Raw genomic sequence first — 142591 nt, forward strand, 5'->3', positions numbered from 1 at the left:
TCTTTGCTGGTGGGACATGGGGACAGAGTCAGCCCTGTTGCCCCTGGCTTCTGCTCACTAGGTGTAGAACATCTCATCCTCCTTAACTGCTGAAATAAAAAATAATTATCATGATCCAAAAATCTGGCTCACTAGGTAATGCCCACACAAGCCTGGCAGCTTGAGTGTGATCCCTGGAATGCAGGAGGAAGTGGGAGGAGGAGAAACTGGCTCCCAACGTTGTTCTGATTGTACTTGAGATGCCATTCACAAACTGCCACCAGCACTACAACAACGTAACGATAATCTCCAGACGTTCCAATGTGTTCCCTGGGATGAGGGTGCAAAAATCCCCTCTGAGTTCCCATGAAGACGGAACTCTTCTGGCTCGGAACCACACGATCTGGCAACCGCAGGCTAATGGGCACTGGAAAGACGTCTGGAGAGCTCTGAACTTAAATAGCCACATACGGTTAATGTACTAGACAGCGAAATTCTAAATATATTAAGACCTAATTGTGTGGGCTCAGGGTTAAGAACAATTGTTGCTCCTGCAGAGGGCCTGAGTTTGGTTCCAGTACCCATGTCAGGCCGCTCGAGATTGTCTGTAACTTTAGCTCCAGGAATCTGATGCCCCCTTCTGGCTTCTGTAGCACTTACACATGCATGGCACATGTATGGCACACCCATGGCACAGGCATGGCAAACACATACACACACACACACACACACACACACACACTTTTAAAAACAAATCATGAAAAAGCCAGTATTTTAAACTTTTTACTTTTATGTATTTTATTTTTTATCTTATTTTAATTTTTTATTGAACAACTTTATTTTAAAAAACAAAAATCAAAGATAAATGTACAAATTTTAAGCATCTTTGCATAAAAGTATACGAATACATTTTTGTCAGTGCTTGGCTTTTTTTTTTTTTTTTTCTTTTTTGTATTTTATTTTTTTGAGACAAGGCTTTGTGTAATCTAAGGTTGCATTTGTACTTACGTTGTAGCTGAGAGGTGAACTTATGATCCCCCTGCCTCTACCTCCCAGTGCTTGGATTATAAGAACACGCTGCCATGTTGTTGTAAAATAAAGATTAAACTTTTCTGTTTGTTTTTGTCTTTTTTTTTTTTTTTTTTTTTTTTTTTTTGAGACAGGGTCTGTCCCTATAAGCCAGGTTGTCTTGGAACTTACAATGTAGATCAGACTGGATCAGACTGGATCAGACTGGATCAGACTGGATCAGACTGGTCTGGAACTCACAGAGATCTGCTTGTCTCTGCTTCCTGAGTGCTGGGATTAAAGGCTACTGCACCTGAAAAAAAGGTAAACTTTTAACAAATGGGTGAAAGTCCGTAGAGGGAAGTTTTTCTTGAACAATGTAAAATTAAGAAAAATTAAATGTAAACTGGATGGCGGTGGTGCACGCCCATAGTCCCAGCACTCGGGAGGCAGGGGCAGGTGGATCTCTATGAGTTCAAGGCCGGCCTGGTCTACACAGTGAGTTTGAGGATAGTCAGGGCTACAGAGAGAAACCCTGTCTTACAAAACAAAAACAAACAAACAAAAACCAAGCAAACAAAATAGAACCCCTACAAGTTCTTGGCTTTCCTACAAATAGGCAGTAGGCGGCCTCTCAGCCCCTAAGATGTCCCCAGTGATTCCCACCCTCCTGGGGTCCACGCCAGGTGTGATCCTCTCCCTGTGAGCCAGGTTGGGGTGGTGGTGGGGACCTCATGAGCTACTTCTGACAATCCGAAAGACTGGCCTTCTATACGGCCTCTGTCTCTGTCTCTTTTGCTTACTTTGAGGGAAATCAGCTGCCGTGGCTAAGCTGTCCTAAAGAAAGGTCTATAGGACAAGAATCTGAATCCCGTTTCTAGCCAACGGCCAGAGATAACCAAGGCCCACATTCTAACACCGAACAGTAACTCCTGAGTAAACATGAAGAAAATGACTGGTAAATTCTATTATATTTATGTTACGATAAGCTTTCAGTGGAAGAATGATTACTTAGCTTGTGTGAAGGCCCAAGTTTATCTGTTGCACTGCAAAATAAATAGTAATAATGCTCAATTTAAAAATAAACAACTTTCCCACTTAGCAGACAAAATTTACAAGTAGAAGTTATTTGCAGCAAATATAAAGATTTGTATCTTGGTCTTATAAAGAATCTAGAACATGTAGGGGGAAAATCCCAGCAACTATCTAGAACCATCACCACCACCACCAACACAATAGGAAAACGGGCAAAACGATTTATGGGGACAAAAGAAACATTACGTGTGAAAACATTTCATTTTCCCACTACTCAGAAAAATAAGAATGAAAACCAGAAGATATCATTTCACGGGTACAAAATCTGGAAAAATAAATAGAAAGGGTAAAGGCAGGCATGGCCAGGACCGGAAGCAGACGGTGAGAAGGGTGAGGTAAATGTCTGCAAGGCCGCTGAAGAGTGCGCGGGCCATGTCTGCAAGCTCCACTTCGCACACCGGACTGAGCTGAAATCGATCGCACGTGTTTAAGGCAGAGATTTTCAACCTGGACTAGGAAACTGACTATTTTTTGAGTTTGTTGGGGGCGGGTCTCTCGGTTGTGGGAGCCAGGAAACTGTTTTGTCAATTTCAGGGTGCCAGCATATCCTACACTAACCACTAGGGGGCAGTAGTACCTTAACGACAGCTGATCTCTTTAGAGACGCCTGACTAGGAGAACAGCTCTATGCTCAGGAACGCTCATGGCAGTAACAGGAAGCCAGGAGCCCAAACGGCTCACAGAATGGATGTAATGTAATGATCCACATAACTCACTAATGATTCCAAAAATACACCACGGAGGGATGTGATACAATCCTAGCAGGCTGAGGCAGGAGGATCATCTTGAGTTCCAAGGTTAGCTTGGGATTCAGAGTAAGTTCAAAAAGCAAATGCGAACAAATAATCTGTTTTCTTTTACAAGGATCAAACGTTAAAGATCTACAGTGTAACTATCATGAAAATGGTTTAGCAGAACTTCAGAACAGAGCCTCTAAGAGAAATGTGCAAACACAGCAGCTCCGGGGACTAGTCTTTGGATCAGGATCAGGTTCATTTGAAATGACATTTCTATGTGGAGGGCAGGTCAACTTTTAGGACTCAGTTCTGTCCTTCGACCATGTGGATCCTGGGAATCAGGCTTAGTGGTAAGCGCTGTAAGACGTTGAGCCACCTCAATGGCACAGAAGTCCTATTTATGTTCTGGGAACCTTTCAACTGTTCCTGCTTAGGATTCAAGTATGCACATGTTACACAGGGCCCAGCACAGGGTCCAGTGTAGGGACACCTATGAGGAAATATGTGTGACCACACTGGGTCACTACTGCCCAGTGGGAAAACTACTGCCTTACACAGTAGTGGGAGAGGCGCATCAATCAACCTGCTGAGAGAAAGCAAAAAACCAAATCAAACAAAAAACGTGAAAGTAATTTAAAATATTGCTTTAGGGACTATGTAGAGCAAATGGTAGAACATCTGTCTGTCATGTACAAAGCCTGTGTTCCACTCCCCACACCAAATAAGCCAGGCTTGGAGGCAAATGCCTGTAATCCCAGAATTCAGACGATGGAAGTAGAAGGATCAGAAGTTCAAGGTCACTCTCCACCAGATTGGTGACATCATAGATACCAGTTACAATGACATCAGAGGCCCCGTTGGAGACAGTGATGTGCTCACCCTAATGGAGTCAGAAAGGGAGGTTCAGAGGTTGCGCTGACCTTGCTTCTGGGTCTTGGATATCCACCACTTAGCCCTTGGGATGACCTGCAACTGTTAAATAAAGCATTTGTATTAACTCTTAAAACGAAAAAAAAAGTTCAACTTCACCCTAAGCTACATAACAAGAAATAATTTTCAAGTATTTTATACCGGCGATTATATTTTTACTGTCAATTACATTTTATGCCCCCAAAAGTTTTATGACAGGATTTAAACTAGAAAAGCAAAAGTGTAAAACCCTAGCAGACGTACCAGAGCTTCAAATATGGCTATTGTAATTGTTCAGAAGTTCACTGAGATGTATAGACTTTAGAACCGGACTAGCGTTTGTTGGGTGGCTACCGTAATCTAGCTGGGTGATTTTGTGTGGGCAGGCTTATTACAATAAAGGGATTTTATTTATAAAAGAGTATTTTATAGATACAAATGTCTCAATCCTAAGCCATGTTCAAGAGGGCTCAAGAGAGCTTCGGTTGACAAAAGAACTTTTCCCTTTTTGAAAAGTTCTGTATCGAAGAAAACAATTGGTACTGGAGCACCAACTGGCCCAAGCCCCATCTTCTCTTGAGACCCAGACCCACCCCGCCCCTGCCCCTCAGCCTGATCCCGCCTACCCGCCACACCCCCAACCAAGTCAAACTCCTGACCCCGCCCACAACAATTCATCCCAGCCAGACTCCGCCCCCATCCAGGCGTCTCCACCCCCTCCTTGGCTTGCCCCGCCCACACCACGCCCCACCTCTGCCTAGTTGCCCGGACTCAGGTCTTTCTCCTCACTCTAGCTCCTCCCCTGCCCAGTCGGCCCCGCCCTCAGGCCTGTCGTCGCAGTGTCCCCTAGAGGCACTTGGAGTTCAGCGTTTGCGGTCCCATTGTCCGGGCCGGGTCCTGTCAGCCCACTGCCCACGCACAAGCAATGGCGGCAAACGATATGGGTGCTGTTAGGAAACACATTAAGGCCCGCTGCCGCCGCACCAAAGCCAGAAGCTTTCCGGGAGCGCCAACCGGGTGACGCCCGGACGGGTCAGAAGGCAGCCGCGGTAGAGGCATTAACCTCTGGGCGCCCCTTTACGTCACGCCCACCACTAGGCGGAGCCCGCAAAATAGCCAAACTCCCTACCCTAGAGATCACCGATCATTGAGAACACAAGCCTCCGAGGCTCCTAGAGAGGACCGAAAGTGCCTTTCCGACCCGGGCTACCGCAGAGCTTGCCTAGAAGCTCCCACCAGCTCAGAGTACTAATGCCTTTTCTTTAGCTCTGGCAGTAATGCTCATAGTCTCATACTGCGGATCTTGGACCTCGCTCACACTGCGATAGTGTCAGCAGACTGAGCCCTGCAAAGGCTTGGAGGTGGTTATGAAGAAAACGAATGTAGATCTCTATTGGTCGGTCTCTTCATCCCCGTTGGCTTGTTTAAAATATTCTGGTAACAGATGCGGAGCATCCCAGGATTCTAAGGAAGATAGTGTCCCTGTCCTTGAAAATCAAAAAGTTCCACCTCAGCCCTGTCTGCATTAGAGTAGCTGCTCTGGTAAGGACTTTATCCCACCGACTCCTACTTCCCATTTTTTTTTTTTTTTTTTTTTTTTAAAAAAAGATGTTTATAGAAGAGAACTTCACGACTTTTGTCTAAAATTTCGGTGTAGATTCCAAACTGAAATACAAAAGGAGGATCAATCTACGTTTACACGAATAAGAGAGCCAAAAGCGATGGCTTAGTGTTTGTATAACTAGAGTTTAGGGGACAAAAACCTGAGTATGTATGTATGTATGTATGTATGTATGTATGTATGTATATGAACTACACTGATGCCTGGTTAAACCCTCCCTAAAATACCAATTTGCTCATAACACAGTGATCAGCGCCAAAATGCTCCTAAATTGTTCATTTTTAATTGTGCAGGGCCTTAAGCTTCAGCCCTCCCAACAGGAGCCAGGGCACCCGGGCTCCTCCCTGGGTGGGGGACTACATTTCCCTATAAGTTGATTCTCTCTCCCGGAGATGAGTCTCTATCTCCACTCCTCCCATAGTCCTCCTCCTCTGACTCCTCCTTCAACTGCCTCTCTTGCCTGGAGTGCTTCCTGATTCTGTTGCCTAGCTCTCTGAATACCAGTGAGACCAGGTTGGGGTGGGGACTGGGGTAGGTAATATGGTAATGTATGTACGCCCATATGGATGTATAGATGACGTGAAAGCTAAAGTAAAAAGATGACAATGGGGGACATGCTCAATGTATGCCATACGCTTGTTTGAAAACCTAAAATCTAAAAATTCAAAAGAAAACACAATATTGGTGAAGATCTGAAGAAAAGAGAACCTTTTCAGTGGTTGGTGAGTTAGAAGCCATTGTGGAACTGATATGGTGTTGCCTTCAAAGATTAAAAACACGACTTGAGTACGATCCAGCAGCTGGGCACATGCTAAGGGAATGAACTCAGTGTACAGGAGAGGATCTGCGCTATCGTGCTCAGAACAGTGTTATTCTCAAAGCCAAGAAATGGAAACAGTCAGCATATATCAACCAATAAACAGTTAAGGAAAACGTGATTCACAAATACTTGTTCCTGCAACAGCTGTAACCTCGGCTCCCAGGGAAGTGGAACGCTGGAGGTATTGCTGGCTTTCAGCCTCGCTAAGAAGTGAGCCCAGTTCAGGCCCTGCATGTAGGAACACTCAGACGGTGATGGAAGAGGGCTTGGGTATGCGATCCCAGCCTCCAGGTGTAGGAGCACCTGCACATAAGCAATACATGTGCACACTCACTTTAAAAGAAAGGAAAATGTGGTACACAAACAGAATGGCGTGCAGTTCAGCTTTTTAAAGACTGAAATTGTCAATCGTGTCAGGATGGACGGACCCGGAGAATATTATACCAAGAGAAGTGAGCCAGGCACAGAAAGACAGACACTCCACAATGCCACTTGCATGAAGAATCTTTGAAAGACTGGACTCAGAAATGCGGAGTCAAATGTCAGTTGCCTCGGATGGAGGAGTGTGGAGGACTGAGGGGCTGAGGCGGGATTGGTCGAGGGGTAGAAGGCTTCAGACAGGGTAAACATGTTTCGACCTATTGTACAGTACAGTGGCTTCAGTAAATTATGTGTATAGTGCACTTAAAATTTGCTAGGAGAGCGTCTCAGTCTGTTTCGTTTCTGTCCACATCACTACATATTGGTAAATGATGAAGACACTGGGTCTGTTAAAGCCTACAGTTCTAGCTCTAGGCTCAGGATGCCTCATCTGGCGACTAAGCTTTCTACGGTGAGAGACAGGGAACCCACAGGAGATCCAGCCGGACTGGCTCTGATGTCAGACACTTTCATGACGATCCATTTACTTATTAATCAGCTAATTGCACGAATGGATATTACTTAGAGCCAAACCCTAATCTCCTCTTAAAAGCTCACTTTGTCCCCTTTAATATCCAGTAATGATGGTAAGACTTTACAGCTTCTGGGGTGACTCATCCAAACCCAAGCGAAGGACAGAACTTAAATGGTCTTGACAACAGTCTGATTCATGGACATGCGTGTATGGTGATTGATTTAGCACCAAGGGATGGTGATGGCATCAAGTCAGGCTTACCCAGCCTGGGAACGTGGCCCAACACACACTTACAGCATCGGGAGGTAAGCTATTTTAAAGATGAATTTGAAAAGAACTCACTCTCATGCTATTCAAGCACAGTTCTTGTAGGTCACGTTACAATGTTAAAAGTTCAGACACTCCTCAGTTAATTCCCAATGTATCTGCATATCTGACAAGACAAGTTAGTCCGTAAAACTTTGTCACCAGACTTTTTAAAAGCTAATAGAAATTCCAAGTCAAAATGAACTCATTTTCCTTGAAAAAATTGTTAAAAGATTTGTTTTCACTTTTTATTTATGTGCATGTGTGGGTGTTGGTATATGCAGAGGCCAGAAGAGGGTCTTTGATCCTCTGGAGCTGGAGTTACAGGCAGCAGGGAGTGAGCTACTTAATGTGGGTGCTGAGAACTGAACTCCAGTCCTCTGGAAAAGCAACAATCCTTTGGAACTATTTCTTCAGCCCTTCTGTTTTTGTTTGTTTTGTCTTGGTTTTTTTGCGGTTATTTTTTAAAATAGCTTTTTACATTTATCCTAAGCTGGTCTGGAGCTATGATCTAAAAAAAAATTTACTATGTTTGTGTGTGTGTGTGTGCACGTGCGCGCGCGCGCTTACTTTTCTATAAGTCTAAAAAATATTTGAGGGGCTGAGAAATTGCTCAGTGGGTAAGAACATGTACTACCTCTTCTAGAGGTTTAGGTCCCAGAACCTATGTCTGGGTGCTCACAATTGCTTGTTAACTCTAGCCACCACTGGCCTCTGTGGGCACTTCATTCATGTCTTGGAGTTTCTATTGATGTAAAACATCATGACCAAAAGTAACTTGGGGAAGAAAGAGTTTATTTCATCTTACAGCTTGTAGTTCATCATCCCGGGAAGTCAGGGCAGGAACTCGGGGTAGGAACATGGAGGAAGGAGCTGGATTGGAGACCATAGATAAACAGTGCTTATGGCCTTACTCCTCATGGCTTGCTCTGCTTTCTTATAGCACCTAGGACCACCATCCCAGGGCTGACAACTCCCACAGCAGGCTGGCCTCTCCACATCAATCAAGAAAATGTTGCAAAGGCTTGCCCATGGACCAATTCAGGACATTTTTCTCAATTAAAGCTATCTCACAAAATTATTGTAGGGGCTGCTGTTAGCATTCTAAGTTCTGTCCCACAGTTACCTGGCAACAGCCAGGTATGCCTGACACTATAAAAGGGGCTGTTTGCCCCCTCCTCTCTTTCTTGTTCTCTTGCCTTCCCTTCCCCCATCTCACCACATGCTCATGGTTGGTCTCTACTTCTCTACACACACTCCCTCCCTCCTTCCCTCCCTCCCTCCCTCTCTCCCTCCCCCCTCCTTTCCTCTTTCTTTCTCTTTCTCTTTCTCTCTGCCTTTCTCTGCCTCTACTACCTCTTAACGCCCCTCCCCATGCCCTGAATAAACTCTATTCTACACTATATTGTATAGCATAGAATAGTGTGGCTGGTCCCTCAGGGGAAGGGATGCCTCAGCATAGGTCTGCAGAGACATTCCCATCCCCCATACATGACCACACCCCCATAGAACATATTCCCCCTCCCTTTATCTTTTTTATAAACACATCAACTGGAGAGCTGGCTCAGCAGCTAAGAACAACTGCTGCTCTTGCAGAGGACCCAGGTTCTAGGCAGCTCATCTGGAAGTCCAGAGGAAATCCTCTTCTGATCCCCCCTGGCATCAGGAGGGGACATACACTAGGCAAAACATTTATGCACATAAAATAAATCAAACTGACTCTAGCTTTGATCAAGCTGGCATAAAGCTAGCCAGGACAACCAACTCACATGCAGAAGCCTCCTCTATATGAATATGCGTAAATAAAATATTTCAGAAACAAATTGTATATGTGTACATATCCATGTAAATGTGTGCATTCAATTGAATAAATACGAGCTATAAAAGATTTATCAAAAAATCATACTGTACTACATAAAAGTTAATTAAAAATAAATAAGACTATAAATCAGTAAAATTATATAATGTCTGGCTGCGAAACCACCCTCGGGGGCTGCAGACTTCTGATTTCCGGAGACTGTCAGGATTGGCTGCTGTTTAGAAAGTGTAAGTTCCCTGTTGACTGTTGACTACCTTCATTATCATAGGATGTAAACACCAATTAAAAGTTTCCCACAACCCCCCCAGGGAGGATCCCAAGGGGCATGGGTAATGAAGTCTTGTAAGGCTCCCTCTGCCCCTGCCAACGCTCCCTGTTCCCAGAAAGCCAAGCTGAGCTCCGGAGCCCCACCCATTTGTAAGAGCCAGCAGGTGGCAAGAGGCCAGGATGGACTTGTAAGAAGCTGGTAATTGTTTTAACTGTATAAGTGCATCCCCCTTGGCATGGAAACTAGATCCCCCAATCTCTCATCCGTGCAGGTGCCTAAGATCTTCCTAAGGTGGCTGCACTTCATTATTCAATACCCGAGTTGGGTTTTACTTGAATTCAGTGAGAAAACACTTTCAGTAGAGCAGGAAGATTCCCTGAAGAAGCCCAGAAAGTAATGAGTCCCTTGGTGCTAAATCAACAATCCTTCTCACTAGTCAATGAGGCCAGAGGGTAATTAACCCCAGAGGCAAAGACTCGCTCAAGGGAGCCCATTAGGACTGATCACAGGTGATAGTATTTCTATTAGTGGACACACAATTATCAGGCTTGTCATAATAATGGTGGTAATTCACTCATGTCCTCTGTCTCTATGCAAATTTCAGGTAATCCTCTTGAAGAAACCTGGAATTGCTCTGTCTTCATCCCTTTCCTGCTTCAGCGATGAAGCAAGTTGGTACAAATCTTCGCAGCCAGGTCTTTGACAACCATTGGTGGTACCACATTCCATAAGGCAGATGGTAGTCTGCAGGTTACACACAGACAGGCTTTGCCTTGAGTGAGGAAAGCCTTGTATGTCAACAACACCCTGGTTCACAGGCCAGTTGCAATAGCCGAGTGTGCCAACCACCACTGCCATGTGTGGCAGGATTGAGATGGGTTCTTTTGCTTTCTTTTAAACTTGAGTTGCCATAATGCTATTGAAGCCCAAGCTCTGGACGATAAGGCTAGAAAGGGAGCTGGTTTCTACTTCCTTTCTTATCAAATATGCATTGTCCCTCCAAGGTGGGGGGGTGGGAGATGGGCAGTGGGAAGAATTTCCCTGCATTGTTCCAAGACTGCTTTGAAGGGAGTTAGTTTCTGGACAAGAGGCATGAAAATGATCATGCCTTTGCTGTGTAGCAATTGCCTCAAAACTGAAGCATTCCAACCAGAAAGGAGCTCCTTAAGACTAGAGAAGTTCTAAAGAGAGGCCCGATGATACTTGAGGAGTAAACAACTCAAAAGTCTCAGGAAATCCCTGAAGGTTATGACATTACAAGTTTCAAGAAATCCCTGAAGGTTATGACATTCATGAGTCTCTCTTTCCCTCAGGAGGATTGCTGAAGAGCAGAGACTCTCCCACCTTGTTGAGTTGCCTTCAAGTCCTACAGAACACCAGGTTTCATGAGTAGTCATGCATGCTGGGTAGTGGGGGGTTCTCAGTGATACAATTGTCTTTGAGTCATCTAAACTCCTGAATGTAACCCCTTACCATGCTCCTGTTGATGACCCCAGTAAACACACTGGTTTATCAAGTTGGACTTTGGTTGATATTGCTACTTTGATCTGTTGTTGGCATGAGTAAATGTTCATTCACATCTCCCCAGGAATAGTGTCACAGAGCAATCTTGTTGGAGATGGTATCTGTTTTGTACAGGTGATGTAACCAATGGACATGAATTCGGTAGCGTAAAAGAAAGAGGACTTAAAATGTATCACAGTTCTATCCACCAGAAGTCTAACAGTAGGCTGGAGTCAGAGTGTTGGCTGGTCGTGTTCTGCTTTTCTGGAGACCTTAGGACACAGCACACCCCCTTGCCTTGCATTTTTAGCCACCTTGGCACATCAGGCTCATACTTGGTTTATCCTCCGCCTGCAAAACCAGCAGTGTGGGGCTGCGTCACTGTTACACCCCCATGTCAGATGCTCTTCTGTCTCCTTCCACATGAGAGAACCCCGTGATTGCAACTGGCGCAACCCATGGCTCTGAACACCATGTCTGTAAATTCTACTGATAAGCAGCTTGTTTCTTTGTGTAACCTTAATCCTCCTAAGTGTGTTATGAAACACAGTCGTAGGTTCTGGGGATTACAATGAGGGCATGTTTGGGGAGCCATTACTCTAGCCATCACAGGTGCCACAATGTGTCAGTGTGTGGCCTTGGGACCAGTCTGAAATTTTAGTGATGGATTGAGCTCATTTTAAATCTTGAATACATTTTTAAGGGAACACAGGGACATATTTTTACATTTTATGTACCTAACTTCTCACAGATAGTGAAAATGGTCATTCTGCGGCTGCCCAAAGAAGTCAAAAGGCAGTCTGCAGTCCCGGGAGCTCGAATTAACATGGGTGGGGCAGCAGGAATGCTTACAAAGTCATTAGTGAGTAAGTGTGACTAAGGCCTATGATTACACTTAAGCGGTGTGGAGGAGACTCTAGGCTACAAATACAATGCAAACAGGAGAGGGGATAAGCCAGGCCTTGTAATTACTGAAGCTTGTTCTGTAAATTTTTTATAGAATAGTTTTTCAGTTACAAATGTCATACACATTCATTATAAAAAGCATACGCCCATAGATAATACATGTGTATATTATGTAACAACAAATACATGTTCGTATACATTTATATGTATACACATTTTATATATATACACACACACATACCTACACACACACACACACACACCTACACACACACATACACACATAAGCATATATATCTAACAGATATATGTATGTCTAACAGATATGTGTAGACTGAAGTCAGGTGGCAGTTAAGATGAAGTAATCCATTACTTTAACTTACGATAACATCCTTTACAAACTCCTAATGAATGAGTCACTTTTTTTTTAGGTTTCTTATATAAATATTTTTAAAATATTAGTCTTTGCAATGCCTGACTATTTTCCCAGGAGAAATTTCTAGAAGTATAATTTTTGGGTAGGAGACAATGTGGGTTTTTTTTTTTTTTTTTTTTTTTTTTGATATGAAGAGTATGTCAAATTATGTCATCCTGAAAATCCAGTAGTTAACAGATCATTGTCTTTTAATTTACTTTTTTCATGAGAACACAACTATATTTGAAAGGAAAAAGAGATATTCGGTCATGAGGAAATCTAATCTCCTCACACGGGACATCAATGTTGTATAAAGATGACGTCCCAGGTTTCAGCACCAATGTTAGGAAAAGGATGAAGAGAGTGGGGGGCATATGGCCCATGAACATGCATCGAGGCCTGGCGACAAGGGAGATACCTCTGGGGGCCCATGTTGGGAATCCCTTTCCCCCTGAGGGACCAGCCATACAATGGTATAGTACAGAATAGAGTTTATTCAGGTCATGGGGGAGTTAAGACGGCAGTAGAGGCAGAGAGAGAAGAGAGGAATAGAGAAGTAGAGGAGTAGAGGCTGGCCATGAGTGCATGGAGAGAGGGGGGAAAGGAAAGGGAAAGAGGAGGGACAAGGGTGGGAGAGCAAGAGGTCAAGAGAGAGCGAGAGAGCAAGAGAAAGAGGAGGGGGGAAGCAACCCCTTTTATAGTGCCAGGTAACTAGGGCAGAGCATACCTGGCTGTTGCCAGGTAACTGAGGGGTGGGGTTTACATGGATATCCAGGTCTCTCTAGTGTGGCTTACTTGTACTCTGGAGAGGACCTGGATCACACAGTGCTTCCATGTTTAGTTTCTTCTTCTCCTTCTCCTTCTCCTTCTCCTTCTCCTTCTCCTTCTCCTTCTCCTTCTCCTTCTCCTTCTCCTTCTCCTTCTCCTTCTCCTTCTTCTTCTTCTTCTTCTTCTTCTTCTTCTTCTTCTTCTCTTCTTCTTCTTCTTCCTCCTCTCCCCATCCTCCTCCTCCTCCTCCTTTAATTTGGAAGCTCCAATTTTATTTCCTTAGTAGATGCACTAATTTACATTTCTATCAGCAGGAAGATTCTTCCCCTTCCCTAAATCCTTGTCTGTCTGTCTTTTCTCTTTGTCTCTTTTTATTTAACTAGATGTTGTTGTACAAGTCCTTAATCCCAGCACCCAGTAGGTAGAGACAGACAGATCTTTGTGATTCCCAGGGTAGCCAGAGCTACAAAGATTTATTCATTTTATTTGATGGATAAGAGTGAAGTGTGTGTGTGTGTGTGTGTGTGTGTGTGTGTGTGTGTGTGTGTGTGTATGTGTGTATAACCAGGTATGTGCAGTGCCTAAGAAAGCTGGAGGTGCCAGATTTCCTGAATCTGGAGTCACAGATGGTTGTAAGTTGTGATGTGGGTGTTAAGAATAAAACTGTGGTGAAAGAGCAGCAGGTGCTCTTAACATTGAGCCGTCTCTCTAGTCCTTGTCAGCATTTCTTGTCACTTGTTTTTCTGACTGGGTGAGATGGTTCTTCATGTGCTTTTCTTGTGTATTTATTTGTCATTTGATGATTTAAAAAAAAAAAGATTCAGAGTCATACAGATACAGCTGAGCATGCTTTCAGCTAACCATCAGACTGAGCATGGGGACCCCAATGAAGGTGCTAAAGAAAGGACTGAATGATCTGAAAGGGGTTTCAACCTCATGGGAAGAACAACATTATCAACCAACCAAACCCTCCGAAACTCCCATGGACTAAAACACCAACCATTGAGCACACATGGAGAGACCCATGGCTCCAGGTGCATATGTAGCTGAAGACAGCAGTGTCTGGCATCAATGTGAGAAGAGGCCTTTGGTCCAGGGAGAGCATGTTTTCCCAACATAGGGGAATGCCAAGGCAATGGGTGGAGAGGTGATTAGGAGGGAGTGCACCTTAGTAAAGACAAGTGGGGGGGGGAGGGTGGTCGTGGGGGGGCAAGGGGATAACTTTTCAAATGTAAATACGAAGAGTATCTAATAAAAACAAATACATTTTAAAAAGAGAAAGAAAAAGATTCAAGATGGGGCCAGGAAAAATGGCTCAGCAGTTAGGAGCACCTGACTGCTCCTTCAGAGGTCCTGAGTTCAGTTCTCAGCAACCACATGGTGGCTCACTGTCATCTATAATGGGATCCAATGTCCTCTTCTGGTGTGTCTAAAGAGAGCAACAGGGAACTCATATAAATAAAATAAATCTTTTTAGGAAAGGTTCAAGTTCCTTAGCCTTTGGGAGACTGTAAGTCAAAACTACCCCACGATATTCGAATTTCTTCTGTTGTCAACCACGCGTTCAACTCATTTGACGTCTCATGGTTTTTTTGCTCTCTAACTGGTGAGTATCACTGCTCTGCCAGGTTTGCAGCCTGTGATTTGCTCCCACTCTGCAGCTGTCTCTTCAGTCTGACGATTGTTCCCTTTGCTATTCAGACTTAATGTCATGCAATTCCATTATCAAATCTTGGGGTGGTTTCTCAAGTTAATGGAGTCCTTTTCAGAGTGCTTGGTTTCTTCCTCCCTCTCCTGCCCTCCTTTCCTTCCTTCCTTCCTCCCTTCCTTCCTTCCTTTCTTTTTCTTCCTTCTTTTTCCTTTTTTCTCTCTCTCTTTCTTTTTTATCTTTTGTTCATCCATCTGTCCTTCCCTCCCTCCTTCCTTCCTTGCTTTCTTTTTCTTCTTTCTTTCTTTCTTTCTTTCTTTCTTTCTTTCTTTCTTTCTTTCTTTCTTTCTTTCTTTTTTTTTTTTTTTTTTTTTGTGACAGGTCTTGCTGTGTAGCCCAGGCTGACGTTGAATTTACAGGGATCTGCCTTTGCCTCTTGAATGCTGAAACTAATGGCCTGGCCACCATGGCTGGCTTGTTGTCTTTGGTCCAATTTCCAGTGAGTTTTGTACAGGGCCAGAGACAGGAATTCGGTTTCACTCTTCTAACCCAAACTACATTCCTCTTTTGGATGCAGTTTCCCATTTTACTTTCTTACAACTTTGTTTGTTAAGAAAAAACCAGAAATACATGTACAGATTATTAAAAAGCATTTTAGCATAAAAATATATGAATATATTTTTGTCAGTACTTGATTTTTTTTAAAGGTTTGATAGTATGCATTGAAATCTTACTATTTACAATGATCATAAAGTACATGTAAAAAAATAACATGGAAATAGTCAAAGTTTTCTTGGTGTGTAAAGATTAAACAATGATTTTTAACTACCAAAAATTGCCACAAGGCTATCTTCTTAGCTCTAGAGTTATTAGTGATTTAAGGTCTAGGTGAACCCTACTTTGAGAGGGTGCTATACACTTATTGTTTTTTTGTTTTTTGTTTTCTAAAAAGGACTGAGGCTTCCACTTTTGGCCTTTCTTTTCTTTTCTTTTCTTTTCTTTTCTTTTCTTTTCTTTCTTTCTTTCTTCCTTTTTCTTTTCTTTCTTTCTTTCTTTCTTTCTTTCTTTTTTTTTTTGAGCTTCATATGGTCTGTGAGTTGCTTCTTGGGTATTCAGAGCTTTCTAGGGATAGTATCAAGTTATCAGTGACTGCCTATTACATCTGTTCTTTTGTGACAGGGTTACCTCACTTAGGATGATATTCTCTAGATGCATCCATTTTCCTAAGAATTTCATAAAGTCGTTGTTTCTAATAGCTGAGTAGTACTCCATTATGTAAATATACCACAATTTCTGTATTCATTCATCTACTGAAGGACATCTGGATTCTTTCCAGCTTCTAGGTATTATAAATAAGGCTGTTATGAACATGGTGGGGCAGGTGTCCTTATTGTATGTTGGAGCATCTTTGGGGTATATTCCCAGAAGTGGAATAACTGGGTCTTCAGGTAGGACTATGTCCAATTTTCTGAGGAACCTCCAGACTGATTTCCAGAGTGGTTGTATCAGCTTACAACCCCACCAACAGTAGGGGAGTGTTCCTCTTTCTCCACATCCTCGCCAGCATGTGCTGTCATCTGAGTTTTGGATCTTAGCCATTCTGACTGGTGTGAGGTGAAATCTCAGGGCTGTTTTGATTTGCATTTCCTTAGGTGCTTCTCAGCCATTCAATATTCCTCAGCTGAAAATTTTTTGTTTAGCTCTGTCGCCCATTTTTAAAATAGGATTGTTTGATTCTCTGGAGTCTAATTTCTTGAGTTCTTTGTATATATTGGATATTAGGCCTCTATCAGATGTGGGATTGGTAAAGACCTTTTTCCAATCTGTTGGCTGCCGTTTTGTTTTTTGTTTTTTGTTTTTTTTGACAGTGTCCTTAGCCTTACAGAAACTTTGCAATCTCATTAAGTCCCAATTCTTGATTCTTGATCTTAGAGCACAAGTCATTGGTGTTCTGTTCACGAAGTTTCCCCCTGTGCCTATGTGTTCTAAGGTTTTCCCCACTTTCTCTTCTAATAGTTTCAGTGTACCTGGTTTAATGTGGAGATCTTTGATCCAATTGCACTTGAGCTTTGTACAGGACATAAGAAAGGGTCTATTTTCATTCTTCTGCATACTGACTGCCAGTTGAGCCAACATTTGTTGAAAATGCTCTTTTTCCACTGAATGTTTTCATCTCCTTCGTCAAAAATCAAGTGACCATATGTGTGAGAGTTTATTTCTGGATCTTCTATACTGTTCCATTGATCTACCTGCCTATCTCTGTACCAGTACCATGTGGTTTTTAACACAATTGCTCTGTAATATAGCTTGAGGTCAGAAATGGTGATTCCCCTGGAAATTCTTTTACTATTAAGAATAGATTTCGCTGTCCTAGGTTTTTTCTTATTCCAGATAAATTCGAAAATTGCTCTTTCCAACTCTATAAAGAATTGGGTTGGAATTTTGATGGGGATTGCATTGAATCTGTATATTATTTTCAGAAAGATGGGTGCTTTTACAATGTTGATCCTTCTAATTCCCGAGCATGGAAGTTCTTTCCATCTTCTAAGAATTCTTCAATTTCCTTTTTCAGAGATTTAAAGTTCTTGTCATACAGATCTTTTTCTTGCTTAGTTAAGGTCACATCAAAGTATTTTAAATTATTTTTGACAATTGTGAAGAGTGTCTTTTCCCTAATTTCTTTCTCAGCATGTTTATCCTTTGAGTAGAGGAAGGCTACTGATTTGTTTAAGTTAATTTTATAACCAGCCATTTTGCTGAAGTTATTTATCAGCTATAAAAGTACTCTAGTGAGATTTTGGGGGTCACTATACTATCATATCATCTGCAAATAGTGATATTTTGACTTCTTCCTTTCCAATTTGTATCCCTTTGACTTCTTTTTCTTGTCTAATTGCTCTGTCCGGAACTTCCAGTACTATAGTGAAATAGGTAGGCAGCCTTGTCTAGTCCCTGATTTTAATGGGATTGCTTCACGTTTTTCTTCATTTAGTTTGATGTTGGCTACTGGTTTGCTGTATATTGCTTTTATTGAGTTTAGGTATGGGCCTTAGATTCCTGATCTTTCTAAAACTTTTAACATGAAGGGATGTTGAATTTTGTCAAATGCTTTCTCAGCAGCTAGTGAGATGATCATGTGGTTTTTTTCTTTGACTTGGTTTATATGGTGGATTATGTTGGTGGATTTACATATATTAGACCATCCCAGCATCCCAGGGATGAAGCCTACTTGATCATGGTGAATAATCCTTTTGATGTGTTCTTGGATTCAGTTTGCAAGAATTTTATTGAGTATTTTTGCATCAATGTTCATAAGGGAGATTAATCTGAAGTTCCCTTTGCTTGTAGGGTCTTTGTGTAGTTTAGGAATGAGAGTTATTGTGGCTTTGAAGAATGAGGCTGGTAGTGTTCCATCTGACTCTATTTTGTGGAATAGTTTGGAGAGTATTGGAATTAGGTTTTCTATAAATGTCTGATAGAATTCGGCACTGAACCCATCTGGTCCTGGGCATTTTTGTTTGGGAGGTTTTTGATGACTGCTTCTATTTCTTTAGATGTTATGGGTTTAGATGGTTTATCTGGTCCTGATTTAACTTTCGTATCTTGTATCTATTTCCTCCAGATTTTCCAGTTTTGTTGAGTATAGGCTTTTGTAGTAGGATCTGATGATTTCTTCAATTTAATTGGTTTCTGTTGTTATGTCTTCCCTTCCATTTCTGATTTTGTTAATTTGGATACTCTCTCTTTGCCCTCTTGTTAGTCTGACTGGGGGTTTATTGATTTTGTTAATTTTCTCAAAGAACCAGCTCCTAGTTTTGTTGATTCTTTGTATGGTTCTTTTTGTTTCTTCTTGGTTTATTTCTGCTCTGAGTTTGATTATTTTCTGCCGTCTACTCCTCTTGGGTGTATCTACTTTTTTTTTTTTTTTTTTTTTTTTTTTTTTTTTTTTTTTGTTCTAGAGCTTTCAGCTGTGCCGTCAAGTTGCTAGTGTATGCTCTCTGTAGTTTCATTTTGGAGGCACTCAGAGCTATGAGTTTTCCTCTTAGTACTGCTTTCATTGAATCCCATAGGTTTGGGTATGTTGTGCTTTTATTTTCATTAAATTCTAGAAAATCCTTAATTTCTTTCTCTATTTCTTCTTTGACTATGCTATCATTGAGTAAAGCTTGTTCAGCTTCCATGTGTATGTGGGCTTTTTGTTGTCTTTGTTGTTATTAAAGATCAGCCTTAGTCCATGGTGATCTGATAGGATGCATGGGAGTATTTCAATCTTCCTATATCTATTAAGGCTTGTTTTGTGACCGACTATATGGTCAATTTTGGAAAAGGTGCCGTGAAGTGCTGAGAAGAAAGTGTATTCTTTTGTTTTATGATGAAATGTTCTGTAGATGTCTGTTAATTCCAGTTGGTTCATAACCTCTGTTAGTTTCACTGCATCTCTGTTCAGTTTCTGCTTCCATGATCTGTCCATTGGTGAGAGTGGGGTGTTGAAGTCTCCCACTATTATTGTGTGTGGAGCAACGTATGTTTTGAGCTTTAGTATGATTTTTTTTATGAATATGGGTGCTCTTGAATTTGGAGCATATATGTTTAGGATTGAGACTTTATCCTGATAAATTTTTCCTGTAATGAGTAAAAAGTGTCCTTCTTTATCTTTTTAAAAAAACTTTTGGTTGAAAGTCTACTTTATTTGATATTAGAATGGCTACTCCAGTTTGCTTCTTGGGGTGATTTGCTTGGAATTTTTTTTCCCAGCCTTTTACTCTGAGGTAGTGTCTGTCTTTGTCTCTGAGATGATTTTCCTGTATGCAGCAAAATGCTGGATTCTGTTTATGTATTCAGTCTGACTCTTTATTGGGGAACTGAGTCCATTTATGTTAACAGATATTAAGGAATACTGATTGTTGTTTCCTGCTATTTTTGCTGTTAGAGGTAGAATTATGTCTATGTGTCTTTCTTCTTTTGGTTTTCTTGCTTAGTTATTTTCTTGCTTTTTCTAGGGTGTAGTTTCTCTCCTTGTGTTGGGCTTTCCATCTATTATTCTTTGTAGGGCTGGATTTGTGGTCAGATATTATGTAAATTTAGTTTTGTCCTGGAATATCTTGTTCTCTCCATCTATGGTGATTGAAAGTTTTGCTGGATATAGTAACCTGGGCTGACATTTATGTTCTCTTAGTGTCTGTATGATGTCTGTCCAGGATCTTCTAGCTTTTATAGTCTCTGTTGAGAAGTCGGGTGTGATTCTGATTGGTCTGCCTTTATATGTTTCATGTCCTTTTCCCCTTACTACTTTTAGTATTCTTTCTTTGTTTTGAACACTTGGTATTTTGACTATTATGTGTCGGGAAGAATTTCTTTTCTGGTCCAATCTTGTTATCTGTGGTCTTGTTGTCAGTGACTGGCACCTGTCTCTCCTGTGGATCTGAGGGCCCGTGGGCTCAAGAAGAAAATTGCTTCTGAGTGTTCAGCTTTTTGTGGGTGAGCAGTGAGTTCTGGTGGCAGTGACTCAGTTGTCTCTGTGGGCTCAGGTGTGGAAGCTCTTGTGAGGCTGTTCTGGTGGCTCAGTCCTCTGCCCACTGGTCCTGAGTACTAGTGGTGGGGACCTGGCTCTTTCTCCAGGCCCAAAAGGACCCTTTTCCAGTGAGCACAGCATTCTCTGCCCACTGAGAACTCCAGTTGTGTCTGGTGCAGGTATAAAAGCACTTGTGGAGCTGATCTTCCAGAACCGCCTTTCCCAGGCATATCAAGATTCTCTCTGACACAGGCCCGGGCACCACTGCTGAGCCCTCTCTGTGCTCTGGGTGCTCACGGCCCAGCCTCACCAAGCCTGTGCCCCAGGTTCTTCCACCTTCATGGAACCATTCATAAAGAAAGAGTTACATCTATGATGTCTGTTTTTGACATCTCTGAAACAACAACAATTACCACCACCAAACAGAAAGACATAAGCACCAGGGCTCCCCCACCCCCTGCTGTTCACCGTCCTGTTCTGCATACCTGGGTCAGCAAGAAGACGGTTTTGTTCTGTGACCCTGAAGTATAGCTTCAGGTCTGCTGTGATTTCTGCAGCATCTCTTTCTACTGGGGATTGCTTTTGTTATTTCGAGTCTTTCATGCTTCCAAGTCCACTTCAGGATTGTGTTTATTTCTCTGATGAATGTTGTTGAAATTTTGATCAGTATTGCACTGAATCTGTGTTGGGTAATAATAAAGCCCATTTTTCTTGGTATGAATTCTGCCAGGCTATGTGTGTGGAAGGTCTTTCCATTTCTGGTGTCTTCTTTAAATACTTTCTTCATGTTTTACTCAAACATTTCACTGTGGGAGGTTTTCACTTCTTGGCTTGTTTTATTCCTACATGGTGAATGGAATTTTTCCAGATTTCTTTCTTAATAAGTTCCTTGTTGAAATGTAGGCAAGCTTCTGGCTCCGGAACTTGATCCTGTTGCTTTGCCCATAGCATGCGTACTAAGGGTTTTTCATTGGGGTCCTTAGGATCTTTTAGGTTCATAGTTACATTGTCTGAAGATAGAGAAAAATTTGACTTCTTTCTTACTTGTGTTTTTTATTTTTTATTTTGCTTTATTGTTTTGGCTAAAATATCTAGCATTATGTTAAATAAAAATGGGCAGAAGGGAGCCGCCGCTGGAAAGGAGCTGGGGGAGGACGGTAGCCTGTGATGCTCTTGATGCTTGAGCAGACAAAGCAGGAGGGGACGTCCGTGAGTCAGGCAGCGGGCCTTGCACGGGGCTAGGCGGCCTGAGCTGCGCCTTGCCGGTTCCTGGAAGCAGGCGCGGGGCAAGCACGGGAGGCCCCGGGGGGCAAGCACGGGAGGCCCCGGCTCGTCCTTCTGCCCCGCAGCCTGAGCCCAGGCGGCTGAAGGGCTCACTGCCCGAGGATGGGAATTCTCTTCACCCGGATCTGGAGACTGTTCAATCACCAGGAGCACCGAGTTATTACTGTTGGGCTGGACAATGCCTGGAAGACTACCGTCCTTTACCTGTTTTCCATGAATGAAGTTGTACATACATCTCCTACAATAGGAAGCACCGTGGAAGAGATTGTGGTTAATAACACACGTTTCCTGATGTGGGATATTGGTGGCCAAGAATCCCTTCGCTCTTCCTGGAACACTTACTATACGAACAGTTTGTAATAGTTGTGGACAGCGCAGAGAAAGAATTTCTGTAACCAGAGAAGAGCTCTACAAAATGCTAGCCCACAAGGACCTAAGAAAGGCTGGGTTGCTGATTTTTGCCAATAAACAGGTGTTAAAGAATGCATGGCAGTAGCAGAAATCTCCCAGGTTTGAAGCTCACTTCTCTAAAAGACCACCGAAGGCATATCCGAGCATGCTGTGCTCTTACTGGCGACGGGTTAGGCCAAGGACTTGAACGGATGATGTCACGGCTGAAGATCACATGATCTCTTCTGACCCCTTTTCATGGACTCTGTATAAACAAAGTGCTGGACTTCATCTGAAAGCTGCAAAAAATGGTTTAGATATATTTATAATAAATTGCCTTTCTATAAGAAGAAAAATTAAGACCACTTATTTGAAAACGACGATGAAATGTTGCCATCCGGCTCACTCGTTCCTTCCAAACCTGTGAAGGGTATTTTCTCATGATGAATCCTCTCAGGATGTGTTAGAGTTCTGGTGAATACAAAGAGAGAGGAAGACATTTGAATTTGGAGCTTTATTTCAGTGCGACTCTCCCACCCAGTCCAAAGTTGAATGTTCCCTTTTCATTACATCGAATCAGCACAGATACTGTTTCCAGTTTAAAAAAAAATTATGGCGAGTATTTTGCTTCAAGTTGAATATGTATTGTATATACACCTCAAGTTCAGGTTAATGGCTTTGATCTGTGTTCTAAAGGAAAGCAAACAACACAAGCTAAAGATAACTTGTTGCTCTTCTGACATCACTGAGTACCACCTTTGGTGTTAAGTGTCACTGTTTAGTTTACCCTCTGTTCTCTGTGTTGTCCTAACAAGCCAACCCCAACCCAGAATCGTTAAGCTGCTCCTTAAAAATGAAATGGGATAAAGCTTGACATTGTATACCTATTTTTGTTGCTCAGTAATATAGATGAAAATCCATTTTAAAAAATGAGGAGAAGGAATAGCCTTGGCTCACTCTTTAAAAAAGAAAAAAAGTTAACTAACTAAATTAATTAACTAATTTAGATGGAATTTCACTATGTAGTCCTGACTGGCCTCATAGAGCTGCTTTTGCCTCCCAAATTCTGGAATTGAAAGCATGTACCACCATCTCCCAGCTAAAAGAGCTATTTTTATTTATGTACATGTATGTATGTTTATGTGAGTATGCACCATGTGTGTGCATGTCCCTGAAGTAGCCAGAAAAGGACATCAGATCCCCTAGAACTGGAGTTATATGGGTTTGTGAGCCACCCAATGGGGGTAGCTGGGTTGCTGGGAACAGAACTCAAGTCCTCTGGAAAAGCAGCCAGTGCTCTCAGACACCGAGCAATCGCTCCCACCTCTGCCTCATGCTTAGTATTAGAGAAACTGTTTTCAGCTTTTAAACATTTAGTACAATGTTGGTTATAATATTGACTACAGGTTATTGTCTAATAGGACTTCTGTTGTATCCAGGTATATTGTTTTTATTTCTAGTACCTTTTTTTTCCCCAGGAATTTTATCTTGAAAGGGTGTTGGATTTTTTTTTTTTCATAAACCTTTTCTGCATCAGTTGAGATTTCTGTACCTGAGTGTATTTAGGTCTCCATGCTACTTTATTGCCTTGTGTATGTCCATCATCCTTACGATTCTGGAATGAAATTCGACCACACTGTGCAGTCTTCTTCATTTGTCATCAAATTTAGTTGGTTGTTGCAAGTAGTTTGTTGGGAAATTTTGCATTGGTGTTCATCAGGGAACGTGGTCTGTCATTTCCCTCTTGTGTGTGGTTGTTGAGTTCATAGCTGGGTTTGGTATCAGGCTAAGAATCAAATGATTAACTTGGCCACGGTTGCTCCTTTTCTATTTTGTGATATACTTTAAAGAGCATTGGTGCTCAGCTTCCCAGGTCTGGGTTTTTATTTATTTATTTATTTTTATTCTTTTGGTTTTCTTAAACATCTTTTAAAAAAAAGATTTATTTATTTATTATATATAGGTACACTGTAGCTGTCTTCAGACACACCAGAAGAGGGCATCAGATCCCATTACAGATGGTTGTGAGCCACCATGTGGTTGTTGAGAATTGAACTCAGGACCTCTGTAAGAGCATTCAGTGCCCCTAACCACTAAGCCATCTCTCCAGCCTTTTTTGTTTTCAAGGCACAGATTCTTTTTTTTTTTTTTTTTTTTTTTGTTTTGTTTTGGTTTTTTTGTTTTTGTGTAGCCTTGGTTGTCCTGGAACATTCTGTAGACCAGGCTGGTCTCCAACTTATAGACACCTGCCCCTGTCTCCTGAGAGCTGGGATCAAAGGTGAGCATTAGCACTGCACAGCCCACCATGGGCTTTTATCTGTCAAGAGATTCTTTGTGATTCCATCCTATTGGCTGGCTATAGATCAGTCATGTGGTTCATAATCTCTAGGTTAAATTTTGGTAGGCTATATGCATCTCAGGATTTATTCATGTTTCTAAAGGTATTCTCTAGCAATCCTCTGGATCTTTTGGTGATATCTGTTGTGATTTTTTTTATCCTTACAATTATGTTATACAAAGTTAAAAATGGCCATAGTCATCAAGTGGATTATTCACTGAACACCATACCCTGGCACCTACCCTTCCTCTCCTACTGGTTTCCGTCCTGCCCCTACACAGTTTTGCATCTGCTTTTCATCTATGCATACATACTTTTATGTGTCCACAAAACCCACAAGTTAGAGGAAATGTAATGTTTGCTTTACTCAGACTGAATTTGCTTACCGTGAACATCTCCAGTTGCCTCTGCTTTTCTGGAGCAATAGAGCATCACTCTTCCCGATGAAGAAAAACTTTCAGTGTGCACAAGCACACACCCTGTTTTCTTTATCTGTTCTTGTGTTAGTGAACACTCATTCTCATTCCTGCTTTTATTAATCAGGGTTCTCTCTCTTTCTTGTGATTAGTTTGGTTAAAGCCTTCTCAATCTTGCTTTTTTTTTTTTTTTTAACCTCCTTTAGAGGACCATTTCCTTGTTTCGACAACATTTTTTTAATCGACTTTTCTTTTAGTCTGTTTTTTAAATTTTGGTTCAAATCTTTATTTCTTCTGACAAGTTTGACTTGTTCTTCTTACCTTCCTAAAACCTTGAGAGGTATCACTGAGTTGTTTGTAGAACTTCTGATGTGTTTAACAGGTGTACTCACAGCTGTGAACTTTGCTCTCAGAACTGCCTTTGGTGAGTCGCATAGGTTCCAGTGACTTATCCCTTCATTTCCATTTTATTCTGAGAACTTTTATGTTTCCTGATTTCTTCACTGACATGGGTTTTTTTTTTTAATCCATGTATTTGCATGGTTTCTCTTGCTGCCTACTTTCAGTTTTATTCCATTATGATTTGACAAGTTAAAATGTATTGTTTTGATTATTTTCTCCCTTTTCATTTTCATGCATGTGTGCTGTGCATGTTTGCATGTTTGGGCATGCATGCATGGATATGTGGGTGGGTGCACATGAGGTTGATGTCTGAAATCATCCACTGTCTTTCTTTCACTTTATTCAAGGCAGGGTTTCTCAATCAAACCCAGAGCCTCCAGACAGAACTAATCTTAGCCAGTTTATTTTGGAGTTCCCCTGTCTCCATGTTTGCAGGAAAAAAAAAATTACAGGTGGACTACCATACCTGTCCAACACTTATGTGGGTTCTAAGAGGTCCAAACTCTGATCCACATGCTTGTGTAGTAAGCACCTTAGCCACTGAGCTTTCTCTCTAGCCCGTATTTTGTATTTGCCAAGGCTTGCTTTGTGTCCTGAAATAGGATCTATTATAGAGAGCATTCCACAGACTGCTGAGAGAACTCAGATTCCACAGTCACTGGAAGGAATGTTCTGTAGACGTCAGGAAGTCCATGTGATCTATGGTACACCTTGCCTCTTGAGATTCCTGGTTGATTCATGTCTCTTCCTTCCTTCCTTCCTTCCTTCCTTCCTTCCTTCCTTCCTTCCTCCCTCCCTCCCTTCCTCCCTCCCTTCCTTCCTCTCTATCTTTCTATTATCTATCTATCTATCTATCTATCTATCCATCCATCCATCCATCCATCCATCCATCCATCTATCTATCTATCTATCTATCTATCTATCTATCTATCTATCTATCTATCATCTATCCATCTGTCTATCTATGAGTGTGTCATTTTGAAGGCACCCACTATTTTAATTTCCACCGTCTTTCCTCTCTGTCCAGTGTCCACCTTATGAAGTCCATTGTGCCCGTATCTGGTGTGTCTGCACTTGCAGCTGCTGCACTTTTTCAGGGACTGTTCCGTCTATAATGTGCAGCAATCCCTCTCCCTTTTCTGACTGATTTTATAAGTGGCTACTCTTGCTTGGCTTTCCCCCCTTTTATTTGGTATATGGCCTTCTATTGTATCCCAGTCTGTGTGTTCTTTGGCCAGGGAACTGTGTTTCGTGGAGACAGCAGATTGTTGGATCTTGTTTCTAGTCTCATCAGCTTGTCTGCATCTTTTAATTGGACAATTAAGACTACATTTAGGGTTATTACTGAGATCCTGTAATTTTCCTGGTTGTTTTTCTGGTTGGGTAGATGATTGTTGGTGTATACTTATTTGGACACAGTCTTGCCAGGTAGTGCTACGTGACCTGGTCCTCACCGCGTAGCCCCTATGTGCCTCAACTTCACAGCAATCCTCCTGCTTTCACCTCCTGAGAGCTGAGGTGAGCTGAGCCACCAGCGAAGAGGGAATGAGGCCCTGCCCACCCTTTCTCTGGTTCAGAGCCTGGAGTTCGATGACCGACTGTGAGGACGGTGGGGGTGAGCTTGTTTATTGGTAAAAGGCCCCGTGGGGCTGGGGTTTAGCTCCATGGAAGGATGGTTATCTAGTGTGTACAAGGCCTTCAATTTGAACCTCATCATCTTCATAAAAGAGTGGGGCTCTGGGCTCAGACTCCAGCTCCACATAAACACATCATAGTGGTGTTTGCCTGTCATCCGAGCACATGGGAGGTGAGGGCAGGGAGATCAGGAATTTTAGATCATCCTTTGTGACACGTAGTTTGGGGCCAGGCTGGTCCACATTAGACCTCGTCTCTCCTGGTGGGGGGGGGAGATAAAATTTTGAAGCCTGGGGTTTTCATATCTGAAGCAAACGCATAATCCAGAGGGTATCTCAAGGTTCAGAAGGGCCGTATAGATGCAGACTCCCCCATCCAGGCCCTGGCTCTGTGTGTGGTCTAGCCTTCTGCTTCCACAATCCGTCTCAGTATGTTCCCTTCATCCCTCTCCCTAAATGCCCAGCCTCCGTCCTGCTGGGCCAAGCCTGGAGTCACAGAGGCAACACTACCTCGCTAACCTCGCTCAGGCCCACAGTGAGCACAAAAAAAGCCTGCATCCCTGCATCGGTTTTTCTTGGAGATTTTTTTTTTTTAATTTTTATTGATGTGTGTCTCCGAGTGGGTTTGTGAACACGGGGCAGATGCTTGTAGAGACCAGAAGAGGGCCTCAGAGCCTGTCGTTACAAGTGGCTTCAAACCACCCACGGGGGAGCTAGGAACAGAACTGGGATCCTCTGCAAGAGCAGGCAACTATCTTAACCGAGGAGCCATCTCTCTAGCCCCTGACAGTCAAAAGTAAAGTGACGATTCAACAGATGGTATTGATATCGACATTGACAACTACATTTAAAAAGTATATATTATTTTATATTCTCCAGTAGTCAGCTTTACTATCATATCAGCGTTATTAATCCCACAAAGCAAAACCAGGACCTGTTAAGAGTGGCACTTATTACTGAATGCTAGTGTAGTTATCAAATGCTACATAAGGAAGCAGGACCTAATAATAATTTTTTAACATCTTTTCTGGATCTTTCCTAGAAAAACTTTCAAAATAACATTTAAGATGGATATTGGAATTTTGTCTATGTGTGTTCATATATGTGTGTGGGGTAAATGCATATAAGCATGTGAGTGTGGGTGTGGTCCAGGGAACAACCTCAGGGTGTGTAGCTCAGGACTGTCCATTATTTTTGAAGCAAGGTGTCTCACTGGCCCAGATCTCACCAAGGCTAGGCTAGGTAGGCTGACTGTCTATCAAACCCCGTGGGTCCTCCTGTCTCAGCCTCCCCAGCACTGGATTACAAGTGCCCAGATTTGTTTTTAACTAGGTCCTGGGGCTCTAACTCTGGTCCCCCTGCTGTGTGAAAAGTGCTTTACTGACTGAGCCATCTCACCAGCCCTGATGTTTAAACCCTATGGACGATGTCAGTTCACTTTGTGCTTTCTTCCGTCTCAGACATCGATTCCTGGACTGCAGGACATTTTTTTAAAAATAGATTTATTTATTATTTCATGTGAACACACTGCCTCTGTCTTTAGACACACCAAAGAGAGCATCGAATCTCATTACAGATGGTTGTGAACCACCATGTGGTTGCTGGGATTTGAACTCAGGACCTCTGGAAGAGCAGTCAGTGCTCTTAACCACTGAGCCACCTCTCCAGCCCTGCAGGACATTTTTTAATCCCTTGGAGGAGCACCCAGATGCTATCTTAGCCTGACTCCTGGTCACAACTATCACCCGAAGTGCCCCTTACATTAATTGTTTTTGAGACACGGTGTTTTGGTGAAGCCCTGGCTGTCCTAGAATTCACTCTGTAGACCAGGATGACCTCAGACTCAGAGATTTGCCTGCCTCTGCTTTCTGAGTGCTAGGACTAAAGGCATAACAAGCCCAGCTTTCCTTACATTAATTTTTTAAAATCTATTTATTTATTTATTTATTTATTTATTTATTTATTTATTTATTATATGTACACTGAAGCTGTCTTCAGACACCAGAAGAGGGCATCAGATCCCATTACAGATGGTTGTGAGCCACCATGTGGTTGCTAGAATTTGAACTCAGAACCTCTGAAAGAGCAGTCAGTGCTCTTAACCGCTGAGCCATCTCTCTAGCCCACCTTACATTCATGTAAAAAACCTGCTTTTGTATATCCTCTGTTCTAGCAGGGTTCCGGATGTAACTTGAGACAGTTTTTTTTCCCCAGCCATGAAAAGTTTGCCTCTTATTTCAATATACAATTTATGTCTTAGCTTTGCCAATCTTACTGCATCTGAGTGTCATTTCCTTCTTCATGATGTGGAGATTAGGCTGTTGCAAGGTGTGGAAGAGATTAAAGCGAGAGTTGGGTGAGGGGTGATGCAGCTGTGTGGCTTAGGGAGGACAGAGAGGAAATCTAGTCTGGGCTCAGAGAACAACCAGTACAAAGGTCCGAGGTTGCAGCCTGCCTGTCTAGTGATCTGAAGGAGGAAAGAACAGGGTTGAAGAGCAATAGGGGCGAGTGGGGGCTCTGGCCCCTGACTTAGCCTCTTGCTGAAGGAAGCCCAGAGATGCAGATCATGACTCAACACATTCACAAACCACCTCACGGCAGTTTTGAGGCTTCAGTTTAATTTTGCCTCATCCAAACAGGTCTCGCTGAAGCAGAGAGGTGGATACTCCTGGGGTGTGCCGGGTAAGAAAGCTGTGCAAGAGCAGGCCAAACCCAAGATTAGTGACGTTGGAATGGGGACAACTGTTGCCGGAGACACCTGTGTAAATGCCCAAGGCATAAACCTCAACAGCACAGCGTGTGCAATACAGATGTACCACACATAGACCTTTGCCAGCTGCCTCCACCACAGTGCACCTCCACATCTGCCTGTACTGCAGGAGCCTCCTTCACCCCACACTTGCCTCTTTCACGCACATTTCAACCTCACACACCTCTGTCACATGCACAGCCTACCATCACATATGTCAAAGTCCCCAGCACCTCCCATCACACCGAGACTGGAAGCCTTCTGATACCCACGTTTCCTAGTTTGCTTTGATTTTTCTGCTTAGCATCACCAGGGATGCTCAGCTCTCTGTTTTGCTTACACTGAGCTGCAGATACATAATGGCCAGGGCTCTTTGTCCGCCTTCATTTCTCAGCCGGTACTGAAGCCTTCCCTCCCTTTGGTGGGAGGTGGAGATGAACGAGGGATGCTGGAATGGAGGGGCTCTTGCTCCTCATGACTCTCCACTGCACACACGTAGAGACAGGCAGGACCCCCGTCTTAGCTTTTCAGTGTTTGATAAGCGATCTCTTGTGTGTACACTGCGATTAACACTGGGAACAACAGTGAGTGCAGTATCCTTTGCATTTCTTCCTGCCCCTTGCTCTCTGATCTCCTGGAGGCATCAGGACTTGGGGTTTTTGTTAATAATTTACTCCATCCATTCGTAGCACCAATGAAGGGGTGTGGGTGGAGAAAGAAGCTACAGAGAAGGCTCCCTCCAGTCCTGTTTCCAACCCAGGTCTCCTTTGTTAGTGAGTCCTTCAGGCTGCTCCAAGGAGGGCATCCGAGGACCCGTGGGTCGGCCTAGACACAGGAAGTTTTTCTTGAAGTATCTGACAAGAGTCGGGATCTTGCACTATTCAGTGATCTGCAGGAAGCAGAGTGAAGAAAACTGGCAAGAGAGGTCACAGGAAGTATGAGAGGGCGTGGTGGTGCACGCCTTTAATCTCAGCAGATGGGAGACAGAAGCAGGTAGATCTCTGTGAGCTTGAAGCCAGGGTGATCTAGAGAGCAAGTTCCAGGACAGCCAGGGCTATAGAGAGATCCTGTTTCATACCCAAAACCAAACCAAACATATACACATACACATACATACATACATATGTGTATATATATATACATATATATATATATATACATACACACACACACACACACACACACACACACACACACGGCCAGGCAGGGGGCAGCAGCACACCCTTCTCAGCACTCAGGAGGCAGAAACAGGTAAAAATCTGAGCCCAAGGCCAGCCTAGTCTAAGACAGAGTTTCAGGACAGTCAGGGATACACAGAGAAACTCAGTCTCAAAACAAAACAAAAATAGAAAAGAAGAAGAAGAAGAAGAAGAAGAAGAAGAAGAAGAAGAAGAAGAAGAAGAAGAAGAAGAAGAAGAAGAAGAAAAAGAAAGATAGAAGGAAGAGGAGGAGGAAGAGGAGGGGGCCAAAGACCAGCAGGGATAGAGCCAGGCAGGTGGGGCTACAGCCCCTGATGAGGAGTCATAGCAAGTACGGGGAGAGGGAAACTGGAAGATGAAGACTCTAACCTGACATACTTAAAAACAACCCCTGCACCCGCAGCAATCCCAAACTCAAAACAAAAATAAGGAAATAAAGTAAATAAAATAAAAAATAAAAGCAGGATCAAACAATAAATTTCAAGTTACGTATATTTTATTGCAAAAACACATTTTTCAAGGGGAGACATATTCCTGAAAGTTCCCCTGTTCAGCTCTTTGTCCCAGTCCCAGCAGGGGAACAGATGTGTCCAAGAGTCAGAGGTCACACTAGGGGCTTTCAGCAGCCATCTTGACCTCATCCATCCCAGACAAGATGAACAATATCCTCCTTAACTCGCAGTCAATGTGACCAAACACAAGGTGCAGGAAGAAAGGATGTCAGGGCAGGAACTCAAACAGCAGCTGCTGGAAGAACCACAGGGAAGACAGGCTACTAGCAAGCTTCCATGGGCTTCATTCAGCCTGCTTGCTTCTCCAACCAACGCTACTTGCCCGGGGTGGTGCTACCCACCGTGGGTAGTCACATCAATCATACAGCTGTCAAGATAGCATCCCACACACCTGCCCACAGGCCAGTCTGAGGGAGGCAATTCCTCAATTGAGGTTCTCTCTTCCCTAGTGACTCTAGCTTGTGAAAACTGGAAAAAACAAACAAACAACAAACTACCCATCATGCTCAGGTAGATCAAGAGATATGACCAATGTCATGTCGATGGTGAGAAGTCAAAGTTACCTTCAGACTTCAGAGTGCCAGCTCCCATTGGAGGATGTCAGCTTTTGTCTTGTTCACCTCTGAAGATTCTCGCCGGCAGGTAGGGCGTGGAGGTGTGGCCTGTCTGAACTGATCCAGACCCAGTGGGGTTGACAGTTGGGGTCCAGACATGATGAGCCTGGCTTCTAGGGCACAGATGCTTTGGGGCAAATTCCAGAGCCATGTACCTGGGTCTCATAGACTTGGGCAAGTCATAGATTTCCCTACCCCCTGCTGCCACTAGGAAGATGGAAAGTTCTGAGGGACTACCTCCAAGGATCTGCCATTCCCAGCTATTCTGGTTCTATTGTATCCCTTTCTATAGGATGCTTCCCAGGAAAGCACCACGGCCAGCCTCTGGATGTTTCTGCACTCGGAAAAAGGGCAGTATAGGATGGGGGAAAAGCCCAGGAGGGTCCAGAAGCTAAGGCAAGGCCACAGTTACGGCAGGCATGCAGGATGATGAAAGATGGCTTTAGGTTCCAATCACTTGAGGGTCGGGGGATCAATGGAACCAAGACACGTGTCTGTGGCTTGTGTGGTGCCCGTGCATGTCAGCCTATTATATAGACCACATGTTTAATAATGTTCTTAGAGTCACACCCAGAAATACACGGGTAGTGGCCAGGTTCAATCCAAACACAGAACTAAGTATCACAGAGAGAAGCTGCCGCGGTGATATCGGTATGATAATTATATACTGAACAGACATATCTCAGAAACTGGTTAAAGTCTACCAATGCTCTTGTTGCCTGTCATGTCATGGTATTATGCTGGAAGCCATGTTTTAGGCTATTATTTAAAGTTGCATGTCACAAAAACAGCCAGATCTCCTTGTCTCCTGTGCCCCATTGAGCTCATACCACATTCCTAATCACGACCAGTAAGTGTGTATGCATGCATGCGTGTGTGTATGTGTGTATGAACATATGTGTGCACATATATGAGGTCACTGGAGATTGCAGCCAAGTGTAAGGACTCATTGCTTTCTGTTCTCTAAATTTTCTGTGTCCGGGTGATCTGGTCGCATACAGTGCTTGAGAGCTCAGAGGACGGGTCAGATTCTCTGAGACTGGAGTTACAGATGATTACGGGTCCTGGGAATCCAATTCAGGGCCTCTGGAAAAGCAGCCTGTGTTCTTAAGCACCAGGCATCTCTCCAGCCCCCACCTCATTTTAGAGCCAGTCTATAAGTGAACTTGGAGTTCATTGATTCTAGCTATGCTGGTTAGCCAGCCTCCAGGGATCTGTCTGTCTCCCCCTCCCCTGTGCCAGGATGCAGACATGCACCACCACACCAAGCATTTTATGTGGGTGCCAGGGACCCCCTGCTGCACGGAAACCATCTGCATAGCCCAGTCAGGGCCGTTTGTCAGGGTTGCTGTTTTGGTTGGTGTTGTGATGTCCTCACAGAACCTTTACTGTGCTAGGAGGCCTTCTTGCTTTCAAGCGAGATGGAAATAGTTTTCTCTTCCTACCTGGTCACTCTGTGATTTGGAAATGCTCATTGAGAACTCTTGTCTCCACGAACACATGGCTATTTTCCATAAGGCTGAGAAGAGGATGTCCCCATTACAAGGGGACAAAGCTGGGAATGCCACTCAGTGCCACTGCTTTGATAAGAATAGTGGGTTGGATAATATTTCATAAAGTGTGGTATGGACAGGCAGATTTAAGGAACGAAGCTGAACTGCCAAAAGAACCTGGATTTTACCACAGATCGGGGAAGGGCACTGTGAAGCCCCCCCCAAAGATCTGTTCGTATACAGCTAATGGTTTCTGGGAGAGACGTGTTTTCTTTAGGGGTGTAGGTACTAGCATGGTGACCACTCTCCTGTTAGCAACCCTAATGATCCTCATTGGCTCACAAAATGAAACAAGCAAAAGACAGGAGGTAGAAGAAAGACGAGTTGGGAAGAGGTGGGACTCGGTGGGTGGGACAGAAGACAGTGATGGGGCTGCATCTGATCGAAATACATTATATACAAGTCTGATGTCATACTGAAACCTGTTATCATGTGTAGCTAATATATGCTAATTTTAAACAGAAGCTGTCTCGGAACCTGCTTTTCAGAACTCCCAACATTTCAGGTGGGTTAAGTTCACTTCCTGAAAGTCCCAAGCCCTCGGAGTCCTTTGAAAGAGGATCATTTGAACTTACCGACGTGGGAGAAGTCTGGTGGGGAGCCCTGGGCTTGGTGTCCTGGTCTCAAGGGACTTTGCAAAAGCCGATCCAAAATCCCTAGTGTGAACTTCCGGTAAAGAAGAGTTGAAAAGGCCCGTGTGATTAACTACCATTCTTGATGTGCTCCCAAAGACAAGCAGAGCTACACGGTGTGGTGCTCCCCCCTGTAATCCACACACTCAGGAGGCCGAGGAAGGAGGATTGTTGTGAATTCCAGGTCAGCCTGGACAACAGAGTAAGTTCCAGGTTAGCCTGGAATACAGTGAGATTGTGCCTCAAAAAAGAAACAAAGCAACCCCTCCCAAAACAAACAAACACAAAAGCCCAAACAAGTAAGAAACCAAGCAGACAGAAACCATCCTCCAAATACAATGAAACTAGACCTATTTGGTAAATAAGAATGACCTCACATTGGTTTGGGGGTGATGGAGTCTGGAGAGGTGGCTCAGTAGTTAAGAGCCCACGTTGTACTTTCAGAGGACCTGAGTTTAGTTCCCAACTTCCAAACCAGGCAACTCACACGTGCCTGTAACTCCAGCTCCAGGTCTGACGCCCCCTTCTGGCTTGTGTGGGTACTGCGTTTATGTGCATATACCCACCTTCACCACAGACACGCACATATAGACATAATTAAAAATAATGGTTTGCTTGAGCACAAATTGCTCTTCCACACGACCTGAATTTAATTCCCAGCACCACACCAGGCAGCTTATAACTTCCTATAACTCTAGTTCTAGGGGTTCCAACATCCACTGGCCTCCAACGACACCCACATGCACATAAGCTCACAGACATGCTTACAGCTACATGTACACATACATATATAGTAACAACAATCTTTAAAAGCAGGGTGACTATAAATAGTGTTTCAGTGGGAAGCTATAGGTCTCCCGTGGAGTCTCAGTTCATACGGCTTCCTTCAGAGTCTGGCTACTGTGTTCCAAGCTGACATTTCCAGTTTCCCTCCCCACTCCTGATTTGAGGTCAGTTCTCAGATAACTCAGCAACTACTGCTTATCTATCTATGTATTTATATATCTATGTATCTATGTATATATGTATGTATCTATCTCTATGTATGTTGTATCTATCTATCTCTATGTATGTATGTATGTATGTATGTATGTATGTACCTATCTATCTACATATTTATATATCTATGTATCTATGTATCTATCTATCTATCTATCTATTTACATATGTATGTATGTATCTATCTATCTACCTATCTATGTATCTATATATCTATATATCTATGTATATATCTATTTATCTATTTATCTATCTGTCTACATATGTATGTATGTATGTATATATGTATCTATCTCTCTATCTACCTATATATCTATGTATTTATATATATATATGTATCTATGTATCTATCTATCTATTTATCTATCTATCTATCTACATATGTATGTATGTATCTACCTATCTCTGTATTTACATATGTATGTATGTATGTATCTGTCTATGTATCTATGTATGTATGTATCTACATATCTATCATTTATCTGTCTACTTATATTCTATCTACCTATCTATAATCAGTTTATCTATCTATCTATCTATCTATCTACCTATGTATCTATCTATCTATCATCTCTCTAATGAGAGCTAATTGAAGTGGAAATTTAAGGGTTCTTTGGAGAGTCATTTGTGTTGATGGTGTTTTGCTGGGTCGAACACTTCAGGAGTGTTTCCCTGAAGTGCACACAGGTAAAAAACTAAGGGTAGACCCATGAAGGAACATTTCACTGAAGCAGACACCAGAGAAAGGATGTTCTGCTAAGTGAAGCACGTAAAAGGAAACGTGATGAAGGACTCTTTGCTAACAACATGGATGTACTGGCCCACCTTACATTGCATAGTTGAGCTGCATTTGTCAGGACTCCATAGAGAGAAAGGCACCAAAAAACTTCTAATGGTATGCTGTGGCTTGCTTGCTCCAGTTTCTTGCCGCTTCCCGCGACTCAGGTTAATTGGCGGGGTGATGTCAGCTGAGACAGATGCACGTGCTGAGGCCAGACCCATGGAGGACACGTGATGTTTGGAGGAGGTGTGAATAGGACTCATGGAGGCTGAGAATGGCTTGCTTATAGAGCCGGCTGTGCAATGCCTGCGGGTCTGGAGTCTTCTCTGGTCTTCACTTCCCCGAGAGAGGCACAGCCGAGAACTGGTGTTCCTCCTGGTCCCTCCCGCTGACTCCAGCTGACTGTCTCTACTAGGCAGTGCCACCGCTGCTGATTTGTGTTTGCTGTCCCAACTCTGCCAAACTGGACTGCTGGTATATTCGAGAAGTGTTTTTGAGTGGATGGAGCTGCCGCTGCTGACCTGAACCGAACTGCCGATTTCCAGACAACACAGATGGGCGTTGCTCCAAAGAACCTTTCTAAACAGTTCCACTTCCCCCATATCCTTTCTTTCCCACCACCTCTGGTGGATGATGGGTTAAAAGGGAGGTGAAGGCATTTAAGAACCATCATTAAAAACAAGGTTTGAAAAAAAAGTAAAGTTACAGATAATACTGTCCCTTTCTTCCAAGTTCTGAAAGCTGGTGACTTGATTTAGGCTTCAATGACCTTAGCCACACACATCTGTGAGCCTGCCCCTGGGGAACTAACAGGAGCACCCAGCAGAGATACAAAGTGGGCCTCTGACCATTGAAAGATGCTGTGATGAACAGAGATCTCACCCTCCGTGTTCCGCAATACGCTGTTCTCTCTTTATTTCCATATAAACTCTTATCTCATGAAGTGCATGGCAGCCCATCAAATGAGAAATCATTTAAAAGAAAGAACTTTCCTCTTGAAAAACAGGAGACTTGGGGGCTAAAGAGATGGCTCAGCAGTTAAGAGCACTGGCTGCTCTCCCAGAGGTCCTGAGTACAATTCCCAACAACCACATGGTGTCTCACAACCATCTGTAATGGGATCCAATGCTGTCTTCTGGTGTGTCTGAAGACAGCAATAGTGTACTCATATAAGTAAATAAATAAATCTTAGAAAACCAGGGACTCAAACTTAGGTTTTGCTCTGCTCCAAGTTGCTCCACTGTGCAAATCAGTCGTGTTTTTTAGGTTGTGCCCTGCCCCATTTTAAAGTAGTTTATTATTATTATTATTGTTGTTGTTGTTGTTGTTGTTATTATTACTTGTTTTTAAAGGCAGGGTGTTACGATGTTGCTGTGTCTGGAACTAGGTACCCAAGGCTGGCCTTGAACTCCCAGAGATCCATCTGTCTCTGCCTAAGTGCTGGGATTAAAGGTGTGGGCCACCGTGACTGGTTTTGACTCCACTTTGAGCATGAGGAGGACTCCATACCTGGGTAGACAGGGGGACAACATGATATATCTGACACCATTCCACACAGCATAAACTGTAAGTGACTCTTCCCTAAAAGTCCAGATAGTGCCAGGCTAGGACTGGACACACACCTGTCTATTAAAACCAAGTAGAAAACCCAGGCTGGAGAACTTAGCAGACACACAGACTCCAGGAGAGGTGCTACACGCTCACCTAGTCTCCACAAGGAGGGGGGCACCTAACGCTCAGTAACCCCCACCAACTTGCCACGTGACCACCTTCAGACATAATACTCTCCACTGTCCCAGGACTTTCAACCCATCTTGGTCCTGCTGTAGACATGGCCTACGAGAATTGTCATCTGCCTGTTTGTCTGTTCATCCACATGAATCTGCTGTCCACCTGTCCGTCTGCTTGCTTGTCTGAACTTGGCTGTACCTTTCACTCCCACTGCCTCTACCACACCCCAGACCTGTAGCCCACAGACTGCAGCACTGCCGGCTGGTTTGTTGTCTTATACACACAGAACTCTGTCAAGCCTTCTGAAAACCCCTTGATCTCTGCTGTGGCTTTTCAGCCCTTTGTAGCCATTCTATAACCTACATATAAACAGATGATAGATAGATAGATAGATAGATAGATAGATAGATAGATAGATAGATACGTACATACATACATATATACATACATATAGAAATACATAGATAGATACATAGATAGACAGATATAATTCTGTAACCCACATAGAGATCATAGACAGATGCATACATACATATACATAGATCTACTGTGTTATGTAATATGTGATTTGAGAGTTAATATTAAGATTGGAATGAAAGAACCTGCCAAGGACCAGCCTTGGCTTTGGAGAGAGAAAGGGTGTCTGGGAGCGGAGAAAACAAAGGACTCAAAGTCAAATCTTGCGTCCAAGCCGGCGGCCTATGCTCGGCTGGAGACAGCTTCCAGCCTGCTGTCTCTCTGTAGTGCTTTCTCTCTCTGATCTGCTTTCTCTGGAGATCTCTGGACAGCTCTCTCTTTCTATGTTCTCTTCTTTTGCTACTCTAAAACATTCTCTGGATAGCTCATCTCCTGCACATCATAAGTCTAGTCTCTTATTTTACACATTAATTCAGTCATTTCCTCCAGGTTCCCTTCTGATTGTCCTATGAATCAGTGCCCAGCGACCCAGCCCTTTGATCCACCCATTTTCTTTTAACACTGCAAAAGAATCCAGAGATCTCCCTGCCTCTGTTAAACACAAATATTAAGTTAGATTGGTGGAACCCCATCCTAAAATTACTATTTCTGCCACACCTGGATCTAACTTTGCTCTGTTCCAAGCTGATCCTGAGCTCAGGAGTCTGCCTTTGTAAGCATAAACAACAAACAAACAAACAAACTCCCCCAAACTTAGCTGGATGGGGTCTCCTGTAATCACCACTCCCTAAATCTCTTTATCTTCTTCCTTCGTGTCTTTCTTACAAGTTGGCTCATAGTGTAGCTGCCTCTGTTCCGTTAGATTCGTGAAGCCTCTCATATAATTCATATTGCATTCTTACTTTTAGGATAGTTGAGAAATTAAATATTTTTGAACATTTTTAGAATTCTTTTCCACAACCTTACAGGCCACCCTGAAAGTCTCACCATTTACCATTTTGTTGTGACATTAGCCACACCTTCGCCTCCTGGATTTCTGCTGATTAACATGGAGCCCTTAACATTAACCAAGAGGACATTTCTTAAAGGACAAATATGTATATTTTATACAAATAAGCCTTATGCCCACGGCAGCCATCGACACTCATGGAGGCTCACTTGTGCTGGCCCTGTCCTAGGTACAGGAGCCATGTCACTCTGTCCCCTCTAAGGCCATGCTGGGCTCAGCAAGAACCACTTCTCCTGTCCTCCCCTCCCTTCTCTTCTTCCTACCTTCCTTTATTTTTTTAAGACAGGCCTTTCTCTCTTTCTCTGTTTTTCTGTCTCTCTCTGTCTCTCTGCCTCTGTCTCTGTCTCTGTCTCTGTCTCTCTCTCTCTGTCTCTCTCTCTCTCTCTCTCCCTCTCTCTCTCTCTTGACAGGGTTTCTCTACATAGCCCCAGCTGTTCTAGAAACACTATGTAGACCACATTGGATCTACCCACCTCTGTCTCCTGAGTACTGGATTTGAAGGCATGCACCATTACTCTCAGCTTGAAATCATCACCTTTTAAAGAAATCTTCACTAAAACATTCATTGCAGAACTATCAAAATAACTGTGATATGGACACAAACCTCAATCAATAGATGTATATATAAGGAAAATATGCCAGTTACATTCATGTACTATATATGTGTATGTATGCATATGTATTTGCACATACTATAATGTATGCATGCATATTTGCACATGCTATATATAAGCATATGACATATACCCATGCACATCTATCCATACATATGTATTCATACGTGTGTGTGTGTGTGTGTCTGTGTGTGTCTGTGTGTGTGTGTGTGTGTGTGTGCAGGCACTTGGGCATAATGGACTATTAAACACAAAAAGGAGAATATCACCTGAGCTCACTTATATTTTAAAATCTCAAAATGCTCAAATATTGACAGAAAGTGGCACAGTGGTTATTTTGGGTGGGGCAAGGGAAGGGAGAGGAGATAAGAAGATATAGATTAAAAGTGATGAAATTATACACAATGGAGGGAGACAGGATGAACAGAGCATACAGTATGAGGTCCAAGCTCATTACACTGTAATGGGGATTTTTGTTGTTGCTGAGTATATTTAGTTGGTCATGTCATACATCACACAGAGTATAACCTATGTGGGATGACAGATGAGGAATTTTACCATGTATACATACCCTAGAACATTACGTATAAACCTCAAATACACAGAATACATTCAGTTTGTTTAAGAATTATCTTAATATGCTGAGCTGAGCTGACCATCAGACTGTTCCATCTGGTGGAACAGGGTCATGACCTTGATGCGGTTAACTAACTGTTCGGTTGACCGTGAGACCTGCTCAGGTGGAGAAATGTCATGTCTGGTTCTGGTCAAAAGTCCATGACTGGGGACAACATCTGCTCACAGGCCACAATGGGAAACCTACTAGTGTCAAGGAAAGTGGTCATGTTTTCGAACTCACTTCTAAGTCTTTATGTTTATACCCATAGATTTCTGGTGTTCTCAGCTTTGGCCAGCAAAGCTCCATTCTACAGCGGCTAGTGAACGGCGCAGAGGACTCATGATGGGTCAGTTACTTATCCAGGATAAGTAACCGTGGATGCTTAACTGTGGGTGGATCATCTGAATTAGCCTCTCCCCAGCCAAGACTCAGGGAACATTGGGGAAGAGGCAGTGGAAAAAATCTTACAACTGTTGAGTGCGGAGTTCTGAACGTGACATGGCTATAGGTCCCTGTCACCTCACAGCCGCTGTCCTCGCCTGCAGAAGACCTGCACACATTCAAGGCAGTGGCTCCCTGGTGGGGGAGCTTTTGGCAGTTGGTGGTGCTGAGGGTGGAAGAATTGTACCCTTTTAGGGATATGGGTTCGGGTACATTGTTCGTGCCCTGGGCACACACCTGTGCTCATATAAGTGACACTAATGGACTTCGGCCCTTATTAATAACAATGGCAAAGGGTGGAGCTGGAGCTGGGTGGGAGATGGAATGGGAGCATTAGGAAATATTGGGAGCACTGAGAAGTGTCAGGCAGAGGCACTAGAAGATACAGTGATAAAATTTGTATAGATCTATGCAATTTTGAAATAATAAATAAAAATAATACATTTTTAAAAAAAGCTGTTATAATACTCTGACTCTCTGACTCTATGCTCTCTTTGACCCTCTTCCCCCCTCTCCCCTTTTCCTCCCTCTCTCTCCACGTGTTCCTAGCTCACGGCTGCTGCTGTTTCTCCTCCTCTTCCTTCTCTTTCTTCTTTCTTTGTGTCTGTCTCTCTCTTCTCTTTCTCTGCCTTTACTCCCTTCTCACCCCTCTTTCCCACGTCCTCAAATAAACTCTATTCTATACTAAAAAAAAAAAAAAAAAAGTAAGGAAAAAGCAGTTATAGCATGAACGAGAAGAAAGAGCAGAGTCAGGCATTCCTGGCACCGCTAACTCAACATCTACCATGAGCTGACAGCTCTGTGTAAAGGGCACAGAAGACAGACCTCTGGGGTTCAGGACAATGGGAGGGGGAGAGCAGGCTTAGCTCCCTCCACTCAGCCTGCTATCTCCTGTGCTACCTTCTCTTAGGTGACACCTCAAAGCTGCTAGTTGTGCTAGAACTTTCTCTCCTTATACAGCTTTCAGATGGGAAAGAACAGGCACAAAAGTGGGGACAGAGGCAGCCCACAGTCACATCAGGTTCTGTGAGTTCACTCCCTGTAGGACATGAAGACACAGAGCCCAGGGTGCTGGGTCACTAATGATGTTGGGAGGCAGAACTGAGGACCCACCCCCACCCAGCAGCAGAGGTGCCAGGTCCTGCCGAGCCACTAACGGCCACACCCTCTTGCGCCAGGCCTATTCTTGCATCAGGAGAGCTTTGCCCTGGATGTCACATAGAAGCATATGATCCCACCCTCTTCTCGTTCCAAACTTCCCTGGCTTGTCAGCAGAGCTGGAAAGCAAGGAAAAGCCAAGGGAGCCCAGCTTCGTCTTCATCGGGGTCAGAGCCACGGGCTTGTGTCAGAGCAGCACGGATGACCACTTCCTGGTCCGGGACTCTGACCTCCACTCATAGTCCTCACCTCTGACAACTTTCCCAAGCTCTGGCTCTGTGGACATGGATGTTACCAGCCCCAGGCAGGCTTCTAGGTATGTACCTCATTGCCTTCTTTCCTAGGGTGAAGATCCTGGAAATGACCACTCTCTTAGCTTGTATGCTACCCTAGAAGGGTGTGCTTGTCTCCTCTGTCTGTCACAACATCCGAAGACTAGTAGTTCCTTAGCAGCAGCCAGGCAAGATGCCAGGATATAGCATAGTGAGGGTTCGTCTGGGGTGAGCCCTCAGTCCAGTAACTCAGGATGGTCCCATTTCTCCTGCTATTTCATTTGGAATGTGATAGTCCAGAGTCACTTTAAGGAGGAAGGGGTGTGTGTGCTGTGTGTGTGTGGTGTATTTTCTGTAATGTGCTGTGTTATGCATGTATGCTGTGTGTGTTATGTATATAATATGTGGCATATGTGTATTGTGTCTTATATGTGATGTGTGTGGGTTTGGTTTTTTTGTTCTTGTTTTTTGGTGTGCTCTGTACTGTTGGGTCTGAAACTGAACAAAGGGTGTGAGCTGTGTATCCTCCTAACCCCCCCCAGCCCCCACCCCCTGCTGTTTTGGAGACAACTCTCCATTTTCCTGGGTTTCTAGCCTTTCTCCCTCTCTTCCCGGCATGCTCTCTCTCCAGCCCCCACTCTGTCCATCACGATGTTTTTTGAGCTTCTATACTGTGTATGCAGTGTAGGACCAGACTCCTGACCTACATGATGACCTCTGCGCCTTCTCTGACTCTGGCTCTCTCCAGAGGAGCAGTTCCCACAGGAGGAGCGAGGGTTCTGTGTGATCACAGTCTCTTTCTATGTGCAGGGCACAGGTGATTCCATGTGGCCTGTGGAGTGGGTGCAGGGGCAGACCCAAGAAGTGCAGAGGGAGAAAGTCATGTTGCAAGGGCAGAGGCCAACGCAGGCTCCCAGCACTTTGAGCATCTATTCACAGCTCCTCATTCTGCTTTTGTGCTTCCTGTACTCTTACAGGTTCTACTCATGGTAAACAAACTCAAACCTTGGGACTACTATGAGGACAGCCATCCCTCCCCCAACCCCAACACCAGCATTACAGAGGAATTCCTACCCTGGCTGTCAGACCCCCAATCAAAGAATAAACAGAAGCTGGTCATGGTGGTGCACATCCTAATCCCCCAATGCACATCCAAAATTCCAACACTTGGGAGGCAGAGACTAGAGGACCATCATAAGTTTGAGGCTAGCTAGTTTGCAAAGGGAATTCCGGGCCTGGTTACATGGACTAGGTTATGTAGATCCTCTCTCTCTCAAAAAAAGGGGGGAGAGGCGAGGCTGGGAGAGATGGTTATACACTTACTATCCTTTGTCAGGATCTGAGTTTGGTTCACAGCACTCATATCAGGTATCCCACAAATGCCTATAACTTCAGCTCTAGAGGATCTTACACCCTCTTCTGACCTCTCTGGGCACCCATACATTTGTAACATATTTGCACATAGAAAGGCAGATGGACCTCAAGACAGACTGTAGGATAGACCTCAGGATAGACTCTTAGGGGCAAATCTCTAAACTAGACATTCAGAGCACACCCTCAGGACTGACACCCCTTTCTACCCCATCAGAGGGCCTACCACAGACTCTCCAAGACCCTGATCTCCAAGATCCTTGAGAGCAGAATTCCTGGGACAACCTTCTGCAAGACAATCTCTTCTGGCCAGAGATCTATGCCAGTCTTAGAAGCAGGCGTCTTTTTTGTTACTGGTGGTCAGAGTTTAGTCTAAGAGTTTCCAGATTCTTGGCATCTTATTCAGAAAACTGAAATAAAGACACACAAAGATTAGCAAAAGTGGTGAGGACTTTATTCAAAGCAAAAGTGATAGCACACAGGTCAGAATGTGCCTTGAGAGATAGTGGGCCACACAAGTCTGGGTCCTCAAGGGTCCTGGTTACCCGCTGGGGCTTTCCTTTTAAGAGTTTCTAGAGGAGGAGGAGTTTGGTTGTTGGGAGGTGTCTGTCATGCGGGTGGTTCTCTGTTTTGATTGACAGGTTTGGGTTACGTAAACCTTTGCTTTCTACGCACATCTTTTCCCAAAATGCATCTGGTTTTTAATAATTTTTATGCCCAATTATGCCTAGCTATAAGGTGTCAAATTGGGGGTTCTCCTCCAAAGCTCACCCAAGGCACACAGTTTGACTTATGGTGCATTGTTATCCAAAACTGGTCCAGGATGGCTCAGCTCATCTCTCTTGGTTTCAAGATGTGTTCTGGGACATGTTTGAGTGGGAATGGGACAAAGGAAAGGAACTTATTGTCATTGCCTATACAGCAGGCATGCGCGCAGCCCGATGGCTGGCTATACAGTTTGTTCTAATCTGCATCCCTAGGGCATCATAACCCCCATCTGCACACTGAGCAGAGGACAGAAGCCCACAGCAGATTCAATCTCCTTCATGATGCAAGGGATGAGGAGACAATGAGCCATGGCCTGAAGACAATCCCTGGCCTCATCTGTCTTTGAACTTGCCTTGGAGCCGAGGCTGGCCTTGAACTTCTGATCCTCCTGTCTCCGTCCCCTTAGTTAAGGTTTCTCTTGCTATAAATACCATAACAAAAAGCAACTTGGGGAAGGAAGGGTTTATTTCAGCTTACAACTCTTAGGGCCACCATTGAGAAAAGGGTTAGGCCTAAAGGAAACTTGTGAAACTGGTTCCCACTTACCAAAAGGAGTCAATTCTCTAACCTCAGCTAGAAGCGATTTATGGCTACTGGTGATGTCTATTAGCATATCAAAGCACACTCCGGGTCTCAAGGCCCCTCTGTGTAGCAAGTACCTGTTCAAAGTCCACACCAGCCAGCAACCTGTTCCTTCCCACTTCCTCCCTTCCTCTATACTCCCTCGAGCTTAGGGCTTCCCTCTCCCCAGCTACTCATTCTGCCATGTGCCCCGCCCCCTTCATCTCTGTTTTTCCTGCTTCTCAGTCTGTTCTCTCTGTTCTCTATCCGCTGATCTCTCCTCTCTTGCAGAGCCCCAACCAGGTCCAGTTTGCTGGCTCTGTTCAGTGTACTTCTTACCTCCCTCTGCTCTGAACTCTTCCAGATGCCCCTAGCTGTTCGTTCTCTTACATCTATAACAAAAAACGCTCCCTCCCGCTAACCATACCACAGTGTGGTCATTGCTGTCTGTTTATACAGAAAGTCAAGGCGGGAACCTGGAGACAGGAACTGAAACAGAGACTGCAGAAAACTGTTGCTTACAGGCTTGCTCGGTCTGCTTTCTTATACAACCGAGGCCATCTTGCACATGAATGGTGCCACCTATGGTGGGCTGGGCCCTCTTCTACCAATGAGCAATTAAGAAAATGCCTCCACAGGCTTCCACAGACCAATCTGATGAAGGCATTCTCTCATACCATATTCCCTCTTCCCTCAAGCTGTCATAAAAACTAGGTAATACACCTCCCAACTGCCCCCCCATCTTAACATTTCAAACCTAGGAAAACTGTGTGTGTGTGTTATATGTACATGTGTGTGTACATGTGTATGTTATATGTACATGTGTGTGTGCTTGGGTGTGGAGATCAGGGGAGACTGCTGGGTATTCTGATCTATCAAGTCCCATTTTATTACCTTGAAGCAGGGTCTCTCACAGAACCTGCAGCTGGAATTCAGCCAGCCATACCCCGGGAGTCACTTCCTTAACCCTGGGGTCACAGATGCACTCAGCCACGTCTAGCTTTGTATGTAGGTGCTTTGGATTTGTGCTCAGGTCTGTGTGTGCTCTTCCACACTGCCTTGTCTCCTCAGTCCCTGAAAGAAAACAAAAACGTTTTAAGCCAAGCATATATAGTTCTAATTGGGCATTCAGGAGAGAAAAACCAGAGCATTAGGAGTTTAAGGTCAGCCTTGGCTCTGTAGCTAGCCCGAGCTACGTGAGAGACTGTCTCAAAATTTTTTTAGAAATACAGTTTGAATTGTCATCACGGGGTTCACACCTGTGGTTTAGAACTCGATTTTGTAGCACATATACTGCCCCACATAGTGGCGACATATTCATGTGACCACTGCTCAGGTGACATTATAACACATTTCTAGTAGGTCCAGGAAGGTCTCCTGTGTCTGGTCCCAAGCCATATTTTCTAGAGATCAGCCCTGTGATCATGTCTGGTGTTATTGTTAGAGACAGGGTCACCTTTAGTCCAGTTGTCCTGGAACTCGCTGTGTATCTCATTCTGATCATGAACCTACGGAAAGCCTCCAACCTCAGCCTCTGCAGTGCAGGGATGACAGGTGTGTGCCCCGATGGTCATTTTCTCTCCATTACTGAGTTCATTCATTTTAAAACATCACACAAGTGGGGAGTCACTATAGAAGTACCATGTGGGGCTGGAGAGATGGCTCAGTGGTTAAGAGCACTGATGCTCTTCCAGAGGTCCTGAGTTCAATTCCCAGCAACCACATGGTGGCTCACAACCATCTGTAATAACATCAGATGTCCTCTTTTGGTGTGTCTGAAGACAGCTACAGTGTACTCATATAATAAATAAATAAATCTTAAAAATAAAAGAAGAAGTGCCATGTGCTTTCTGGTCTACCTCACTGAGGTTCTTCAGAGACACCTGGGTCACCCTTAGAAGCAGCTTACTTGTTGTCTTCTGACTGGAACTATGTCTTGGCTGATGCCCTCCTGCTGAAGAACCATCTGATTAATGAGCACGAGATGTAGTTAAAGTGGAGTACCACGAGATGGGGTTTGAGGAGCTAAAACCCAGAGTCTGGTGATGTTCTTGCTGGATGAGATCAGGTTTCAGGGGCCCTCTTGGCTCTGTTTTTCAGAAGGCCAGAGTGAGGCTGTGCTAGGGTAGGTGCTGGAGCTTGTAGGATTTGCTCTCTTCACTTACCTCTGCTTCCCACCAGGTCCGGGCTCGCTCCTACTGCAGGTGAGGCTGCAGGTAAAGCCTTTACAAGAGCTTGAGCTCCGTCCCACAAAGGGAGGGACAGGGAAGGGTGACACCCTTCAGAAAGGTGATAGAAAAAATAAGCTCAAGTCCTGGAAGCTAGTGATGTGTCAGAACAGCACTCACCAGGGGCTCATCAAGCAGGAAGCAAACACAACTCTGGAGTTTCTGTTCCTACTTCCCTGGAGCTCTGGAGGAAGGAGGAAGAGGTGTCTTCTCCTAGAAAACAAAATCCAGGAAAAGGGGAAGGGTGATGGAGAGAGAACCTGAGGCAAGTCTGGAATACACAGTGAGCTCCAGGCTAGCCTGGGCTACAAAGTCAAACCCCCCATCTCAAAAAACAAAGTAAATAAGAAATGAAGAAGAAAGAGGAATAGAAGGAAGAGAAGAGAGACACACATACAGAGAGAGAGAGAGAGAGAGAGAGAGAGAGAGACAGACAGACAGACAGACAGACAGACGGACAGAGACATAAAACCCCTCAGGCCCAATGGTTGGGAGGGAGGAAGGAATGGATGCTGAGGTGAAAGACTCTAAGAAAGCACTGAGACACACACAGAGACTCAGGAGGGTTCAAATCTCTCCTAAGGCTTCTGGCCAGGAACTGGTGGAAGGATTCATTAAACCCCTAGTGAGAGGCAAGGGGAGTGGAGTGGAGCTTGGTGTGGGGAGCACATTTGCATATGATCCCTCAGGACCCGGGCTCTCTGCTCAGGGCTCCCCACCTATACCCCGCACTGTGCTTTTGGTGGCAGAACCATGAATGGGTGTCAAGAAAGTGGGGGAGCTCTGAGATGGGAAAGAGGCATGATTTGATGTCCTGCCCACCCTCAGGCAGACTCAACGAGCTGGAGCCATCCGGTCCCTGGAGACCAGAGGTCCACTGCCGGGCTTTTGTGAAAACCCCGAGGAAGCCTGCTCGGGACCACCTTCAGGTTTCCTTTGAAATTCCCACAGCCCAGCTTTAGACCCATGGAGACTCTGGTTTCCAAAACAACGGAAATGACCTGACAGGTGTAATTTGAAGTAGACGACGGGACAGAGTTGGTTTTATTTTACTCGTTAGTTTTATGTTAGTTTTGAAGACAGGGTCTCATGTATCCCCGAATGAGCTTAGACTGTAAGCTGAGGGCCTTGAATCCTTGATACTTTCTCCCTCCCCCTCCCAAGTGCTGGGATGACTGATGGCTAGATGTGGGGCGCCGCCCACACATTCCCACGCTTCCGTCATTACAAGGTGGCGCGGATATCCGGCTGTGGGGCGCCGCCCACACATTCCCACGCATTCGCCATTACAAGATGGCGCTGATATCTGGCTGGAGTTAGCAGTAAACAAGCCATGTGCGCACAGGCTGGGTAACTTTTCCGCCTCATGAGTTCCGCCTCTTCCGTGGCGTCATAGGGCCTGCTGAGTCTCAACCAATCAGGGGGCTCCGCGTCCAAGGCAAGGACTGATCCTTTTATAGGGGACGGGCTGGATAGCTCCTCTCCCTCTCTTCCGCTCTTCTGCCTCTCTCTCCCTCTCTCTTCCCCTTTTCTTCCTCTCTTCCCCTCGTGGTTTTCGGCCGTCTCGTGGAGCTTGTTCGTCTTGTTCGTCTCCTTGGATCTCTTGGTTTTCCCCGTCCTTTTCGTTACGTGAAGCAAGTACCGGTTTTTCCAGATTAATAAAGTTTACCGCAGAAGGATTCTATTTTGTGTGCCGCGTCGTTCTTGCAGGCGAGACGGTTGCGCGGGACATCTGGTACCGAAACCCGGGAAATTCGACCACTCCATCGTCTGCACCACAGAATTCAGAACTGCGGGGAGATTAGTTCGGCAAGGTATGTCTGATCCTGGATCTTTCTTTAATTTGGTTTAAATCCTCCACGGCCGTGTGAAGGGTCCGTAGAGGCTCCGGTCTTCGTCAGTGCAGTTTTTATTCTCTTCCTCTTAATTTCCTCTGTGTCCAACGGGGCTGGTGTTAATTTTGTGCTTAAGTCGGACGTAGATAAGCAGAGGCACCCCTGCGTTCCATAAGTCTTTGTAGATAAAAAAAAGCGAGAACGCGCTGAGACTTGCCTTTCAGTTTCGCCTTGGGCCGCCACGCGAATAAGCCGCGGGCATTACATCGCTGTGATGGGCTCTTCACACTCGACCATTACAGCCCTGCAGTCAATTCTTAAGCAGAGAGATTTAGAATTGCCCACCCGCATCTTGCAGCGTTTTGTAAGAGAGGTTGAGCGAACGGCCCCTTGGTTTGCGGTTTCGGGGTCTCTCTCGCCAGCCTCATGGAACAGATTGGGTAGAGAATTAAACTGTGCACAGAATGCCGGAAACCTCGGGCCCGGAACCATGGCTATTTGGACGATGGTACAAAATTGTTTAAGAGATGAGAGTTGTAGGCCCGCCGTCGCTGCGGGGCAAGAGGTATTGAGTGAAGCGCAGGATAGGCTATCAGAAGCCGAACAGAGTGAGAGAATGGGCGCGCGCAGGAAAAGGTATTATCCCCCTAAGGAAAAAGGACCTCCAGAAACGCGGTATAGCGGGAGAGTAGCTACCCACGAACCTTCAGATTATTATTCCCTTATGCCCTCTAATGTTAAGAAAAGGGGAGTCAGCTTGTACCTTGTAGAAGACTTTGAGGCTCTTAACATTTATAGCCTCGAGACTTCAGATGATGATTATGAGCGAGAAGGCTTAGACCCAGAAGAGGAGGCAGGGGTAGATGAAGGAGCAGCTAGTTATGAGGAAAAAGGATATTATCCTGACGAGCAGTATAGGCCCACGCGCTTGTCCCCAGTTGTCCCGACAGCGTCTCCTTTACCAGTAGCCCCTCCTTATGAGACACGCGCACCTTTAAAAGCCTTCTCATTCCTCCCAGAGAGAGTAAAGAAACAGGTGCGTCTTGCATTATGCCACAAAAATTTGATGATTTTAAAAGAGGCATTTCCTATATTGTTACAGGCCCTAAAAAGTAAGGGCCTATATATTGCCACAGAAAAGCTCCAGATTTTTGATACTGGTCAATTCCTAGGGTCTGTGGTATTTATTCACTGATAGGATTGTCCCTCAAAAGCTCGAGATAAGAAGGGATCACCTCCACACTCTTAATGATTTTCAAAAATTACTGGGAGACATTAATTGGCTTAGACCTTTTCTTAAGATTCCTTCTGCTGAACTTAAACCCTTATTCGATGTTTTAGAAGGGGATCCGCATGTTTCCTCACCTAGAAGTTTGACCCCGCAAGCAGAAAGAGCGTTACAGTTGGTAAAAGAAGCTATACAGGATGCACAATTGGTTCGCATGGATTATGATAAACCTTTCTCATTATGTGTTTTTAAAACAAACCGGCTCCCTACTGCAGTGCTTTGGCAGCAAGGGCCCTTATTATGGGTGCATCCTAATGCCTCGCCAGCTAAAATAATTGACTGGTATCCAGATGCTGTGGCGCAATTAGCGCTGAGGGGGCTAAAATCTGCCATCACGCATTTTGGCAGCGAGCCACAGCTGTTAATTGTTCCCTATAATGCCATGCAGGTTTCCACTCTTGCTGCCACTTCAAATGATTGGGCTATCTTAGTCACTTCCTTTTCAGGAAAAATAGATAATCATTACCCAAAACACCCAATTTTACAGTTTGCTTTAACTCAACCTGTAGTTTTTCCCAAAGTAACGTCCTGTAGCCCCCTAAAAGAAGGGTTAGTTATTTATACTGACGGTTCCAAAACTGGGCTGGGGGCTTTTGTGGTTAACGGTCAGGTCTACTCGAGGCAATATGCAGAAACTTCCCCACAGGTGGTAGAATGTTTAGTGGTTCTTGAGGTTTTACAACGTTTTTCAGAGCCTATAAATATAGTGTCTGATTCATCTTATGTTGTTAATGCTGTCAATTTGCTTGAGGCGGCTGGCATTATTAAACCGTCTAGCAGAGTTGCCTCAATTTTCGCGCAAATTCAAAATTGCCTTCTAGCCAGAAGATCGCCCTTTTTTATTACTCACATTAGAGCTCATTCTGGATTGCCAGGACCTATGGCTAAAGGCAATGATTTGGCAGACAGGGCTACAAAAATAATTGCTATAGCCATGTCTTCGCCGCTAGAGGCTGCTAAAAGTTTTCACAAAAACTTTCATGTAACTTCCGAAACTTTGCGGCGCCGCTTTTCCATTTCCAGAAAACAGGCTCGCGATATTGTTGTCAATTGCCAAAATTGCAGTCAGTTTCTGCCTGCGCCCCACTCGGGGGTTAATCCTCGGGGCATCCAGCCTCTTCAAATATGGCAAATGGACGTTACCCATGTCCCCGCCTTTGGTAAGCTGCAATATGTACATGTATCCATTGATACCTGTTCAGGAATAATTGTAGCCACTCCCTTATCTGGAGAAAAGGCCTCACATGCCATCCAACATTGCTTGGAGGCTTGGAGTGCCTGGGGTAAGCCAAAGTTCTTAAAGACAGACAACGGGCCGGCTTTTACCTCACAAAAATTTCAACAATTTTGTAGCCAGATGGCTGTGACTCATCTTACAGGTTTGCCGTATAATCCACAAGGACAAGGTATTGTGGAACGTGCTCACCGCACTCTTAAATCATATCTAATAAAACAGAAAGGGGGGGTTATGCAGGCCTTGCCCCCCGTGCCTAGGACAGCAATATCCATGGCACTGTTCACCTTAAACTTTTTAAATCTTGATGACCATGGCCATACGGCAGCTGAAAGGCATTGCCTACCCATGGATAAACCAAAAGAGATGGTAAAATGGAAAGATGTCATAACTAATGAATGGAAAGGACCGGATCTTGTGTTGATAAGATCCAGGGGAGCTGTTTGTGTTTTTCCTCAGGATGAAAATAATCCTTTCTGGGTTCCCGAGAGGCTCACGCGAAAAACGGCAGAGACTCCTGATGACAGCCCTGCTCCTGACGCGGTGGAACCAGAGAGCCAGAGAAGAGACGAGATGGGCGATTCTGTCGGCAGTCCTGAAACCAATTCCAGCGGAACCTGATGCTACAGTCTCCCCTAACCTTTTCACCCCCGATACTAATTTGGGTGGGGGTGGGACTCTTGGGAGCAATCCTTTGCTGCGGACTTGCGTTGCTTCTCTGGCTGGTTTGTAAGCTCGAGGCCCAAACAAAAAAGAGACAAGGTGGTTACTGCCCAAGCGCCGGTCGCTCTAGAACATGCAGCATCAGCCGATATCTGTTTGTCTTTGCTTAAGCAGTAGGTCGCCGGCCAGACAGCTCTTGCACTCCTAGAACTTCGGTTCATTGCACAGGATTAGAGTGTCTGGTTTGAGCAGCCCATGAGGGATGCCGAGCTTAGCATCGCACTGAGAAACCCCTGGTCGCGGGGTATTCTCCGGGAGATAAGCCATTTGTATGAGGGTTTCCTGCCCCAGTGTCCCTCCCTCAGAAAAACGGCAGAGGACAGGTCAGGTGTACTGCGGGCTACAAAAGGCCTAGCGGTTACTCCTGTACATGGTCTTTATACACCTTAATGAGGATTTGACCTCTATCTCCGCCCTCCTAATATGGGTGTCCTACTTTGCTTAAAGTATAAAAGATAGGGGGAGATGTGGGGCGCCGCCCACACATTCCCACGCTTCCGTCATTACAAGGTGGCGCGGATATCCGGCTGTGGGGCGCCGCCCACACATTCCCACGCATTCGCCATTACAAGATGGCGCTGATATCTGGCTGGAGTTAGCAGTAAACAAGCCATGTGCGCACAGGCTGGGTAACTTTTCCGCCTCATGAGTTCCGCCTCTTCCGTGGCGTCATAGGGCCTGCTGAGTCTCAACCAATCAGGGGGCTCCGCGTCCAAGGCAAGGACTGATCCTTTTATAGGGGACGGGCTGGATAGCTCCTCTCCCTCTCTTCCGCTCTTCTGCCTCTCTCTCCCTCTCTCTTCCCCTTTTCTTCCTCTCTTCCCCTCGTGGTTTTCGGCCGTCTCGTGGAGCTTGTTCGTCTTGTTCGTCTCCTTGGATCTCTTGGTTTTCCCCGTCCTTTTCGTTACGTGAAGCAAGTACCGGTTTTTCCAGATTAATAAAGTTTACCGCAGAAGGATTCTATTTTGTGTGCCGCGTCGTTCTTGCAGGCGAGACGGTTGCGCGGGACAGCTAGAGATCAGGCTAGCCTCAAACTCTGAAATCTGCCTGTCACTGACTTTTTGTCTTTTGAGCCAGGATCTTGTGTAGTAAATTCCAAACTAACCTGAGCTACTTTGAGTGAGGCCTTATCTCAAAGAAATAGGAAATCTCAGGATGTGAGATTTCCATGTCCCGTTCCTCACTTGCAGATTTTCTTCATTTCCTCAACAAAGTCATTACACATTTACCCACATTCTTTCTGTGGCCACAGGAGGCTTAGGGTCAGTGCAGATGGACAAGGCAGACATGGCTCCTGATTCCAGCAGACACGTGGATTTCTCAGTGGTCAGCCCACCACAGACACCGGTCACAGCCACTCTTAAAAGCAAAGGATGGGTGGAGAGACGCTAGGGCTGTGGATCTGGTGCCGGCTTCAGGGTGTATAGTAAATGCCTGTGTTTGCCTGGGCTCGAAGATGCTTTGTTCTCCTTTGCTCTGCAGTAACCAAGTAGAAATGGCTCTCCAGGGCAGGGCGACTGTCAGGAAAAAAGAGAGTAGCCCAGTACAAACTTCCTTCACTCCTGGCAAAAACAGCTTGAGAGTAGTTGTGTTTCCCATAAGGCCCAGCCTTCTTAAAGGGACTGCTGGTAACTTTAAGCACCTTTTCCCAGCAATGGTGATGGGTGTATACTGTACACATGTGCTAAAGTATCATCTTGAACCATGCTCATATGGACAATGAGTGAATGAATGCAAATTAGTCCTCACAAGGGAGCAGAGGGGGAATCCCTGAGACTTCCAGTTTCCAAACCAGCTCCAATCCACTTCCTTAGTACTAAGTAGTTCCACTCCTTGAAGACAGAAGAGATGAGAGAATCCAAGATGTGGAAAATAGGCCGGATTCTGGTGATGGTGACGGCGAAGCTGTGTGTGTGTGTTTATCCCTCAAAAATAATTAGAAAGCCAGATGCCAAGTGCGCAGGTGCCCAGAGGGAGTCTGGAGACTAGGATAGGCCCTGAGGAAAGCAGACAGAAACAGATTGTAAAGGTGAGTCGGAGGATGAGCGACAGCAAGTCCAGACGGAAAACCCTGGCTCCTAGCCCCAGGCCTGGTGTCTGTGATGATTGCAGGGGTTGGAGGAAAACCTCTGTCCGTGTGTCCTTCCCTCTTTCTACCCGTCTGCTCTTCCGCCCACGCTCCTCGACCCACCACCATCTGTCTGTCTGTTCATTCTTCCACACACATATTTCTCAACTCTTGCATGAACTGTTAGGAGCCAAGCTCTGTACAGATGAAACTGAACACTAACTCAAGCTGGATAAGACAGGTTGAGCAATTAATTATCTAACGTACCAAATATGAGTATCACACAGGAACACAGAGGCACGGTGCTGGGTAGGGTGGTTGAGAGAGCAGTCAGTCATACACAAATGGCAATTCCTTTGCTTCCGTTCTCTGTGATGCCACCATGTGTTTCAGTGGCAAACTACGTTCTCTTTACCAACCTGGGGAAAGATGCAGGGGAACAGCCAGCTTAGACTGTGCAAGAAAATACCATAGAGTTCATGGACCGGTGTCTCAGCAAAAGGATTGCTGGTGGGTTTTGTGTCTTCGAAGGTTTCTCACCATACCCTCATCATGGGTACTGCCCACGGTGTGTGGGCATCCCCAATGTTCCTCTCTAGTACTCCTACTTCCTCTTCCTTTTTATTAATACAATATTATCATTACTTTTTGAGAATTTTATACAATGTAGCTTGACTATAATCACCCCCAACTCCTCCCCCTAGCTCCCCAGACCCACCTTCTTTTCCCTACGCCTATCTCAAAGTAGACATATGTCCTTTGGTCCTTTAGCTCTTACAATCTCCTCCCCCATTTCTAAACCCCACACCCCCGTCCTCCTCAATGTCCCCTTGAGTCTTAGTTGTAGGGATTGTGTACATAGCAGACAGCTGTTCTGTGTTTAGACCGGTTGTAGCTTTCTGATCGGCCTGCTGAGAAAAGAACCCTTTTTGTTAGGGGATGAGAGCAATCTCTTGGAGGCAGCCCTGTGATGATTCTCTGGGGCTTGGGAACCTGGTGATCTATCACACATACCTTGGGGACTATTGCTTTGTTACATAAGGTTTCGGGCTCCCGATCTTTGGTCATCCATAATGGTGCTTACCTAAGGGTCTTCTCACTACTGAAGACAGTCTATCCACTTCAAATGGTGGTGTAAATGGAAAAATGTGGTGAGCAGATCTATGTCAGCAATGGACATGACAGTCCCACTGACTGAGGAGGAGGAAGGTGCCTTGGGCAGACATTCAGCCTGTGTCATCCCCTGAGTGAGAGGCTTTGGTACCTAAGGGGCATTTGTGGGCCAGCAGGAAGAGTGGCAGGTAAGTTGGGAGGACCTGTGACTAAGACTCTCTTTGGTAGGGGAGTGCCTGGCACATTGTGTCATAGGTCCAGTGATAAATATTCCTCAGATCGAGGGTTACGGCCAGTCACCCTTCATCCCCAGGCATTTGCTTAACTACCATATCTACAGCTATGTTCCCAGGCTGGCTGGCTCTCATCTTCTTGTCTGTGCTGAGCTTGGATACTCAGGCCTTCAACAGCAAGCTTGTCAAGTGCTTTGAGGATCCCCAGTATGAAGAGCTGCTGCAGCTGGCTCGAAATGGACTGGGACCGACGGCCGAGAGGAAGCAAGTGGTGGTGATTGGGGCAGGCATGGCTGGGCTCACTGCTGCCAAGATCTTGCAGGATGCTGGTCACCAGGTATGTGACTGGGCAGGGAAGAATCTTTTGTGGGAAGACTGGGCTCTGAACAGGGAGGCGGAAACCCAAGCTGTTGACATCCCTGGGGAGCTGGGGCCAAAACAAATTCTAGGGTTCTAGAGTATCTCTGGATTAGGAGAGCAGACAAGCTTGCTCAGTAACAAAGACCAAGTTTCAGAAAGAGGCAAGAAGAAGCTAGTGTAGCTGCTTAGTGATAGGGGGAGGAATAATATCCTGTGGTTTCTATCCTTGTACTGAAAAAGGAAGGAAAGGAGAAAGGAAGGAAGAGAGGGATGAATCGAGGAAGGGAGGAAGGGAAGTAGGGAGGAAGAAAGGAAAGAGGGAAGAAAAAAGAAAGGGAGGGGTGATGAAGGAAGGATGGAGGGAGAAATGATGGAAAAGGGAGGAAGGGGAGAAAAGAGGAAGGGAGGGAGGATAGCGGATGGATGGATAGATGGAGGGAGGACTAGGAAGAGTAGTATATCTGGGTCTACCACAGGAGAGGAGGATGTCGTGTGGAGGGTTTGTGGCAAGCCCCATTGAATTTATTGAAAGAGCTGTCTCTCTAGGTGACTGTCCTGGAGGCCTCAGGGCGTGTGGGTGGCAGAATTGAGACTCACCGAGTTCCTGGAGCACACTGGTATATAGAACTCGGTGCCATGAGGATCCCCATCAACCACAGGTACTGTTGAGAGCAGTAGTGGCAAAGAAGAAAGGCCAGGATCAGGGTTGTCCCACCAAGAGGCCAATGCAGACTGCGGTGGATGGATGGAAGTCCAGGGGTTAGGACCTGACTCAACTCATTGGCCAACCCTAGGGCAGCCTAGGGGCTTCTCCCAGCCTTGGTGTTTAGTCCATGTGAGAAGATAACTGTACTAGGTTTTGACTGCCAAGCAGGCTGGGCCGAGGATCACAGAAAATAGATGGTCCGAGATAAACCTGTTGTGAAGTCGGAAGCAGCCTACTGAGTTTACGAAGGACAGGAAGGCCAGTAAGCACCCTCCCAGTAGGACCTTTCTGAATGGGTCAGGAGTTCGGAGAATGCAGCTAGAAGGATAGAGAGTAAGTGAACATAACCTCCAGGAAGGAAACACTTCAGAAACCCCCCTCACTGTGGTTGCAGATCCCCGACAAAGTGGCAGAAATCTCTGCCAGCATAGAAGGTCTTTTGTAGGGAGTCTTGGCCTCATGGCTTCTAACCTAGTGTGATGACCAAGCATTCTTTTCATGGAGGATGGGCTGGGGTGGCCTTAGTGAATCCCAGGGAGACAGGAAGTAAGCCCCAGCGAGCAAGAGGCACTTTGGCTTCTCAGAGCCTGAGGAGCATCTGACCCCTTTCCACAGGCTTTCTCATGAGCTCGTCAAAAAATTCGGGCTGATGCTAAAGGAATTCTGCCCTTGCAACAATCAGACCTGGGTGCTGGTCAACGGAGTTCGGCAGCGCTCGGGGGCAGTGCAGGCCGACCCTGGCCTGCTGGGTTACTCAGTAAGATCTGACGAGGTGGGGAAGACGGCAGAACAGCTCTTTGATGCATCTCTGAGAAAGGTAAGGCAAAATAAGCGGGCAATCCCCCTCTTCCCTCAGAGCCACCCTGCGGAAACACCCTCAGGTTCCTCTGGTTTCCCAGGGAAGAGCTCTGAGTGAACCTGAGATCCATGGGTGGAGGAAGCCCTACACCATTAATGGCCTCTCTGTCCTGTGTCAGCCGCTGGCTCTCCAGGGAGTATCTTCTCAGTCCCCAGACATCTGTGCATATTACAGACATGTACAAAGTAGCTATGATGGAATCATCATGGTGGGACCAGGGTCATTGCAGAGGGAGACCTACAAGCCGGGCTCTGGGATTGGATGCATTCAATGTGTGACCCCATGAAAATTATTACTGCGAGCTCCCTTCTCTCCTCTCCACGTTTCTGTGAGGTTGCTGTGAGGAATAGGTGACTGGGATGTGTCACAGTGATAAGATGGTGGCAGGTGGCAGTCAGCAGGACCAGTGCTCAGACCACAGTTGTCATCATAACTGATGGTTTGCCAAGGTAGAGCAATAAGCAGTCTTTGTGACCTGACCCAGCAGTGACAATACCTTTGTCTTATCTGACCCATGGCCTGGAGGGACCTCAGTATGACAATGAGCTCAGTGGGAACAGAGAGCACTCCCTGGAGGCTGTGGCCCAGGTGTCTCTCTGCTATGGCTCACTCGGGACCAGCAGTGCTGTGAGGCCAGGCCCTCTGGCTCCTACATGCTTCCCAGGTGCTTAGAAGTCCACAGAAATGTCGATGCAGGTCAAGGAGGTAGATTCCTCACATGTTGGTGAGGCGGGGAACCTGAAGGCTGACAGGGCCTAACACCTACCTTTGTATGCTTGGCAACTATCCAAGGAGAGGTGAGATTCCCGCCATACCAGTTTTAGGACACAGTTCTGGATCCCAGGATTCATATAAAGTCTCTTTCTCTCTCTCCCTTTCTCCCTCCCTCCCTCCCCCCCAGACACACACATACACACACACCCCACACACACCACACATACACCTCCCCACATTCACACACACCACACATCCCCCCACCACACATACACCACACCACACACCACCACACACACACATATACATACACATTACCCCATCACCACCACACACACACACACAAACACACACACCACAACACACTCCCCACATTCACACACACCCCTTCCCCACTGTTGAACAAGCATGGTGAAGGTGCATGGGTGGGGCAGGGTTAACAATCTGTGTGGGCTGACCCTCACCACACGTCTGCCATGTCTTCTTGTCTTCTTAGATTGTGGAAGAGCTGAAGAACAGCAGCTGCCGGGAGGTTCTGGAGAAGTACGACTCCTTCTCCACCAAGGTCAGTCCTGGGAAGTTATGGCTCACTGTGCCCTGAAACCCTGCAGCGGGGCTGTCACCTGGGGCTGACTCACTTGTCTTCACCGTCTGCCCTGAGAGAATGCAAGCTCCAGCAGGGGAGAAGGAAGAAAGAGGGAGAGAGAGAGAGAAGGGAGGATGGATGGAAGGAGCTAAACAGAAGCCACTCCGAGGAGGGCAATCTAGGCTACTTTTTCAGTTTGTGGTATGGAAGGAGTCCTCCACAGTACCTGCGGAATCAAAGGCAGACAGAAATGTGGGAAGCCTTATACAAACGTGTGTTGCTTAATGTTTCAAAATGCATCTTTCTACATTTATATATTTCTGCAAAAGTCACAATGGTTACCTTCATGTTGCCTGTCGTTTGGCTACCTACTTGCTGGGGACCACTGTTATAAGTATGTAGGTCACCACTGATGGAAACATCATTGGTAACACATGACCACAGTGAAAAACAAGAAAGGCTGGGGAGCCCTGGGTATATCCCACTGGTATAAGAGCTGATCTGCCATGTGTGAGGCCCCAGATTCAATCTCCTGCACTGAAGACACAAAGACATAAGGAGAGTTCCAGATGTAGCCCCCGACGTGAGGCTCCTGGGGAGGATAATAACTATTCTCCAGCTGATCCTGAGATAGAAGCTGATAGCCACTCCCAGGTCCTGATCATCCTAAGTAGACTGTGGTTTGCCTCTGTGGGCTGCTTGCTTCAGATGCTGGGTGGATCAAAGCCTGTTATCTTGTGTAGTCTGACCACTGCATACTCAAGGTTTGGTGTGAAGAAGAGAGAGAGAGGAGATGAGAAACTAAAGCCAAGTTAGAGATGGACAAGACTCACATCTACTGTGACACACACTCAGACTTGGGGCCCAGAGAACGTCTCTGAACCTTGATATTGTCAGTCCCAACAGGTCTGGCTTACCTTTAGGCACCCTGGTGTTGCTGTTTCTAGGATTTTTATGGCCCTACAGTTTTACTCTGGTTTAAACGAGGATGTTGACTAGAGGCATTTGCCTCCCAACCAGTAGTACCCAGACATTCTAGCAGGTTCTTTCAGTGCCTAGCCTTTAGTGCCTGCACTGGTGACAGGAACCAACTCAGCCCCAGGACAACTGGACGGTCGTCCACTCTAGGGAGGCCATTCCAGCCAGGTTTGTCATGTCCACAATGGCTTTATCTGAGACAACGAGGAAAGACAAAGCACAGGGTACAATCAGGGCAACAGGTGCAGCCAGAGCCAGCTCTGAGGTCACCTGCTGACGGAGTGGCTGGTCAGCAGGTGATGGGGCAGGAGTGGGAGGTTAGGACAGGATGGGATATTTCTGGTACTCGGATTCTTCTGAAAAGTCAGGCTGGTCCACACAGAGGGACATGGAAACCACGTCAGCTTTCCCATCTAAGAAAGCGGGACTCCATGCCATTATCTGAGAGGATTGCAGGAATTAAAGGCTAAGAAGACAGACTGTAGGCTGTAAACTCTACCTAGTATAGCTCTTTTCCCTATAGACCATGGGGATCATGTCTAGACACATATGCAAGGTAGCCTTGGGTCCCAGAGGGTACATGCCTGTCCTACCCTGTCCAGGTCTGGTCTTTGCTGTCCCTGGGTAGAAAGCAAGTGTGCACATGTTGTTTTCTGGTACATTCTCACCAGTTTGCCTTATTTTCTCATGCGCGAGGACAGGAGTACCTGATCAAGGTGGGGAACCTGAGCCGAGGGGCCGTGCAGATGATCGGGGACATGCTGAACACAGACTCCGGTTACTATGAGGCCTTCACCGAGACGCTGCGTGGCATCATCTCCTTTTTCCAAGATCCCCGGTGAGACATGGGGTCACGAGCTACTGATGTAGATAGTGATGAAAAGGGGGTGGGGGCGCTAAGAAACCAGGAGAAAAACCTTCCCTAACCTGGAATGGGAAGCCAGGTAATCTCATTCAGGAGAAAGAGGCAGGTGGATCTCTGTGAATTTAAGGCTAGTCTCAAAATAAGATAAAATAAAAATTAAAAATAATAATAAAAAAAAAAGGAGGCAGGAGAAGGAAAGAGTAATGAGAGATCCAGGCTTCAAGAATCTCAGAGTCACTCAATGGAGTGGATGGGAGCATTAAACACCCCAGGTAGAACTTTGAGCCAAACCTTCTGATATGCTGCCTACCTCAGGACCCCACTCTGAGAACCTCTGATTAAGGGTCTTCTACCAAGAGTGTGTTACTTACAGCCTCATCTGTTTTTATGACAGGGACTGTGACCTCAGCCCTGCTTCAAGGGACACTTGTCATTTTCCGGCCCGGGAAGATTGGGCTGCGAGGATGTAAACCTAAGATTCAAGTCACCACTGGTCACCGACCATGTGATCTGTAGCTATAAAGATAAAAGGGCGCCAGGCAAGGTAGTCCGAACCTGTAACGCCAACATTCAGGAGGCGGGAAGACCTGAAGTTCCAGGCCCAGCTTATCTCAAAACAACAACAGCAAAAAGATAAAAATGAACGGGTTCTGTGAAAAAACAGGCCACGGGGCAGCTGAAATGAAACCTGGGACATTGATTTATCTAGACATACTGTTATTGGGGGGGGGGGCATAGACCACTACCCTTCTTATCAACTTAAATCTGAACCAAGGACTGCCTTTAGGAAGCACGGGCGGGGGGGGGGGGAGTTTTAATACAGACTAAATAAAACAGCTCTATAGTGTTTAGGCTACTTGTTCTGACTAGTCCCTGAGGACTTTATGAAGCGGGTTATCAGAATCTGAGGCCAGAGCCCGGGATCTGGCTTAACCGCTAGACAGTTTGTGGATCGTGCTTGAAGTCTTGGCATCCATCCCTAGCACTGGATAGAACTAGGAGGGGCAGCAAAAGCCTGTAACCTCAGCACCTGGGAGGGGGAGGCAGGAGGATCAGAAGTCTAATTCTGGGTCTTTGTCAGCATTCTGGGTAGTCACAGGATAGAGTAAGTGACCGGGAGGAGGGGTGTGTGTGAGCTCAAAACAGCTGCACTCTTCTGATTGGTCACCGCAGAGCAGCTGGACTCTTCCGATTGGTCACTAAAGCAGTTCCTTTCTCTCGTTCCCTGGAGCTAACAGACACTCTGGCCTTGGTTCTTTGCCGACATTTTACCCGGGGTCAAAACATTATCTAGGGTGTGTCTGAGAAGGGACAACTAAATCATTGTCCAGTTCCAGCAATCTGTCCTCCAGAGAGCCTGTCCACTCATCTCCCTCTCTGCTGGCTCATTCTCAGGTTCGATGAGATTGTTGGAGGCTTTGACCAACTTCCCCAGGCCCTGCACAATTCACTCCTCCCAGGGACTGTCTGGTTCTACTCACCAGCGGAGGAAGTGGAGATGTCTGAAGACTGTGTTCACGTCACCTACAAGACACCTGACCCTCTGCAGCCCAGGGCTCGGCTGACTGCGGATTTTGTGGTGGTGGCCACCACTGCTAAGGCTGCCCGCCTCCTTCGATTCCAGCCACCCCTCTCTCTCACCAAGCAGGATGCTCTGCGCTCTGTCCACTACAACAGTGCCACCAAAGTGATCCTGGCCTGCACCCAGCGTTTCTGGGAACGAGACGGAATTTTCAGTGGCAAATCTAGCACCGACCGGCCTTCCCGTTTCATCTACTATCCCAACCACATCTTCCCCAACGGTGCGGGGGTCATCCTGGCATCTTACACCCTGGATGATGACTCTGTGTTCTTCACAGCCTTGGACCACACTCGGGTAGTGGAAATAGTTCTGGATGACCTGGCTGCTATTCACAATCGCTCCAAAGAGGAGCTCCAGGCTCTCTGTCCTTACTCAGCAATCAAGAACTGGAGCCAAGACCCTTACTCCATGGGTGGCTTTGCCTTCTTCACCCCCTACCAGTATGTGGACTATGCCCAGGAACTCAGCCAGCCGGAAGGGCTGGTCTTCTTTGCAGGTGAGCACACAGATCTGCCCCATGGCTGGATCGACACTGCTATCAAGTCAGGACTCAGGGTGGCAAAGAACATTCAGGAATCTGTGAACTTGGCTTTGACAAGGAACCCCAGAAATACGAAACCCTTCTCCAAAAGTGAACTGTAAACAACTAGATGGGCCCCAGGAACTTGGGGGATTCCACACAAGTTTGTCCATCGGGAGACAACGCAAAACCCACTCTCACCCATCTTTGCCTTCGCGCAGAGACTTGACCTGGGGCCTGTGACTGGAGCCCCAAGGTAACAGACTGCCTGTGACCTTGGGTTTATGACGGGAGCTCAGCAAGAATTTGTGGCATAAAGATGAAAAACAATAAAGTTGAATTCAACTGTTACTGTTTCATTTTTATTTACAAAAAATGTAAATGAAATTTCCCTTTATACACACACACACACACACACACACACACACACACACACAAATGCCATGATTTGAGGCATGCAGGTCAGAGCAAAATATTGGGAAGTGGGCTCTTTTCTTCCACCATGTGCATCCCAGGGACTGAGCTCAGCCCACTGACTTGGTCATTGGTATCTTTACCCTCTGTGCCATATGGCCAGTCAAGTGTTTCCTGACAGTCTAGTGTCATCTAAATAATTTTGGAGTAAAGTCCTGAGGGCAGGTGAGACCCTTGCCTTTCTTAGGCCTCTTCTTGTACTCCTTTATCTGAGTCTGGTGTTAGCTTTATGTCTTATTTTCTATGGCTATGAAGACACCGTGACCAAGGCAGCTTACAGAATACAGCGTTCACTGGTGGCTTACAGTTCAGTGGGAGCACAGCAGCAGCCACATAGCTGGCCTTTGCTACTTTGCGGGTTCTTCTACTTCCCATCCTTTATCTCCCTTTTCACCTTCTATTACTAGAAAGAATTAAAAAAAAATGGGGGGGGAGGACCTTGAATCTAATTTTTTCTTTGAGCACAACTACTAACAAACCACAAACAACCCCCCTGAACAACCGCCAACCATCAATGACCTCATCTCTTTGGGCTCTAGTATTTATATAACTTCCGATAAGTTTTCAAACATCTAAATATCACACAACTGCAGAAAATATCTACAGCGGACAAAACCACACCTTTGCTAGAGTATAAGGCAAATCATAGTCTGTTGCTGTGGACAATTCAAAGCAGGCCCCATATCCCCGTACCTGGGACTAAAATGAAAACATATTCTTATAATATTTCTGTGTTGTTTTAAAGAAACTAAAATTCCAGAATTCCCATTACACAGGCAGACACGGCACTGGAGCCATAGGTAAGAGCTTACATCTTTATCTGAAAGTAGGGGAGAGGGAAAGCTAACTGGAAATTTCATAGGCTTTTGAAACCTCAGAGCCCACCCCAGTGACACCCCTCCTCCAACAAGGCCACACCTCCTAGTCCTTCCTGAACAGTTCCATCAACTGGGGATCAAGAGTTGAAACATATGAGCCTATGGGGTTTACTCTCATCTAAACCAACCCCCCCTTTCTTCTCCAGTTCTCTGCCTTCCTTGACTGAATTTTAAGAGAAGTTCAGATGTAGGTTACTTGAGGCAACTCTGGCTAGCAACATATTTTCTGTGTTGTTCCAAAAGTCTCAGTGGACAAATTCTAATAGTACTATTTCTGAGATGTTCAGGGTCAAAACTTGGGCCCTCAAAGCCTCAATAAGTTAGGCTTGGTCATCATCCTTAATATATCACTTAGGAGACAAATAATATACTCAGCAAAATGCCTCGAGAGGTAAAGGCACTTACCACAAAGCATGATGACATGAGTGGTTGGGGAAAACTGACTCTGACCTCTGCACATGACCCTGGAATATGAAAATCTCTCTCTCTCTCTCTCTCTCTCTCTCTCTCTCTCTCTCTCTCTCTCTCTCACACACACACACACACACACACACACACAACTCCAAGTTCATAGGATTCAATCCATTCTTTTTTTTTAAAGCTTTATTTATTCATTTCATGTATGTGAGTGCACCGTCACTGTCTTCAGACACACCAGAAGAGAGCATCAGATCCACATACAGATGGTTGTGAGCCACCATGTATTTTCTGGGATTTGAACTCAGGACCTCTGGAAGAGCAGTCAGTGCTCTTAACCACTGAGCCATCTCTCCAGCCACACAATTCACTCTTTTGACTTCCACAGGCACCGCATGCATATATTGCTTGTACATACCTACATGGAGGGAAATATTCAAATACGTTAATAATATCTTTAAAAAGAGAGTGAGCTAGGTTAGTAGTGCACACCTTTGACTCCAGGCTCAGGAAGCAGACACAAAGGAACCTGTAAGTTTGGAGCTAGCCTGGTCTACATAGAGAGTTCCAGGCCTGTCAGGGATCCCTAGTGAGATCTTGTTTGGGGAGTGGATAATAGTTAAAGTAGGGAGAGGAGATTTCTTCAGTGTGGCCACACTTTGGAGAATAGCTAGGCTGTCTTCAGAATTCTGACATAAGCTTAAATAGAAAGCATCAGGTTTTGATACCTAAGCAACCTTGGTCAAGGTGTGATCTCACGCACATCGATCTATCAATGTCTCCATTCCAGTCTCTTCTGTAAGGTGGCCTGAAAGTTGTGGGAACCAAGTGATATCCCTTCTTGAGAGACAAGCTCCCTCTCTACCTGGCACTGGGCTTTAGCTTTTCTTCTCCCAGTAGGAGACTTCTGAAGGAATTTCAATTCCTTGGGGCCTATTGTCTCAATCCTCTAATGTCCAAAGGGAAGACCTAAGGGTCTCTCTGCAGAATACTTTCATTCTTGCCAGGATCATGTAGCTGTCACCAGAGATTTTTCCTTGGGCTCGTACAATACCTAGTGATTGACATTGGAGACTTGTCACAGACGGCGGGGTTCTGTGTTTGATGTCTCAGAAGGCACACGGCTGTATTCTGACTTCTGTGCCCACCCCCAGACCTAAGTGTCCTGGCAGAACTAAGAGGATGAGTGTAGAGATGGCAAAGTTGATTCTGATGATGTCTTTTAATCAGAGAGATAAGAAGATGAAGGGCCTAGAGACGGCTGGGTCCTAGGGCAGCCTGTCATTTGACAATGACTTGTCCTGAATTTTGTCCTGAAGGGGAACTCTTGGAGTTGTGAGTCACCCTGAGGGCCACAGGAAGAGGCTGGGTGGCTATGAGGGGACAGCTCAAAACCAAAGGCAACTAGGCACCTAGTCAAGAATCAGCAGAGATAAGGCTGGGTGTCGGTGGCCTACGGTTTTATTCCCAGCATTCGGGAAGCAGAAGCAGGTAAGATTTCTTGAGTTTGAGGCCAGGAGAGTGAATTCCACAGTATAATCTTCTTCAGAGATTAAGGCAGGAAGAGAGACAGACAGACAAGACAGACAGAGACACAGAGACACACACACACAGACAGAGAGCCATAAACAAGCATGTTAGCTGTTCATATGGGCAGGGTATGCATTATTTTATCTCCTGGGGCTGTTCAAACCACAGCCCTGATAAGCAGCCCCAGATAAAACAGTCAAGACCTCACCTCCGCAGCATACCCGGGAGGCCTTTGTGCAGACACTTGGGCCACAGATTGTTTCTCCCATGGCCGACTCATATATCCACTTATTTTCTTTCCCCTCAAAGAACATCGAGGTGTGTCCTTCCACCTCAGAAGTAGGGTCGAAAGCAGCTCGGGAAGGAAAGAGTGTCTTTAGCTCACAAGCCCAAGTTACAATTCTTCTTGACAGGGACTTCAGCAACTAGTCACAGTCAGAAGCAGAGACGTGACCAGGAGAGATGGCTCAGTGGTTAGGAGCACTTACCGCTTAGTCATGGGAACTAGAGTTTGCTTGTCAGGAACCACAAACACCTGTAACTCCAGCTCCAAGGGTCAGCACTCTTCTAGCTTCTTTGAGTACCTACACACATATGTGCACACACGCACACACACACACACACACACACACTGGCTCTTGCAGAGGAACCATATTCTGTTCTCAGCACCCATACAGTGGCTCACAACACTCTGCAACTCCAGTTTCAGGGCATCCAATGGCTTCTTCTGACCTCTGAGGGCACAAGAAAGGCACACAGTGGACATACGTCCCTCCCTCCCTATTTACATACACACATGCAAGCAAAACACTCAGACGACCAAAATAAATAAATCTAAAAATCTAGAAACAAATAAAAAAATAAAATTTGAAACAAAAAGCAGCAAAGAGAGGATGAATGAATGAATGAACGCCTAGCAGCGGCTTCTACTTTTTTAGTTTTATGAATATGCTGTAGTATGCTTCAGCTGTCCTCAGACACACCAGAAGAGGGCAGCAGATCCCACTACAGATGGTTGTGAGCCACCATGTGGTTGCTGGGAATTGAACTCAGGACCTCTGGAAGAGCAGCCAGTGCTCTTAACCACTGAGTCATCTCTCCAGCCCAGCTTTTTAATATTCTTACACCATCCAGGGTCCCAAACTAGGAGTGATGCTACCCTCTTTCAGGCTGTGTCTTTCCATATTAATTAAGGCGATCGAGTTAATCTCCATTAGACATACCTGAATGCGATGTTCAGGGAGGCCTTAGAGTATCCTCCAATACACCCTCTTGTTATTCCTCTTGGGTGTCCACCAGAGCTAGTTGATAAGACCCTGTTGCTGAAGACATCACATGCTCTAGTGACAGAGAAATCAGATCTGCTGGCCAGTTTTTATAGGGCAAGAAGGTGCCATGCAGGCTGCCAGGAGAGAAAAGCACCAATGGTCATACCCAACTGGGAACCCTACGAACCAAACTACCAACCTTCCAGGTAAGATATGCCTACGGCTGCATTTTGCGGTTAAGACTATCACGGGGAAAACCAAACATTTTCCGATTGGCTTTAAGCCTGCTCCACAAGGCCGAATCCATACCTGGCATTGTAAACTCAGTTAAAAACCCATGGCCAGCGAGGCACTCCATCCTGGGTAGGGGGGACTTACTACTACAGTTTAGCTGAATCAACACAATGCCGAGTTGCCTCACGTTCATATTGACAGATGACTGCTGTTCTGAGTTTTAGAGAGCCTTTACTAGAAATGGTGGCGAGAGCAGAGACACGTGACTGCTTATGGCACCAAGAATAAGTGGCTGCCGAATGCCTGGCTGTGAACGGGCGTTGATGGTTCTGCCCCCATCGAAAGCACAGCGAGCAAGTCAGAAGACGGGCTGGAAAGAATCAAGACGGAAGATGCCGAGAAGGGCCGTGAGACACCATCTGGTTAAACTCAGGGGCGACAACAAAGCGGAATGGTATGAATGTGGGAAGGAGACTTGCACAGGGCACAAGACATGAATAGGCGAGGTCTAGGTTAGTAGGTGTACTGTCGACTCGACACAGGCTGGAGCTATCACAGAGAAAGGAGCCTCAGCTGAGGAAATGCCTCCATGAGATCCAGCTGGAAGGCATTTTCTCAACTAGTGATCAAGGGGGAGGGCCCAGCCCATTGTGGGTGGAGCCATCCCTGGCCCAGCCCATTGTGGGTGGTGCCATCCCTTGGCTGGTAGACTTGGGTTCTATAAGAAAGCAGGCTGAGCAAGCCAGGGGAAGCAAGCCAGTAAGTGACATCCCTCCAAGGCCTCTGCATCAGCTCCTGCTTCCTGACCTGCTTGAGTTCCAGTCCTGACGTCCTCTGGTGATGAACAGCAATGTGGAAGTATAAGCTGAATAAACCCTTTCCTCCCAACTTGCTTCTTGGCCATGGTGCTTTGTTTAGGAATAGAAACCCTAAGACAGTAGACAAGCTCACTGTGGGACTCTGACTGGCCTGGAACTGAAGAGGGTGCACCAGGCTGGCCTTGAACTCACAGAGATCTGTTTGCCTCTGCCTCCCAAACGCTGGGACTAAAAACTGTGCACTGCCATACCTGGTTCCCTGGAAACCAGGTTTAAGTCCAGTTAGAAAACAGGTTTGGAGGTCTCAAGAAAATGACCATATTACTCCGTGTATTTTGGCAGGACAAAAGCTTAACTGTTGCAGACTATGTTGCAGCTGTGTGCATAGCTATGTCAAAGCAAAGGAGCAGGCACACTCAGGGGTCTCTACTGGCTTTTAGCTGCTGACACCCAGGGGTCAGAGCTCAGCCTTGCAAGCTCATGCAACTGGATAACTTAAAGCTGTTGGTGAGCAGTCTGCACCCTTGGGCACAGAATGCTGTTCATGTCATGCTCATGTCCCGAAGCTGACTCGGGAGATTGGGGACAAATGGTATTTTTTTTCCATTTAAAAAAAAAGTGATGTTTCCTGGACTGGAAGTGGCTTAGAGCTTGCAGCGTTAGTCTGCTAGCACAGTACCCAAGTCAGGTGGCTCACAATAGCTCCAGGATTCTTGCACTCACACCTACATACCTATACGTGTGCACGCATATATACATAATAAAAAAATAATCTAATGGTGTTTGCCTTGTCTTTTTAAAGAAAAGACAGCACAGGTCTTTCCTAGTTCATACAGTCCCGGGTACACAGAGTAGACACAGCACAGACCCAGAAAGCTGGAAACGGTGCCTAGGCAGAAAGGACGACTTCATCTGAAGGCAACAGAAATTTCTCACACAGACTCACAATCCTGTGACGATGTGAGAGATGTTAAGGACCCAACATAGGAGGCCCGGAGACGGAGCAGCTTGCTGTGCCTACCATGCAGGAGGCTTTTGGATTGAGCTCCAGTGTTGAGGGGGAGAAAAGGGGCCTGTGATTCAGAACTTATACACCGTTCAAATCCTCCATTTGTTCTCCATTATTTCCCACAGGCGATGGAAATTCCTAGAATGAAAAGCAGGAGCCGCCGTGGAGGGCGCTGTCGACACGGCCAGGAGGGGCTTGACTGTGGCCAGGTTTTGATCGAAGTTTTACACTCAACTATAGGACATGCAGATGTCCAAGTTCTCAGGTGTCCGTGTGGGGTGACAGCAGGCAGCGTTCTAAAGGTAGGACGGGGAGATGGACACCTGAGAACATCCGTCTATCATCCACCTATCATTTGTCTACTAATCACCACCTGGTTATCACTTAGTAACCAGCTATCAATCTGTCAATCACCCATCGTTCATTTATCATCTCTTAGCTAGTCATCTATCCGCGGATCTGTTTATCCATCCTGTTTGTCTACCAACACTCTTTCATCTACCTATTATTTATTTGTCTGTCATCCGTTTGCCTACCTCTCACCAGTAATCTATTTTCAGAGAGACAAAGAACGTGACAAAATATTGACGGGGATTGAGTCTAGGTAAAGGGACCTTCAGTGTCCGCAGCGCTGTTTGAATTATTTCTATTTTCTAGAAAGGCAAGAGCCAGCAGAGGGAGCAACTCCCTTCCTCAGAAACTTCCTTCCTCAGGAGGTGCTGTGAGGACTCCCTGGGTGTAGCTTTGGAAACTGCTGGTTCTGAGGGGGAGCCAGGGCGCGGTGGGTGCTGTTTTGGGTGCTTCTGAAGACAGTATTTCAGCGTCAAAGCTTGGCTGGCTTCCTGCTGGTGTTCACAAGTGCAGTGTGGCTCTCGGTTAAAACAGAAAGTTACTGAATTCGATCTCACCTGTTTTTCTTAAGTATTTAGTTTGATCTTTTATAAATAATGAAACTTGGAAAGTCAGGAAGTAAAAATAAGAACAAAACAAATGCTTCCCTGACCGGGAATCGAACCCGGGCCGCGGCGGTGAGAGCGCCGAATCCTAACCACTAGACCACCAGGGAAGAGATACTAGCCGCCTCCTCCAGGCGCTAGACTAGGTGACGACAATGGTGACGAGGAACTGCAGTTCCGCCTATGAACCAGCGACTAGGCAACCAGGCGGCCAGGCGACCAGGCGACCAGATGCCGGGGAAGGACGCGACAACGTTGAAAGCTTTGAGGAATCTTGCAGGCGAGGGGTAAGTTCCTAAGCGGAGGAAAATAAAAAGCACATTTAAAGAAAAAAAAAAAAAAAAAGGACTGTGTCAGAAGTGGGATTCGAACCCACGCCTCCATTCGGAGACCAGAACACCCGTAGGTAAGGCTTATTACCTTGAGTCTGGCGCCTTAGACCACTCGGCCATCCTGACACCCTGCGCAAGAGCTCGCTCTACTCATCCTGGAGCCTGTGCGGCAGCCGGCAATGTCCCTGATATTGGGCACGAGAACTGCTGGCTTCTTGCCTTTCTTGGAGAAGATGGGAGCCAGCGCTGGACAGAGAGTTGTATGCAGTCTCTGCCTGTGAAGCCAGAAACGCTCTTCTGGGAGAGGATTGCAGCTTTGAGGCCACAGAGCAGCAGCCGAGACCGCATTGTAACTCTTGCTTCCCTGTAAACGCACCCATTGATCGGGGGTTTGCGGGAGGCCGGGCTGGGGGCTCTGCGTTCCGAGCGACCTGGGTTAGGTGAGTGTCTCCAGCAGCGGCCGTGCGACCCTGAATGCTTTAGCTTGCAAAGGGAAGGGTACGCACCGCCCCGCAGAACAGTCCTGGACCGGCTTGCGGATGAGACCACCCGTCCTTCCCGATTTTCCCCCTCTCCTCTCAACTCTTTTCTTCATCCTTCCCTCCCTTCTTCCTCCACTTAACCCCTTCCCTTTGCCCCGGTGAGCTGTTGAAGGAGAGAATAAATACAGCTGTGCAAACAGCGAAGTTGGTTAACGATGGATTCGTAGGATGTTAAAGACACACAGAGGAGAGTTTGAAGAGATTTATAAAAATAGCCATGTAGCCAAAATAATGACTGAATAAATAATGTATGGTGTGAAGACACTGCTAATAGATGTGGGTCAATTCAAGTCCCCGGTGTAATAAACTGTGATGCTTGACATATGGCTTCTTTTTGAAGCTTTTTGTCCCCCTGACAGAGAATAAATTATTTTTCATTTGTCTGTCTTTTCTTTTTTTTGTGAGATGCATCTCTCTACATAACCCTGGATGTCCTGGAACTCACTTTGTAGATGAGGCTGGCCTAGAATTCACAGAGCTCTCCTTGCCTCTGGGTGCCAGGATTAAAAGGTGTGCGCCACTGTATCTGGTGACTATGCCTGGCTACAGTAAACAAAATTCTTAATTAAAAAAAATTATGTGGGCTGTGTCTGTGTGAGAGTTTGTGGACACAAGTGCAGGTCCCCCTCATAGTCCAGAAAAGGGTGTTGGGTTCCCTAGAACTGGGGTTACAGGTGGCGGTGATCTGTATGCTGTGAGGTCTGGCAACCAACTTTGGTTGTTTACAAGAGCAGTGAACACACCTAACTATTAATCCTGTTTTTTAAGTCTCATGAAGATAAGTCATTTTAAGTTTTACATTATTATTACTTGAGTCAGGGTCTCACTCGACAGCCCTGGCCAGTTAGAACTTATGTAGATCGGGATGGCCGGGAGCTCACATGGGTCCATTTACCTCTTAGTGCTGCAATTAAGGTGTGCATCACCACCTGTGGCGATCATCTTTAAAAAATAAAAATTATTTTGTATGTATCTGTGTAAGCATGTATGCCATGCCTCATGCTTTTGGAGACCCGAGGACAACTTTGTGGAGGCCATTCTCCCCTTCTACCGGTATGGTGGGTTCTAAGGATTACAATGAAGTCCCAGACTTGCACAGCAAGCAAGCACCTTTCTCAGAAAAGTCAACAGCCTAAGCTGATTGTACTGTATGCTGAAACATAGTTTCCCCCAACACTCAACAGCCTATGCTGATTGTACTGTATGCTGAAACATAGTTTCCCTGAACATCCATGTTCTAACTACCTGGAATATGCGAAAGTTGCTTTTTGTAGGAAACAGCTTGCAGATATAATTGTTTGAGGTTTTGAAATGGGGGATCCTTTGGGTTACCCAATGGACTATGTGTTTGAAAAAGGAAGACCTGCACTAGAATGAGGCCAGGTAACCATGGAGTCAGAAGCTGATGTGACAAGGTGCTAGTCTCCACTGGAAGATAGAAAAGGCAAGATTCTTTTAGATCTCTGGCTTGACATGTAGCCCTGTTCAGCACTTTGGTGCTGACCTTTTGACCTCCAAAACTGTAAGGGAGTATATTTCTGCTGTTTTGAGTTTGTAGTGATTTGCCACAGGAAACAGTCAATAATGCAAGTGGCTTGGAGTGAGGTTTGAGCCCCCAGGCTGTTCACTGTTGACACCCTTGTGCCAGCCACTGTTGTAGATTCTTTATATGCGTGCAGTGTATTAACCGAGTTAACCATGGAGAGTCAACTGGGCAGTCAAAGGAGTCTGGAAACCCAAAAGGGTAGCCAGAAACATCAATCAATGGGTGATCTAATTACATCACCCCCGCCACCCAAAAAACAGGCTCGCCAAGGACCTGAGCCTGGTAACATCCCATCTTTCGGTGACATAGAAGGATCAAAGAGAAGAGGAGCCAGAAAAGAGGGAGGAAACCAGGAGTAGACAAAGTCTGAGAGTGAAGCTGAGAAGAAAAATGAGATGGATGTGTGGCAGAGGAGAGAGCTAAACTCTTCATGCTAGGGCAGAGAGGCAACAGAACTGGTCGCTTAGCAACACACAGAGATGCAGCCCTGTAATCCCAGTACTTTAAAGGTGGAGGCAGGAGTTCAAGCTTCTCTTGGCTACATAGTGTGTTAGAGACCAGTCTGAATTACACGAGACCTTGTCTCAAGCAACACAAAAACAAAACAGTGCCGTTGGCAAGCGCCGTTGTGGTCTTTTGATGAAAATGACTCCGTCAGAGTCAGTCGTAGATGCTGTGAAATCAGAGTGTGCACAAAGTCTAGGCGACTTCGTGTGTGGATGGTAGCAGGTTATGGGATTGCAGCTGGAAGGGTGGTCTAGCGGTTTAGAAAGGGTTCTAGCTGGCTTCAGCTGGTGGATGCTGCAGCTCGTGTTTGCTTGGTGGCAACTGAGAGGTAGAGATGCTAATAGAAGGAGCGGTGACAACAGAATCCCTGTCAGTCGTTCAGGACCAGGGCTAACTACAATTCCCAGCAGGCTTTGCACCGGACTCCCGGCGCGCAGGCGCAGGCAGCTGTCTTCCCGCTGCAAGTCCAGGCCGCAGCCTCCCGATGCCAAGGGGGACGGTTTCTTCTTAAAGGAGAAACAGCGGCGGCGCGCGCGGTGGGCCCCGGTCCTTCTGTGGCTTTCGGAGCGAGCACGCGGGTCCGGGAGGCGCAGGCGCAGTCTGGGCAAAGGCGGGTTGGGGCGTGCAGGTAAGACCCCACGAGGGTTGGCCCGGTGCCCTGGCAGTGCTGGGTGGGCTTCCCCTGCATGGGAGGTAGTGAGAAGGCCTAGGCGCGGCTGCGCGCAGACCTGGCCGCCTCCAGACAAGGAGAGCAAGTTTCCAGTCTAGGTCTTTCTCCCTGCCTGCGACCCCCGTGCTCCAAGTGTCCACCCTGGCCCTAAGAAGGGATGGCTGGATCGAGAACCGCGAGCGCTGCGGAGGCACTATGGTCTGGTCCCCATTCATTGCAGACGGAGCGGGGGCTATCTGTCTGCCCCGAACACCCCGACGACAACACGTCCCCCGCGCAGGCCTGTGGCGCATATGGCCTCTCCGGTGGCAGATGCATCCCGCCGGCGGCGGGAGAAGCGCAGGCAGCTGGACGCGCGCCGCAGCAAGTGCCGCATTCGCTTGGGCGGCCACATGGAACAGTGGTGCCTCCTCAAGGAGCGGCTGGGGTTCTCCCTGCACTCTCAGCTCGCCAAGTTCCTGTTGGACCGGTTAGGGGCCAGGAGGGACTGGGGCGGGCACCGAAGCACAGCCTCAAGCCGGTTCCTACTGCCTTGGGTTTCTCGTTTGGGCAGGGTGGGCCTGCTCCTCCCCTCACAGCCCCAACGAATGGGAGGTCTGTAAGGCTGTCCCCTGAAGTGTGAGTGCAGGGACTGAGGGTGGTTGGTTTCCTAAGCTCTGAGTTGACACCAAGATCTTCTCTGGCAGGTACACTTCTTCAGGCTGTGTCCTCTGTGCAGGTAGGTAAAAGATGTTAACAGGTTGTGGCAGCTCCCAGAAACTTGGGCCCCAAGAGAATTGGATCAGAAGCTCTTACTGGGTTTGGGAAGAGGACAAGCCTGCTGTAGCGGCCTTTGGGAAGGAGCTTCGTTTGTCTCAGGACGTTTGGGTGTGTGTGTCCAGGCTCTAAACAGAAACAAAAACAACAAACAGTGCATCTAGGTTGAAAAGAAAAACAAGACCCTTAGGAGCTGAAGCTGAGTGGTATGCTGCTCTTGCAGAGGACCCAAATTCCTTTCCTTCCTAGCATTCGCGGGGCACAGGGGTGGGCGGTGGGAGGGCGGGGCTCACGACTGTTTGTAACTCCAGCTGCAGTGAGATCCAACACCCCTGGCTTCCGGGATCTCTGCACTCACGTGCACACATCTACCCACAAATACATAAAGCTAATTAAAAATAAAGTATTTTTAAAAGAATGCTTAAAAACCTATACAAAAACGGAAAACAACCCAATGTCAGGGCAGAAGAGATGGCTCAGGAGTTAAGAGCACTGACTGTTCTTCCAGAGGTCCTGAGTTCAGTTCCCAGCAACCACATGGTGGCTCACGACCATCTGTAATGGGATCTGATGCCCTCTTCTAATGTGTCTGACAGCTACAGTGTACTCAAATAAATAAAATAAATAAATCTTTAAAAAATGATTAGAAAAAATACCAACTGGACTGATGTTTAGAGGGCTAGGATGCCTGACTGGCCTGGGTGAAGGGTTTCCATCCTGCATGACTGCCTCATCTTACCTCCAGGTCCAGGGCCTGTGCCTCAAAAGGGTCTGCAGTACCTGGTGCTCCTGTCTCATACACACAGTCGGGAATGCAGCCTAGTGCCCGGGCTCCGGGAGCCTGGAAGGGGAGATGGAGAGCTTGTGTGGGAGTGCTCAGCAGGCCACACGTTCTCCTGGGAACCGTCTTTGATTCCTACACCTTCAGAAGTGCCTAAGCAGACCCCTCTTCCACACACGATTGAGAGAACCTGGTGCTCGGAGGCCAGCAGGAAGCAGGATGCTGAAGGTTAGTGAGGAGAGAGGTGCTGTGGAGAAAGAAAAAATGCCTTCCAATCTTCTCTGGCTCAGACTGGTTTATAAAAATGATCTTTTAATCTTTTTTTTTTTTTTTTTTTTTTTTTTTAGATGAGATAGGGTCTCATGTAGCCAGGTAGCTTGGTCCTGCCTCTACCTCCCAAGATCTGGAGTAATGATCTCTTTATGATAGCAAGGAAATATATCTTCACATGCATTGCTAGGTATAGGAAGCAAAACTGTGGAGTATGTTACCTTTGACAGAAACTAGAGATAATACATTTGTAAAAAGTACTGTTAAGCAAACCAGGATGTCTTTGGGAAGAAACTGTCCTCAGTCTTTGGGTATAGGCCTTCTCTCATGACCTGCTTGTGCCAACAGGCTTGGAACGTGAGCAGCGGGAGAGGACTCAAGAAACCAGGCTGTCCAGGTGAGGGTAGGAAGTGAGGGACAGGACAGGCCCGCACAGGGAGTGGGGGCGAGGTGGCAGTTTCTCAGGCTTGGCTTTCTTGAGCTTGCAGGAAAGTAGAATCTCCATTGGAGACAGCCCCGCCCCTGGGAGAGGATCAGGATGTGGAAGAGGAGGAAGATGAGGAAGAAGAGCTGCTCAGTGATGCCAGCCCATGGACCTACAGCTCCTCCCCAGATGAGCCAGTTGGGATTGAGGGAGGATGCGGAACGGATTGGGGGGCGGGGGAGGCAGCTGACCATATAATTCAGAGATGTGTCAGCTGGAGGGATGGTCATGTGCTGGGTGGGCAGGGCCGATGCTGGGGAAAGTGAACTTTAGCCTTTGAGTTGGGAATGTGGGAAGGGATTAAAGTAAGGCTCTGGGGGGGGGGGGTGAGATTTTTCTACTTAGGGGTTGGAGGTGATTAATGCCCAGAGGGATAATGTCCTCCTCCTGCTTCTTTTTCTAGCAGTGAACCAGATGTCCCTAGGCCACCTCCATCCCCTGTTACCCACATACCTAAGGAGGCAGAGATCCTGCCAGTACCATCAATTCTGCCAACTCCTTGTGCTGTTCTTGCCTCTTTGGGTGCTACAGCTGCTCTGACATCAGATACTGAGGTGCAGCTGGAACTCAGCAGGACCTCTCAGGTGCCCGCCAAGCTGCAAATGACAGAGTCTGTGGACAGGTAACCTGATGGCTGAAACAGGGCAGGGGTGTCCTGGGATGTGCTTCCTCTGAGGCCCTTGGCTCCTTCTTTGCTACCCATAGCCCTGGGAGTCAGGCCCAGTCTGCTCCAAATCCGACTTGGGATGAGGATACTGCCCAGATTGGGCTCCGGAGAATTAGGTAGGACTGGGGAGATGGGGCACTGGGGAGGGTCAGGAGTGAGGCAGAGCAGGCAGGAATCCTGCTCCCATTCTCCTCCCCCAGGAAAGCTGCCAAAAGAGAGCTGATGCCCTGCGACTTCCCTGGCTGTGGAAGGATCTTCTCCAACCGGCAGTATTTGAATGTGAGGGACACAGGTTGAGGCTTGTGTGGCCACTGGGGTTGGGGAGGAAGCTGAGGGAAAGACACCCTGGGCTGAGGTGTAAATGTAGCTTGGTTATAGTGTAGTTGTTTAGCACGTGCAAGGCAACCCATACAACCTTTGTAGAGGGAAAGGCCCGTGCTTCACAGTTATTAAGGGTTTCTGGCCTCAAGTGTAGGGAGGGCTGAGGGATGGTAAAGTGTAGGTGGTCAGGGTATGCCTAAGAGCAGTACCCTTCTGTGTAGACTGCAGCAGCTGGTTAACTGTGGAAACAGGATTAGAATGCAGGAGCCACCCTGTACCACCCATAATCCATGATGTGACCAGATCACATAAGAAGGACTTGTTCATTGGGAAGATTGGGTAAAAGCACCAGCTGTCAGGTAGTGTAGCTCAGTGGTAGAGCACTTGTCTGTCATATGTTGGGTCCTGGATCAGAACCCCAAACTGAAAAAAGAAAATAGAAAACAAAACAAAATAAAACAAAACTAGAAACCTCAAAAGAACCCTTTTATCTAAACTGTACTCTGCCTTGAGAGCCTCTGAGGCCTGTGTATTTCCAAAGCACAGTTAGGAGAAAACCCCGCACTTGTACGTTTTAATAGCAGTAGCAAGAGACTGTAGTACATGTTAATGTGGGTCATCATGCTCACAGAAACCATATTCTGTCCCTGACAGACAAGGTTGGGTAAGCGATGAGTGTTACTTGGAGTTGCATTTTATACAGGGAACTCTGGACATTGCTAGGATGGTGTGCAAGGAAGTGCGTGGGTGGGCATCCAGAGGGGCCAGGTGAGGACAGTTAATGGTCAGGGTGCTAGGATAGCTGTGCTTCTTAGGGAATAGGGCAGGGTGGGACCAGAATGGTAGCCCAGACAACGATAGAACTGTGGTGGGGAACATGGATAGGTGAGGGACCCACCTGCTTGCCCAGCTGCAGTCAGTCTCCCTGGGAAGGCAGCCATCCTTTTGCCTCTTGTCACCCACCTCCTAGCACCATAAGAAGTACCAGCATATCCACCAGAAGTCGTTCTGCTGCCCTGAGCCGGCTTGTGGGAAGTCCTTCAACTTTAAAAAGCACCTGAAGGAGCACGTGAAACTACACAGCGGTGAGTGGTGGGACACCTCCCTTTAGCTGCCCCGGGGAGGACTTTGGTGCTTGTGCGCCTTGAGACTGTTAGCAGACAAGTTGCGTATGTGATTAAACAAGCAAAACCGGAGTGAAGTGGGCGATGGAGGGCAGTACATGTGCGAAGCATCTACGTGATCTCTGATCTTCAAATGGGAAGGAGGCCTCCAAGACCACAGTAAGGATGATGAGGTTTCTACTTTGAGATGAGGCCATTGTGAGGCCTTCTAAGGTGGGGAGATAGCCGACTTTCAGAGATGCCTGTAGCAGCTGTGTGGAGTCAGGGACTGAAGATGAGCAGAGATGGGTGTATACTGATGTGATTACTTGGGCTTGCTGCTCGGTTGGTGAGCTTGAGGCTCTTAGCCAGTTAGAAGGGCTGTGTGGAAAGGATGGATGAGCCACAGGTGAGACTGGACTGGCAGGGAGGGAGGGGAAGGGAGAGGGAGAGAATTCCAGCCCGGGCAGCTGGGTAAAAGGAGATGAGTCCCTGAAAGCAAGGAAGGGGTCACCGGGTAGGAATTTGGGTTAATACATGTTAATTAGGTGTCACGATTCGAGTATAGGCTTTATAGAGTGAGCAGAAATCTGCCATTAGGATGTGGGGAGTGTTTGGAGCCCTGGGGCTGGAGAATGCCTGCGCAGGGAGGGAGGTCTGAAGTACATTTGTTCTTAGAGAGCAGGCCTTGGGGAAAGAGAGGAAGGCAAAGAAAGTGGCACTTGAGGAGGTAAGTGTAGAAAATGCTGCAGGAAGGAGGGAGGGCACGTTGACAAGAGCTGCAGGCTAAGGAAAGGAGTGGGGACCAGATAATGTGACAGTGTGACAAGCTCTGCTGTGGGGATGACAGCCACAGTGGTGAGGGTTCAAGGTAAGCCGAGCTGAGGAAGTGGAGATTCTGTAGTGCTCTGCTGATGAGATGAGGAGTAAGGTCTTAGATGGAAGGCTAAAAGCTTATGGTGCAGAGTAGGAAGGGAAGGCTTGCTGACACCAGGGTGGGAAGAGTTTGATGAGAACGATGAATTATGAGGGACGTGGTGGAGACATCCACATATTCATATATGTGGGCAGGGGTGCTAGTGGTGGATTTGGGACAAAGAAAGCTGTACCGGGGATGTTGGAGATAGCAGGTAGTCTTCCGGATTCTGGACAGTGGGCACTGCAGAGCCTGTCAGTGAAAGGGAACACCACGGGGAAGGCTGAGTACTCCTCCGTATCTTCAAGCAGGTCAGGGGTTAGTTTTGTCCTGGGATTGGGTTTTTCCCAAGCTAGTCCTGCTAAGGGGCGGGACAGATTGTTAATGTGGACGAAGTCTGTAAAGGCAGGTGTGAAAATGAAGGGGAAGGGGGCTATGGAGAAGATAGTGGGGATGATGGCCTGGAATCATCAGACTGTCACTCCAGAACAAGGCAGGAGGTCCTGGTTGGAGCCTGGTAGCACAGTACTTGGTAGTGATACCCAAGCAGAGTTGGGGGATAAAGTGATGGGGAAATGGGTAGGGTGATGCTGAATGACAGCAAAGTGGCTGGCAGGTGTAGAGGACTTGATGGCAGAGATTGTGGTGCACGGGGGAGTGATGGAGAAAGTCTGCGGATGTGTTATGTTATAACCAGATCTGAGAGCTGCTGAGACAGTATGAAGGGTACCAGGAGAAGCAAAGAGAATGTGTCTGCTGTGGGCCTTTAGGTTTAGTGGCATTGGAGAAACCACAGCAGCCTGAGAGCTGTTGCAGGGATGGACGATAGCAAGTGTTGTTGGATCTAGCGGGTTCAAGGAAAGAATACTGGCCACTTGCGGACATGGCACTTGTGGTTGGTGAAACATGAACTTGGATGGAGGATTCTTGTTTCTGGGAAGGACGGTATCACTGGGGCTTGTTACTGAATCTCCAACTTCTGACTCTGGGCTTATGTGTGGCTGCTATTTGGTACTATCTTCACAAGGCTCTAGGTTTCCATTTATTACTCCTTTGACAGAGACCCAGTCTAAGGCCCCAGATAGAGGAGATATACTTGTGCCCTAGGAGCTAGGGATAAAAGGTGACAAGAATGCAGTTTTGGATGCCCCATCATCTATTTCAGTCAATTTAAAGGTCAATCAGGTACAGGAGGTCCACATGCCTATTAGGATCCAAGACTCCTGAATCCCAGTACTGACACCACCTGTTGGGAGTAGTAGGCTAACATCTGAAGACAGAAAACCTAGGATTCCTTGTGTGCTTACAGATACCAGGGACTACATCTGTGAATTCTGTGCTCGATCTTTCCGCACTAGCAGCAACCTTGTCATCCACAGACGAATCCACACGGGAGAGAAGCCCCTGCAGTGAGTGCCAGGGGCCATGGAGGGAGCTATTATCTGGCAGCCAGGGAGTGGGCAGCAGAACCCCCAGGGAGGTAAAGGTGAACCAAGGTTCCTTCCTATCTCTGGCTCCAGGTGTGAGATATGTGGATTTACTTGCCGCCAGAAGGCCTCCCTAAACTGGCACCGACGCAAGCATGCAGAGACTGCAGCTGCCCTGCGCTTCCCCTGTGAATTCTGTGGCAAACGCTTTGAGAAGCCAGACAGTGTGGTAGCTCACTGTAGCAAAAGCCACCCAGCCCTGGTCCCAGTACAAGAGTCACCTGTGTCTTTGGGGTCTAGTCCCAGCATTTCTGCCCCTGAACCCATGCAGTCTGAGGGGGCTAGCTTCTCTACCTCTTCTGACTCTACTCCTGCCTCCACAACATCCATCTCTTCACTTGGGGTGCCAGACCCCAGGAACACAGAGGAAAGTTAGGTGGTGGTTCCCAGGAACTAGGATATTTGAGTGTAGTTGAGGGTAGGGCACCACTGGGTTCCAGATACCAGGCTTTAGCCTTTAAGGAAATAATAAATGGTATTTTATACGAGTGTATGCTTTGGTGCTACAGATAGAAGAATCTGGGAGTCTTCTGAAAACAGGCTGTTAGTGTGTGCCAGAATGCAGCAGAAGCTGACCCACTCACATGCCCAACTTCTTTCTAGACTTATTTTTACAGACCTTCCCTGTAGTGTTAACAACTGCCTTGGCCCAGGGGCAGACAAGACCAGGAGGCAGATGACCCTGTCCTGTCTAGCATTTGCCTCTGGTTAGGCCCTGCAGTTTGGCCTTCTGGTATAGAACTGAGCCCCACAGCAAAATAGCTAGTTAGTCTACAATGGATGGATTTTTGAGAGGTAATTAGATTGTGGATCATGACTTCCCAATGGGTTAATCCTTTGATAAGTTCATAGTTGAAGGCTATTAGGCAATGAGGCCACAGTCTCTGGGGACGTGCTTTTGGAGACTAATCTTCCCTTTATTCTTCCTATATGTCCTTTCCTCAGAGGTTTAGCCTATGTCTTTATGATTTGGTTCAGTCTCAATGAAGTGGAGCCAGTTGACAATGGAGTGACACTATTGAAACCATGAGCCAAAATAAACCTTTAAGTTGACTTTCTTAGGCATTTTGTCACAGCAATGAAGAAACCATCACCAAAAGGGAAGAGAACTTGGAACTCAGTTTGACAAAGGGGCTATTGGTGTCATAAACCCAAGCAAGTAACAATATCACCAGCTATAAGCAGTCATTGACTAATTCCAGGCTTTGCATCCTGCTCCTGCCTAGGACTTCCGGTAATTTGTTTTCTTGGGCCTTGAAGCTTCATCTGGAAATAATAATATTTGCTTCACACCATCACTGGGCTTTATGGACCCAGTCTTCTGCATCCCAAGACAAACATTTTCTTTCTGGATAGAGAAAGCTGTCCTAAGAGCCATTTATTGAAAAGAAATTACACTTTGTGTGTGCACATGTACCATAGTACATATGTGGATTCAAAGGATCAAATTCAGGTTGTCTGCAGGTACCTTTACCCGCCTAACCATCTTGCTGGGCCCTAAAAGGCATCTTGTCAAAGGATATATGGATGGCCAGGCTGAAGACTCTGCCTACTTATGTGTATGCTGGTTACCTCTGCAAGGGAGAAACTTGCCACAGATCTTGGTCCTTTAATGAACGGAGCCATTCCACTCTCCCATACTGCTTGTATGTTACCTCTGCAACTATGTCTCAAGCAGTAGAGATTAACAGGCAGAAAAGAGACCTGACTCATCAAATATGTTGCCTGAAGAGGCAGCAAAGACAGAGCTCAGGCCCACATAACAGAGAGTAAAGTGGCAGCAACAGAACACAAGCATGTGGTCTGTCTTGCATAGGGCTGTGATGTCGGTTCCCTGACTCCTAATACTCGGAGTTGGGGAATACAAGGATGGACGATAGAGCTGGTGGGGATTTCCATTTAGAGACAAGGCAAGCTAGGTGAACGGCTAGCAACAATGCAGCAACAGCAGGTCTGGCTTCCCAAACTATCTGAGCTTTTCTTTGGGAATGAATGTGTATTCACCCAGCCTCCTCCTGGAATCCTCTTAACAAGTTTCCTGAAATGGGGATACTAAGAGCCCTGATTTCTCCTGTTCTGTTGGCCCTGTGAGAGCGAGAGAAGGACCTATTGTCACCTCAGTGACTACAGTGGTGGTGGTAGTGGCTGCCATTGCAGCTGCTCGAGCCCTTCTGTGGGACCGCTGGTGCTGTGATAGTGACCGGCCATGGCTAAAGAATTTGCCACACTCTGTACACTCCGCTGTCCGCTCACCTAGGTGTGTCTTTCTGTGCAGTGCAAGCTTGGAGGCAACACTGAAGGACTTGCCACATTCTGGGCACTTGTGTGGTTTATGGCCCGCATGGTTGCGCAAATGTACATTGAGGTTGGAAATGCATGTGAATCGCTTGCCACACAGCTCACAGTGGTAGGGCTTTTCCCCTGTGTGTGTGCGCAGGTGTTTAGTGAGGTCCGAACGGTCAGTGAAGCCACGGCCACACTCTGGGCATGGAAAAGGCCTCTCCCCTGTGTGGCTGCGCTGGTGCACTACAAGATCATAACGCTGTCCAAAGCCCTTGCCACAAGTGGCACACACATGCGGTCGTTCACCCTGGTGGCTGCGCTGGTGCCGCAGCAGTGTGGAGCTCTCGCTGAAACAGCGTCCGCAGTCACTACACGCATATGGCTTCTCCCCAGTGTGCGTTCGCTGGTGCCGCACAAGTGTGGCACTCTCTAAGAAGCCCTTGCCACACTCAGGGCACTTGAAAGGCTTTTCTCCAGAGTGTCTCTGGAGGTGTCGTGTAAGTGTGGAACTCTTGCTGAAGCTCTTACCACATACGCCACATCGATGGGCCTCAGTGCCAGGGTCACTGAGGCTGGGGACTACATGGATGCGGGAATGGTTCCGCAGCCCAGCACTGCTATGGAAGGCCCGTGGGCACTGTGTACAGTGGTGGAGCGTGCTGGGGGAAGGGGCGGTGGCAGTGGTGATCTCAGGGGGGTGTGCCCGTGCCATGTGGAAAGGAAGAGCGCTCTGCCGAAAAGAGCGGGCACACAGAGGGCAGCGGTGGGGCTTCTCAGGTGGGTGCTGGCGAACCCGATGCAGCAGCAGTGCAGGGACATGAGGGAAGCGACGGCCACAAAGGCGGCAAGGGCAGTTGCGGCTGCGCCGTCGGTGCGTTCCCAGGTGCAGATCCAGCAGGCTGCTGTGACTGAAGCTCTGGCCGCACTCACTACAGATATAGAGGGTCTGGCCAGCATGGGTCCACCTATGCGCACGTAGATCTGCTGCTCGAGCACAGCGTTCACCACACTCCAGACAGCGGAAACGCTTGTCGCCGCCATGGGCACGTTCGTGCCGCAGCAGCACTGCACTATACTGAAAGCTCTTGCCACACACACTGCAGGAATAAGGTCTTTCCCGGGTCGCAGCCACGCCAGGTGCTGTGAACATGATGTCTGTCTTTCCCAGTCAATAATCCGTAGTTCTAAAGCCTGGAAAGTAGCAAAGGGGAAAGGCCTTGAAAACTGCTCTTCAGATTCCTGAGTTTCTTCTTTCAAGAAATGTCTTGGCTGTTCAAAAGGCAGGCTACAGCTGGGCTCATTGTGATCCCTGTAGGGAGGTCACCCGGGGTTCAGCACTGGCTGCAACTTTGGCTGGAGACATAGAAAAGGCACCTTGAACTCTCCAGGTCTGTAACATATTAGCCAGTCTAGCTCTCAAGAGAGGAAACCCACATGAGGCCCAGAAATTCAGAGGGGTGTCTCTGAAGTACCTGGAGAGGCAAGAGGAACAGATCACAGCTGTCCATGAAACAGACAGGTATGGATTCCAAGGTGCCTATGTTTCTTTGTTAGAACTAGGAATCCTCAACATTGTTGGAGGGGCTGAGAGAGAAGTGCGTGACCTGGTTTCTCCCCCCAACCCCCTCCCCGTGTGTGTGTGTGTGTGTGTGTGTGTGTGTGTGTGTGTGTGTGTGTGTGAGAGAGAGAGGGGGGGGGGGGAGATGGTGGTGGTGGTGGGGAGATATTTAGGCCCCTAGGGAATTCTTAACTTGGCATCCCCTCCTTAGCCATCTCCTAATGAATCACAGGTGGAAATCCTTTATATACCAGAAAACAGGTCTGACACACATGCTGATCCAATGGGTGACACAGCTACACTGATCTACGGACCATACCTCATACTCGGTATTTTGGGCTTGTGACAGATCCCAGACCCTGAGGGAGTTATCATTAATAAAGTTAACCAGGTAAGAGATCAGTCAGCCTTTGTTTTTATAGCACTTTCTAGTAAAGTGTACTTTGAGATCAGCATGAAAAAAAGCAAACAAAATGCCAATAGTCATTCTTGTGGGAAATGAAAATGCACCATGCCCAGCATGTTGGCTTGACTGAAGAACCTTTTGTCTGGGCCTCTATCTTCTGTGTGTAAGTGGAAGCAAGTGGATGAAACTTGTAGCTAACAGTAAACTTGAGGTGTGAGCTTAGGACCAGTTCATCTATACAGGGTGGAAGAACCACCAGGGATATGCTCCTCTGGTACCTTTTTTCTAGATGAAGGACAAACTTTTTAAATTTTGAAGCAGGGTCTATGTATGTAGTCCTGTCTGTCTTGGAACTCATTCTGTAGACCAGGCTGGCCTCAAACTCAAAAGAGATGTACTTGCCTTTGCCTCCAAAGTGCTGGGATTACAGGCATGCACTACCATGTCCAGAGACCCACCTGTCTCTCAGTGCTAGGATTAAGAGTGTACATCACCACACCCAGCCAGAGGAAGGTATTTCTGAAATGGTTATTTTCAAATATTAAAACCAAGGGAAACTAGAGTCACAAGTTACCGTTTGCTTCTCATCTTACCTATGACACTACTCTACTTTTTATGTGCCTTTCCCCCAACCCTACTCTGGATAATTTTAAATCCCAGACGTCTTATTTAAAGTTGAGTTTCAAACCCTGCAAAGCAGGGGCACCTTTGTAGCCAAAGAGCCAACGTTAGTTATCTCTGAATCCTCAGGGGGAGCTTTCTATTTTTAATTTAATTTTAATATTTATCTTATGTGTATGCATGCATTTCCCTGTAAGGATACAGATATCCACAGAGACTAGATGAGGGCATCAGCTCCTCTGGAACTGGTGTCACAGGCAGTTCTGAGCCATGTGAAGTGGATGCTGGAAACTGAACTTGGATCCTTCCTATGCAAGAGCCACTGTTCCAGACCCTTAATTTTATTTTTATTTTTGAGTCAGGGTCTCATTATGTTGCCTTGAACTCACAGAGAACTGCCTGCCTCTACCTTCTAAGTGCTGACTGCTTAAGGAATATTTGCCTTCATGAAACTAACATCCAGTGGCTGATTTCAAATGTACAAGAACAATGCTCTGACTCACCTGGGGTCTTACGAGGTTGGCATCTCTCAGCCCATGCTTCTGGGAGTGCACCTTCTCTTAGGCCAGTGCTTCCCAGGGAACTTGCCCAAGGAAAGTAACCCAAACGCATAACAAGTATGTACATATAAAAGGCAAATAAAATAAGATTCCATCGCTTTCTATAACAGACATGAGTGTAGGGTGCAAGCTTGCTGCTTGGCATTTTCACATCTCTTCCTTACCTCACCCCATTTCATTAGCAAATAGGTCCATGCCTGGGGTAGAAACCTGGAAAAAAAATTATAATGCTTAGAACACTTAGAAATCATCCTAAATATCATTACTCTGAGAGTGCGTCTTGAAGTGTTACATAACCACTATGCTTTATTTTGGCAAAAGGTTAAAGGGCAATTAATTACATGGGATGAGCAGCAGGTCTTGACTGTTGAATATTTTACTATTTTAACATCTTTCAAGCACACTTTATTACAACTGCAAGTCAGTATCAAAATTAATCACAATTTAGTAATTTATTAACAGTCAATTGTGCAAATCCAGTTAGCTTCTCTCTGGGTGTTTGTTCTGCCATCCCAGTATTTCTTGGGTAGGATGAGAAGCTCAAATCAGGAGTCACAGAGGATATACATCTTGAAGCCAGAGTTAAGTAAAACTTCCAAGTAGGAATGAAACTGATCAAAACTGCCTGGAGCTGTGCTTTCTAAAAGCTGCTTGTAGCAACCAAGCATTTGGACATGTTGTGCTCAAATGCACTTACTAATTTTTCTAGTATGCACAAGGCCCTGGTTGCAATCCCTAGCATTACACACACACATAATATTTATTATTATAAATATGGTTAACATTTTATTTCTACTGGAGCAATCACACAAATGCCTTCCAAGTTCTGAAACAACTTAAGAGAAATTTGTTCCCAAGAGGACTGTTATTGGAACAAAGTTGCTGAATTCATCTGTACATTAGAACTGCACTAAGCTTGGAGGGCCATTCCCCCAGTTTCCTGAGGTCCCATCTTCCTGACCATCCCTTTCCAAGGATATGGCTTACTTTCCTAGAAAACAGGTCTCGGTAATGCCCACCTAGGAGACCTTGCTAGAACTTCGGCTGCAACCGCAACACCTCCTGAGTAATCTATCGTTACTGTAGTGAGCATCAATACATGACTCCACATATTTGGGTGTACCCTTTTATCATCTAACAGTACTTTGAGGTGGTGACTATCCTTTACCTCCCTCATCTTCCATGTGACCTGAGAGTCCCTTAAGAACTTGCTAAGTTATATTGAAAGCATGAAGGTATGTCTAGTGGCAAGAAAGGTGGCTGGACTCACATGTTCCTCAGGTCTTGAAGATTCAGCTTGTGTGTGCTACATTAATCTTAGGTCCCTTGCCTAGGAAATGGAACTTAAATGAGGGGACAGGAACTTGAGGTAGGGATGTGGAGTGTGGCTCTCCAGGAAAAGTGACTTTTCTGTTGGGTTCTTCCTAACTCTTGGAAGCTAAGAGATGCTGTTGTCCCTGAGATTTTTATGACCTCCAAAATCAGGCAGAGTTCAATTACCCATTCCTTTCTGAATAGTATGTGAGTAGAAAGATTTATGACCAGTGTGACACTGAAGAAGGTGGCAGGAGTAGGAGTGATAACTGCCTCCACCTCAAGAACTATGTCTGATCATGATCCAAATACAAATCGAAAGTTTTCATTTTGCAAAGATTGTGAAATTTGTGAAGATTAGAAATTAGTGTGTAGGTACAAGAAAATACAGAGAGCAAGAGCTTATTCTCTGTCCCTCTGGACAAGACTGAAGTAGAGAATGGCTAGAAATCTTGAAGCAGAAGGAACACGGAAGAATAGACTACAATCTCTCTGGACCTTCCAATGAGTTGAACACAACATACTCTACCATGTAGAGAATGACGTGTAATGTGTCAATTAACAATGGGATGAATCCTGAAAATGTGGACTTGTCATTGTGACTATCACAGAAATTACTTACATAAACTCAGATATGACATCACCAGGTGATTGAATCTTAAGGGATCTCCAACATACAAACAGACTAGAATGCTGCTTTATGGTAAGTAGCTATGTTAGCCCTTTCAAATCTGTTCTCTATGGTTCCGCCTACCGTATACACTATATATACTTTGCCCTGGATAAATGAGGTGGGATCACAACCTGTAAAAAGCCAAACATATGCTGAAGATTCTGCAGAGTGACTAGAACTTGCTTGGTTATGAAGACTTGGAATGTTGCAGATGGAGAGCCTAAATCATTCTGTGCCATCTCTAGTCCTTGTAATAGTCATTTACTACCCACCTCTGCATCTGACCTAAGAACCTTAGGAATGTATTAATTTAGGAGACTATTATCTTTTACTCACTCAGCAGCTAAGTATCCACTAGATAGCATCTACAGCCTATAGCATGGGCTGGAAAGGATGGCTCTGTGATTTTAAAAGACCAAATTTTGGTTGATTCTCAGCACCAATATAGGGTGGCTCACAAGTGCTCGCAACTGCAGCTCCAGGGGACCTGTTGCTTTCTTCTGACCTTCATGGTTGAGTAGACTCATACACATGCCCAAACACATACACATGAATAAATCTTAAACCAAAACCAGGCCTGCCACCCCTTTTGTTGACAGGTTTTTCTCATCTGCTACCTGTACTTTAGGCCATACTTTCTTTGGAGACATGTAGTTTCAAGCTGTCTTCAATCTTGCTACCTGAATTACAGCAGCTAATAACATGATAGAGAAATTTGTCCCTTATGATTATGTTTATAAAAAATCTCCACAACACCCAAAAAGCTGTTCCAAAGATCATCTTCCTGTCTACCCAGTCTCACCTCACAGCAAAGCATCTGAGGCGGGAAGTCTGGTAGGGGTGATAAATTTATCTTGGATATCTTTAATCATCTTAACAGTCACTTATCTCTGTATCTAACAGGCTTTTGTACCACCAGGTAAAGCTTTTGGAAGACATTAACTTAAACCACTAACCTAAATGCTAAGACTATAATTACATAGCATCTAAAACGTATAGCAGGCATCTCTCCAGTTCTGCTGTAGCCTGCATACATCTCATATTACCTTTGGGGAGCTTTGTTTTATGTTGACAAACCTGCTTGGAGGAACCAGAAAGGCAAGCATCCAAATTCTAGCTCTTCCATGACTAATTGTGTGACCTTGAGGTTTTAGGCTGCCTGTACCTGCAACCTTGGATAATTCAATACAGGAAACCATAACAGTTTATTGTGAGAAGAAAAAGCTCAAAGTAATCATAAACCCGAGAACTGAAGTTGTGCGGTACTTGCGATTTACTCTGCAGGACCGCCCTTATTTAGGCAGACCCTGAGTCAGGGGCATAACTTACTGGCAGACTCCAGTCATACTACAGCCTGCCAGGTCTTTATGGCTTTCTCGCTCCGCCCCAAGAATCCTTTCCCACCGCGAAGGCACGCACACGCGGGCCTGCCTCAGCCACAGGCGGGCGCCGGCGCCCGAGTGACGCGAGACTGTGGCGCTGAGGCGAGACCGCGCGCAGCATACGCTTCCCTGGGTCTCCTGAAGCTGTCACTACAGTCCGGAGGCTGTCACTGCCCCGTCACCCGCTCCGTCAGGCTGGCAACTTCCCGGGTACGCGGCAGGACAGCGCCGCCGGCCTGGAGCAACCTGCGCAGGCTTTACTGGCCCGCCGCCCTCCCGTCCGGGCCCCTCGACCCTGGGTTGTGCATAGACGGCGGCCGCCGAGGGCCGTGGCCCCGCCCGCCCTGCCTTGAGGCCCTCAGCCCCCTCACCAGTCGCCGGAGGGCTGCTCCGAGCCGCGTTCACCTCAATGCGTAGCGGACAGCGCAGAGCTCAGTGCCCGGAGGAAGAGGCGGGCGCAGTGCAGGGCGGGGCCAGAAGGCAACACGCTGATTGGTCCACTGTGTCTGTAGGGTCATCGGGAGCAGTCACTGGTTGCTGGGCACCGAGTTCGCGCAAGCGCACTATTGATCTGCCCTGGCAGAGGGCGGAGTTAACATGGTGAGCCCAGTATCACCGGCTAGGTTTAGCTCACCTGCTTCCCTTTTCGAGTGTCCACGCGTGGGCCCCTTCCTGCCACCCAGAGCAAAGGGCTGCGATCCCAGTGTCAGCTTGAGCCAAGTCAGGGCCGTAGCAGGTTATCGAGGGAGACGAGTGCCACTCATCCGTCACCAAGTTAGTGTTTTTCTATACAGCGAGGATAGACTAGATGCTCACTGTTTTAAATAATCTTCCTCATAGACTAATGACCTGCCCAGGTGCATTGCCAGGGACGGCGGTAGTCCTGTTCTGCTGACTTGTCTTCCAGTGTGAGTGGAGACGGCTCGCAACCTTTTAGAGCAAGGGTTTCCAACCAGCACCGGCAGCTTAGAAAGCCCAACTCAAAACCATAAACCTGCTGGGGATGTAGTCAGTTGATAGACTGCTGGACTGGCAGTTTATTTACTAGTTTAGAAGTTTATTTACTAGTACTACATGAAACAGACTGGTGGTACGCAGAATCGAAAATCCAAGCGCTCCAGAAGTGGATGCAGCAGGCGCAGGAATTCAAGGCTATCCCGTGCCTCCACAATTCCTAGCCAGCGTAGACCCTGTGTTGGTTAGTTTTGTCAGTAAGATAGGACATCAAAACCTGAGAATAGTCTCAACGAGAATTACATGGGTCGAGTTGACCCGTGGTTAACCTGGGAGACATTTTCATAATTGGGTTAAGTGAGGTGGGAGGCCCACTCCGAATGTAGGAGGTACCATTTCATGGATTAGGTTCTGCGCTGTTCAGGTGTTTGGGGCGATAAAGAACAAGCATCAAACATCCCTTTGCTCTTTGTTCATGACTGTGGATGTGGAGCAACCACCTGTCCTGAGTTCCTGCTGCTGAGACTCTGCAGTAATTAATGTCTTGTTCCATTCAGTTGCTCTGTCAGGGTGTTTTACTACAGCAACAGGCATGAAACTACCTGTTAAGACCGTTGATGAAGTAACAAAAAGCATAATTTAAAAGTTTGTGTGTGACTTAAATTTATTCACTTCACATCACATTTATCAGCCCCTCCTCAGGCAGATCCTCCCCAGTCCCCCCATCACAATTATCAGCCCCTCCTCAGGCAGATCCTCCCCAGTCCCCCATCACAATTATCAGCCCCCTCCTCAGGCAGATCCTCCCCAGTTCCCCTCCCCCTTTTCTGAGTGGTTTATTTTGTAACAACTTCACAGTTGTTTACTTTTTAGATGACTACAGATTGAAATGTCACATAAATATATTTGTATGTACATGTGGGTTCAGCTTTCTGGTGGTTTCCATGGTGTTCTTTTCTAGGTGCAGACAGTGAAACTGGCACAGCCAGATGTTACATACGGTTGTGGTTAGGAGTAAGTAAAAGACTTCGATTACTGAGCTGCTAACCTGTCACTTGCGGAACAGGCAGGCTTTTGTTTTGAGATAGGGTCTCACTGTGCAGCCCTGGCTGGCCTGGAATTTGCTATGTACACTAGGGTGGCTCCAAACTCAGAGGTCCACTTGCTCTGCCTCCCTGTGTTGGGACTAAAGGTGTGACCACCATGCCCTAAAATTAAGATAAGTATTATTTGATGATTAAACACATTTCCACACCTTAGTCCAAACCCACACATTGCCTGCTGGGTTTTAGGCCCTCCATGTTATACAGGCAGGTGACATATGAAAAAACCCAAACCTTGCTTTCTACTTTACTGTCGATTAATTTTCATAATAAAAATAAATATGGCTCCTTGTCTATTATTTTTATCCTATCATGGCTTCTAGCCTTAAAAGAAAACACAAGCCTGAGGATTGTAACAATATCTTAGTGGGTAGAGGCTCTTTAGTACAGACCTCACAGCCTGAGTTTGATTCCCAGATCATACAAGATATCAGCAGGGGATGATCCCCGAGAATTGTCCTCCAATCTCCACACAAGCGGAAGTAGGCACGTGTTCGGACATTCACACACACAGCAAAATAAATAAAAATTAAACAGACAAATTACATATGAAGGGGGGTTATTTAGTGAAAAGTGATTATAAACCTGGACTTGCCCAATGATTTTAAAAGACACTCTAAACAGGATGCAGTATTTTTGCTTATGTTAGCAGATATCATCAAAATTATACAACATCCACTTTTTTTTGTTAGTGTTTTGTATTTACTGGGTAGCCCAAAAAGATAGTTCTTCATCTAATGTGGACCATTTAGAAATCGGAGTGGGTAAAGATTTTGGGAGAGTTAACAAATCATGGGATCTCTCAATAGAATGAGAAGTGAATGCAGTCTTTAGGAGTACCCTTCTCAAGAAGCCAAGGGCCATACATCTTTGTAATGCAGTCATTAGGAAACACAGGGTTTTCATGCCCCAGTCTTGGAGAAACAACAACAACAAAAAGATTCTTTGGTCTAACTTTTTCTAGGCCTATCAGTACATTATCTTGTAAAACCTGGTTTTAATGAAGAACTTTGTGAGTTTACCAAGACCACTTCTCTACCAATCCTGCAAGTCAGGCTCCCGATTCTAGACTCAAGCCTTTCAGGACTGTCTTTAGCAAAAATCCAGATAGGTTGGCTTAGCCAGTCCCCTTTATCCTACTTTCTCCTCATATCAAATTTCTATCTACTAACCCCCCAACACTGATCTTTGGTTATATAGTTCCCCCTTGTTCATACTCTAGTTGGAGTCCAATCTCTCCCCCACTGTACTGGCTCCTATAACTAGCTGTACAATCCTTTACACCAGTGGTTCTCAGCCTGTAGGCTGTGACCCTTTGGGGGAGGGGGTCACCTATCATTCCTGACATCATACCTGAATGTCAGATATGTACATTTTAATTCACAACAGTAGCAAAATTACAGTTGTGAAGTAGCAACTAAATAATTTTACAGTGTGTGTGTGGATGGGTGGGTGGGGGTTAGCACAACTTGAGGCAGAACCAGGAAGGCTGAGAACCTCGGTTTATTGTGTGGTTTGATAATCCACACAATACTTTTAAACATAACTGCTAACTAGAAACATGCTGGCCTCATAGCATGGACAGTTGAAGCCTGCTTCTCTGGCACTGCCTCCCTGGCAAAATAGCCTCCCTGTGGCCATTTTGCTTCAGGCCTGCCAGCCATCTCAGATTGCTGACACAGAGAAGAGTTTGGCTCAGACCGAGGTCAAGTTGTTATAATCAGAGGTTTGTTATGGTTTGAGGATCGTTCGTTCTTTTTGCAAATTTCCCAATCATACTTCTTGCAAATTCCCCAATCATAGCCTTCACTCAGAGTCAAGCAAGATAAAGGTCAGCTTGAACTGCTGTGGCTAAAGTACTAAAAAAAAAAAAAAAAAAAAAAAAAAAAAAAAAAAAAAAAAGAAAAAGAAAAAGAAAAAGAAAAAAAGAAAGAAAGAAAAAAATGGAAGAAGGCTAATCAATCACCCTATAGCCCTTCCCGCCCATGCTTGTGACTTCATTATGGTTTTCTGCCTATATAATCTGATCCTGAACGTTCATGATCCTAGCGTTCAGTTCCGAAGCCCAAGCAACTTCTATCGGCCTTGGGGTGTGTGTTCAACAAACTATCCCTGTCTGACTGAGATTGATGTTCCTGTGGTTTGTGGGTAAACTCCTGGACCCTAACAGTGACCAGCTCTGGAATTCCTTTCACTTTAGACTATGGAACCCCGTCCTCCTTCATTCTCATTCCCCGCAGAACACCTAAAGACCCCTACACAAATGCAGCAACTGACTAAACAGAATCTTTTCTTCACCACTTTACTAAACACGGATTAGGTTCGATAGAACTCAAGGGGAAGAGAATTTGGCTCAGATACATGATTCATCTACACGGAAAAGCCTGAGGCCCCGAGGCCGTCAGACATTTATTTGTACCAAGCAAGCACTTCACCCTGCACGTCTTCCCATAGCCTCGGTCCTTTTTGCACAGCCATACATAGCACTGACATCCAGACCACCCATTAATGGGATAGGGAGTGATACAATGGGCGAGCCTCCGCCTCCTCTTGGAAAGTGAGTTAACAGTGAGATCCTCAGCATGCACGGCGTAGCCGTCGCCCCGTGAGGCCTGCTACTTAGCGGGAGAGATGGCGTCCGCTGCCGATCTCGGGAGAGGTTCACCCACCTGTGTTCACCTAGAGTCCGCCGGCTTCACTGAACCGGGAAGGAAAGAAAAAAAAAAAAAAAAAAAAAAAAAATCACCTTTGAAAAACCATTTTCGTTTTGTTAACAATACCCGACCGGAGCGCGGAGACCGCCGGAACCGGAAGCCACCTCACTTCCTGTTTACGCCAGCAGTGACTGTCCACAACCCCGCCCTTGTTCCTGAGACAAAGATGGCCGCTCTCTGGTACGACACTATTGCTAGCATTTCTCGAATTTGGAGGGACTATCGATCTCCATCATCTGCTGTAGTTTTCCTCAGAAACTCATACTCATGCCTTTATTTCATTTAGGCTTGGTTTGTGGGTGAACTAGAAGCAAGGAACGGCGACGTTGGACACAGAGTGCTGCCATCTTGTACGGACGCTGAAAGCTAGCACGCCGAGCGTTGAATTTACATTGGGCAATACTAGTCAGAGAGGAAGAGAGAAAAATAGCGTTGTTACGCGATGGCGTATTTCCGTTTCCTCTCCGCCAGGGCGTTTTTGGTTGGACGGTCTTGTTGCGGAGGGAGGGGGAAGATTGTTTGCTCCGTAGATGCTCCCCGTATAAGAAGGTAAACTGAGGTAAAGCCGGGAAGGGGATTTTTTTCCTCCTGGTTTTATGGGATGGCTGGGACTCAGACGTTGGGTCCGCGAAAGAGTATGCGGTTGGAGCCTGGAGGCTTAGATGGCCCCCAGGGCTGGAGAGGCAAGATTGGGGGACAGAGATGAAATTGCAAAGCCGGTCCGGGTAGAGAGGGGACGGGCCTCATCTAAAAGGGTGTGGTGGAGAGGGTGGGGCTCAGAAGGAAGTTTGGAAGGGGAGGGACTGTAGAGGGGCTGCGAAAGGAGCAGGGACGGGCGCAGAGTCGAACCTGAAGTCCTTGAGGCCTGAGGAAAGAAGTTGAGCTGGCTACTAGTCGGATCATGGGAGTGTGTGTTGGGAATACAGTGGTGTCTTTGGGAGACCCTGGACTTGAAGGAGGCTGCTGGCCAAGGTTCTGATGCTGACATCATATGTAATTTGGCCTTTTTTTCTCCCGCAGCTCCCCAGAGGCGCATCTCCTATCCTCTGCTTGGATTTAGCCTTCTCTCCGTCTGCCGCCACAGCCTGGAGGCGCCTGCCTCTACCCTCCCGAATGGTGCTCCTCTTCACAGGCGTCGGCCCAGGATCCAGGCCCCCTTTGCTCCCTGGTTTGGAGCTGTTGTTGTTGGGGTCTCTTGGTGGACTCCCTGTGGTGGGGTGTGAAGAACTTTTGCACAGACGAGTCTTTAGTTATAGGGACCTCATTAGCAGTTTGAATCTCAGCCTCTAACTGAACGCGAGGCCCTTCTGTGCTCCTTCTTTTCGGCCTTTGAGAAGAGAAAACCCTTCTCTATTACATCCAAAGCCCAGGAAGCCTCAAGCTGGGGCCCTGGTCCCAGCATGCCAGCCCTCTCTTGTGCATAGGGCTCTGCCCTCTTCCAGCCAGCATGGCTGATCTCAAAAAGGCTCCAGGGGGCCGGGAGACTCCACAGGGGGAACTGCGGCCAGAAGTTGTAGAGGATGAAGTCCCTAGGAGCCCTGTCGCAGAGGAGCCTGGAGGAGGTGGAAGCAACAGCAGTGAGACCAAATTGTCCCCTAGAGAGGAGGAAGAACTGGATCCTAGGATACAGGTGAGAGAACTGATGGAGGTAGGAAGGCCAGATGGCAGACTTGCTGAAGAGCTGTTACATGAATGAGGCCTTAGACTTATCTCTCACAGTTGGTCGCAGTGGGGAAGGAAAGCAAGTGTGTACCCAAAACATGGTAGTTCAGTGTGACAAGTGCCAAAAGTGTTTCTGAAGTGCTGATGGAGAGCAGGGACCCTGCCTGAGTGCTTGGGGCATAGATCCTTTAATTGTCGTTTCTGAATAAGCAAAGGGATTGCTAGCTCAGATACCTTATGTATACTGGAGGCAAGAGGAGGCGACCAAGACTAAGAGACAGATTTGAGGCTGAGGAACTCTTTCCCCCCTCTTTACCTTCTCAGGGGTGTCTCAGAATCATTTGAGTTGTGAGACCTTTCAGGTATTTGAAAGGCCTTGTAAGGTTTGGGCCTATAAGGACATCAACCCCGTCCCCTGTCTTTGAGACAGGATATTCTGTGTAGCCCTGGCGGTCCTGGAACTTGATTTGTAGAGTTAGGGTGGCCTAAAACTCAGAGATCTGCTTGCTTTTGCCTCCTGAGTTCTGGGATTAAAGTGCATGCCACCATGCCCAGCAGGGAATCTCTTAAATTGCAAAGATTTATATCAGTTTCGATCGGTCCTTAATATACATTCCTGGCTCTTGGAATTGTTTGTTTACCAAAAGAATATCAGAAGAACAGTTTGCTGTCATGGAATGTGCACAGTCTAGTTGGTAAACCAGAGACGTGGTTGTGTAAGAGACAGCAGGGAACTGGATATGAGGAAGACTGTGGAGGGGCTGGCTGTCTAGGACAAGCTTAGTTATCTGTAGTGTTTCAGGGTATTATCTAAGATGGACCGTATAGGAACGTTTCTTGGGCTGCTAAATGCCAGTATGTGCTGTGTGTTTGGGGCCCAGGTCTACCATTTAGGTAGGTTGCATCTCTGAAATTCTGTTATTGGGAAAGTGTTTAACTCCTTCTACTTAGCCAGAACATCCTAGAGCTTGAATTCTTGGGCTTCTCCATCAATAAACCTTACTGGGTAATTTCAATGAATTGCAAAGAAAGTAAATCCTGTCCTGGTATGGGTGTGGGTGAGTGTGTGTGTGCATGTGTGTGTGAGTGTGTAAGTGTGCCTGTGTATGTGTGTATGTATGTGTGCATGTGTGTGTGCTTGTGTATGTGTGTATGTATGTGTGCATGTGTATGTGCATGTGTATGTGTGCCTGTGTGTGTGTGTGTGTGTGTGTGTACTAAGGCTCCTTGGGTTGTATTTGAGCTTATAATGGAGCATTGGTGAGCTATTCCTTTCTGGCATGAGTCCACAGTTTTCAGGTGGAGAGCACAGCATTTGCCTTGTGTAGTAGCAGTTTTTTGGGTGCTGAGGAGGTGAGTTAGTATATGTTTGAAGTTCATTTTAATGTTGATAGTATTCTGTATCACATGCCTTGAAAATATACTTCAGTTCCTTCAGGGAGTGTCTGCTTTTCTGGATGAACACATTTAATGTGTCTCCATTAGCAGATCCATCAGGATCCTCGAAAGATCTTTAAGAAACATTCTCGCTTACTTTGCTGGATAGGATGAGATTGAAATGAAAGCATGACCAGGGCCAGGTCCACTAGGCAATGGTAGCCCAGAGGTCGGGCTCTGACCTATTTTAGAATTTTTTGAATTTCTCAAATGATTTTCCTCAGGGTGAAGCTCTCTAATGTGGGGCTGGGTTTCCACGGCTGACAGGCAGGTAGCTAATGATTGTCATCTGGTGAGATCTCTCTGGAAGTAGATGGGAGACTAGGCCATAGGGGCCTGCAGTATGTGTTTGTTTGCCATTCCAGAAAAGGCTGTGTCTCCATCGGGGCCTCATTGAATTACTGGAGTTCCTTATGTCCTCCAGCTTTCAGAAAGAGGGTCTTGGTAGATAGAAGTGGGGGGTGTTGGACAAAGGGTTTGGTGATGCCAGGGTTGGCCTGTCCTCTCTGGTTTTCTCTGCCTGCCCCACCGGACCCCACCCCTTATTTTGGTAAGACAGTATTTCATGTAGTTCAGGGTGGTTTTAAACTCACTGTATCGCTCATGCTGGCTTGAATTCCTGATCCTTTTGTCTCTGCATCCTGAGTCTGAGATTATAGGTCTGTGCCACCGTGATCCATGGACACACTCGCTTAACTCCCAGTTCTTCAGGGTGACGTTGCAACCTCAGAGTCCTCAACTCGAGCGTTGGCATAACTAAAACAAGAGTCATCACCCTAGCCCTACTGACTCATCATCTGCCAAAGAGGACTGGGAGCGTCCAGAGTGGAACAGAAACACTGTAGTCAAGCGCCCATGCTTTGACTCAGTGGCCTGGCATTCTGGGAATGTATCCAGGGTGTCCCAAGAAGGTCATCCTCCTGCTGCTGCTAGCTTTCTGACAGATGATGCATGCTGACTCAGACTCTGTCCTCCCTGAATTCCATTTTCAATGAGTGCCAGGAGTTCCTAGTGGAACAGGCCAAATGGAATGTGTTGCTGACTGTCCACAACAGCACTTTGGGTGCTCAGTGGCCTCCCACTGTGCCCTGCCATTGTGCTTCAGCTTGGGCTGCTTCTCCCTGCCTACCATGGGGGCTTCTCTTTGTCCTGTTGGAGTGTCGTGAGCACTAGGCTGATCTGTCAACACACTTGTAGTGTTTTGTTCAGGGTGACCTTGAACTTACCATCTCTGTCTCAGCTTTGCAAATGTTGGGGTTACAGGTACGTGACACTATAATTGGCAGCAGGGATTTTTTTTTTTCTTTTTCTTTTTTAATTGTAAGGGGTGGTAGTTCCTATATTTAACTAAGGAAAAAAAAATCAATCAAACAAATAAACAAGAAATAAAACAACACAGGGTTTTACTCTGTAGCCCTGGAACTTGCTGTATAGATTAGGCTGGTCTTGAGCTCATAGAGACCTTTCTGCCTCTGCCTTCCAAGAGTTGGGATTAAAAGTGCGAGCCACCAGGCCCAGTTCTAGTGGGTTTTTTTTTTTTTTTAAGATTTCTTTATTTATGAGTACACTGTAGCTGTCTTCAGACACACCAGAAGAGGGCATCAGATCTCATTACATATGGTTGTGAGCCACCATATGGTTGCTGGAATTTATTTGAACTCAGGATCTCTGGAAGAACAGTCAGTGCTCTTAACCTCTGAGCCGTCTCTCCAGCCCCCCAGTTCTAGTTTTACTTTTTAAATGTTGGGTTGATAGCTGAGTGTGGTGGTGCACAGTTTTGATTTTTTTGTTTTTGTTTGTTTGTTTTGAGATAGGATTTCTCTGTGTAGACCTGTCCTGGAATTCACTCTGTAGACCAGGCTAGCCTTGAATCTGCCTACCTTTGCCTCTCAAGTGCTGAGATTAAAGGTGTGCATGTACCAGGCAATGCTGGTATACATTTTTTTAATGTTCTTTTTTTTTTAATTGGATATTCTCTGTATTTACATTTCAAATGTTATACTCTCCTCCCACAACTCCCCTTCCTCCTCCCTTAAAGATTTGTTTATTCTATATAAGTAGCTATCTTCAGAAACACCAGAAGAGGACATCAGATCTCATTATAGATGGTTGTGAGCCACCATATGGTTGCTGGGATTTGAACTCAGGACCTCTGGAAGAGCAGACAGTGCTCTCCAGTGCTGGTACACATTTTTAATCTCAGTACCAGGGACACTAAGCCAGGAGGCTTAAAGAGTTTGAAAGAAATGGCCTTTGGAAAATGAACTATCCTATGTGCGTTCACAACATTGTTCCACGAATGACTCTGTCCAGCACAGTCAGCCAGGTTCATGGCTCTTCTGAGACAAGCTGTGCCTAGGTTCATGTCCTTGTTCCTGATTCCACTGGAACGGCCAAGTATGGTGAGTGGGAGCCAACATCACATCTATGGAGATGGGCTAAGATGGGGATGTTGCTATCTAATAATGTCTGCCATGGGTGAGCAGCAGGCAGACTGGGCTGTGAAGGCATAGTCTGGAGTTGAGCACCTGCTTTGTGGAACCTGTAACTAAGTACCTGGAATTTCCAGATACAGAGCCCTTGGCACAGCCTGGGCGCTTAAGGAGCATCCTCAGATCCTCAGGGTCTGGGATTGGATACGTTTTCTTAGGCAAGTGAGAATGGTTCGTGGCCAGCCCCCTTTCCAGCTCCATGCCACAGCCCTGGAAGATATAGGGTGATACATACTCATAGTTTAAATAGTAGCTAAGAGAGGTTGTACTGTACTGGATGGGATCTGGGCTTCTGTTGTAGTCCAGGAGGTCAAAAATCCTCTTGCACCCTTACCTGGTCCTTACCTTGATCATCTGCCAAGCCCTGGTGTTTCTGTGTCCTGTGTCCTGCATTTCCTTGAAGTCTTTCCCTTTTTCTTTCACCTGAAACACAATAGATAGCTTTTATTTTGTCTTACTTGTCTCTGCTGGAATACTTGCCCTCCTCTGCCTTCTTGCTAGGAAGATGTGCTCCAGGTATCTCGCTCTGGCCTTCTGCCCAGGTGGGTGCCATCTTCACACAGATTTACTGCTGCCGAGAGCCTGTGGCTCACAGACGTGAGTCACGACCTCTCTGTGTCTGTGTTCTACATTCCTGTATAAGATTTTTAAAAAACTGTACATGTGTTTTGCCTGTACATTTTATATAGACTGGAAAAGGACATTGGATGCCCTGGAAATGGAATTACAGATGGCTGTGAACGACCATGTGGGTGTAGGAAACTAAACCTGGGTCCTCTGTAAGAGCAACAAGTAGTCTTAACCTCTGAGCCATCTCTCCAGCCCCTGTGTTCCACATTTTTCTCAATGTATGTACCAGGAAGTATGTAGTAAGTATGTGTTGAGTGAGTGGTCCTCCTGGCCAGGGAGAAGAGTCCTTCATCTCCTAGGACTCTTCCCTCATTGAGAGGAAATGATGTGTTCTAGTGGAGAGTAAGGCTCACTGCTACCCTGTTCTATGTCTGCTGTATTCCCAGATCTGGAGTTTCCTTATCCCTGCAGTGGGGGTTTGAGTACTCAGTTAAGTGAAACCATGAAGATTACAGGGGCCTAGACAAGATGCCCCTGGGACAGTCCCTCTCACCCTTTTTCAAGTGACTCACTTGTTCCCGAGTCTGCTGGGACTTTCTGGTTTTCCTCTCTGCTCAGTGTAGTTGATTTGAGGTTGCTTCCTTCTGTTCTAACTCACATGCTTCTTTGGCAGGAGGAGCTGGAACATCTGAACCAGGCTAGTGAGGAAATCAACCAGGTGGAGCTGCAGCTGGATGTGAGTCTCTTTCCTCACAGTCTTAGGTTGCTCTCTGGAGATTTCTCTATTTGTGTTTTCCTAAGTTGAGACAGTGGTAGAGGAAGGGGTGTGTTGAAGAAACGAGGTTCTGTGACCTGTATGCTTGTTTTCCACATCGCTTGCCAGGAGGCCAGGACCACCTACCGGAGGATCCTGCAGGAGTCAGCAAGGAAGCTTAACACACAGGGCTCTCAGCTGGGGAGCTGTATTGAGAAGGCCCGGCCCTACTATGAGGCTCGACGACTGGCTAAGGAGGTATGCCTGTATTCTAACTTTATTTCTGTTGCTGTGACAAATACCAAGACCAAAAGTACCTTAGGGGAGGAAAAGGTTTATGTGATTTATGCCTCCAGTTCAGTCCATCGTTGATAGAAGACACCACAGGAGCTCAAGCAAGAACTTGGGTAGAACCATGGAGGAACCCTGCTTGCTTGCTCATTTGAAGGCTTATACTTAGCTAGCTTTTCTATATAGACCAGAACCACTTGACTAGGAAATGGTGCCACCCATAGTGGGCTGGGCCCCTTTACATCAGTTAAACAATCAAGATCTCCACCATAAACATCTCCACAGGCCAGTTAGATTGGATGGTCCCTCGGCTGAGATTCCCTTTTCGGGTGTCTCTAGGCTGTGCCAAGTTGACAGAACTAAGTAGGACAGTTTGACCTATAATCAGGAAGGGCTTCATGCAGGGTCTGTCTGTCAGTCTTCAGTCTCTGTATGGAATGGGGAATAAAGCATCATACTTAAGGGCATGGCCATGCTCTTAACAGGCTCTGAGTTGAGGAGGTTCTTAAAGTTGTAGGGAATGTGTTACTGGGCCAGTGAGATGGCTCAGTGGATAGAAATACTTCCTGCCTGACGATCCGAGATCATTCACTGGGATCCACATGGTGAAAGGAGAGAACTGACCTCTGTGTATTGTCCTCTGACCTCCACATGTTTGGTGTGACATTTGTACTGAGATACACATATACATATATATACACACAATAAATACATAAATGGAAGAAAATGGTCTCATGGCCAAGCTGGGTGGAGGCATTGGGATCTGTTAAGAAATTTTGTTCAGTTCCACTAATAGCTTTATTCTTTCTATCCTTCCTTCTTCCTTCTCTTCTTTTCCTCTTCATTCCCCTCTTCCACCTTCCCTTGGGCTGGGATCAAACCCAGGGACTTGGGAACAGTGGACAAAGACTGTAGTGCTAAGTACCACCCATAGGTGCCACCTGCTGCTGTGCTTTAGTAGTTAGGGTTAGGGTACACCTAGTGTGTCTCCCCCCACCCCTCTCTCTGAGACATGGTCTTTCTACAGAGCTCTAGCTATAGTAGAGTTCTCTATGTAGACCAGGCTGGCCTCAAACTCAGAGAGATCTGACTGCCTTCGCTTCCTGACCGTGTGCTGGGATTAAGGGCATGAGCCACCACGCACTGGCTCAATATCCTGTTTTGATTTTTTTGGTCATTTTATTGCATTAATATTTGCTATTATTACTGGGAATAGGTTTTTGTTTATCACAAAATAAGTGACCCATATGGTTTCTACTCTATATCATCACCATGTTATTACTTACAATGCAAACTCTACTCAAACTAGCCAGTTTACACTCATTTTCATATGAGACACTTCTTAGTAATGTGCTTTTCTTCAGAGTTTTACATTTTGAACCACTTAAATTTGATGACAAAAGAGAGCTTGTAACTATATATAGCTTTATATCTAAATTAAACAAAATATAGAAATTGTAGCAAGGAGGGGAAGCAGATGTTCATTCTCCTCCCACCCCTCCGCAGACCATTCCTTAGCTTCCAGATATTTCTTTTCTTTTTTTAAATAAAGATTTATTTATTTACTATGTATACAGTATTCTGCTTACATGTACACCTAAACACCAGAAGAGGGCATCAGATCCCATTACAGATGGTTGTGAGCTACCGTGTGGTTTCTAGGAATTGATCAGGTTCTCTGGAAGAGCAGCCAGTGCTCTTAACCTTTGAGCCATCTCCCAAGCCTCTTCCAGATATTTCTTAAGTTTGCATATATGAGAGATTTAGCTCTAAGTAACATAAACTGATTATTAGCATTCATTTGAAAGCAAACACATGAATACTCTTTGCTCAGGAATTTAAAAATTCTTCTTCAATTTGTATATTTTATTAATACTGCCAAATTGATAGTTATTCTTTTTTTAATAATAATACTGTTTATAAATATCTTATTCCTCAACCTATAATAAAAACTTTGACTTGGTAACTTCTGGATCACTTTGTGAAATGTGCAAACTATTTCTGTTTTTAGAGAAGTGCAGATTGATGAGGTATGAGAAATCTGATTTCTTAAAAGACATACGCGTGTGCAGAGCTTAAAGGTCTGAGAGTCTGAACTGATTTTTTAAAAAATTTTATTGGATATTCTCTGTATTTATATTTCAAATATTATGCCCTCCCCCCATTCCCTTCCCTCCTCCCCCTCAACTTGGTTCCATGAAGCTGCTCCCTCTCCCAATCACCCTCTCAGTACCTTGATGATGATGATGTTGTCCTTCCCATGAGGGTGCAAATCTCTCAGCTATTTCAGCCCTTTCTCTAGCTCTTTCATTGAGGTTCCTATGTTCAGTCTGATGTTAGCTGCAAGCATCCTCATCTGTATCTGTATGACTCTGGGAGAGCCTCTGAGGAGACATTCATGTCTGGTTCCTGCCAGTAAGCACTTCTTGGCATTAGCAGTAGTGCTTGGGTTTGGTGGCTGCATATGCAGTGGTTCTCCAGGTCAGGCTGTCTCTGCAGATCTTTTCTTCAATCCCTGCTCCTCTATTTGGCCTTGTATTTCCTCCCCTGTTTTGTTCTCCCTTCTAAGAAGGACTGAGGGATCCACATTCTGGTCTTCTTCTATTTTAGCTTCATAAGGTCTGTGGATGGTTTCTTGGGTATTCCAAGCTCTTTTTGGCAAGGGCGTGAGCTGATTCTTGACTCGTGGCTGTTTAATGCTGTGTGTGCCCAGCACATGTTCATACCAGCTCTGGAAACCAGTGTGTTAGTTGCCATGACTCTGTTTCTTTAGATTCTATCATCAGCTAAACGTGTGTTCTTCCCCATCCTAATGTCTCTGTATTTTGCTTTTTTGTTTTAAAACCACTTTGTTATGAATTCTATAAAAATGGGGTCATGTAATCTGTGCTGTTTTTGTTCCTTCATCTTCTCTGTATAACTGTATTATGACTTAACACCAAAGCTCTCCACAACCACCTTCTGGTAGTGGACTGCTTTGTGGGGCTGGAGAGCTGGCTCAGTCATTAGTACTTTGCTACTGAACCACACCCTAGCCCTGTGTCATACTTTAAAAGCCCAAGGACTATTTTTTTTTTTTCCTTTCTTTTTCCCTTGGTTGTCCTGGATCTTGTTGTGTAGAATGGGCTGACTTTGACCTTGAACTCACAGAGACCTACCTGCCTCTTCCTCCCAAATGGTAGGAATTAGAGGGTGAGGCACTAGGTCTGGCTAAGCTATTTCCATTTATATGGAATATAAATAAGACATACTCTTTTAGTCAGTTTTCTATAACTAGAAGCTGGGGGTCACCCCAGGTTTTTGCTTGGCTAGCACTGGTTGATTATCTCTTATCTTAATTTCGGGTAGAGCATAGCATGTTTCCTATGTTGAACTGATAACAGATACTATACTTGATCTTAGTCAATGAGCTGAGAAACAGTCTATTGAAATTTTGGGCGAGGACATATTTTTAGATTTTTTTTTCTTCAGATTTTGGACTATGTGCCTACACATAATGACGTACCTTGGAGACAGCAATCAAACAAGGAACCCATGTATCTGATAAGCATCTTCTATATAGCCTGATATATGCCAGTGGTTTTTATTTATGTGTATGTATATGGGCGAGTTTGCTAGAGTTCATGTGGTCACCATGCACTGGCATTATCTTTCCTATTACTTATTTCTACAGTTTTTTTTCTAATAAGTGGGCCTTCCATTTTCCCTGTCCTTACCTCCTCGAGGGATCAGTGACTGGGGTTCTGGCGGGCTCCCCATCCTGATGGTGCTGTCCCCACAGGCCCAGCAGGAGACACAGAAGGCAGCACTGCGGTACGAACGGGCCGTGAGCATGCACAATGCCGCCCGGGAGATGGTCTTTGTGGCTGAGCAGGGTGTCATGGCTGACAAAAATCGACTGGACCCTACATGGCAGGAGATGCTCAACCACGCCACCTGTAAGGTGAGGGGTGCTGCCAGCAGATCCCCTTCCCTGCTCCTTCGCTGGTCCTTTACGTCCCTACTCCTCCTGGTTCCTCTACCACTCCAGCCTTCCCTCAGCTTCGGTTTCCTTTAAGGTGGAACCTGTCCTACGTCTGCTCAGCTTAGCCTCCCAGCTTCCATTCTTCCATTTCTCTCTTAGAAAGCCTCCTCTCCACTCCTGAGCTCCTCCCAGGCAGTGGCTCTGGATTCAGTACTCACATGTTAGGTTCAGCTTTGTGAGTCCCTGTTCCTGTTTCCAGAAAGTTTTCCCTTCACTGGTCCTGCACTCTGTCAGTGTATGTTGGAGGTATAATTTGTTATACCATTTACAAGCTCCTAAAACTAGACTGGGCAAAGGGGCGCCCTGGCCTGGGCTTATTGTGCCCCTTCAGCATGTTCAGGGCTGTATCAACTTCTGGATAGTGACTGTGTCTTTCAGTTCTTTAAATACACAGAGAAGTCACTGTTCTGTGGTGGGCCCTGTGAAGAGAGTGTAGTGAGAGAAGGAAGGGTGTGGAACCACGGGGTTGGGGGGAACCCATGAGCTTGCCTGGTTCCGGGAGACAAGGTGCCTGGAACCTGCACCTGTCCCCTGCTCACATAAAGCTCCAGGCTACACACAGATAGGGAGGCTGTGGAAGCTATGAGAACCCAACATGACTCTGTGCTTCTTGTCTCTGACCTGAAGCCATTGTCACTGAGGCATGCCTCAGAACTGATGTCTGCACAGTTGCAATGTTTAGGATGTTCAGCCATGTTTAGGAGGGACTGAGCTGGCTGTGGTAACTTTCTGTGGTATCAGGAGAGCTGAGGGGCAGCTCATACAGGTGATGACAGGCAAGGCAGTGGGGAAGAGGTTTACAGAAGCATGCGCTCGAGATACGTGTCCAGAAGAGATGGTAAGAAGCTCTTATGGCCCGAGTCCTGTCTTACTCTGTAGACAGCAGGGTGGAGAGGGCTTTGCAGGCTTCCTGTTCAGGTTCCCTCCGGGCAGTGTGCATATTGGCAGCCTAGGGCTGATACCCTGTGTACACCAGCTCACTGATGTGTGTCCCCTGCCCAACATGGGCCAGGTGAACGAGGCAGAGGAAGAGCGTCTTCGAGGTGAGCGGGAGCATCAGCGTGTGACGAGGCTGTGCCAGCAGGCCGAAGCTCGGGTCCAGGCCCTGCAGAAGACCCTCCGGCGGGCCATTGGCAAGAGCCGCCCCTACTTTGAGCTCAAGGCTCAGTTCAGCCAAATCCTGGAGGTAGCTGATGGGGGAGGATGGGCAGGTAGAGCGAGTGCTGGTGTGCTTCTTAGGTCAGGGCCTGGAACTGACAAGGGTAAAACCTAGACCAGCCAGTGTTCAGAATGGCCCTGCAGGAGTGGGAGGCAGGGCTGAGCGGCCTGTGTTGGTAGAGAACACTGATCAAGAAGCAAAGGTAAATGGGAAAGTGAGAAGTAATGGGAGGTGAGAATGGGGGAGAAGCAGTCAGGTGGGGGGAGGGAGAAAGGGAGGAGGAGCCAGTTGGGTGAAGACCTGGGAGGAGGGGCTCAGGTCAGAGGAACATTCAGAGGACAGTAGGGCTGGAGAGAGTATTGCAGTTCAGAGATGCTGAGGGCGTCTGGGGGCTCTGAGGTAAGAGGTCTAACCTTAGGGACACGTGCCGAGTGGGTCTGAAGACATCTCAAGGGTTTGCCTGTGTTTTTTTTTTTGGTTTTTTTTTTTTTTTTTTGGTTTGTTTGTTTGTTTCTGCAGGAGCACAAGGCCAAGGTGACAGAACTGGAGCAGCAGGTGGCACAGGCCAAGACCCGCTACTCGGTGGCCCTGCGTAATCTGGAGCAGATCAGCGAGCAGATTCATGCCAGGCGCCGGGGCTTGCCCCCTCACCCCCTGGGCCCACGGCGATCCTCCCCTGTTGGGGCTGAAGCTGGACCTGAGGGCACTGAGGATGGGGACAGTGGGATTGAAGGGGCGGAGGGTGGGGGCCTAGAGGAGGGCAGCAGCCTTGGACCTGGCCCAGGCCCAGATACGGACACGCTGAGCCTATTAAGTCTACGCACTGTGGCCTCTGACCTGCAGAAGTGTGACTCAGTGGAACACCTGCGTGGCCTCTCGGACCATGCTAGTCTAGATGGCCAAGAACTGGGAGCCCAGAGCCGGGGACGCCGGGGAAGTGACAGCGGAGTCCGAGGGGGCCGGCACCAACGCAGTGTCAGTCTGTAGCTCTGTGGCCAGAGCTAGCTTGATTTCTACCATGGGCAATCAGGGCCCCACAGGCCTTCCCTCCTCAAGTCCTGTTTGCTCCAGATCCTGGTCTGCAGTCTTCCTCGGGCAAGATCGGCTGTCTCAGTCCTGTGTCCCTAGCTTCCTCACTGTTCTTTCTCTCAGGAGGTAGCTCTCTCTTTGCCTTACCCACCTAGAAGGCTTGCTCTCTGGCCCTGTCTCCTCTTCCTCTGCTGGATCTCCCATCTCTCTGATGCCCTCTTGTTTTCCTCTTCTGACCTGACTTCCGTTTGTCTGGCTTTTCCCCCTCAGGGAACTTGGTCTAGAACACACTGGAGGTCATGTGAGAACGTGAGCTTCCTAGCCCAAGTGGTTGGACAGGCCCTGTCTTCCCTGGGGCGTGCCCTAGATATGCTGCTGAGTTCCCAGCAGCCTGTGCTCTTCTCCTGTCCCAGCTTGCCTGTGAGCAATATGTGAAATGTCCATGTGCCTCTGGAAGACACCACCTCTGTCAGTGCACCTCTTGTGACCTTAGCCGCTGAGCTGTGTGTCCTTCATTCAGTGTCAGGTGGGGGAGTTGAACCCCTTTATCAGCACAGGCATTTGGGCCAACTCCAAGTGGCCATTGTCTGTGGTGTGTCTCCAGTTGGGCTGAGCCCTTACAATTGTCAAGGTGCTAGTGGGTCCCTGGTGAGGTCTGTGCTGGAGGGTAGAAATGTGAGTTTCTCAAGGCTGAGGTCGTGCCATCCCCGCCTTCCCCATGTGTGGCGCTGGGCTTGCTTTTTCTTGGTAGAGGTTGAACTGGAGCTTGGCACCCTCCTACAGGGTGGCATTAGGGAACTTGGTGCTCAACTGCTCTCTATCGTTCTTCCTCACAACAGATGGTACCTATGCCAGGAACCTTTGGAGAGCACTTAAGCATGGTCGCAAAGCCTCCTCTCTTATGTGAGAAGAGTTGACTAGAAGTGAGGGGTTCCAACTTCAGAGAGCAGCTCTGGGTGCTGCTCCTGGGTTGTGTGAAGGGAAACCACGCCAGATCTGGGTCCCTTGGAAGAACAGACCTGTCCCTCCAGGAGGACGAGGAGAGTGCTTGCCCAGGGCTGGGAGAAGCGTGCCCGTGACTCGCATGGGATCTCCCAATTTTCAGGTTTCAAGGATGGTCACAATGAGAACCTGTGGGGTTTGAGGTAGCTGTTCAGGAAGAACAGAAATGGAGGACATGATTGTGCGAGTGCATGTGCTGGTGCGCGTGGGAGAGGGCCAGTCCTGGTTTTATTTAAATAAAATAGTTTATGTAACGGTGACGTTTATTGTCTGTTAAAAGAGACGTGGGGGGCTCTTCAAGGAATCAAGATGGTATACACCAGCTGAGAAGAGGGAGCTAGGTGTCTGCTTTTGGGTGGTCACACACAAGCTGAGTGGACAAGGCTGGGGAGCCAGTGCCCCAGAGGCTGTGTTGTACAGTGATGAGTGTCAGGGGTGGCCCTGCTGCAGAGGGCCGGTCGGGTGGAGTGGCCACTGTTCAGAGCACATAGCATCCTGGGTGTGTCTGCTCGTAAACACTGAGACAGGAGAGGGACCAAAGTAGGGACATCTGGTTCTTAAAAATGGTGTGATACCGAGTCTTGAATTTTCAGTAGACAGTGGTTTCTGTCCACTGCAGTATCCAGACATACCCACAGAGAATGACTTCTGAGTTGGAGCACATCTGGCTATAGGTGGGAGAGGCCTGAGTATATTTAGACACTGATGGGAGAGGTAAAGATTGGGCTGAGTTCAGAGTGGAGGGTTCTGCATGTAATAAGACATTTACGATAGTTAAGCTTAGTGGTTTTTTTTTTTTTTTTTTTTTTTTTTGCATGTGTATGGTTTATTCTTTTATGTAAAAAAAAAAAAAAACAAAACAAACAAACACCTAAAATCAGTCTTGGTGAACTTAGTGTAACAATCAGTTTTTAGGAGTGAGCTTTTGATGTGGCCCTAGCCAGCCCCCGGCAGGCGGGGTCCTCGAGGCTTCTGGAGCAGTGGGACATCAGAGGAGAATGCTTCGGCTGTTCCATGCAGTTTGTCCTTGACTTTGTCACCGGCCAGGTCAGAGACTAGGAAGGTCAGGAAATGGTGTTTCCCATGTTTCCTACAAGTGAAAAGACCAGCCTCCTCCGAGGTGCTCCTCCACGGCAAACCCCCATAAAGGTTCTGTCCCACTACCACATGCCACCTAGGGTGACTTCTATATGGTGTCTTCTCTATTGAAGGGCCGGGGTTCCAGCCTCTGTGCTCAGCACACACCCTGTGCTTGGAAACCTTTAAAGGTGGTTTTGTGTCCCCCGCCGCCCCCTCACCCCCAAACCTCCAGCAGTTGACTTGATCATCACAGTGGTTAGGAGGTCAGTATTAAGTGGCACAGGGTCAAGTCTTCAGTCTCTCTAGAAATCTCAGAATTTTATCACAGTGCAGCTGTGTGTGGTGTGAAGTTACAGCGACTGCTACTCAAAATGCTCAAACCCAAGGCTCTGGCCCTTGTGCCCGACAAGAAAATGTTAAGCAGAGGTGGCATTTTTCTTTCTTGGTGTATATTTGACAACTCCAACTTGTGGGAGCAGGGAGGGGGTTTCTCCAGCTGTTAACCACACGCTGTATGCAGCAAGCAGAGGCCACATGAACTCAGAAATCTCCTTGGGCCATGGTGGAGTCACTCGGCTCCCCATCCCTGACCCTGTGTGCAGGGAGAAGGCTGGACTAGGTAGCTAACCTCCGGTAGTCTAAGGCACTTAAGTGGCAGTGACCCCTAGGTTTTGTGTGGGGCGGTTGGTGGGTGATGTAAGGTGGTAGATGTGTTCACAGAAGATGGGATGGGGTGGCAAACTGGGAAGGTAAGTCCAACTTGGGGTAGTCGAGGCTGCTGAAGACACAGCTCTGCATGAGGTACATGCCTGCTGGTGCTGAGTTTCTTCTTCCCTGGGGAAGGCAGCTGGTGCCTAACACACTGTATTAAAAACAAAATAACCCCAAAACACCACAGTTGATATATTCAAGTGAGCCTTGGAGGAAGGGGTTTTCAAGATGAGTTTCTTTCCTGAATAGGAAAGAAAAACATTCTACATCTGGAATATTGTAGGAGCAGGGTCCTGGAGTTAACGGAAGACAGGCTCACCTGCTGCCTCACTGGGAATACTCCGTCTAGGCCACTGGTCTACCCTTTTTAGTCTTTTGAAAATAGATAAAATTATTTTGAAACAAAAAGGTATTGATTACTTATTGGAAAACTCACATATTTTTATCTATAAATCATGAAAAACAAAAATCATTTAAGTCACATATTTCTACTAAAAGGGCTAACTTCCTAGCCACCTTAGATTAAAATATAGCAGAAGGAAACAGTTTTGCAGGCGTTTGGACTTTGTTTTTTCTTTTTTCTTTTCTTTTTTTTTTTTTTAACAGTACAGGGGACCAAACCTATTGAATTCATTATGACAACTGAATTTTACCCCACTCCCCACCACCGACCTGTACCCCACAACTCATTGAGATACACCCTCATTCTGCCTAAGCCTTACATGAGTAAAATATTTAGAATTGAGATTACAAAAGTAACAACTGCTTATAAAAACTTCAAACAGGACAAAACGAAATAGCTTTTCATCCCTCACTCATCACAGAAAGGCCCATCTTCCTGTGGTTTGTTTGGGTCCTGTCTTTCCAAATCTGTACAGATGCAAGCTCACCTTCATTTGGCTCATACCACAGTGTTTTATAATCTGCAAGTACAAGTCACGTGTCTTTAACGTGTTTACATGTTTGCTGGACAGTAGTTCATCATTCAACATCCCTGTAAGGCTGAGTGTGGGATCTCAGCACTGAAGCAGGACAGGAGTTCAAGACCAGCCTGGGTTACATAGAGAGTTGTCTATCTGAGCTACAGAAGAACTTGTCTTAAAAAGCTAAAACCAGGGGCTGGAGAGATGGCTCAGCAGTTAAGAGCACTGTGTGTGTGTGTGTGTGTGTGTGTGTGTGTGTGTAAGTCTAACAGAGTGTAGGAGAGAGAGAGTATGGGGGGGGATCCAATATATTGACCACAGGTCTTCAGGCTTGATGACAAGTCTCTTTAACTGCTGAGCCAACTCACTGGTCCTTCTGATAGGATATTTATTTATTTGGGGTTCTTTATTGAGACAGGGTTTCTCTGTGGAGCCCTGGCTATCCTGGTACTCATTCTAAAGACTGGGCTGGCCTTGAACTTAGAGATCCACCTGCCTCTGCCTCCTTGAGTGCTACTGGGATTAAAGGTGTATGCCACCACCACCCAGCTGTGACGATGAATATACCTTTATGAACCCATAGTCTCAATCACACTGATACATGTATAGGGTGACACCTGTTTTGCTGCCATAAATAAGCCTTTTATCAGGGTGGAGCTGGACAGATGGTGTCTTTCCTTATCTTCCCAGTTGCCCGGTCTATCCTACAGCGGAACCAAAGCTACAAATTCAAATGGAGTCTCCAGGGCAAGCCACATCCTGCAAAAAAAGCTTCACCCTGTTTTTACATGGCACAAAGTGACTTACAGCAGGACACAGCCAGAGCTCTGTAAGCAATGTTTGTGTGAGATTGTCAGAAAATGTCTGGGAGTGGTGAGGCCCGCCTATCCTGAGTATATAGGGCCAGGCTCTCTCTCTCTCTCTCTCTCTCTCTCTCTCTCTCTCTCTCTCTACCTACCTACCTACCTATCTACCTACCTATCTACCGATCTATCTATCTATCTATCTATCTATCTATCTATCTATCTATCTATCTACCTACCTACCTACCTACCTACCTACCTACCTACCTACCTACCTACCTATCTATCTATCTATCTATCTATCTATCTATCTATCTATCTATCTATATTCTGTCCTTAAGCCTGGCCTATTGCTACTTTAGCATCCACACCTGAAAGTGTTTCCACGTAAGAAAACTACTGACTTAGTGTGCTCCACAGTGTAAGTTAATTGTGCTACAGTCTTGGGAGGGCTTCAACCAGATTCTTGAGTGAAGGGCTCACTTTCCCCCTATATCCCTACAAATTTCCCCATCCTTCTAGCCCGTCTTTGTGTCTTAGGTAAGGTTACTATTACTTTGATGAAACACCGTGGCCAAAGCAAGTCCGGAGTAAAAGGTTTGTTTGGCTTACACATTCACATCCTAGTTCATCACCAGAGAAAGTCAGGACAAGAACTCAAGCAGGAGAGGGACCTGAAGGCAGGAGCTGATGCAGAAACCATGAAAGAAGGTTTGAGGGCTTGTTCCTCATGGCTTGCTCAGCCTGCTTTCTTATAGAAACCAGGATCATTAGTCCAGGATTGGCCCCATTCACAGTGAAATGGGCTCTTCCCATCAATCACTAATTAGGAAAATGCCCTACAGCCCATCTTAAGGAGGCATTTTCTTTACTTTTTGTTTTTGTTGTTTTATTTTGAGATAGGGTTATTTTATTTTATTTTTCTATGTAGCCCTGGCTGTCTGTCCTGTAGGCAAGACTGGCCTTAGACTACTAGTGTTAGAAATAAAGGTATGTGCCACCATTACCTGGGAAATATTTATTTATTTTTATGTGCATTGGCGGTTTGCTTACTTATATGTCTGTGTGAGGTGACAGATTCTCTGGAGTTGGAGTTACAGACAATTGAGCTGTCATGTAGGTGCTAGGAATTGAACCCAGGTCTTTGGGAGAGCAGCCAGGGCTCTTACCTGCTGACCCCTCTTTCTAACCCTGGAGGCATTTTCTGAATTGAGGGTCCCTCCCTCCTCTCAAGATGACTTTAGCTTGTGCCAAATTGACACAAAACTATTAGCTTTTCTAAATTTTACTTTTATTCCTGTGTATGTGCATGTTTTGGTGTGTGCCTGAGGAGGCCAGCAGAGGGCACCAGATCCTCTGGAACTGGAGTCACAGGCATTTGTGAGCTGCCCTGGGTGGGTGCTGGGAACTGAACCCAGGTCCTCTGGAAGAGCAGCACACATTCTTAACTGCCGAGCCATCTCCTTAGTCCCACACATATCTTTCTGGTTGAAATATTAAGCTCAGGTAGCTGAGCCTGGCTTGGTGAGGCTGTCTGGCTAAGGCTTGATTGAACTCTAAAAAACAAATAAACAAACAAACAAACCTCTGGGGATAACCTAAAAAAGTGCAAAGTACCTCTGTATAGCATCAGAGAGGAACCGAGCCCCAAGATACGTGTGATTAGCTGAAGGAGGGTTCCTTAGGGAAAGAAGAGGCAGATGTCCAGTGACAGTAGTGGAATAGAGGATTCTCTGTACAGTCCCACTAGCTTTACCACCCTCGCTTACCTTAGGTTTCTAAGGGCTGTTCCTGGGACTCACTGAATTCTTCAGCTGTTGACAGACAGGTTTATGGTGTCAGGGAAATCACTGATAAATGGAGTTTTAAGCAGGCCCCACCCTCTTTGGCTCCAGTGGCCTCTGTTATCCTACCCTGTAACAGGAAACCAGACTCCACGAGAACAGAGTGTGCCTCTCTACAGAAGGCATGTTCACATTCTAAAAGTTATCACTGCAAAGAATGCTCTTTAGGAAGAGGAGCAGGAGAACATGGCTGAGGATTTGCCTGTGAATCCCACGTACCTGGAACTCAGCCAGCTCAGTAGACATTTGCTAGTTAACATGCAGTAGCCTAGTATGGAGCGTTCATGTTTTGTTGGCTTTTTATTTTGGTATTTTATCAATTTGTTTTATGCACATGGGTGTTTTTCTGCATATATATATATATCTTCACCATGTGTGAGTAGTGCCCATGAGGCCAGAGGAGGGTGTTGGATTCCCTGGAACTGGATTACAGATGGTTGTTCCCATGCAGGTGATGGGAGTTGAACCCAGGTCCTCTGCAAAAGCAGCCAGTGCTCTTAACTGATGAACTATTTCTTCAGCCCCTTCGATATTATTAGTTAAGAAAGGTGTGTGTGTGTGTGTGTGTGTGTGTGTGTGTGTGTTTGTCTGTGCTGGGTAATATGTACACGAGTGTGTGTGTGTGTGCTTTTGGAGGCTAGAAGAATGCATTGCATGTCCAGAAGCTGGAATTAGAGGCATTTGTGATGTGCCTGATGTAGGTTCTGCAAGAGCTGGGAATACTCTTAACAACGAAACAATTTCTCTAGCCCCTGACTGTTGTTGTTGTTGTTGTTTTAATGGAGTGTGATAGATGTCTTCACAATTCTGTTCAAGTGACTACAGACCTGAAATCTGCCACTGTAATGGATGCAGAATATACTAATGTTCTTGGTATTTTAATATACACAGTGTGTGTGTGTGTGTGTGTGTGTGTGTTTGCTCACATGTGCACATGTGCATGTGCACACACGTATATAATTTGAAGTTTCAGAAATTTAGTTGAGTTGTCAAATTTGGTAAGAATAAAGACTCACATCTTACTATATGAAGTACATTATAGAGAAATTAACAGCTGTATTGGTCTAGACGTGTTAAACTTACCACTTGTACAGGGCTAATTCAAGTCAGTAAATATGTAAGCTCTTATCTATGTGAATTTGACTCCAGAAGTTAATATTCCATTTTCTAAATAATGAAAAAACAAAAACCCCACAAACTACCCCCCAACCCTGCTGCTCTCTGGAAGACTCATGGGCTATGTGAGGTCTGTGCTGTGTGGGATGTGCTTTTTCAGGTTAGAACATCAAACACCCAGGATGCAGTAGAAACAGAAGACGACCTATTTACCACATGACTCAGACTGCAGCCTAGAGAAGGAATTGGAATTTCTGCAGGAATCACGTGTTGGGAGAAAGAGAGGGCTGAAGCCTGGTGCCAGCCAGAGTGGGAGCTGTTGTTAAAAGATGGTGTCCCAGGTTTCGGCACCAATGTTTGGGAAAGGATGAAGAGAGTTGGGGGGAGGTGTGGCCCATGGAGGCCTGGGGGCAAGGGAGATGCCTCTGGGAGGCCCATGTTGGGAATCCCTTCCCCCTAAGGAACCAGCCACACGATGGTATAGTACAGAATAGAGTTTATTCAGGTCATGGGGGAGTTAAGAGGGTAGTAGAGGCAGAGAGAGAGAAGAGAGGAATAGACAAGTAGAGGAGCAGAGGCCGGCCATGAGTGCATGGGGGGGGGGGGGAGACAAAGAGGAGGTGAGCAAGGGAGCAAGAACAAGAGAGAGAGAGGAGGGGGCAAGAACAAGAGAGAGCAAGAGAGAGAGAGAGAGGAGGGGGCAAGAACAAGAGAGAGTAAGAGAGAGAGAGGAGGGGGCAAGAACAAGAGGGAACAAGAGAGAGAGAGAGGAGGGGGCAAGAACAAGAGAGAGCAAGAGAGAGAGAGGAGGGGGCAAGAACAAGAGAGAGAGAGGAGGGTGCAAGAACAAGAGAGAGCAAGAGAGAGAGAGGAGGGGGCAAGAACAAGAGAGAGCAAGAGAGAGAGAGGAGGGGGCAAGCAGCCCCTTTTATAGTGTCAAGTCACTGGGCGGAACATAACCGGGCTGTTACCAGGTAACTGAGGGGTGGAGTTTACAGAATCCTAACATTACCCCATTTTGGTTTAATTACAAAAGAAAAATGGTGGACTAGGAATAGGGTTGTTGTGATTTCTGACTGCCTCATGCTTGTTTTGGGGCGACGTTTCTAGAGTCTTGAAAAGCCGAAGTGTCGATGTTTGTCCAGTCTTAGAGTTGGCTGTTCCCTTGTTGTCCAGGGTCTTTGGAACCATCTGAGGATAAGTCAGAAGGAACAGGTCCAGTAGAAGTGGCTGTGTCTGTAGGCTGCTTCTCTGGAACTGTTCTAGATGTAATGAGCGCCTGGACTTGACAAGATGCTGGAACACACACATGTATACATTATGGACAGAGATTAAGTACATTTGGAAGTACATCTGTAGCAGGGGCCCGGTGGGGTAGCAGTGGCTGGGGCTGGTTGGGCAGCTTTTGCCAGCATATGGTATTTGTGAGCCTTTTCATCTCTCCCATGGTACGCCTTAAAGGTCAGAGTCAAGACTTCTGCCTGCGGAGTTAGGGGCCCCCTCTCTAGCTTTTTAAGCTTGTCTTTTATGTTGGGGTAGTGCTGGGAAAAGAAATAGGTCATTAGAAGTTGTTTACCTTCTGGGTTTTCAGGGTCTAAATTAGTGTACAGTAAGTAATAGGGCCTTCGTGAGGCGCTCTAAAACTTGGCATGGGTTTTCCTGTCTGTCTTGGAGTTTTTAAAAATTTTTTATTATTTTTGTAATTTACCGGTTTTAAGGCTGCTCTGTGGAGACCAGCCAGGAGGCAGGTTATGAGTCTGTCTCTGGCCAAAATACCACCTGTAGAATTATAACCCCATTGGGGATCTTGATCAGGTGCTGTCTCGGATTTAATTGGCTATGTTTTTCTATCTGTTTGGTGGATCTCATCTGCATGCGTTTTTGCCTGCTCCCAAACCTGCCAGCATCCCTCAGGAAGTAAATTATTAGTAAGAATCATATGTAAATCATGGAATGTCAAACTATAAGATCGTAGCACAGAAGAGGACGAGAGAGAGCGGGAAGGGGCATCGGCGGTGCTTGGGGCGGGTGGCGCGTGTCCATGCCCACGTGTGAGTCTGGTGGTGGAGGAGGGAGGGTTCTGGAAAGCTTAGAGTAGTATGAGTAGAAGCTGAGGCGACAGTATGGATTTTGTGGTGGAGGAGGGGTGGCTCATTAGCTGGGTCGAGAGCTGCGGTGTCATCTGCTGTTTGCCTCATTGGTAAAAGGAGTTGGGTGGGACCACAAGAAGAACACAGAGAAGGGTTAGAGCAAAGGTCGATAAATGCCTGAACATAGGGAACCTCTTTCCATTGACCAGACCATTGGCAGTATGTATAGTTTTAGAGATTTGAAATTTTCTAGGAGACCTCTCAGTGGGGAGCCCAGTGATGATATGTTCTGAGACATTGAGTTGCTCATTGGGGGAAGAAAGGGGAGTGGGGCTACCAAGTTATCTCAAACCAGTGTCCCAGTGGATAAATAGAAAATAGAAGTCTGTTTCTTTCAGCTGTCAGGCTGCAACTACCTTAGCTGTCAATGTAGTCAGAAATCTGGCTCAGAATAAATAAAACTTTAGTCTAGCAGACATATCAATTAAAAAATGACAGAGTCTGTCAGCCAACAGTTCCCCCAGGTCTCTATTGTCTTCACAGCAGTTTGGATACACTAGTCTGCTTTTGAGCCCAGAAGACGCAGGTAATGATTAACAGATTTCTGACAAGATTGAGGGCTTTGTCAGTTAAAGCACATTATATCTTAATGGCAGTACTAAAAAAAATCGTAAAGACAGAATAAGATTGCAAATAGTAAAGAGGAATAAAAACATGTTGTGTTTGAGACAGGCACTAGTGCACACAGGTGAGAGAGTGCAGTTCATGCACTGGTTGCCCTCAAGTATGGGGAGGGGGCGTGGTTCTGTGGCAGCAGAGCAAGCCTAGGGCAGGTCTAGCAAACAAAGTCCAGAGCGGGAGGCTAGGGGCGGGGCCAGACCAACTCTTCACTTAGCAAACGAGGCAACAGGCAGCGGAACAGGGAACCTATACTCTGGACCTATAGCAAGGGAGTGCAGTTTATTGTTTTCTGTTTATTGTAAAGTAAACCAAAGCATCCCAGGAAATAGGGACAAACAGCAGCAAAGACAGGCCCATGGGTGAGGGTAGGGATAACTGCCCCTATCACCAGTGGGGCTACACTAGGAGGCAGTACTCCACAGTGCTGGTGCTCCAGAGAGAGCGGCTTATTCAGGCCCATCCTGGCATTAGGGGTAGCTCCAAGCTTGGACTACATGAAAGCTTACTCTGACCAATGTGGGGAGGGAAAAAGCTTACTAGTTCTCTAAAGTTTAGGCTACTGAGCCTTGGGATGTGAACCTGAAGAATTTCTCAATCTGAGTCATGATGGCACCAATGAAAGGAAAAAGAGATATCCTGTCATGAGGAAATCTAATCTCACACAGAGCGCCAATGTTGTTAAAAGATGACATTCTGGGATTCAGCACCAGTGTTAGGAAAAGGATGAAGAGAGTGTGTTGGGGGTGATGTGGCCCATGGGGGTGCAGTGAGGCCTGGGAAAAGGGGAGATGCCTCTGGGACGTCCAAGTTGGGAATCTCTTCCCCCTAAGGGACCAGCCACATGATGGTATAGTACAGAATAGAGTTTATTCAGGTCATGGGGGAGTTAAGAGGGTAGTAGAGAAAGGGGGGGGGAGGGAGAGGGAGAGAGAGAAGAAAGGAGTAGAGGAGTAGAGGCCGGCCATGAGCACATGGAGGGGGGGGAAGGGAAGGGGAAGAGGAGGTGAGTAAGGGAGCAAGAGCAAAAACAAGAGAGAGCAAGAGAGAGAAGAGGGGGCAAGCAGCCCCTTTTATAGTGTCAGGTCACTGGGGCAGAGCATACCTGGCTATTTCCAGGTAACTGAAGGGTGGGGTTTGCAGAATCCCAACAGGAGCTTTCCTCCTAGAAGGTTCCACATAGATCTGACAACTTGTTAGGTCCCCTTGCAAGAGACTGGAGCTGAGTCATGTCAGGACACACCATGATGCAGACTTCTGGCCCTCTAAACCTAAACCTCAGTGTTAGGACCTAAAGATTGACTTGGGGATGGTGCCTGGATTTCCTTATTTGTTCTTCTCCCTGATGCAACCACATTAGATGTCTTTTCTCTGTTCTGTACGATGTGGATGGGTCACAGCACCTGCCTTGTTAGAACTGCCAGGCTCTGTCCTAACACTTATGACCAAACCATAGCCCTCAGTTGGGAGCTGATGTGAACAGAAAGAGGTCCCACAAGCTTGTTCGAATCCACCTGGTGTCTCTTTTCCTTTCTCCCGGGCTTTGGATAAAACCAGTGGGTTTTACCTGAAGGGCTGTAGATGCTTGCTGACCTTGCAATATTCTAGAAGATTTTCTTTTATAAATAGCTCTTCATTCACACTGTGTGCAAGTTCATAGATGGCCGTTTGGTTGTTGGCCAAAGTAGTTTTCCTGACTCTGCTGAGCTCCCTTGGGGAGTGTATGCTCAGACCCCTGACTGTACCATCGTCCACATAGAGCCCACCTTTGCAAACGGGCTTTGTTGGCCACGAAGTAATGTTCCAGGTGCTTCAATTCCTTTCATCTTATGTGTATTGTTTTTGAAGATATTTGAACTCCAGGATAACTATAGGAAAGCTTCATGTGACAGTCCACTAGTGTTCCACACAGGCCAGATGGCCACATATGAAATAAGAAAAAAGACTTGTACTGGGTTGAATTGTGTACCTGGGGCCCGGCTGAACTTAGGACATCTCAGTGGATTTACTGGCTTTTGATCAAAGTGGCAGCCTATAAGAGTCAGGTGTGAATACCCTCTGCTTCCCATGCCTCTGACATCACATGTTGGAAATTCATATGTAGTTCCTAAATAGCACCACAGTCCAGTCCAGAAGAATGTTATTCCAGTGTCTCAGAAGGTTCTGGAAGCCTGGGAGCAGATGCAAGAGAGTCTCTTGTGTTTTTCCCCCTCATTGGTTCTCTTGGTTTTGTTTTGTTTTATGACAAACCAAATATCATGACAAAATGCATGTTTGTGGCTCTCTTAAGCAAGTGTTGAACTGTTGTACAGTTTCTAAATTTATTTTCTTACCTCCTTTCTCTTCCTTTCTTTGTCTTGGTTTTCTTTCTTTATTCTCCCCTCCTCTCTCCCCTTCATCCCTCTCTCCTACCCCTCATTTGTGTGTGTGTGTGAGCATGTGTATGTGTGTGTGACACACAGTGGTCAGCAGACAGCTTTCAGGAGTCGCTTTGCTCCCCCGCCTTCCACTTTTCTCACACTGTTTGCTGTTGTGTTGTGAACCCCAGGCTAGCTGGCCTACAGGATCCCAGGAGATTCTTCTGTCTCTGTCTCCCACCTCACCATGAGGATGCTGGGGTCACAGATGTAAGACACACATCCAGCTTCTATGTGGGTTCTTGGGAATGAACTCAGGTTGGCAAGCCTGAAGACTAGCACTCCACTCCCCCCCAAAACTCCCAGGTTACCAAAAGAACCCTCAGGTTCTTTGCTTTGCTTTTTTGCACGTAACCCAGGCTGCCTCAAATTTACTATGTGAGAGAGGCTAGCCTTGAACTCCCGACCTTCCTATATCCACCTTCTAGTGCTAGGATCCTCAGCATTCCAACTCCCTTCCCCTTTCTTATTTTCCTCTTCCTTCTTCTCCTCTGCCTTCTGCTTCTCTTCCTACTTCTCCTCTTCCTTCTCCTCCTCCGCCTCCTGCTCCTCCTCCTCTCCCTTGCAGAACTTCTATGTAGCTTGGGCTAGCCTCAATTTTCAGCCCTCCTAACTCTGCCACTAAATGAATACAGGCATGGGCCACCACACTTAGACCCAAATTTCCTTTTGTTTTCTTAACAAACTGTTTGTCTTATTAATTGTGTGTGTATTTATGTGGGTGTGTGAGTGCTATAGTACATGTGTGGTAGTTAAAGGGGAGCTAGGGACTGAACCCAGGGCAGCAGGGTTGGCAGCAAGTCCCTGCTGAGCCATCTTGAAGGCCAATTCTAAATGACCTCTATAGAAGTGTTGTTAAAGACAGCACAAGTAAAAACAGCAATGCTATCAGTCACAACCAGTGGGGCAGTGGTGTACTGCTCAGAGACAGACCAGGCCCATCTACCTGCCTTTGGTGTGGGGCCTGTGTGACTCCCACCCAGTGTGGCTCAGAGATGACAGGAAGAGAGCTCTGAGACATTCTTTTCCCTTCTTGCCCTCTGCCTCTTCTTGCTCCTCCCTCGCTCCACACCCCCCCACTCATATTGCTCTGTGAAGTCTTCCTTCTTCTATCCCTTCTTTCCAACACCCTGGGAACCTCTGTGGCATCCCAAGGGACCCAGAGCCTCTCCCCTCCCCCATTTCCTTCTGATGCCTTGACCCTGGGGATCTGGTCAGGCACAAATACAGGGAGTTACCTGCCTAAGCCTTCTGGGTTTGGAGGGTTGGTCCAGGTCAGGCTCCTCAGCAGCACAGCACACATACTTCCTGGGATGGACAGGTGAGTATTCTATATATCAGCATGCTGATCAGCTTCTCTGTGAGGAAAGCAAGTGCTCCTGCCCCTGGACTGCTCCACTGGGTACATCGCCCTTAACAGAACCATAAGAAGGCTTTGGACTTCTTCCTGGGCTTGGCTTGAGTGTCTCATTTATTAGGTCTGTGGGGCTAGAGTCAGGTGGTTTCCTGGACTATTTCACAAATGAGCAGGGTGAGGCACACCTTGTTTCTGTTATTGAAGCTCATAATTTTTTTTTTTTTTACAGATTATGAAGGTGTGACTCATAGAGAAGTGAGCACACAGCTTATAAACTTACACACTGGGTTCCAAACAAGATTTATTTATTTATTACATATGAGTACACTGTAGCTGTCTTCAGACGCACCAGAAGAGGGCATCAGATCCCATTACAGATGGTTGTGAGCCACTATGTGGTTGCTGGGAATTGAACTCGGGACCTTTGGAAGAGCAGTCAGTGCCCATAACCACTGAGCCACCTCTCCAGCTCCATCTCCCCAGGGCTCTTTACATACAATCTTAACTGCTTGTGAAAAGAAGCAAAGCATTGAACAGGGCTCAGAAGGTATGACAACTGACCCTGTGACATCAAAGCAAGCTGATGATCCCTTGTCAGGTCCCTGAGCACGAACCCTCTTCACCAGGTGGACTTTGAAAAATTAATTTTTATGTGTTCATTTTATATCCTGCTCACTGTCCCCTCCTAGCCACCCTCTCACAGTCCTTCCCCATTCTCCTCTGAATGGGTGGGAGCCCTCCTGGGTATTTCAAGTCTCTGTGAGGCTAGGAGCATTCTCTCCCATTGAGTCCAGACAAGGCAGCCCAGCTAGAACATATCCACAGACAGGCAACTGCTTTTGGGATAGCCCCTACTCTAGTTGTCCGGGACCCATGTGAAGGCCAAGTTACACGTATGCTATATGTGTGTGGGGGTTGGGGGACGGTTAGATCCAACCTGTGTATATCCTTTGATTGGTGGTTCAGTCCATGAGAGTCCCAAGGGTTCAAGCTAGTTGATTCTGTTGGTCTTCCTGTGGAATTCCTATTTGCTTAAGCCTGCATTTTTTTCCTCCTATTCTTCCATAAGACTCCCCAAGTCTCATCCACTGTTTGGCTATGGCTCTATGCCTGTCTGAGACAGTTGGTGGGAGGAGCCTCTCAGAGGACAGCCGTGCCAGACTCTTGTCTGCAAGCATAACAGATTATCTATCATTAATAGTGTAAGGGATTGGTGTTTGAACATGGGAGGGACTTCAAGTTGGACAGATTATTGGCTGACCATTCCCTTAGTCTTTGCTCCATCTCCAATTCCCGCATTTCTTGTAGACAGAATACATTTTGGGTCAAAAGTTTTGTGGGTGAGTTGATGTTCCTATAGCTCCACTGGGGTTCTCGCTTGGCCACAGGAGGCAATCTCTCTAGGCTCCATATTAATGTTGTGAGTTACAGCTTAGGACACCCCCTTTGATTCTTGGGTGCCTCCCCATCTCAGGTCTCTGTCTCTTTCTGGAGCTCTTCCCCATCTCCCTGCACCCTGTAGGCTGCAGATTTCCAGTTATTTTCATGGCCATCTGGCCAGCCCCTCTTTCCCTCTCCACACTTGACTCCCCCACTCCCCTCCCTATCTCCTCTCCCATCCAGTTCCCTCCCTCCATCTGCCCTCCATGCCCATTCCATTACCACTTCCAAGTGAGGCACCAGTATCCTTGCTTGTGCCCTCTTTCCTGCCCAGCCTCCTTGGGTCTGTGGAGTGTAGCATGGGTATCCTGCATTTTAGGGCTAATATCTACTTATTAGTGAATACAGACTGTGTGTGTCTCTTTGGGACTGGGTTAGCTCATTCAGGATAATATTCTCAAGATCCATCCATTGCTTGAGAAATTTATGTCTTTGTTCTTCATAGCTGAATAGTATTCCATTGTGTAGATGACTATAGTAGTCTTCTGTGTTCCCACAAACCTCTCTGGAAACTCTCAGAGCCACAGCCAAGGGGGAAGTCTCCTAAGTGATTCTAAATCCTGTCAACTTGCCAATGAAGATTGACCATAACATCAGGGTGACAAACTGACTGAAGTTTCATTTCTCACAGCCTTGGAGACTGTCATGTCAAGGACCAGCCTTGGTTTGAAGAGGGGTTCTGAGAGAAGGGGTGTCTGGGAGCAGCAAAAACTCAGTCAAATGGTGAGTCCAAGCTGGTGACCTATGCTCTACTCAAGATGGCTTTCCAGATTGCCTTTTTTATGTTCTGTTTTCTCTAGAGATCTCCAGACAACTGTCTCTGTGTTCTGCTTGAGACAGTTCTTCAAGCAGCTCTCTCTTGCTATTCTAAAAATTCTCTTGATAGCTCTTTGAATCATAATCCCAGTCTTATTTTACATTATCAGTCCACTCATTTACTCTGGGTTTCCTTTTGACTATCTTATAAATCAGTGTTCTTTGATGACTCCAGCCCTTTGATTCTTAGGAGACAGCAAGCCCATATTGTCTTTTAACATTGCAAAAGAATGCAGGGATTTAAGCACCCATAAACTAGCTGGCTAGGACCCTGCTCTGGAATTATTGTTTCTACTAAGACTGGGCCTGGACCTAAATTTCCTGTTCCAGGCTGACTTTGAACTCAGGGATATGTCTGCCTTTCTGACAAGTTGGCTCACAACACTGCTGCCTTTGTTCTGTGAAGCTCCTTACACAATTCATATTGTATCTTTATATTTTGCATACTTGAGAAATTATATATTTTTGTACTCATGGTTTTAGAGTTCTTTCCCACAGCCTTAAGGGCTGCCTTGAAGGTCCCAGCATTTACCATTTTGCTGAGACATTAGCCACACCTATCCCTCCCAGACTAGTACTGTCTCTGAATATCATGGATGATATTCCTCAAAGGAAGAATACAAAAATATGTACATCATTATACAAACAAGCCTTACACCCAAAACAGCCATTAACACTCTTGGAGGCCCACGTCTCTTAGCCCTGTCCCAGGTGTGGGAACCATGTCATTCCATTCCTACCAAGGTCATACCAGACTTGGCACTGGACACCTGAGAACAGGATACTGGCATGGACAATCTGGTGAGTTCTCTTCCAGGTTGTGAATCTACTTCCTGTTGCCAATCTACTCAGGGGAAGTGTACTGTTTTGGGGTGGCTTTCACCCTCATGACCTAATTCCAATGACCCAACTTCCAAATACTATCACCCTGGGGTTTTGGGCTTGAATATGTAAAATTGAGGCACCCACTTTTAGTTCTAAGAGGGTCTGACTCAGTTACTGATGGCTGGAGTCTTTCTCACACTGTCTCCTTTCTCTAGAACACATGGATAGACTTCCAGAGTTTGGTAGAGAGGCTGAGGGTTCAGGAAGACCCCTTCTACCTTGAGCTCTCCTTTTTACACATTCATTCATTTATTATTTATTTGTGATTAGATTTGTGGGAGTTTGAATGTTATAGCATGTGTGTATCCAGAAAAGGGACTGGATCTCCTGGGCTGGAGTTATAGGTGGTTGGGAGCTGCCCCATGGGTGCTGGGAACTGAAGTTATGTCCTCTTAAGTCCTTCTCTTCCTCTTTTTTTTTTCCTCCTCAGGCTTACAAAAGGCCATTTCCATGAAAAGTATATAATGTACTTTGAACGTATTCTCCACACACCTCATTCTTCTATACACCTCCCCCTTCTTATTCACCTGACTTTCTACCATATACAGTTTATCTCCCCACCACACCCTGCCCCTCCTGTGCTCTTGCAGGAGCTAGAAAGTTCTTTCTGGAAAGGTGAATCAGTGAGTGGAAAATACAACTTTGAGGCGAGAAGTGAGGCAGCTTCAGCCCTTTCTGTCAGGTCTCCACGGCACCTCAAGGAAGTAGCCTAGTGTTGCTATCCTGTCATGCCTTCCAACCATAATCTGCCCAGCCATCTTTAGTGAGGTCATGTATGATGAATCCTTGCAACTGCAGATGCCATCACTGAGCTGCCTGCTTCTTACTACCTCACGATCTGACGCCCTGAGTTTTGGGAAGCAACTGCAGGCCTTCAGATGCACTTTGGTCCCAGACCTTCATGCTGTTACACTCTCTGAGGCTCAGGTCAAGGCTTTGTTTGGTGGCTTCCTTCATCCCTTCATTTTTCCAGCTCTTGAAAACAGGAACGGACAGGGGTTTGTGGGCCCAGCTGAGTCTTATATATCCTCCCAGCCTCAGGCTTAGACCAGCTCTGACCGGCCAGTTAGAAGCTCCATAGAAGCAGTAGATAGGGAGAGGGTTGGGACAGAAGCATCTAGACTATATCCAAAATGAATCACCCCAGGTACAGGGCCTCATGCACAGCCATTCTGGAGCTAGAGTTCATGGAAGAAAACCATAAGTTTTTTGGCTTCACCTATGTCTGGACTCTTATAAGTAGCTTCATGGATCTGTCAAGTCTTCAGAAGCTCCTGAAGACGGGAGAAAGCCACACAGCCAATTGCTGATTTTCTGGTAGGCATTGTCTCATGTTCAGCTCAGCTCTCCCACCTCTAGGCCCTCACCCTGGCTCACCTCCCCCCCCCCCCCAGCCATTGCCTATGTCTAGGAAGTACAGATTTAGGTGACTTGGCTGGCTGCCAGGCATATGACTGGGTGTCATAAAGAGGTACTCAATGTTTGCAGAGTCTTATTTTCTTTCCCACCTTTGTAAGGTACAAGTCTGTCCTTGAGAGATGCAAATGCCACTTGTCCTTGATCCCTGTGAAACCTTAGACACCTCAAAAGATCTTGTTCTGCTGGGTGTCTGGTCGCTGTGAGCTGTAAAAGTGGTGGGTGGTTCCAGGACACTGTCAGCAGCATAGCTCTGTATTTCATTGGCCTGTTGCATAGTATCTGCACAGTGTAAGCAGAAAGAGAGAAGGAAGCAAGGAAGCCCTGGAATGAGGGAGAGAAGAAGGAAGAACAGAAGAAAAGATTCTACATGAAGAATTGTTGAAGACTGGGTGTGGAGGCACACACCTCAATCCCAGCACTCAGAAGGAAGAGGCAAGCAGATTTCTGAGTTTGAGGCCAGTCTGGTCTACAGGGTGAGTTCCAGGACAGTCAGAGCTATGTAGATAGGACCTGTCTCAACAAATAAGCAAATAAACAAACACACAGACAGACAGATAAACCAAACCAAATCAAACCAAACCAAAACAACAACAAAACAAGAATTGTTGACTTCCATGGGGGAAAGAGAAAAAAGAGCATTGTAACAGGCCAGGCAGAAATGGCGATATTCTAGAGACACCTGTGTCCCTCAGTCTATGAGACTGTTGAAATAATGGATCCCCCAAAGAAATAGGGACCACCCCAGGAAATTCAAGCTGGGAGAAGCAAAAGGTTCCAGACAGCTTGGGAACCCACCTCCCAGAAGAAGGCTTTGTCACATGGCTCTAATCGTGTGTCTCACGACCTTATAGGATGAGACTGAACCCCAGATGGGTGATTTGTGGGCCGAACCACACTTTGACTGGGACTCTCATCTTTGGCTCTCCACTTATTTTACTGTAGGACCTAAGAATACAGACTTGTGGGTTCACTAGGTCTCCTTGTCTCTCTTTCCCATGTGGCCACATTGAGTAAATCTTGTCTTCCACTTCTAGTTTGGCTCTTTTAATTCACTCAGTAAGGACAGGTGGTCGGACCTGATTTGGAGCACAAGTTCGATAACAGCATGGGAGCTTGTCACCAATCCTGTCATAGACTGTGATATAACTTTTGCTAAGATTTCTCTGGACAAAGCAGGTCATTAGACCAACTTTGACATCAGCCAGGTAGGCCTGTGCAGTGTGCCCCAGGAAGGGTCACCGACTCACGGAAGCTCCATGATCTCAGCCCCTGCTTGATTCTGAAAATAGGATCTTCTGATGTTGATAGCAGCTGGCAAATGCAATGGGCATTTGAGAGAATAAGGATACCTGGGTCTTTATCTGCTAGGGTGAGAGCCTGGGCCTCATAGTCATAAGACGTGAGAATTGATCATCCATCCACACTCAATAGATCAATAAGGAGACAATCACAGTGACAAGCAGAAGAAGGATTTTAGTCAATGTGATCACATAGGGAAGAGGAACAGAGATGTCAAGATCTAATATTCTGAGCTGGAGAGATGGCTCAGTGGTTAAGAGCACTGACTGCTCTTCCAGAGGTCCTGAGTTCAAATCCCAGCAACCACATGATGACTCACAACCATCTGTAATGGGATCTGATGCCCTCTTCTGGTGTGTCTGAAGACAGCTACAGTGTACTTACATTAAATAAATAAATAAATCAAGAAAAAAAAAGATCTGGTATTGTAATAGGAGACGTAAGTTTAAATAGAGAACACAAGGTGTGCGTAGCTAAGCAGTCTCGGTCAAGGTGCGGTCCTGTCCATCACTGATCCCTGTCCATCACTGATCCCTGTCCATCACTGATCCCTGTCCATCACTGATCCCTGTCCATCACTGATCCCTGTCCATCACTGATCCCTGTCCATCACTGATCCCTGTCCATCACTGATCCCTGTCCATCACTGATCCCTGTCCATCACTGATCCCTGTCCATCACTGATCCCTGTCCATCACTGATCCCTGTCCATCACTGATCCCTGTCCATCACTGATCCCTGTCCATCACTGATCCCTGTCCATCACTGTTCACCACTGCCTCAGCTCCTGCAAGGTGGGATGACAAGTTGTCAGGACTGTTTGAAAAAAAAAAAAATCTCATTTTAGAAGACAGGCCTACCTTTGGCTGGCACCAGGATTCAATTTTTTTTCTTTCTAGTATGAGATTCCTGGGGGACATTCTACTGTCTTGGGCCCAGTGTTGCAGCAGTCTGCCGGCCGAAGGGAAGGCATAAGTGATGCTTTAGTGCTGTCGCCAAGTCTACGGGGATGGCTACAGGGAGACTCTCATTTTGCTTCAGTCAAGTTCTGCATCTTCTCTGAGCCACTGACTCCTCATCCTCAAAGAGGGGCTTGAACTATACAAAAGCTGAGATTAGTCCTGGCTGGGGGTGATGATGTCTCATCGACAAATCTGAGAAGTGAGCATCCCAAGACCAGAGCATCACAGACAAGTTGCAAGGTTTCTCTCCATGCTTTCCCCAGACATGACTTGGGGACCCCATGCCTAGACTCTGCAATTTCAATTTCCTTTTATTTATTTTAACATTGGCTCTGCCCTTTGTTATCACCGTCTCCCTGTTCTCTGCTTCCTGGATTTTATTTTCCTCAGAGAGCACGGTGCCTATGGTTCAGCCCTGACTTCCCCATTGCTCAGGACCTTCCTGAAAGCTGTGTCTCAATTTCAAACTTGTTGCTTAACTTACCTACCCTGTCTCTTCTCAGCTCCGACTAATCCTTTCGTGATGTCGCGCTCAAATTGCAGTTTGAAAAGCATTAACCACTACTTAATCCCTTTATCTCATTAAATTACCACAACGTAGATATCATATTGCCGAGATAACATATTTTATAGGTTTTCTGATAATCCTATAACACAGTTTAGTATGGTCACGGAATGATTATTAAACATTGATATGATATCTCAAGTGGCAAATTTAATTCCACGCCTTATTTCTGAGGGTGACATTCCATGGGCTGGGACGCCTGGTTTCTATAGTAACTATATAATAAACCTAAAGAGTCATTTTAACTAGTGATTAGCCTCCTCTGCAAGTCTTTGGAATTGGAAGTGCCACTCATGTAGAAATTAGAGGTGGAAGGGCTGAGAAAGCGTAGCATGCTTCTTAAGCTCGCCACAGGATCCTGTGCTCCATGCTACAAATTGTTGGGGCCACTGAAGAACATCTTGAGGATCCGAGCTGGGTCTGTCTAGCATGCAGTAGCGTTGGTGGGTGCTGGATCCAGGGTTGTGATGTTCAGGTTGTGGTATACAGGCTATGACATACAGGGCTGTAAGTTCAGGTTGTCTTCAGGCTGTGGTATGCAGGGCTATGGGCATTCAGTTTGTGCTGTACAGGGCGGTAGCACGAAGAGCTGTGATGTGCAGGGATGTGGTGGCTTGGAGTCAGAATCCTTCATTATTGTTTGAAGTTTTTTCTCTTGATCTTTGTGCACAAAGACTAGCATGGCCTCTTTCACTGGGTGGAGGATTTGGAATAATCCATTCAAGGAAGGTCACTCAGTCCAACTTAGTGACATCTTGAATTCATGGAAACACTGCTGGAACAAGTTCAACCTGGATTTCCAGGTCAGGTCATTGGAGGTTTGAGCAGCTAGGGCTAAAGTGAGAACCTGGCTGAACTTCTGCAGGCGACTCCAATAGAGCCACCTTGCTTTTAAATAGCCAAAGAGGGGAAAGGAAAATCCTTGATTTTTACAGATTAGTTTATTCTTGACAATTCAAGTGCATTCGTAGTCACATTCATACCCTCCCTTGGCGTCTTCGTAACCTCCAACCTCCTTTTCCTCCCACCTCTCACTAAGACCTTTTCTACTCTCATGGTATTTATGTATGTATGTATGTATGTATTTATTTATAAACACATCACGTTTAGCCAGATAACTAATGTGAGTCTGGGTGTGACATCATCCATTACGATATGAGTAACTAGCCCACCAGTGGCTATGTCATTGAAGACAATGGCTCCCTCTCCCCCATAAGTCCTCTACTATTAGCTCCCCTGGGTGGGACTGGGTCTCACAAGACCCTCCCTCATCTATGATTGAATAAAAAACTTTGGTTTTTGAGACCTAGCTTTTCTCCTCCACATCTTTGAGGTTCTGGAGGCCTGGGAGTGGGTGGGTGGAGGCTGGTGTCCCTTTTCTTCAGAGGTGTTGCCTGCATGCATTTGTAGACACAGGGGGTAATGTATTGTTCAGTACGATTCAGAGACACATAGTGACATATGCATGGAAAGAGGGGGTCTGACGGTGGGTACTTGCTCTGAGTTGTTTCTATGGCAGCAGGAAGCAGAGAGGTGAGCACGAACAGCTGAGAAGCTGTAAGCAGGATGTAGGAGGAAGGAGCCTGGTTTGGGCCAAACTAGAGAGAAGTGGGTCAGGAGCCTGGAGATGGTTTCAGGGAGACTCCCTTGTGGAAACGGAGAATCGGGGGACTACATCAGCAAGTAGGCTGTAGTTTACCACCGTGAAGGGTCTTCAAATAGCCTGTGAGGATGAGAACTGGGCTGACCCCTCGCAGGGTCTGGGTCGGGTTCTTCCTGAGGATGAGTTTGGATAAGGGATTTGGCCAGCATCCATGACAGCATGAAGGCTCTTGGGAGGGGATGGTGAGTGGCTGAACAGAGCATCTTCCCTTGTCTCGAGTCCTGCTGAAGAGCAAGGGCTTGAGGACAAATGAAAGGAACTGAAGAGTGTCCACATTGGTTGTGACACTTTTTTAAAATTAAAGACTTAATTTTTAAAATGTTTGTTTTTAAATGTGTGTGCGCACATGCAAATTTGTGTGTGTGTGTTTGTGAGTATGTGTGTGTGTGTGTGTGTGTGTGTGTGTGTGTGTGTGTGAGTGTGTGTGTGTGAGTGGGCAGATGCTCAGAGAGACCAAAAGCAGGTGTCAGGAGTTTAGTCAGTTCTTTTTATTCCCCCATTTTTTTTATTGGACATTCTCTGCATTTACATTTCAGATGTTATCCCTTTTCCATAATCCCCCTCCCCCTCCCATTGCCTCCATGAAGGTGCTCCCTCTCCCAACCACCCTCTCCCACTTCAGCACCTTGGCATTCCCTTACACTGGGAAAACAAGCCATCGCTGGACTCAAGGCCTTTCCTCCTATTGATGTCAGAAAATATTATCCTCTGTTGCATATGCACCTGGGGCCATGGGTCTTTCCATGCAAACTCATTGGTTGGTGTTTTAGTCCCTGGGAGCTGTGGTGGGTTTGGATAGTTGATAATTTTGTTTTTTCCCATAGGGTTGCAGACCCTTCCAGCTCCTTCAGTCCTTTCTCTAGCTCCTTCATTGGGGCCCTCATGTTAAGTCTGATGGTTAGCTTCAAGCATCCTCCTCTGTATCAGTATGACTATAGCAGAGCCTCTGAAGAGGCATCCATATCAGGTTCTTGCCAGTAAGCACTACTTGGCATCAGCAATAGTGCTAGGGTTTATTGGACACATAGGGGGTATATCTCCAGGTGAGGCAGTCTCTGGATGATCTTTTCTCCAATCCCGGCTTCTCTATTTGTCCCTTTATTTCTTCCCATGAATGTTTTGTTCTTCTAAGAAAGACTGAGGCATCCACTTTCTGGCCTTCCTTCTCTTTGAGCTTCATAAGTTCTGTTGATGGTTCCTTGGGTATTCCAAGCTTTTTGGGCTAGTATCCACTTATAAGCCAGTACATACCATGAGTGTTCTTTTGTGACTGGGTTACTTCACTCAGGATGATACCTTCAAGTTTCATCCATTTGCCTAAGAATTTCATGAAGTCATTGGTTTTGATAGCTGAGTAGCACTCCACTGTGTAAATGTACCACAGTTTCTGTGTCCATTCCTCTGTTGGAGGACATCTGGGTTCTTTCCAGCTTCTGGCTATTATAAATAAGGCTGCTATGAACATGGTGGAGCATATGTCCTTGTTAGATCCTAGAGCTTCTTTTGGGTATATGCCCAGGAGTGGTATAGCTGGGTTCTCAGGTAGTACTATGTACAGTTTTCTGAGGAAACACCAGACTGATTTCCAGAGTGGTTGTACCAGTTTACAGTCCCACCAGCAGTGGAGGAGTGTTCCTATTTCTCTGCATCCTCACCAGCATCTGCTGTCACCTGAGTTTTTGATCTTAGCCATTCTGACTGGTATAAGGTGAAATCTCAGGGTTGTTTTGATTTGCATTTCCCTGATGATTAGGAATGTTGAGCATTTCTTTATGTGCTTCTCAGCCATTCGATATTCCTCAGTTGAGAATTCTTTGTTTAGTTCTGTACCCCATTTTTAATAGGATTATTTGATTCTCTAGAGTCTAACTTCTTGAATTCTTTGTATATATTGGACACTAGTCCTCTATCAAATGTAGAATTGATAAAGATCTTTCCCCAATATGTTGGTTGCTGTTTTGTCCTTTTGACAGTGTCCTTTGCTTTATAGAAGCTTTGCAATTTTATGAGGTCCCATTTGTCCATTCTTGCTCTTAGAGCACAAGCCATTGGTGTTCTGTTCAGAAAAATTTCCCCTGTGCCTATGTGTTTTCAGATCTTTCCCATTTTCTGTTCTATTAGTTTCAGTGCACCTGGTTTTATGTGGAAGTCTTTGCTCCACTTGGACTTGAGCTTTGTACAAGGAGATAGGAAAGAATAGATTTTTATTCTTCTGCATGCTGAACGCCAGTTGGACCAGCACAATTTGTTGAAGATGCTGTCCTTTTTCCATCAAATGTTTTTAGCTTCTTTGTCAAAGACCAAATGACCATAGGTGTGTGGGTTCATTTCTGGGTCTTTGATTCTGTTCCATTGATCTACCTTTCTGTCTCTGTACCAATACCATGCAGTTTTTTTTTAATCAATTGTATTTTCTTTTTTTTTAAACTTTATTTAAAAAAAAAGATAAAAGAAAAAAATTTAAATATTTTTGCATAAATGTATACAAATACAATTGTGTCAGTGCTTGGCTTTTTTTTTTTTTCTTTTTTATAAGGTTTGATACTCTGCATTACGGTCTTACTAGTTACAATGAGCAAAAAGTACATGTAAAACAGGGTGTAACCCGGAATTAGTTAACATTTTCTTGGTGTGTAAGGATTGAGCATGACTTTTTTTTTGTTTTGTTTTGTTTTGTTTTGTTTTTCTCTTGGACTTCACACAGTCTGTGAGTTGTTTCTGGGGCTACCATACAGTTTTTATCACATGCAGTTTGAGGTCAGGAATGGTGATTTCCCCCGGAAGTGTTTTTATTGTTGAGAATGGTTTTTGCTATTCTAGTTTTTTTTTATTATTTCAAATGAATTTTCAAATTGCTCTTTCTAACTCTATGAAAAATTTATAGTTAGTTCTGATTCACCCAACACACTTAACCACTGAGCAATCTCTACTCCCAGCCATTTTATTTTTATTTTTTAGAGTAGTTCTAGGTGCATTAAAAAAAAAATCAAGTGAGGGTGCAAGGTTTTCTGCATGTCTTGACCCCCAGTCAACCTTCCCTCCAGATGGGACAGCCATTCATTATAGGTTGAGAAGGGAGCCCACATTGGTTTGACTTTAGCTGACAGGTATAACACAGATTAAGGTTCTGCAATACAACGTGTACTATGTCTCTCGGATGCCTTGTTGAACTCCCAGGCCCTGAGAACGAAGGGCTGAGCACAAAAACTCTGAGCCTTTAGGAACAAGGAGTAGTACACCTTCTCTCAAAGTGGAAAAGATATGAGAAATCACTGGGACCAAATTCAGCTTCTGGGTGAAGAGTCTGAAGCCTAGAGAGCAATGTTTGCAAGGCAGTGTGCAGTGAGCCAGAGCCTGAATCTGGGAGGGGAAAGGTTTTTCTTTACATTTCTTTGAGAGCTTGTCAATCAAACTGCAGGGTCATCACCATGATCCGCTGCTGGGCAGTGTCTAGACTGAGATGATGGAGGACAGCCAGATGTTTGACTCTGGGAGGGAGAACAAGAGCTGCTCTCCTCAGAGGAAGGATACCCTCATGTTCACTGAAGCCAACTGCGAGAGATAGATATTTCCGGAAATGAAGCTCATGGCCACCATTGGGTCTTTCAAGCCCCACTGCTTCTCTGTCTCATGCCGCCAAACATGCCATCGCCTTTGCCCTTTGACCCCTGACAGTGTGTGTACCTTTCCTGCTCCAGGAAGAACCTGACTTTGAGGAGTGGCCAAGGGCTATTTAAGTTTGGTGGCAGAGTGGAGGAACACCTTGTACTTCCTTGAGAGAGAAACAAGACCAGTTGTTTTTTTTTTTTTCTTTTTTCTTTTCCAGCTTCTCCTCCTATGCCTAAGAGATGGTTCCCACCCTCCTCCTTCTCAGGACTCTAGGATCATCCCTTCCCCTGTCTTCCAGAGAGAAAGAAAAGTGTACTGATAAGTGCCACACTTCATGCCTTCTGGGGTTCCTTAGTGGGAGCAGTTCTGTCATGACCGATATTTCACTCATGCTACATGATCACTGTTTCATTAACATAGCAAACATAGCCAGTCTCTGGCATTCAGGACCCTCCGGGTGCCCATGTATGCATTTAATAAATGACTGACCCCAAATATGTGAGTATACATTGTAAATTTAATGAAATACCTTTAAACATCTCACAAGAATCCCAGACAAACTTCCTTCCCTGTACTTACAGGGAAGGATCCAAGCCTGTGAGCCAAGCCTGGTAGCTGGTGGATGGAGAAATTGCCACCAGGTTCTCAGGTTACACACAGACAACCATTTTCTGTCTTGCCTTCTTTAGAGTCTTACCATTTCTTAGGGTCTTGGGTCTTAGAATTTCAGTTTTCTCTGTAGTTCTGTAAAGTCACTAGAATTTTTCATGTAGCAATAGCACCCCGCCATGCATGGTTCTACATCCTGGTAACTGGCAACTGGTTTTTAGTGGGTCCTGATGTATGTGTGTGGTCCCAGGTGGCTCAAAACAAAACAATCCCCATTTCTTCTTCTTCTTCTTCTTCTTCTTCTTCTTCTTCTTCTTCTTCTTCTTCTTCTTCTTCTTCTTCTTCTTCTTCTTCTTCTTCTTCTTCTTCTTCTTCTTCTTCTTCTTCTTCTTCTCCTTCTCTTTCTCCTTCTCCTTCTCCTTCTCCTTCTCCTCCTCCTCTTCCTCCTCTTCCTCCTCCTCCCCTTCCTCCTCATCCTCCTCTTCTCCTCCCTCCTCCTCTTCCTCTTCCTTCTCCTCTCTGTTCTTCTCTCTCTCTTTCTCTCTTCTTTTCCTTTCCTTCCTTTTCCTCTCTCCCTTTCTTCTTTGTTTCATTTTGGTTTTTTTAACACAGGGTTTGTCTGTATAGCCTCAGCTGTCCTGGAACTCACTTTGTAGACTAGGCTGACCTCAAACTCACAAAGAACTGATTCTATCTACCCCCCTTCCAAGAGGAAACTAAAGGGATGTGCCACCACCAGCCTACTAACTTCTTCTTTTTTTAGGTGGCCGTTACTAGACCAGTGAGTGAGATTTCATAATCAACCCATCTCATCACATCTGTAAACTTCATCTTCCTTAATTATGCTATCTGACATCTCACTAGATCTGCACCGTGGTGGTCCCAGAGCCCGAAGTCAGTGTGTAAGTAACTACCCAACGTCCTCTTCTGCTGCTTGTTATAATCAGTAGGGTGTGTGTGAAGTTGTGTTTGGCAGGGGATGGGGGTGCCAGGAATGAAGAACAGCAGCACATTAAAGTTGCAGAGCAGATCTTGATCTGTGACCCACTGTGGCAACAGTGATGTGGTGGGAGCAGGGTTAACTTCAATGAACCTAGAGATGCTTATATTTTAATCAGATGCATTTTTTAGGAGGCATGTGGTTGGATTATGTTGTGGTTGGATTTGGTGACTGCATATGTGATGGGTCCCCAGGTGAGGCAGCTTCGGAGTGATCTTTTCTTCAATCCCTGTTTCTCTATTTGGCCTTGCATTTTCTCCCATGAGAGTTTTGTTCTCTTCTCTAAGAAAGACTGAGGCTTTCCCATTTTGGCCTTCCTTCTTTTTGAGCTTCATAATGTCTGTGAATTGTTTCTGGAAACCCACTTTCATTTGAAAATTAAGGGTTTTTTAAAAATTTATTATACTGGGTTACATGGTATATTAGTCGGAATTATCTAAATAACCAGAACTGATAAATGAATAGATACACATTAAAAGGGGATTTATTAGATTGTCTACACCATATGGCCCAGGCAAGCTCACAATTAAATGTCTTTTTAAAAATGATGAGCTATGGTCATGGTGTCTTTTCATAGCAATAGAAAAGTGACTAAGACAGAAGTGTTTTTAGGCATAGAACTTGTCATTATTTCCTGTCAGATTCATGACCTCTTCTTTATAACACACACACACACACACACACACACACATGCAAACACACATGCACATATGCACACACACAGATACACATACACTCACATGCACACATGCACACACACAGACACACATGCACACACACAGACACACATACACATGCACATACATCATGGAACATGTGTGGAGGGGTCAGAGGACAACTTTCAGGAGTTGGTTCTCTCCTTTCAACAAATGGGTCCCAGGGACTGAATCCAGGTTGTCAGGTTTGGCAGTAGGTGACTTTAGTGGTTGAGGCATCTTAAAACTTTATTTGTATTTATCTTAAGTATATGTTTTAAGTGCATGTATGTATGCGCACCATGCATGTTCCTAGAGTGCAGAAAAGGGTGTTGGATGCCTTAGAACTGGAGTTACCACTGTTGTGAGCCACCATGAGTACTGGGCCCAAACCCAGCTTCTCTGCAAATGGTCTTAACTTCCAAGCCATCTCTTCAGGCCTTAATCCACGCCTCTTGATGATATACAGGTGGTGTGTATACAGAAGAATGGAGTGTGTCCTGGTTGCCCTTCGATGGAATTCAGCTTCTGCAGCATGAAATATGCCGCATCTTACTACTGCTCGATTAGGCTGGATCTGGGGAGGCAGCAGACACCTTGGCTGTGCCTGCCTGGAATCAGGCTTCTCACATGCAGAGAATGAGATGGAACTGGGATGGGGTTGGAGTAGCAGAGGTGACAGGCACTGCTGCTCTTACGATGTTTGACAGACCTTCTCAAATATTATATGTAAACTATATATATGCACACATATATATTCTAACCTTGTATATGTATATTCAAGTATATATATATATGCATATGTATTTTAATTGGTTTATTATGTGTGTGTGTGTGCTTGGGTGTATGCATGTGTACCATGTTCTTGCAGGAGCCTGAGGAAGTCAGAAGAGGGTGGTGTCAGGTTCCCTTAGAATTGGAGTTAAGGTAAGTTGTAGGTGTTGGGAACTGAACCCCGGTCCTCTGCAAGAGGAATGTAAAGGGATGTCTCTTTGTCACTGAGCCATCTTCCCATCCCTGAATAAATACTCATTCATTACAGAATTTTGCTTGTCTTGTTGTCAAAATGTTTTTCTGCAGTTTTCAGATTTCGCAGGAGGTCTGTAAGATTACTGCTGTGAAAGGAAATCCACTTTCTTCTTTCTTTCTTTCTTTCTTTCTTTCTTTCTTTCTTACAATTTAGAAACTTTTGTTTGTTTTTTAATCTTTTTATTAGCTACTCTGTATTTACATTTGAGATGTTATCCCTTTACCCCACTCTGCTCCCATCCCCCCTCCTCCTCCAGTTGCCTTCACAAAGGTGCACTCTCTTCTGGTCCACCTCTTCACTCCATTGCCTTGTCATTCCCCTGCACTGGGACAACAGTGTCCTCTCTGGAACAAAAGCCTCTTCTCACATTGATGCCAGACACTGCTATCTTCAGCTACATATGCAACTGGATCGATAGGTCTCTCAAAGTGTGCACAGAGGTTGGTGTTTTACTCCATGGGAGTTTTGGAGGGTTTGGTTGGTTGATAATGTTGTTATCTTTCCACGAGGTTGCAACCCCTTTCAGCTCCTGAGGTCCTTACTTTAGCAACCTCATTGGGATCCCCGAGTTCAGACTGATGGTTAGCTGCAAGCATGCTCAGCTGTATCTATATGACTCTAGCATAGTCCCTGAGGAGGCATCTCTGTCTGGTTCCTGCCAGTAAGTAATTTTTGGGACCAGCTATAGTGCTTGAATTTGGTAACTGCATATGTGATGGATCCCCAGTTGAGGCAGCTTCTGAGTGATCTTTTCTTCAATCCCTGTTTCTCTATTTGACCTTGCATTTTCTCCCATGAGAGTTTTGTTCCCTTTTCTAAGAAGGACTTAGGCATCCCCATTTTGGCCTTCCTTCTTTGTTTGAGCTTCATAATGTCTGTGAATTGTTTCTGAAAACCCACTTTCTAAAATATTGGCTTCATTTGAAAATTAAGGCTTTAATTTTATTTATTATACTGGGTTACACAAGTATATTAGTCAGAATTATCTAAATAACCAGAACTGATAAATGAATAGATATATATTAAAAGGGGATTTATTAGATTGTCTACACCATATGGCCCAGGTAGTCCAATAGTGGCTGTCTCACCCTGGGGAGGGAGGCTGTGAATTAGCGATTGCTCAGTCCACTAGGCTGAATGTTTCCACACACTCCCAGAAGTTCTAATCTTGGTGGAGGGATGCAGCAGCATCACAATGGATGGGCTTGCCAACAAGAGTGAGTACAAGCAGGCAAAAAGCAAAGCTTTCATGTTTTTAAAATGTGGGCAGCACAAGAAGCTGCTTCACTGATTTAGGGTAGGTCTTCCCGATCAAAATTATCTGATCAAGAAGATCCTCCACAGAAGGGACCCGTGGCTTGAGTTCTAGTTGACTGCAGATCCAGTCAGACTGACAGCGGTGATTGCCCAATGCACAGCCTGCTTTCATAAAAGTATATGAAGTACATTGAGCATACCATAACCTTACCTCTATCTCCCCTTTCCATTTCTCTCCCACCCCTAATCCCCTCTGTTTTCCACATAGTCTTCTTTTTACTTTGAAATGATGTGCACACACATGATTTTAAACATGGATATAAAATCTAGAATCCATGATTGAGAAGAAAAAATGCAATGCTTATCTTTTTGAGACAGACTTATTGAATTCAATTAGTATGGAAATCAGTATGGAAGTTCTTCAGATAACTAAAAGTAGATGGATATGACCCACCTATAGCATGGCTACATAGTTATCCTCAGGAACCCAAGTCAGCAAGCATATCACAGGCACATTAGTGTCACTGTCGAACAATCCACAGCAGCCATGTTATCAACCTATGTGTCCAGGACAGAGGAATGTGTAAAGAAAAAAAATAAAGTTATGTTATTTGTAGGAAGACAGACATAGCTTGAGATAATTAAATGTTGCTAGGTGTTTTGCCTTTGTTCTTCTGTGAACATTTTAAGAATCTTTGAACTCTAAAAAATTTGAACGGCATTACATGCTTGTCTTAGGGTTTCTATTGCTTTGAAGAGAGACTATGGCCAAGGCAGCTCTTATGAAGGACAACTTTTAATTGGGTCTGGTTTACAGGTTCAGAGGTTCAGTCCACTATCATCAAGGCAGGAAGCATGGCAGCAACCAGGCAGGCATGGCCTTGGGGAAGCTGAGAGCTCTACCTCGTGTTCATTGCCCACCCCATAGTGACACACATCCTCCAACAGGGCCACACCTCTAATAATGCCATTCCCTGTGTCAAGCATATTCAAACCCTGGCAATGCTGGTGTCATGCACACGTGGTCTACACAAGGCCAAGATATCCAAATTTAGTGTCCATCTTTGGATTCAGAAGAGAGATGAACTCAAGATCAAAATGTCAAGGGAGCTGCTGACTCTGTTGGGACAACTTACATACTACTAGTCTAAGAAAACCAACAACATCATTGGTCATCACCCCCAGAGAGCCTGGAGGCAGTGTCTTGCTCTGAGACAGACCAGGCTTGCATATTTGCCTCTGAAGTGGTACCCAGGTGGTCCCAGTCCTGGGTGGCACAGAAGTGGTAAGAGGAGAGGGGAGGGGGATGCTCAGAGCTACCCTTTCTTCTTCTTACCCTCTGTCTCTCCTTGCTCATTCCCAGCTTTCTTGCTTCCATCTTGTTCTAGGAAGTCTTCCTTCTTCTCTTCTTTCTTTCCACTTCCCCGGGAACCTATGTGCTGTTGCAGTAAATATTAAAATGGATGGCTTATCTCTTTATTGGCTTCTGAGGTCTTATTTCGTGGGCACTGCTTTTAATATGGAGCCGTGTGCAGAGACTCTGTCACTCTGTCCAAGATGCCCCCTCTACACAATTTTCTTCCCATGCAGTTCACTCCTGCCTGCCCTACTGCCTCCATCCTGTGTGGATTTACCACCCAGCATCTTCTTTCCTCTACTGCCCATCACAAACATCAACTTCAAAGCCCGGGAACTTTTCATACAGGTTTATATATTAAATTCTCAATTCACAAACACAGTAAGATTACATGCATGGACAAAGATACAAACTGCCCTTCTATATAAGACTAAAGACCTATAGAATCCTTAATATATTCATAGCTAATGACAATTAAGTCCACCTGGATCCAGTACATCCTTCTCAAGCTCCATGTTGATTTCCTCCAAACTCTGTTCTCCTTCTGTTTTCCTACCTTTTCTCCACCTTCCTTTCCACTGTCCATGTATCGCCTTAACATAAATCTACAATGTGCCATCCCAAGTAGCCCATAATTTTGTCTCTCACTTCCTTCTGGAGTCTTGGAGGCCTTGACAGGTATGTTCAGTTGCCAGTGCAGGCTGTCCTCTGTCCTCCATCCTGTGTCTGTGTCTTCTCCATCTGGTGGGTAGAAGGATAAGCTAGGGGACAGTTGGGTGCAGGGAAGTCTCCTTGACAGTGGAGGGTTCTGGATCTGGGAAGATTGTTCTTGACACACTATAGAAAGATTTGGACTTCAGGACCCATTTCCCATGTTCCGTTGATTACATTAGGAACCTATTTCACAAATAAGAGGAAATGAGACTCTCCATGTTTTCTCTCAGATAGTTACATTTTTCTTTTCCTTTTTCTGTTTTTTTTTTTTTTTTACAATTGTAAGTGCATAATAGCTGTACATATTTATTGGTGCAATTTGAGATTTTTACTGTATGCATATGAAGTGTAACAATCAAATGAAGATAATTGTTACATCTACCAACTCAAACATTTATTCTTCGTTTCATTATTGTTATTTTATTTATATGTTAATTTGTGTATATCTGTCTTCCATATGTGTGTGTTACCCTCAGAGGTCAGAAGAGGGTATCAGATCCCCTGGAGATGGAGTTACAAGTGGTTGTGAGTTATCACGTGTCACTGCCAGGAACCAAATCCAGGTGCTCTGGAAGAACAGCAACTGCTCTTAACCACTGAGCTATCTCTCCTCCAATCATTTCTTTGTCTTAGGCCCCTTTACAACCCACTTTCTACATATTTTGAGATACACAATAATCATGAACTTTGATATTCCCCAAAGTAGCAGTGCTCCAGGGCTGATCCTCTACTACAGTAACCCACATCCCACTCTGTATTTCTATGAAACCAGTTTGGTAAGCTCCCACTCGTGAGCGAGAACATGTAGCTCATGGTTTCTTTTATTTAACATGGTGTCCTCCATCTATCCAAATATCCTCCTTCCCATTCTTTTCCGTGACTGACTATCATTCCATTGTGTATGTATACTGCCTTTTCCTATTCTGTTTATCCATGAGTGACCATGTGGGCTACTCCATACACTAGCTGAGCCATACCGCATGAGCATGACCTGGTACTTCCTTGGCCTTTTGTCTCCTTTGCAGATGTACCTAGGGGTATCTGGGATACACAACAGGTGTATTTCTAGTTTTCTGAGGCGCTTCTATGCAGTTTTCCATAGCAACCACTCTCTCCGTTCTTCTCATGTCAGGTAGCATTTATTATCTATTTCTATTTTTACCCTTTGCATTCCATTTCAGCTGGGGTGAGACGATGTCTCATTGTGGTTTTGATTTGCATTTTCTCGATCAGACACGCTGATGGGGTTTTATAAACAACACGTCATGCTGTTAATACATTATTTAATGAAATGTATATTCAGCCCATTTGCCTGTTTTGGGCTGGATTACTTTTTCAGCTGTTGGATATTTGAGTTTTTGTGTATTCTGGACACCAGTTTTTTTTTTTTTTTTTTTTCCAGATAGACAAATTGCACATCCTTCTTTCCCTCTCCGTAAACTGCTCTCTCTCTCTCTCTCTCTCTCTCATATGTAAGTCTTTCATTGTCCCCAAAGAGCCCAAATTGTACTTCTGTTTGGGATCTTGTTTTTGGAGTTTAGGAAACTGAGGTCTCACTTGTCAGCCTGCTGAAGGTTCCCTTCTCAGACACATAGAAGCTATCCAAAAATTTTTTGATCTCCTTGTGTTTAACTGTTGTGGCTTGCGGAATCAGGGCCGCAGAATTTTAAACAAGTTCAGTATCATTGCCTTCAAGGATCTTCTGGGCTTGAAGAACAGAACAAACAATACCC

The 142591-nt window shown here is 46.0% G+C and overlaps 4 protein-coding genes and 1 pseudogene across 9 annotated transcripts; 4 read left to right on the forward strand and 1 right to left on the reverse strand.

Annotated features, from left to right (window-relative positions):
* Positions 1–21595: 21595 nt before the first annotated feature.
* LOC308426312 (ADP-ribosylation factor-like protein 5A) lies at positions 21596–22122 on the forward strand (annotated as a pseudogene). The gene has a single exon. The product of its transcript is annotated as an ADP-ribosylation factor-like protein 5A (transcript).
* A 33382-nt stretch (positions 22123–55504) lies between these two features.
* LOC308425397 (L-amino-acid oxidase-like) lies at positions 55505–62687 on the forward strand (the record flags this gene model as incomplete). The annotated part of the gene is made up of 6 exons (XM_080922672.1): positions 55505–55732; positions 56302–56414; positions 57077–57278; positions 58531–58599; positions 60300–60436; positions 61859–62687. The coding sequence occupies 6 exons, from the start codon at positions 55505–55507 to the stop codon at positions 62685–62687; spliced, it is 1578 nt and encodes a 525-aa protein (XP_080778798.1).
* Positions 62688–73581: 10894 nt separating this feature from the next.
* On the forward strand, positions 73582–81585 carry ZNF692 (zinc finger protein 692). The gene is made up of 12 exons (XM_080924220.1): positions 73582–73704; positions 73967–74215; positions 74433–74464; positions 75248–75511; positions 75902–75950; positions 76042–76170; positions 76441–76659; positions 76743–76820; positions 76905–76983; positions 77996–78110; positions 80354–80453; positions 80565–81585. Exons 2-12 carry the CDS (start codon positions 74040–74042, stop codon positions 80905–80907), a joined length of 1584 nt encoding a protein of 527 aa, XP_080780346.1. The 5' UTR covers positions 73582–73704; positions 73967–74039; the 3' UTR covers positions 80908–81585.
* Positions 81586–81691: 106 nt separating this feature from the next.
* On the reverse strand, positions 81692–89764 carry ZNF672 (zinc finger protein 672). Of its 4 annotated transcripts, none has more exons than XM_080924216.1 (3): positions 89700–89764; positions 85903–86169; positions 81692–84005 (listed from the first exon to the last, which is right to left on the reverse strand). In XM_080924216.1, the coding sequence occupies exon 3, from the start codon at positions 83962–83964 to the stop codon at positions 82558–82560; it is 1407 nt and encodes a 468-aa protein (XP_080780342.1). In that variant the 5' UTR covers positions 83965–84005; positions 85903–86169; positions 89700–89764; the 3' UTR covers positions 81692–82557. The 4 variants fall into 4 exon arrangements, with proteins under 4 accessions (XP_080780342.1, XP_080780343.1, XP_080780345.1 ...); XM_080924217.1 differs by having other exon boundaries at positions 81692–84167; XM_080924219.1 differs by having other exon boundaries at positions 86124–86169; positions 89700–89742.
* A 4819-nt stretch (positions 89765–94583) lies between these two features.
* SH3BP5L (SH3 binding domain protein 5 like) lies at positions 94584–108763 on the forward strand. 2 transcript variants are annotated; one of them, XM_080922697.1, is made up of 7 exons: positions 94584–94658; positions 95120–95729; positions 100934–100996; positions 101144–101272; positions 105087–105248; positions 106342–106515; positions 107008–108763. In XM_080922697.1, exons 2-7 carry the CDS (start codon positions 95547–95549, stop codon positions 107473–107475), a joined length of 1179 nt encoding a protein of 392 aa, XP_080778823.1. In that variant the 5' UTR covers positions 94584–94658; positions 95120–95546; the 3' UTR covers positions 107476–108763. The 2 variants fall into 2 exon arrangements, with proteins under 2 accessions (XP_080778823.1, XP_080778822.1); XM_080922696.1 differs by having other exon boundaries at positions 94587–94648.
* Positions 108764–142591: the final 33828 nt, after the last annotated feature.

This window comes from Micromys minutus (assembly GCF_963924665.1).
Source record: "Micromys minutus genome assembly, chromosome: 10".
NCBI classification, from domain to species: Eukaryota; Metazoa; Chordata; class Mammalia; order Rodentia; family Muridae; genus Micromys; species Micromys minutus.

Bases quoted from the DNA above. Each gene is read 5' to 3' on its own strand.
- ZNF692 (XM_080924220.1), top strand. From the start codon at position 74,040: ATGGCCTCTCCGGTGGCAGATGCATCCCGCCGGCGGCGGGAGAAGCGC. The intron at 76,660-76,742 runs GTAACCTGATGG...TGCTACCCATAG, and splicing joins ATGACAGAGTCTGTGGACAG to CCCTGGGAGTCAGGCCCAGT. The intron at 76,821-76,904 runs GTAGGACTGGGG...CTCCTCCCCCAG, and splicing joins ATTGGGCTCCGGAGAATTAG to GAAAGCTGCCAAAAGAGAGC.
- SH3BP5L (XM_080922697.1), top strand. From the start codon at position 95,547: ATGGCTGATCTCAAAAAGGCTCCAGGGGGCCGGGAGACTCCACAGGGG. The intron at 95,730-100,933 runs GTGAGAGAACTG...CTTCTTTGGCAG, and splicing joins AACTGGATCCTAGGATACAG to GAGGAGCTGGAACATCTGAA. The intron at 101,273-105,086 runs GTATGCCTGTAT...CTGTCCCCACAG, and splicing joins CTCGACGACTGGCTAAGGAG to GCCCAGCAGGAGACACAGAA.
- ZNF672 (XM_080924216.1), bottom strand. From the start codon at position 83,964: ATGTTCACAGCACCTGGCGTGGCTGCGACCCGGGAAAGACCTTATTCC.